The sequence below is a fragment of the Anomaloglossus baeobatrachus genome, chromosome 12 (genome assembly GCF_048569485.1).
Source record: "Anomaloglossus baeobatrachus isolate aAnoBae1 chromosome 12, aAnoBae1.hap1, whole genome shotgun sequence".
Lineage (NCBI taxonomy): Eukaryota > Metazoa > Chordata > Amphibia > Anura > Aromobatidae > Anomaloglossus > Anomaloglossus baeobatrachus.
The window spans coordinates 9,196,487-9,326,486 of NC_134364.1; the positions used below are offsets into that span (position 1 = coordinate 9,196,487).

At 51.8% G+C, this 130,000-nt stretch overlaps 4 protein-coding genes across 6 annotated transcripts in view; 1 reads left to right on the plus strand and 3 right to left on the minus strand.

The window, feature by feature from the left end:
• The first annotated feature begins 2,846 nt into the window (after positions 1–2,846).
• On the plus strand, positions 2,847–69,940 carry TTC8 (tetratricopeptide repeat domain 8). The gene is made up of 14 exons (XM_075330535.1): positions 2,847–3,157; positions 21,297–21,417; positions 23,226–23,289; positions 23,358–23,517; positions 26,688–26,777; positions 31,973–32,017; positions 32,526–32,611; positions 33,146–33,233; positions 33,581–33,691; positions 33,852–33,991; positions 47,979–48,153; positions 66,034–66,156; positions 66,230–66,313; positions 66,490–69,940. Exons 1-14 carry the CDS (start codon positions 3,044–3,046, stop codon positions 66,604–66,606), a joined length of 1,518 nt encoding a protein of 505 aa, XP_075186650.1. The 5' UTR covers positions 2,847–3,043; the 3' UTR covers positions 66,607–69,940.
• On the minus strand, positions 43,804–45,409 carry LOC142258103 (complement C1s subcomponent-like). Its single transcript, XM_075330569.1, has 2 exons — positions 44,265–45,409; positions 43,804–44,091 (listed from the first exon to the last, which is right to left on the minus strand). Exons 1-2 carry the CDS (start codon positions 45,339–45,341, stop codon positions 43,804–43,806), a joined length of 1,365 nt encoding a protein of 454 aa, XP_075186684.1. The 5' UTR covers positions 45,342–45,409.
• Positions 69,941–106,166: 36,226 nt separating the features above from the next.
• LOC142258522 (uncharacterized) lies at positions 106,167–109,965 on the minus strand. The gene is made up of 2 exons (XM_075331146.1): positions 108,950–109,965; positions 106,167–108,515 (listed from the first exon to the last, which is right to left on the minus strand). The coding sequence occupies exons 1-2, from the start codon at positions 109,963–109,965 to the stop codon at positions 108,482–108,484; spliced, it is 1,050 nt and encodes a 349-aa protein (XP_075187261.1). The 3' UTR covers positions 106,167–108,481.
• Positions 106,167–130,000, minus strand: part of FOXN3 (forkhead box N3) — a 188,418-nt gene continuing 164,584 nt past the window's right edge. For 2 of the 3 annotated variants that reach the window (XM_075331144.1, XM_075331143.1), the window contains exons 5-7: positions 118,805–118,870; positions 115,727–115,835; positions 106,167–113,036 (exon numbers count right to left, since the gene is read on the minus strand). In XM_075331144.1, the coding sequence (XP_075187259.1) occupies positions 112,490–113,036; positions 115,727–115,835; positions 118,805–118,870 (722 nt within the window). In that variant the 3' untranslated portion in view covers positions 106,167–112,489. The remainder of the gene's footprint in view (positions 113,037–115,726; positions 115,836–118,804; positions 118,871–130,000) is intronic. The other variant, XM_075331145.1, reaches the window with a different exon arrangement.

The window sequence follows — 130,000 nt, forward strand, 5'->3', positions numbered from 1 at the left end:
AGAAGCGAGTGGAGGGAGAACCGCACCAAGGAGAACTGAGTGGAGGGGGAACCACACCAAAGAGAAGCGAGTGGAGGGAGAACCGCACCAAGGAGAACTGAGTGGAGGGGGAACCACACCAAGGAGAAGCGAGTGGAGGGAGAACCGCACCAAGGAGAACTGAGTGGAGGGGGAACCACACCAAGGAGAAGCGAGTGGAGGGAGAACCACACCAAGGAGAAGCGAGTGGAGGGAGAACCACACCAAGGAGAAGCGAGTGGAGGGAGAACCGCACCAAGGAGAAGCGAGTGGAGGGAGAACCACACCAAGGAGAAGCGAGTGGAGGGAAAACCACACCAAGGAGAAGTGAGTGGAGGGAGAACCACACCAAGGAGAAGCGAGTGGAGGGAGAACCGCACCAAGGAGAATCGAGTGGAGGGAGAACCGCACTGGGGGGAGAGGCGCAGGCGTGTAGAAGGCTGGAGGACAATTATGCGCAGAGGTAGAATATTCTCTTGGCCTCTATCAGTGGACGTCACTCAGCATTTGGAAAACCATAAAGAAAAATCAGTGGACGGCGCTCAGATCTCTGCCCCTCATTCTTGGTGCCCCTCCTACAAGACTGCATTGTGTGGCATTACGAGGGCGCTGTGGTGGGCTCACTCAGTGGCAGCTGTGGTGGGGGCACTATGACTTGAGATAGTACATTATGGGGGCTGTGGTTGGTAATATTGGGGGGGGCTGTGGTTGGTAATATTGGGGGGGCTGTAGTTGGTAATATTGGGGGGGCTGTAGTTGGTAATATTGGGGGGGCTGTAGTTGGTAATATTGGAGGGGGCTATGGTGGGTAATATTGGGGGGCTGTGGTTGGTAATATTGGGGGGGGCTATGGTGGGTAATATTGGGGGGCTGTGGTTGGTAACATTGGAGGGGGCTGTGGTTGGTAATATTGGGGGGGGCTGTGGTTGGTAATATTGGGGGGGGGCTGTGGTTGGTAATATTGGGGGGGGGGCTGTGGTTGGTAACATTGGAGGGGGCTGTGGTTGGTAATATTGGGGGAGGGCTGTGGTTGGTAATATTGGGGGGGAGGGGCTGTGGTTGGTAACATTGGAGGGGGCTGTGGTTGGTAATATTGGGGGGGGGGCTGTGGTTGGTAATATTGGGGGGAGGGCTGTGGTTGGTAATATTGGGGGGTCTGTGGTTGGTAATATTGGGGGGGCTGTGGTTGGTAATATTGGGGGGGGCTGTGGTTGGTAATATTGGGAGGAGCTGTGGTTGGTAATATTGGGGGGGGGCTGTGGTTGGTAACATTGGAGGGGGCTGTGGTTGGTAATATTGGGGGGGGCTGTGGTTGGTAATATTGGGGGGGGGGCTGTGGTTGGTAATATTGGGGGGGGGCTGTGGTTGGTAACATTGGAGGGGGCTGTGGTTGGTAATATTGGGGGGAGGGGCTGTGGTTGGTAACATTGGAGGGGGCTGTGGTTGGTAATATTGGGGGGGGGGGCTGTGGTTGGTAATATTGGGAGGAGCTGTGGTTGGTAATATTGGGAGGAGCTGTGGTTGGTAATATTGGGAGGAGCTGTGGTTGGTAATATTGGGGGGGCTGTGGTTGGTAATATTGGGAGGAGCTGTGGTTGGTAATATTGGGGGGGCTGTGGTTGGTAATATTGGGGGGGGGGGCTGTGGTTGGTAACATTGGAGGGGGCGGTGGTTGGTAATATTGGGGGGGGGGGCTGTGGTTGGTAATATTGGGGGGGCTGTGGTTGGTAATATTGGGGGGGGGGCTGTGGTTGGTAACATTGGAGGGGGCTGTGGTTGGTAATATTGGGGGGGGGGCTGTGGTTGGTAATATTGGGGGGGGGGCTGTGGTTGGTAATATTGGGGGGGGGCTGTGGTTGGTAATATTGTGGGGAGGGCTGTGGTTGGTAATATTGGGGGGGGGCTGTGGTTGGTAACATTGGAGGGGGCTGTGGTTGGTAATATTGGGGGGGGGGCTGTGGTTGGTAATATTGGGGGGGGCTGTGGTTGGTAATATTGGAGGGGGCTGTGGTTGGTAATATTGGGGGAGGGCTGTGGTTGGTAATATTGGGGGGAGGGGCTGTGGTTGGTAACATTGGAGGGGGCTGTGGTTGGTAATATTGGGGGGGGGGGGCTGTGGTTGGTAATATTGGGGGGGCTGTGGTTGGTAATATTGGGGGGTCTGTGGTTGGTAATATTGGGGGGGCTGTGGTTGGTAATATTGGGGGGGGCTGTGGTTGGTAATATTGGGAGGAGCTGTGGTTGGTAATATTGGGGGGGCTGTGGTTGGTAATATTGGGGGGTCTGTGGTTGGTAATATTGGGGGGGGCTGTGGTTGGTAATATTGGGGGGGGGCTGTGGTTGGTAATATTGGGAGGAGCTGTGGTTGGTAATATTGGGGGGGCTGTGGTTGGTAATATTGGGGGGGGGGGCTGTGGTTGGTAACATTGGAGGGGGCGGTGGTTGGTAATATTGGGAGGAGCTGTGGTTGGTAATATTGGGGGGGCTGTGGTTGGTAATATTGGGGGGGGGGCTGTGGTTGGTAACATTGGAGGGGGCTGTGGTTGGTAATATTGGGGGGGGCTGTGGTTGGTAATATTGGGGGGGGGCTGTGGTTGGTAATATTGGGGGGGTTGGTTCACAGTGTAAATTGCCATAGCAACCAGCTCTTAGAGGAGGGTAGAACAGAAGTCACGTGACCGGTTGCTAGGGGTAACACACTGACACCCCTCCCGCCCCCCGTACACGTATGAGGCCCTCATGTCGCGCATCTTCACGTCTTACGTCACTGACTGAAGCAAAAATAAAAAAAAACCATGATGATCACTACACACCAGAGAGAGGAAAGGAACCGCGCTCACCCTGGAGTCAGGCGCACACTGAACAGCCTTGCAAGGACCCCACAGCGGGACAGGCAGTTCCGAGGGCAGGCCCCGGATTATCAGGACCCAGTGGTTGCTACGCGCGGACGCCGCGCCAAGGCCGTTGTCAGGGTGACGGGCCTGCTCCCCCGCCTGTCCCCGGCCTCTGGTGTCGGAGCAGGAGGATGGGGCCGCAGATGGATCCGCTTCTCCAGGCTTGGAGCTATTTTCGCCGCAGGAAATTCGAGCAATGCTCCCAGGTGTGCGGCCGTGTCCTGGAGAAGGAGCCGTGCGACCAGGTGAGCATGGGAGGCGAGTGTGACTGCCAGGAGGAACGGCGGAGGGACATGGACACCGGATGGAGGGGTATTATAGGAGAGCCGTGTATCTAATCCTCTCCTGTGTGATACTGTCTGCTGAGCTGTGTATCTAATCCTCTCCTGTGTGATACTGTCTGCTGAGCTGTGTATCTAATCCTCTCCTGTGTGATACTGTCTGCTGAGCCGTGTATCTAATCCTCTCCTGTGTGATACTGTCTGCTGAGCTGTGTATCTAATCCTCTCCTGTGTGATACTGTCTGCTGAGCTGTGTATCTAATCCTCTCCTGTGTGATACTGTCTGCTGAGCTGTGTATCTAATCCTCTCCTGTGTGATACTGTCTGCTGAGCTGTGTATCTAATCCTCTCCTGTGTGATACTGTCTGCTGAGCTGTGTATCTAATCCTATCCTGTGTGATACTGTCTGCTGAGCCGTGTATCTAATCCTATCCTGTGATGCTGTCTGCTGAGCCGTGTATCTAATCCTATACTGTGTGATACTGTCTGCTGAGCTGTGTATCTAATCCTCTCGTGTGTGATACTGTCTGCTAAGCTGTGTATCTAATCCTCTCCTGTGTGATACTGTCTGCTGAGCTGTGTATCTAATCCTCTCCTGTGTGATACTGTCTGCTGAGCCGTGTATCTAATCCTATCCTGTGTGATACTGTCTGCTGAACTGTGTATCTAATCCTATCCTGTTTGTTCTCCTGGTGATCTGTGTATCTAATCCTCTCCTTTGTGATACTGTCTGCTGATCTGTGTATCTAATCCTCTCCTGTGTGATACTGTCTGCTGAGCCGTGTATCTAATCCTCTCCTGTGTGATACTGTCTGCTGAGCTGTGTATCTAATCCTCTCCTGTGTGATACTGTCTGCTGAGCCGTGTATCTAATCCTCTCCTTTGTGATACTGTCTGCTGATCTGTGTATCTAATCCTCTCCTGTGTGATACTGTCTGCTGAGCCGTGTATCTAATCCTCTCCTGTGTGGTACTGTCTGCTGAACTGTGTATCTAATCCTATCCTGTGTGATACTGTCTGCTGAACCGTGTATCTAATCCTCTCCTGTGTGGTACTCTCTTAGGATAGGATTAGATACATGGCTCCTATGTGATACTGTCTGCTGAGCTGTGTATCTAATCCTCTCCTGTGTGATACTGTCTGCTGAGCCGTGTATCTAATCCTCTCCTGTGTGGTACTGTCTGCTGAACTGTGTATCTAATCCTATCCTGTGTGATACTGTCTGCTGAACTGTGTATCTAATCCTCTCCTGTGTGATACTGTCTGCTGAACCGTGTATCTAATCCTCTCCTGTGTGATTACTGTCTGCTGAACTGTGTATCTAATCCTCTCCTGTGTGATACTGTCTGCTGAACTGTGTATCTAATCCTATCCTGTGTGATACTGTCTGCTGAGCTGTATCTAATCCTCTCCTGTGTGATACTGTCTGCTGAGCTGTATCTAATCCTCTCCTGTGTGATACTGTCTGCTGAGCTGTGTATCTAATCCTCTCCTGTGTGATACTGTCTGCTGAGCTGTGTATCTAATCCTCTCCTGTGTGATACTGTCTGCTGAGCTGTGTATCTAATCCTATCCTGTGTGATACTGTCTGCTGAGCATGTATCTAATCCTGTCCTGTGTGATACTGTCTGCTGAGCTGTGTATCTAATCCTGTCCTGTGTGATACTGTCTGCTGAGCTGTGTATCTAATCCTCTCCTCTGTGATACTGTCTGCTGAGCTGTGTATCTAATCCTCTCCTGTGTGATACTGTCTGCTGAGCTGTGTATCTAATCCTATCCTGTGCGATACTGTCTGCTGAGCTGTGTATCTAATCCTATCCTGTGTGATACTGTCTGCTGAGCTGTATCTAATCCTCTCCTGTGTGGTGCTGTCTGCTGACCTGTGTATCTAATCCTCTCCTGTGTGATACTGTCTGCTGAACCGTGTATCTAATCCTCTCCTGTGTGATACTGTCTGCTGAGCTGTGTATCTAATCCTTTCCTGTGTGATACTGTCTGCTGAGCTGTGTATCTAATCCTCTCCTGTGTGATACTGTGAGCCGTGTATCTAATCCTCTCCTGTGTGGTACTCTCTTAGGATAGGATTAGATACATGGCTCCTATGTGATACTGTCTGCTGAGCTGTGTATCTAATCCTATCCTGTTTGTTCTCCTGGTGAACGACAGTTCAGGCTCTTGATGATTGATAGTTCTTTCTCCTGACAATTGACAGTTCTCCCTCTCGGGGATTGACGGTTCTCCTGGTGATTGACGGTTCTCCTGGTGATTGACGGTTCTCCTGGTGATTGACAGTTCTCCTGGTGATTGACAGCTCTCCTGGTGATTGACGGTTCTCCCTCTCGGGGACTGACGGTTCTCCCTCTCGGGGACTGACGGTTCTCCCTCTCGGGGACTGACGGTTCTCCCTCTCGGGGACTGACGGTTCTCCCTCTCGGGGACTGACGGTTCTCCCTCTCGGGGACTGACGGTTCTCCCTCTCGGGGACTGACGGTTCTCCCTCTCGGGGACTGACGGTTCTCCCTCTCGGGGACTGACGGTTCTCCCTCTCGGGGACTGACGGGTCTCCCTCTCGGGGACTGACGGGTCTCCCTCTCGGGGACTGACGGGTCTCCCTCTCGGGGACTGACGGGTCTCCCTCTCGGGGACTGACGGGTCTCCCTCTCGGGGACTGACGGGTCTCCCTCTCGGGGACTGACGGGTCTCCCTCTCGGGGACTGACGGGTCTCCCTCTCGGGGACTGATGGGTCTCCCTCTCTGGGACTGACGGGTCTCCCTCTCTGGGACTGACGGGTCTCTCTGCCGTCCTGAGCTGTGCGCTCTCCGATGCTGCTGGCAGAGACATCTTTGAGCTTTGCAGCACTGCATTAGCGCACGGAGCAGACCCCGTGATGCGGCCGTCTCCAGAGCAGCGCTCCCCAGCTGTATAGCCGGCATCATGAAGCGCACGCTCCTTGGCATTAGTATTAATCTTTGCAATCTTGAGAACACAGGGAATCTTTAATAACAGGTGAAATGATGTGTTTTAGAAGCTTTTTGCAGTTTTCCTCATTTGTGCGCTCCATTAAGGTGCACTCCGGCTGTGTATTGTGTCCGATCTCCCGGAGTGCAGACAGCGGAGGTGAAGGACGCTCATCACCGAGACTTTACCCTTCAGGAGCGTCTCCTGGTGAACACAGCAGAAAAATCCAGAGCGACTTGTGCAGATTCCTGCAATTTCACTCTGCATCGCACTGTACAGAGATGATGATGATGATGAGTCAGGGCCACAGTGTGAACAGACACGAAGAAAAGGGTCTAGAGGCAGGAAGAGACCCGTAATCAGATTATGCACTGATGGGATGAGACGTATGTCTGCGCTGTGCGTGCCTGGAGCCTATATACAGTATATAGTTAGTGCACGTATAGTCAGTCCTTTACAGTGACCATTGCTTTATTCTAAGGGAAATCGCCACTAAATAAAGGAAACCCCCCTAGGATCCTGTGAGCAGACCCATCCGCAAGTGTATTACAAATGAATGGCACGCAGGCAGTCCACACATACAGTGCTGTGAAAAAGTCTTCACCCCCTCCTGACTTCTTATTCTTTTGCATGTTTGTCACATTGAAATGTTTCAAATCAACAAACAAATGTAAATATAAAAAAAATAAACACAAAATGCAGATTATAAATGAAGGTGTTTTTTGTTGTTTTTTTTTTTAATTAAAAGGGAACAAAGCAGCAGGATATCATATATAAAATAAAGCCCGTGCTGTGCTGGTGCTGGGTGTGAGCAGGGCTGGTGTGCGGAGATTGGAGCTTTTATTTCAGAAATATGTGCAAGTAAAGTTCCAGCAATGCACTGCTACTTGATTGACAGGTGCAACAGGGGGAATATGTGGATTGGGTCTGGCTATCAGTTCCCGCCCCTGTCTGCCTGGAAGACTTGCTGTGGTAAATGGAGACATGAATCCTGCTGTCTACCAAAAAATCCTGGACCTCAAACTGCAGCGCACTTGGGTTATACAGCAGGACAATGCTCCAAAGCACCAGCAAGTCACCTCTGAATGACAGTCACAGTCCTGACCATTCATACCATTGAGATGCTGTGGCCGGACCTTAAGAAGGGGGTTCATACTCAGAAACCCTCCAATGTGGCTGAATTCCAACAGTTCTGCAGAGATGAGCGGCCAAAACTCTTCAAGAGCGTTGTAAGACTTGTTGCCAGTTATCGCAAACGCTTGATTGCAGTTGTTGTTGAAGCGATCACTTTTTCACACAGGGCCCTGTAGGTTTGGATTTCCTTTTCCCTTAATAATAAAGACATTAATTTATAAACTAGATTCTGTGTTACTTGTGTTGTCTTTGTATAATATTTACATTTGTTTGGTGATGAAACAATTAAGTGTGAGAAACATGCAAAAGTATAAGAAATCAGGAAGGGGGCAAACACTTTATCACACCAGTGTGTTAGCATGGGGGGGAGCAGAATTGATCAACAATCACTCAGAGAGAATCGCCCAACCTTGTGCACCAGATGGGGATATATATTAACTGTCACCATGAGGAATCAGGGTGAAACAAGCGTCATGCACACCCCCTGAGGAGGCAGGGTGAAACACACATCATATACACGCCCCCTGAGGAGGCAGGGTGAAACACACATCATATCCACGCCCCCTGAGGAAGCAGGGTGAAACACCCATCATATACACGCCCCCTGAGGAGGCAGGGTGAAACACACATCATATCCACGCCCCCTGAGGAAGCAGGGTGAAACACACCACATATCCACACCCCCTGAGGAGGCAGGGTGAAACACACATCATATACACGCCCCCTGAGGAGGCAGGGTGAAACACACATCATATACACGCCCCCTGAGGAGGCAGGGTGAAACACACATCATATCCACGCCCCCTGAGGAGGCAGGGTGAAACACACCTCATATACACGCCCCCTGAGGAGGCAGGGTGAAACACACATCATATCCACGCCCCCTGAGGAAGCAGGGTGAAACACACCACATATCCACACCCCCTGAGGAGGCAGGGTGAAACACACATCATATACACGCCCCCTGAGGAGGCAGGGTGAAACACACATCATATCCACGCCCCCTGAGGAGGCAGGGTGAAACACACATCATATACACGCCCCCTGAGGAGGCAGGGTGAAACACACATCATATCCACGCCCCCTGAGGAAGCAGGGTGAAATGTGTATCATATACATGCCTCCTTAGGAAACTGACTGAAACACACGTCATATACACGGCCTCTGAGGAAACTGGGTAATGCATGCATCATATATACACTTCCTGAGGAAGCAGGGTGAAAAGTGCGTTGTATATACCCCCCCAAGGATAGGGTGAAAACTGGGTCATATAAACACCTATAAACCCGAAAAAACTCTCTAAGGCTATGTTCACACACTGCATTTTTTACCTGCGTTTTGGGTCCGTTTTTGCTGCAGAAATTTCTTGAGAAAGTCTTGCAACCTTTATACAGACATTCCCCAGCAAAACCTATGGCAAAAAAAATTAGCTGTGCACACACTGCGTTTTTTTCTTAAGAAAATTCTTTCAGTAGATTTTCTTAAGAAAAAGAATGAGCAGTCACTTCTTTTCTGCAGCGAACTGCGTTATTTGCCATAGATAATTGGCACAATAACACAGGGAGCAATTAGCGGTAAAAACGCACCGAAAACGCGGCAAAAACGCAGGTGCGTTTTTGGTGCGTTTTTTAACGCAGGTGCACTAATCCTTCACTCTTAAGAAATTTCTTAAGAAAAATCATTTTTCTAGTGTGAACATAGCCTTAAACGTCACATTTATTAATTCCATTAAAATGCTAAACTGATTCTAAAATACTGGAATAATATCCAAATATATAAGTAATAAGTCGTGATGTGTGATACTTAAGGCCCTGTGCGCACACTGCGTTTTACCCGCAGTTTTGCTGCGGAAATTTCTTGAGAAATGTTTGCAATCTTTCTACAGACATTTCCCAGCAAAACCTATGGGAAAAAAATATCTGTGCGCACGCTGTTTTTTTTCTCAAGAAAATTCTTTGTGAAGATTTTCTTGAGAAAATTTCTTGAGAGAATGAGTATGTTACTTCTTTTCCGCAGGTAGCTGCGGTATTGCACTCCATTCACTGTAATGTAATCGTGAAATTCCGGGGGTATACCGCAGGTAGCACATGATGTGCGGTATACCCCCGGTATAGCCGCGATTTACCTGCGGTAATGCTCATCGCTGCCTGCGGTTTTGCAGGGAGTGATGTCATTATGACAGAAGAGGAAGCGGAGCAGAGTAAACACACGTCACACTCCCTGGACGCCGCACAGAGGCGCTTCCGTGCGAACTCTGAGTGCCCGTGCAGTCTGTGTCCTGCTCCGGCCCCGCCGCTGCCTGCACTGCAGTGTGTCAGTGTCTGCCCGCAGTATCAGCAGCTTGTCACGCTGCAGCGCGGGCAGACACTGACACACAGCAGTGCGTGCAGCAGCGGGGATGACGGGCGCTGCTGTCAGGAGGTGAGATGAGATCATTACCTGCGGTGACGATCTCCTGCCTCCTGACGTCACCGCGGTCACTGCCGTCTATGCCCGCGGCCCGAGACTCACGAGCGGTGACATCACGGACTCTCGCGATACTGCTGAGAACGCCGCGGGCATAGAAGTCAGTGACAACGCTGACGTCAGCAGAGCAGGAGATCATCACAGCAGGTAATGATCTCACCTATCCTCCTGACAGCAGCGCTCATCATCCCCTGCAGTGACCTGGGCTGACCTATTGATGTTAGCTCAGGTCACTGAATTACTCTCCCAGCCAATGGGGAACATTCTGTTCTTCATTGACTGGGACAGTAACAATGGTATGGATCGACGTGGGACTCCCCCACTTATTGGATTACGTCAGACCCGGATTTGATTGTTCTTGTCAATAAATTGGTGAAAGAGGGAATGTGGGGAGTGTTTTTTCAAATAAAACTTTTTTTGTTGTCTATTTTTTATTTCTTACTGACTGGGTTGGGGATGTCGGGTATCTGATAGACGCGTGACATCACTAACCCCAGGGCTTGATGCCAGGTGACATTACTCATACCCCATATATTACCCCGTTTGCCACCACACCAGGGCAACGGGATGAGTTGGGGGCGAAGCGCCAGGATTGGCACGTCTAATGGATGCGCCACTTCTGGGGCGGCTGCAGCCTGCTATTTTTAGGCTTGGGAGTGTCCAATAACAGTGGACCTCCCTAGTCTGAGAATAGCAGACCCCAGCTGTCCGCTTTACCTTGGCTGGTGATCCAATTTGGGGGGGACCCCATGTTTTTTGTTATAAATTATTTAATGTAAAATAACAGCGTGGGGTGCCCTCTGTTTTGGATTACCAGCCAAGGTGAAGCTGCCAGCTGTGGTCTGCAGGCTGCAGCCGTCTGCTTTACTTAGATTAGCTGGCTACAAAAGATGGGGGGACCTCACGTCATTATTTTTTTTTTTTTAATTATTTTTTGGCTAAATACAAGGCTAAGCACCCTTTAGTGCCACATGAAAGTCACTAAAGGGTGCCAGCTTAGAATATGCAGGGGGGTGGAACATTATATAGGTCTTTCTCATCTATTATCTATCTATCTATCTATCTATCTATTCATCTATCCATCTTTCCCTCTATCCATTACATACAGTCATATGAAAAAGTTTGGGCACCCCTATTAATGTTACCCTTTTTTCTTTATAACAATTTGGGTTTTTGCTATTTCAGTCTCATATATCTAATAACTGATGGACTGAGTAATATTTCTGGATTGAAATGAGGTTTATTGTACTAACAGAAAATGTGCAATCCGCATTTAAACTAAATTTGACCACTGCAAAAGTATGGGCACCTCAACATAAAAGTGACATTAATATTTTGTAGATCCTCCTTTTGCAGAAATCACAGCCTCTAGTGACTTCCTGTAGCTTTTAATGAGTCCCTGGATCCTGGATGAAGGTAGATTTGACCATTCCTGTTTACAAAACAATTCCAGTTCAGTTCAGTTTGATGGTCGCCGAGCATGGACAGCCGCTTCACATCATCCCACAGATGTTCAATGATATTCAGGTCTGGGGACTGGGATGGCCATTCCAGAACATTGTAATTGTTCCTCTGCATGAATGCCTGAGTAGATTTGGAGCGGTGTTTTGGATCATTGTCTTGCTGAAATATCCATCCCCTGCGTAACTTCAACTTCGTCACTGATTCTTGCACATTATTGTCAAGAATCTGCTGATACTGAGTTGAATCCATGCGACCCTCAACTTTAACAAGATTCCCGGTGCCGGCATTGGCCACACAGCCCCAAAGCATGATGGAACCTCCACCAAATTTTACTGTGGGTAGGAAGTGCTTTTCTTGGAATGCCGTGTTTTTTGCCTCCATGCATAACGCCTTTTTGTATGACCAAACAACTCAATCTTTGTTTCATCAGTCCACAGGACCTTCTTCCAAAATGTAACTGGCTTGTCCAAATGTGCTTTTGCATACCTCAGGCGACTCTGTGGCGTGCTTGCAGAAACGGCTTCTTTCGCATCACTCTTCCATACAGCTTCTCCTTGTGCAACGTGCGCTGTATTGTTGACCGATGCACATTGACACCATCTGCAGCAAGATGATGCTGCAGGTCTTCGGAGGTGGTCTGTGGATTGTCCTTGACTGTTCTCACCATTCTTCTTCTCTGCCTTTGATATTTTTTTTGGCCTGCCACTTCTGGGCTTAACAAGAACTGTACCTGTGTTCTTCCATTTCCTTACTATGTTCCTCACAGTGGAAACTGACAGGTTAAATCTCTGAGACAACTTTTTGTACCTTCCCCTGAACAACTATGCTGAATAATCTTTGTTTTCAGATCATTTGAGAGTTGTTTTGAGGAGCCCATGATGCCACTCTTCATAGGAGATTCAAATAGGAGAACAACTTGCAAGTGGCCACCTTAATTACCTTTTCTCATGATTGGATGCACCGGCCTATGAAGTGCAAAGCTCAATGAGGTTACAAAACCAATTTAGTGCTTTAGTAAGTCAGTAAAAAGTAGTTAGGAGTGTTCAAATCAAGAAATTGATAAGGGTGCCCATACTTTTGCACCAGTCAAATTTTGTTAAAATGCGGATTGCACATTTTCTGTTAGTGCAATAAACCTCATTCAATCCAGAAATATTACTCAGTCCATCAGTTATTAGATATATGAAGCTGACATAGCAAAAACCCAAATTGTTATAAAGAAAAAAGGTTCACATTAATAGGGGTGCCCAAACTTTTTCATATGACTGTATCTATCTATCGATTTATCTATTATCTATATTATTTATTGCAGTTCAGCATAAAAAAACTGCAGGGACCAATATGATACGATATGGATTTGATGCTACAGTGAAACGTTGCCGTTGCACTCGCTGTTTCCAGAGCCTCCACAGCACTGCTGATCTGGGAGCAGGTCTCATCTCACGTCCAGCACCTGATAGGGCGATTCAGGATACGAACTGGACCCGCAAAAGGAAAACACAAGGTTATCTAATTCATGGACAAAAAGAAAAATGAGGAGATTGATGGCCCAAATTGACTAGAGACTTTTTGATTGATATATACATACATACACATCCCCTGATGAACCCCAAGACGTTGGGGGGAAACGCATCGGGGTCAAGTTTAGTCCTGGCAGGATAAGTACTAGGACCTCAGGGCCATCATATCTTTTGCTCAGACCCTTATTTTCATGTAATTTCCCAGTTTCATAGCCATATAGGTAATTGTTTAAACTGAGAAATGAGAATCCTAATATTTACATGAAACTTGGGTACAATTGTATTATAATTCATGGCTCATGACACATGACTACGTAAGCACTCAGCACACTGCACCTGGTGGTGGGTTTAGGTCAGAAATAGTGACAGGGGCAAATATGGCTAGCCACCGAGGAACGGGGGGCACCCAAAAAATTAAGGTGTATTTGACCTCCGTTGCTAGGTAGGGATTAACATCAGGGAATATTAGATCCCCTTATCCCATCATTGTGATACCTATATAATAACTTATTTATAACAGGTGGTGCACGCCCTCGCCCACTGCCCTCATTCAGGACCTCACTTAAGTATCACACATCACGACTTATCTAATATATAAAGCTGCACGTGTGTGTGTATGTCCAGGATTGGCATCCGCACCGTCGCAGCTACAGCCACAAAATTTTGCACACTCACACTTCTGGACCCCGAGAGCGTCATAAGCTATGTTTCGAGGGGAAATTTTAACCCCGCTCTTTACAGTTATTCGCCAAAAAACCTGCCTCCATTAAAGCGAATGGAGCTCGGAGCCACAGTGCAGCCAGAACTTCAGAAGAATGTGCAGCCACGCCCTTATATGGAATGTTGGCGTGTCACAATGCAGCCAGGGAAAGAGACAGACAGGGAAAGAGGCAGACACAGACAGGGAAAGAGGCAGACACAGACAGGGAAAGAGACAGACACAGACAGAGAAAGAGACAGACACAGACAGGGAAAGAGACAGACACAGACAGGGTAAGAAACAGACATAGACAAGGTAAGAGACAGACACAAAGAGATAGACACAGACTGACAGAGAAAGAGACTGACAGGGAAAGACAGGGAAAGTGATAGACAGGGAAAGAGATAAATAGACAGACTGGGAAAGAGATTGAGACAGATTGAGAAAGAGACAGAGAGATATACTGTATACAGAGGTGGAGACAGACAGAGAATGGGAGAGAAACAGAGAGACAGTTACTATCCCGGGCAGCGCCGGGTGCTATGTTGTGAGGCGAAATTTTAACCCCGCGCGTTCCGATTTACCAATCAATTTTGCCCCTATCTACATGATGGGGAAAAAGTGAAACGAAAAGTGTTGTGGGCAAATTGACAGCTCCAGATGTGAACAAGGGGGACTTAAAGAATGAGAGCGATGGCGCCAAAGAGTATATACCGTACAGTTGCTAAGGTGGGGCCCCGACATGGGATACTCACCACACTCGGGGATATGAACACACACACAAAATGCTGCACACACTACCACATGCTTGACCACATATACCACCCTCAGCACACATCTCACCACACATACACCAACCTCACCACATAATCACCCTAAACACACACAAGTCTGGTACATATACCACCCTCAGCACACATCTCACCACACATACACCAACCTCACCACATAATCACCCTAAACACACACAAGTCTGGTACATATACCACCCTCAGCACACATCTCACCACACATACACCAACCTCACCACATAATCACCCTAAACACACACAAGTCTGGTACATATACCACCCTCAGCACACATCTCACCACACACACACCAACCTCACCACATAATCACCCTAAACACACACAAGTCTGGTACATATACCACCCTCAGCACACATCTCACCACACATACACCAACCTCACCACATAATCACCCTAAACACACACAAGTCTGGTATATATACCACCCTCAGCACACATCTCACCACACATACACCAACCTCACCACATAATCACCCTAAACACACACAAGTCTGGTACATATACCACCCTCAGCACACATCTCACCACACACACACCAACCTCACCACATAATCACCCTAAACACACACAAGTCTGGTACATATACCACCCTCAGCACACATCTCACCACACATACACCAACCTCACCACATAATCACCCTAAACACACACAAGTCTGGTACATATACCACCCTCAGCACACATCTCACCACACTTACACCAACCTCACCACATAATCACCCTAAACACACACAAGTCTGGTACATATACCACCCTCAGCACACATCTCACCACACATACACCAACCTCACCACATAATCACCCTAAACACACACAAGTCTGGTACATATACCACCCTCAGCACACATCTCACCACACATACACCAACCTCACCACATAATCACCCTAAACACACACAAGTCTGGTACATACACCACCCTCAGCACACATCTCACCACACACACACACACCAACCTCACCACATAATCACCCTAAACACACACATGTCTGGTACATATACCACCCTCAGCACACATCTCACCACACACACACACCAACCTCACCACATAATCACCCTAAACACACACAAGTCTGGTACATATACCACCCTCAGCACACATCTCACCACACATACACCAACCTCACCACATAATCACCCTAAACACACACAAGTCTGGTATATATACCACCCTCAGCACACATCTCACCACACATACACCAACCTCACCACATAATCACCCTAAACACACACAAGTCTGGTACATATACCATCCTCAGCACACATCTCACCACACATACACCAACCTCACCACATAATCACCCTAAACACACACATGTCTGGTACATATACCACCCTCAGCACACATCTCACCACACATACACCAACCTCACCACATAATCACCCTAAACACACACAAGTCTGGTATATATACCACTCTCAGCACACATCTCACCACACACACACACCAACCTCTCCACATAATCTCCCTAAACACACACAAGTCTGGTACATATACCACCCTCAGCACACATCTCACCACACACACACCAACCTCGCCACATAATCACCCTAAACACACACAAGTCTGGTACATATACCACCCTCAGCACACATCTCACCACACACACACACCAACCTCACCACATAATCACCCTAAACACACACAAGTCTGGTATATATACCACCCTCAGCACACATCTCACCACACATACACCAACCTCACCACATAATCACCCTAAATACACACAAGTCTGGTATATATACCACCCTCAGCACACATCTCACCACACATACACCAACCTCACCACATAATCACCCTAAACACACACAAGTCTGGTACATATACCACCCTCAGCACACATCTCACCACACTTACACCAACCTCACCACATAATCGCCCTAAACACACACAAGTCTGGTACATATACCACCCTCAGCACACATCTCACCACACACATACACCAACCTCACCACATAATCACCCTAAACACACACAAGTCTGGTACATATACCACCCTCAGCACACATCTCACCACACACACACCAACCTCACCACATAATCGCCCTAAACACACACAAGTCTGGTACATATATCACCCTCAGCACACATCTCACCACACATACACCAACCTCACCACATAATCACCCTAAACACACACAAGTCTGGTACATATACCACCCTCAGCACACATCTCACCACACATACACCAACCTCCCACATAATCACCCTAAACACACACAAGTCTGGTACATATACCACCCTCAGCACACATCTCACCACACATACACCAACCTCCCACATAATCACCCTAAACACACACAAGTCTGGTACATATACCACCCTCAGCACACATCTCACCACACATACACCAACCTCCCACATAATCACCCTAAACACACACAAGTCTGGTACATATACCACCCTCAGCACACATCTCACCACACATACACCAACCTCCCACATAATCACCCTAAACACACACAAGTCTGGTACATATACCACCCTCAGCACACATCTCACCACACATACACCAACCTCACCACATAATCACCCTAAACACACACAAGTCTGGTACATATACCACCCTCAGCACACATCTCACCACACACACACCAACCTCACCACATAATCACCCTAAACACACACAAGTCTGGTACATAAACCACCCTCAGCACACATCTCACCACACATACACCAACCTCACCACATAATCACCCTAAACACACACAAGTCTGGTATATATACCACCCTCAGCACACATCTCACCACACACACACCAACCTCACCACATAATCACCCTAAACACACACAAGTCTGGTACATATACCACCCTCAGCACACATCTCACCACACATACACCAACCTCCCACATAATCACCCTAAACACACACAAGTCTGGTACATATACCACCCTCAGCACACATTTCACCACACATACACACACCTCACCACATAATCACCCTAAACACACACAAGTCTGGTACATATACCACCCTCAGCACACATCTCACCACACATACACCAACCTCACCACATAATCACCCTAAACACACACAAGTCTGGTACATATACCACCCTCAGCACACATCTCACCACACATACACCAACCTCCCACATAATCACCCTAAACACACACAAGTCTGGTACATATACCACCCTCAGCACACATTTCACCACACATACACCAACCTCGCCACATAATCACCCTAAACACACACAAGTCTGGTACATATACCACCCTCAGCACACATCTCACCACACATACACCAACCTCACCACATAATCACCCTAAACACACACAAGTCTGGTACATATACCACCCTCAGCACACATCTCACCACACATACACCAACCTCACCACATAATCGCCCTAAACACACACAAGTGTGGTACATATACCACCCTCAGCACACATCTCACCACACTTACACCAACCTCGCCACATAATCACCCTAAACACACACAAGTCTGGTACATATACCACCCTCAGCACACATCTCACCACACATACACCAACCTCACCACATAATCACCCTAAACACACACAAGTCTGGTACATATACCACCCTCAGCACACATCTCACCACACATACACCAACCTCACCACATAATCACCCTAAACACACACAAGTCTGGTACATACACCACCCTCAGCACACATCTCACCACACACACACACACCAACCTCACCACATAATCACCCTAAACACACACATGTCTGGTACATATACCACCCTCAGCACACATCTCACCACACACACACCAACCTCACCACATAATCACCCTAAACACACACAAGTCTGGTACATATACCACCCTCAGCACACATCTCACCACACATACACCAACCTCACCACATAATCGCCCTAAACACACACAAGTCTGGTACATATACCACCCTCAGCACACATCTCACCACACACACACCAACCTCACCACATAATCGCCCTAAACACACACAAGTCTGGTACATATACCACCCTCAGCACACATCTCACCACACACACACCAACCTCACCACATAATCGCCCTAAACACACACAAGTCTGGTACATATACCTCCCTCAGCACACATCTCACCACACATACACCAACCTCACCACATAATCACCCTAAACACACACAAGTCTGGTACATATACCACCCTCAGCACACATCTCACCACACATACACCAACCTCACCACATAATCACCCTAAACACACACAAGTGTGGTACATATACCACCCTCAGCACACATCTCACCACACTTACACCAACCTCACCACATAATCGCCCTAAACACACACAAGTGTGGTATTATCCTTCACAAATAAAAATCTGATTAATAAGCAGCCAAACTACAAGAACAACAAAGGTACCATATAGGAAATACGGCAGCCGTCAGTCACATGACCTGTCTATATGTGTATGTGTGAGCTAATATCTACTGTCAGGGGGAGGGCTTTCTGTTGCCTGGAGATTTATCAGGCTGCCAATAGCAACCAATCACAGCTTAGCTTCTATTTTGCTACAGTTAATTAATCTGAGCTCTGATTGGTTACTATAGGCAACAATTTAATAATTACATTTCTATCTATTTGTTTTGTGGTTTTTGGGTGCAGAATACATTTTTGTTAATACATTCTATTTTGTTAACAGCAGTTATTAACCCGGGCGAAGCCGGATAGTACAGCTAATTACTTATATATTTGGATATTATTCCAGTATTTTAGAATCAGTTTAGCATTTTAATGGAATTAATAAATGTGACGTTTTAGAGAGTTTTTCTGGTTTATAAGTGATCCTCTTTACTACAAATTGAAATTGGTTTGATGATCATATAAACGCCACCTGATGACAGCGTGAAATGTGCGTCATATACACGCCGCCTGAGGGCTCAGGGTGAAACATGAAATCATACATACCCCTGAGGAAACTGGGTGCAGCGATTGTCATATACACGCCCCATGAGGCAGTACTGGGAAACACGCATAATATATTTGCCCGCTGAGGAAACAGGGTCAAATATGCATCATATACACTCCTCCTGAGGAAATAGGGTGAAACACATTATACTCACCCCCTGAAGAAACTGGGTGAAACATGCGTCATATACATGCCCCCATATACATGCTGGATGCACTATTCTGCTGGTGCGTCACTGTGTGCATACATTACATTACTGATCCTGAGTTACCTCCTGTATTATACTCCAGAGCTGCACTCACTATTCTGCTGCTGCAGTCACTGTGTGCATACATTACATTACTGATCCTGAGTTACCTCCTGTATTATACTCCAGAGCTGCACTCACTATTCTGCTGGTGCAGTCACTGTGTACATACATTACATTACTGATCCAGAGTTACCTCCTGTATTATACTCCAGAGCTGCACTCACTATTCTGCTGGTGCAGTCACTGTGTACATACATTACATTACTGATCCTGAGTTACCTTCTGTATTATACTCCAGAGCTGCACTCACTATTCTGCTGGTGCAGTCACTGTGTACATACATTACTGATCCTGAGTTACCTCCTGTATTATACTCCAGAGCTGCACTCGCTATTCTGCTGGTGCAGTCACTGTGTACATACATTACATTACTGATCCTGAGTTACCTCCTGTATTATACTCCAGAGCTGCACTCACTATTCTGCTGGTGCAGTCCCTGTGTACATACATTACATTACTGATCCTGAGTTACCTCCTGTATTATACTCCAGAGCTGCACTCGCTATTCTGCTGGTGCAGTCACTATGTACATACATTACATTACTGATCCTGAGTTACCTCCTGTATTATACTCCAGAGCTGCACTCACTATTCTGCTGGTGCAGTCACTGTGTACATACATTACTGATCCTGAGTTCCCTCCTATATTATACTCCAGAGCTGCACTCACTATTCTGCTGGTGCAGTCACTGTGTACATACATTACATTACTGATCCTGAGTTACCTCCTGTTTTATACTCCAGAGCTGCACTCACTATTCTGCTGGTGCAGTCACTGTGTACATACATTACTGATCCTGAGTTACCCCCTGTATTATACTCCAGAGCTGCACTCGCTATTCTGCTGGTGCAGTCACTATGTACATACATTACTGATCCTGAGTTACCTCCTGTATTATACTCCAGAGCTGCACTCACTATTCTGCTGGTGCAGTGACTGTGTACATACATTACTGATCCTGAGTTACCTCCTGTATTATACTCCAGAGCTGCACTCACTATTCTGCTGGTGCAGTCCCTGTGTACATACATTACTGCGGCCCTGTGTGCGGTATATGCTGTATACACTCGTGTAGCAGTAGTTTGCTGTCAGCTCCTGTATATTAGGGGTGATACATTGTGTAATTCTGCTGTTTCCTCGCTCTCCATTTCTGCGTTTCATGAGATGCGAGTGTTAAACATGAATGTATTTCTTCGCTGATGTCCCAGAGGTGAATCCTCAGGAAATTCATTATTTTCTTAGCATATTTTAATTAGCGTCCTGCATCGTTACCAGACTGCATCCGGGGCCTCCGCCGGGCGCCTCTGACATTTCCACCTCCGGCCGGATGAGAGGCTTCTGACGGCGGGGTAAATTGGTTGTAGTGGCGCATACAGTAGCAATGGCGCACTCTGCAGCAATGGCGCACACATAACATCGTGCCATGCGGGAATTGCTAGGGGTCCGCTCCCTCTGACATCTGCTCGGACACTGATCTCTTCGGTGCTGCAGGTCGGAGACGTCGGTCGCTCTCATTAGGTAGTTTCTGTAAAATGCTTTTTGTTTCTTGGGCTCCATGTTTTTCAGGACCTCGATGCTTTGCAGTAAAGTATTGATTTCTCTCCCTGTAGGCAGCGTCCCGCGGTGCAGGCAGCGTGTGCTCTTGTTTTCCTGCAGACAGCGCCCCGCGGTGCAGACAGTGTGTGCTCTTGTTTTCCTGCAGGCAGCGCCCCGCGGTGCAGACAGCGTCCCACGGTGCAGACAGCGTCCCTCGGTGCAGACAGTGTGTGCTCTTGTTTTCCTGCAGGCAGCGCCCCACGGTGCAGACAGCGTCCCGCGGTGCAGACAGTGTGTGCTTTTGTTTTCCTGCAGGCAGCGTGGAGCCTGAAGACCCGGGCCCTGACTGAGATGGTTTACGTGGATGAGATTGACGTGGATCAGGAGGGGATCGCGGAGATGACCTTGGATGAAAACTCCATTGCCCAGGTGGCACGTAAGTCCCAGGTGGAAGTGGAAATGTGCACTGCCTTGTCATCAGTGATTGGCTGCAGCCATCACATGTCCATATAACCCTACGGTAACTGGAACTGTGTCGCTCTGGCCAGTGATTGGTGGCAGTGGTGACATGTGACTGCTATGACCAATTATTGGCCACCAAAGTCACACACCGTTAGAGCAAGGAGACCGGCAGGGAGCCCGGGCCTCGCTGGGACAGGGCCTAGTGAAATATTAGGGGGGTGCACGGGGGATTTATTATTTTTACTCCATGCTTGTGCATTTATCAGTTGTCGTAGACACGCCATAAATTCTCATTGGTGAAGTTCAAGAAGAAAGGCGGGCGTCTCCCCAGCAGCGCTCCACCAGTCATACATCCTTGATATAGTATAGGAAATGTTCCGCAATATACATTTACAGGGCTTTGTTCTAGTGGTCACATCAGTAGTCGGTGGCTGCTGGACCAGAGCCCTGCGGACATCAATCTACCTGAGGCTCCCGGCTCCTCTGATTATGAAGCTTACACCCTGCGGACGTCCATCTACGAGAAGCCCCCGACTCCTCTGATTATGAAGCTTACACACTGCAGATGTCCATCTCCCCGAGGCACTGGACTTCTCTGATTAGGAAGCTCACGCCCTGCGGACGTCCATCTACGAGAGGCCCCTGACTCCTCTGATTAGGAAGCTCATGCCCTGCGGACATCCATCTACCCAAGGCCCCCCGGCTCCTTTGGTTGGGAAGCTCACGCCCTGTGGACGTCCATCTACCCTAGGCCCCCAGGTTCCTCTGGTTAGGAAACTCAGCCATGTGGACGTCCATCTACCCAAGGACCCCAGGTCCTCTTCTGGTTAGGAAGCTCACGCCCTGCAGATGTCTATCTCCCTGAGGCCCCAGACTCCTCTGATTAGGAAGCTCATGCCCTGGGGACATTCACCTACCCGAGGCCCCCCGGCTGATTAGGAAGCTACCACCCTGCGGACGTCCATCTACGAGAGTCCCTCGGCCCCTCTGGTTAGGAAGCTCACGCCCTATGGACGTCCATCTACTCGAGGCCCCCGGCTCCTCCTCTGGTTAGGAAGCTCTCGCTCTGTAGACGTCCATTTACCCGAGGCCCCCGGTTCCTCTGGTTAGGAAGGTCACACACCATCATGGCACCAGGGATGCAGGTGGTCGGAGGAGTTTGCTGCCTCCGGTCCGGTGGTCACAGGCTATTACCAAGGCTACTGGTCAAGGACTTGAAAACTTTTTACTTATCTATACACTTTAGGCCTAACCCACCGGTGTATTTTTAATTCTTGTGTAGAACGTCCTATTTTTTTTTTTTTTTTTTCATTATTACATTTTTTTTGTTTTGGTGGCATTCTATATTTACTTTTATATTATAAAACGATTTTTTTCTGCAATGTTTCAAGTCCTATTGAAAATCTTATTGTTTAACCAAATGAAAAAAAACATGAAAAAAACCCATCCTTCCTTCTGACTGCAAAAGCCCATGTTGTAGGGACACGGGGGTTTACACACAGACATGGGGGAATCCTGCGGCTTTCTACGAGGCAGATCTGGACACATCCGGTAGTTGTCGTACTTAGCATTAACGGAAATTCTACCTGAGATACTAATCCCTACGGCTTTACAGATTAGAGCCGGCCAACTAGTGATCTGCGGCCAGATGTTCCCCTCCACTCGCCTGATTGAATATGTGCCCCCCGCACGTGTGATATCTATAATTCACCGCCCCTATAGGCCAGCGTTTTCTCAATCATTTCCCTTCATTGACTCTTAAGACGTGTGAATTATTTACAGGCCCTGGGACTTCTATCAGACAAGCAACCGCAAAGAGAGCGGAGGGCCCGAGTCCGGCGGTGCGGTGAGTGGAGGGTCCTGCGGGGGGCGTTACTGTCCAGATGTACAAGCCTGACCGGACTCTCTCTGCAGACCCGTCACTCAGTCCGGTCGGCCTCTCACTGGCTTCGTCAGACCCGGAACACAGTCCGGACGGCCAGGAACCATGGAGCAGGCAATCTGCACTCCAAGGACCGCGCACACGGCCCGGCCGATCACCAGCGCCTCCGGGCGGTACATACGACTAGGAACGGTGAGCGACTTGTGCCATTGACTGAAGAAATCCCTGTGTGCTCCAAAACTATTTAACCCCTTAAAGCTCTGTGATGTGTGTGTGATTATATACAGTGCTATGCAGAAGTTTGTGCACCACTGGTCAAAATTACTGTTATTGTGAACAGTTAATCAAGTAGAAAATGAAATGATCTCTAAAAGGCATAAAGTTAAACATGACACATTTCCTTTATATTTTAGGTAAGAACAAAAAAAATATTTTCATCTTTAACATTTTAAAAACTACAAAAATGAAAATGGGCCAATGCAAAAGTTTGAACACCCTTGGAGATGTGTGTGCTCAGATAACTTTGACTATCATTTCAGACCTTAATTAGCCTGTTAGGGGTGCTTCACACACAGCGAGCTCGCTGCCGAGATCGCTGCTGAGTCACGGTTTTTGTGACGCAGCAGTGACCTCATTAGCGATCTCGCTGTGTGTGACACTGAGCAGCGATCTGGCCCCTGCTGCGAGATCGCTGCTCGTTACACACAGCCCTGGTTCGTTTTCTTCAAAGCCGCTCTCCTGCTGTGACACACAGATCGCTGTGTGTGACAGCAAGAGAGCGACAAATGAAGCGAGCAGGGAGCAGGAGCCGGCGTCTGACAGCTGAGGTAAGCTGTATCCAAGATAAACATCGGGTAACCAAGGTGGTTACCCGATATTTACCTTAGTTACCAGCCTCCGCAGCTCTCACGCTGCCTGTGCTGCCGGCTCCGGCTCTCTGCACATGTAGCTGCTGTACACATCGGGTTAATTAACCCGATGTGTACAGCAGCTAGGAGAGCAAGGAGCCAGCGCTAAGCAGTGTGCGCGGCTCCCTGCTCTCTGCACATGTAGCTGCATTACACATCGGGTTAATTAACCCGATGTGTACTGTAGCTATGGTAGGAGAGCAAGGAGCCAGCGCTCAGTGTGCGCGGCTCCCTGCTCCCTGCACACACAGCTGTGCGCTGGTAACTAATGTAAACATCGGGTAACCATACCCGATGTTTACCTTAGTTACCAGTCTCCGCAGCTTCCAGACGGCAGCTCCGTGCAAGCGCAGCGTCGCTTGCACGTCGCTGCTGGCTGGGGGCTGTTCACTGGTCGCTGGTGAGATCTGCCTGTTTGACAGCTCACCAGCGACCATGTAGCGATGCAGCAGCGATCCTGACCAGGTCAGATCGCTGGTCGGATCGCTGCTGCATCGCTAAGTGTGAAGGTACCCTTAGGTTTGTGGCTTGTTCATTATCATAGTTAGGAAAGGGCGGGTGATGCAAATTTCACAGCTTTATAAAAACCCAGCTTCCTCTAACCTTGTGCAAATAAAACAACAGCCATGGGTTTTTCAAAGCAGCTGCCTAGCACTCTGAAAATCAAAATGGTGAAGGTCCACAAAGCAGAAGAAAGCTAGAAGAAAATAGCAAAGCGTTTTCAAGTTGCCCTTTCCTCAGTTCGAAAAGTAATTCAGAAATGGCACTTACAGAAACAGTGGAGGTCAGGATAAGGTCTGGAAAACCAAGCAAAATGTCTGAGGGCTGCTCGTAGGATCGCTAGAGGCAAATCAGAACCTTCACTTCACTGCGAAAGACCTTCAGGAAGATTTAGCTGACTCTGGAGTTGTGGACATTGTTCTACTGTTCAGAGACACCTACAGAAAAATGGCCTTCATGGAAGAGTCATCAGAAGAAACCTCTCCTGCGTCCTCACCATAAAATTTACCATCAGAAGTCTGCAAAATCACATCTAAACAAGACTGATGCATTTTGGAAACAAGTCGTGTTAACTGATGAGGTTAAAATAGAACTCCTTGGCCACAATGATCAAACCAAATGTTTGGGAAAAAAAGGAGACAGAATCTCATGACAAGAACATCTTGCCAACCATTAAGCATGGGGGTGGATTAATCATGCTTTGGGTTGTGTTCTATCCAATGGCACTGGGAACATTTCACGGGTAGAGGGAAGAATGGATTCAATTAAAGTTTAACAAATTCTTCAAGCAAACATAACACTATCTGTAAAAAAGCTGAAGTTGAAAAGAGAAAAGAGGATGACTTCTACAAATGGATAAGGAGCCTAAACACAATTCAAAATCCACATTAGCCTATGTCAAAAGGCGCAAGCTGAAGGTTTTACAATGGCCCTCACAGTCCCCTGATCTGAACATCATGAAAATCTGTGGCTAGACCTCAAAAGAGCAGTGCATGCAAGATAACCCGGGGATCTCACAGAACAAGAAGACGTCTCCAAGGAAGAGCAGAGCATGCAAGATAACCCGGGGATCTTACAGAACTGGAAGACGTCTCCAAGGAAGAGCAGAGCATGCAAGATCACCCGGGGATCTTACAGAACTGGAAGACATCTCCAAGGAAGAGCAGAGCATGCAAGATAACCCGGGGATCTTACAGAACAAGAAGACGTCTCCAAGGAAGAAAGCATGGAAATCCCTCAAACAGGAATTGAAAGACTCTTGGCTGGCTACAAAAAACATTTACAAGCTTTGATACTTGCCAAAGGGGGTGCTGCAGGGTCCTAACCATGCAGGGTGCACAATATTTTGCATTGGCCAACTTTATTTTTTGTTGTGAATTTAAAAATGTAAAATTATTCTGCATCTGTCTAAAATGCAGAGGATATGTGTTATCCCTAACTTTATGGCTTTTACAGATAATTTCATCTTCAACTTGCTTAATTGTTCAGAATATCAGTAAACTTGACCAGGGGTGCTCAAACTTTTGCATGCCACTGTTATATATATATATATATATATATATATCAGCCATATACCCATGCCTATGAGACACTTCCATCAGTCAGTCTGGACCACACGTGCACAATGACTGAATGGCACAGACGTCTGCTATCTCATCAATGGCGATTTTTGGGAGATCGCTGTGCCGGGCCAGTCATAGGCGTCCTATGCACATAACCGCCTCTATGTAGAGACAACTCTAACTATGACCCCCCCCCCCATGTCTGTGCTCATATGGTAAGTGCTACATCCATGCAGATTCATGATAACTGCATATAAAGTGCAATTATCATGAGTCAAGGAGTCTCAGATAACCAGCAGCAAAAAGTGCATGAATGGGTAATGTCCGGGTTCTCCAAAACTGCTCAATCTGATGGCTATCAGTACTAAAAAGCCTTTCTTTTCTCCCCTAGGCCTCCATGTTGACCCATCCCGATGGACCTTTCATTAACTTGTCCAGGTTAAATCTGTCCAAATACGCCCAGAGTCCCAACCTGGCGAAGGTCAGTGTGTGATTAACGAGGAAAAATCCATATCAGCCGAGAGATAGAAATATCGTGTGTGTAGTGCGATCAGAGGGGGCGCCATATCAGCCGAGAGATAGAAATATCGTGTGATCAGAGGGGGCGCTATATCAGCCGAGAGATAGAAATATCGTGTGTGTAGTGTGATCAGAGGGGTCGCCATATCAGCCGAGAGATAGAAATATCGTGTGATCAGAGGGGGCGCCATATCAGCCGAGAGATAGAAATATCGTGTGTGTAGTGTGATCAGAGGGGGCGCCATATCAGCCGAGAGATAGAAATATCGTGTGTGTAGTGCGATCAGAGGGGGCGCCAAATCAGCCGAGAGATAGAAATATCGTGTGATCAGAGGGGGCGCCATATCAGCCGAGAGATAGAAATATCGTGTGATCAGAGGGGGCGCCATATCAGCCGAGAGATAGAAATATCGTGTGTATAGTGTAATCAGAGGGGGTGCCATATCAGCCGAGAGATAGAAATATCGTGTGATCAGAGGGGGCGCCATATCAGCCGAGAGATAGAAATATCGTGTGTATAGTGTAATCAGAGGGGGTGCCATATCAGCCGAGAGATAGAAATATCGTGTGTGTAGTGCGATCAGAGGGGGCGCCATATCAGCCGAGAGATAGAAATATCGTGTGATCAGAGGGGGCGCCAAATCAGCCGAGAGATAGAAATATCGTGTGTATAGTGTGATCAGAGGGGGCGCTATATCAGCGAGATATAGAAATATCGTGTGTGTAGTGTGATCAGAGGGGGCGCCATATCAGCCGAGAGGTAGAAATATCGTGTGTGTAGTGTGATCAGAGGGGGCGCCATATTAGCCGAGAGGTAGAAATATCGTGTGTGTAGTGTGATCAGAGGGGGCGCCATATCAGCCGAGAGATAGAAATATCATGTGTGTAGTGTGATCAGAGGGGGCGCCATATTAGCCGAGAGGTAGAAATATCGTGTGTGTAGTGTGATCAGAGGGGGCGCCATATTAGCCGAGAGATAGAAATATCGTGTGTGTAGTGTGATCAGAGGGGGCGCCATATTAGCCGAGAGATAAAAATATCGTGTGTGTAGTGTGATCAGAGGGGGCGCCATATTAGCCGAGAGATAAAAATATCGTGTGTGTAGTGTGATCAGACGGGGCGCCATATCAGCCGAGAGATAGAAATATCGTGTGTGTAGTGTGATCAGAGGGGGTGCCATATCAGCCGAGAGATAGAAATATCGTGTGTGTAGTGTGATCAGAGGGGGGCCATATCAGCCGAGAGGTAGAAATATCGTGTGTGTAGTGTGATCAGAGGGGGCGCCATATCAGCCGAGAGATAGAAATATCGTGTGTGTAGTGCGATCAGAGGGGGCGCCAAATCAGCCGAGAGATAGAAATATCGTGTGATCAGAGGGGGCGCCATATCAGCCGAGAGATAGAAATATCGTGTGATCAGAGGGGGCGCCATATCAGCCGAGAGATAGAAATATCGTGTGTATAGTGTAATCAGAGGGGGTGCCATATCAGCCGAGAGATAGAAATATCGTGTGATCAGAGGGGGCGCCATATCAGCCGAGAGATAGAAATATCGTGTGTGTAGTGCGATCAGAGGGGGCGCCATATCAGCCGAGAGATAGAAATATCGTGTGATCAGAGGGGGCGCCAAATCAGCCGAGAGATAGAAATATCGTGTGTATAGTGTGATCAGAGGGGGCGCTATATCAGCGAGATATAGAAATATCGTGTGTGTAGTGTGATCAGAGGGGGGCCATATCAGCCGAGAGGTAGAAATATCGTGTGTGTAGTGTGATCAGAGGGGGCGCCATATTAGCCGAGAGGTAGAAATATCGTGTGTGTAGTGTGATCAGAGGGGGCGCCATATCAGCCGAGAGATAGAAATATCATGTGTGTAGTGTGATCAGAGGGGGCGCCATATTAGCCGAGAGGTAGAAATATCGTGTGTGTAGTGTTATCAGAGGGGGCGCCATATTAGCCGAGAGATAGAAATATCGTGTGTGTAGTGTGATCAGAGGGGGCGCCATATTAGCCGAGAGATAAAAATATCGTGTGTGTAGTGTGATCAGAGGGGGCGCCATATCAGCCGAGAGGTAGAAATATCGTGTGTGTATAGTGTGATCAGAGGGGGCGCCATATCAGCCGAGAGATAGAAATATTGTGTGTGTAGTGTGATCAGACGGGGCGCCATATCAGCCGAGAGGTAGAAATATCGTGTGTGTAGTGTGATCAGAGGGGGCGCCATATCAGCCGAGAGATAGAAATATCGTGTGTGTAGTGTGATCAGAGGGGGGCCATATTAGCCGAGAGATAGAAATATCGTGTGTGTAGTGTGATCAGAGGGGGGCCATATCAGCCGAGAGGTAGAAATATCGTGTGCATAGTGTGATCAGAGGGGGCGCCATATCAGCCGAGAGATAGAAATATCGTGTGTGTAGTGTGATCAGAGGGGGCGCCATATCAGCCGAGAGGTAGAAATATTGTGTGTGTAGTGTGATCAGAGGGGGCGCCATATCAGCCGAGAGGTAGAAATATTGTGTGTATAGTGTGATCAGAGGGGGCGCCATATCAGCCGAGAGGTAGAAATATCGTGTGTGTAGTGTGATCAGAGGGGCGCCATATCAGCCGAGAGGTAGAAATATTGTGTGTGTAGTGTGATCAGAGGGGCGCCATATCAGCCGAGAGATAGAAATATCGTGTGTGTAGTGTGATCAGAGGGGGCGCTATATCAGCGAGATATAGAAATATCGTGTGTGTAGTGTGATCAGAGGGGGCGCTATATCAGCGAGATATAGAAATATCGTGTGTATAGTGTGATCAGAGGGGGCGCTATATCAGCGAGATATAGAAATATCGTGTGTGTAGTGTGATCAGAGGGGGCGCCATATCAGCCGAGAGGTAGAAATATCGTGTGTGTAGTGTGATCAGAGGGGGCGCCATATCAGCCGAGAGATAGAAATATCGTGTGTATAGTGTGATCAGAGGGGGCGCCATATCAGCCGAGAGGTAGAAATATCGTGTGTATAGTGTGATCAGAGGGGCGCCATATTAGCCGAGAGATAGAAATATCGTGTGTGTAGTGTGATCAGAGGGGGCGCCATATCAGCCGAGAGGTAGAAATATCGTGTGTATAGTGTGATCAGAGGGGCGCCATATTAGCCGAGAGATAGAAATATCGTGTGTGTAGTGTGATCAGAGGGGGCGCCATATCAGCCGAGAGGTAGAAATATTGTGTGTATAGTGTGATCAGAGGGGCGCCATATCAGCCGAGAGATAGAAATATCGTGTGTGTAGTGTGATCAGAGGGGGCGCCATATCAGCCGAGAGATAGAAATATCGTGTGTGTAGTGTGATCAGAGGGGGCGCCATATCAGCCGAGAAATAGAAATATTGTGTGTATAGTGTGATCAGAGGGGGCGCCATATCAGCCGAGAGATAGAAATATCGTGTGTATAGTGTGATCAGAGGGGGCGCCATATCAGCCGAGAGGTAGAAATATCGTGTGTATAGTGTGATCAGAGGGGCGCCATATCAGCCGAGAGGTAGAAATATTGTGTGTATAGTGTGATCAGAGGGGCGCCATATCAGCCGAGAGGTAGAAATATTGTGTGTATAGTGTGATCAGAGGGGGCGCCATATCAGCCGAGAGGTAGAAATATCGTGTGTATAGTGTGATCAGAGGGGGCGCCATATCAGCCGAGAGGTAGAAATATCGTGTGTGTAGTGTGATCAGAGGGGGCGCCATATCAGCCGAGAGATAGAAATATCGTGTGTGTAGTGTGATCAGAGGGGGCGTCATATCAGCCGAGAGGTAGAAATATCGTGTGTGTAGTGTGATCAGAGGGGGCGCCATATCAGCCGAGAGGTAGAAATATCGTGTGTGTAGTGTGATCAGAGGGGGCGCCATATCAGCCGAGAGGTAGAAATATCGTGTGTATAGTGTGATCAGAGGGGGCGCCATATCAGCCGAGAGATAGAAATATCGTGTGTGTAGTGTGATCAGAGGGGGCGCCATATCAGCCGAGAGGTAGAAATATCGTGTGTGTAGTGTGATCAGAGGGGGCGCCATATCAGCCGAGAGGTAGAAATATCGTGTGTGTAGTGTGATCAGAGGGGGCGCCATATCAGCCGAGAGATAGAAATATCGTGTGTGTAGTGTGATCAGAGGGGGCGCCATATCAGCCGAGAGATAGAAATATCGTGTGTGTAGTGTGATCAGAGGGGGCGCCATATCAGCCGAGAGATAAAAATATCGTGTGTGTAGTGTGATCAGAGGGGGCGCCATATCAGCCGAGAGATAGAAATATCGTGTGTGTAGTGTGATCAGAGGGGGCGCCATATCAGCCGAGAGGTAGAAATATCGTGTGTATAGTGTGATCAGAGGGGGCGCCATATCAGCCGAGAGGTAGAAATATTGTGTGTGTAGTGTGATCAGAGGGGGGCCATATCAGCCGAGAGGTAGAAATATCGTGTGTATAGTGTGATCAGAGGGGGGCCATATCAGCCGAGAGATAGAAATATCGTGTGTGTAGTGTGATCAGAGGGGGGCCATATCAGCCGAGAGGTAGAAATATCGTGTGTGTAGTGTGATCAGAGGGGGCGCCATATCAGCCGAGAGGTAGAAATATCGTGTGTGTAGTGTGATCAGAGGGGGCGCCATATCAGCCGAGAGGTAGAAATATCGTGTGTATAGTGTGATCAGAGGGGGCGCCATATCAGCCGAGAGGTAGAAATATTGTGTGTGTAGTGTGATCAGAGGGGGGCCATATCAGCCGAGAGGTAGAAATATCGTGTGTATAGTGTGATCAGAGGGGGGCCATATCAGCCGAGAGGTAGAAATATCGTGTGTATAGTGTGATCAGAGGGGGGCCATATCAGCCGAGAGGTAGAAATATCGTGTGTGTAGTGTGATCAGAGGGGGCGCCATATCAGCCGAGAGGTAGAAATATCGTGTGTGTAGTGTGATCAGAGGGGGCGCCTTTAGGCCGATCCGTCAGCCTACCGGTCAGCGGCTCCCGGTGACAGCCAGGTGCGGTGCTGGCCATCAGTATGAACGTGTGGGGAAGTGGAGAGCGGCTGAGCGGGGGTCCGCAGGGGTATAATATGCTGGGGATATCCCCTGTAGGCTCCTTCTCTGGATCTGTCTATCTCCAGGTTTTACGTTTCCTTTTTTTTTCAGACGTTGTTTGAATACATCTTCCATCATGAAAACGACGTGAAGAATGTAAATACCTCCTATAAATATTCACTCCTTAAAGATGGGTGATTTACCGTCCCCTCTCCTCCGGCAGCCGGCGCCGTCCCCTCTCCTCCGGCAGCCGGCGCCGTCCCCTCTCCTCCGGCAGCCGGCGCCGTCCCCTCTCCTCCGGCAGCCGGCGCCGTCCCCTCTCCTCCGGCAGCCGGCGCCGTCCCCTCTCCTCCGGCAGCCGGCGCCGTCCCCTCTCCTCCGGCAGCCGGCGCCGTCCCCTCTCCTCCGGCAGCCGGCGCCGTCCCCTCTCCTCCGGCAGCCGACGCCGTCCCCTCTCCTCCGGCAGCCGGCGCCGTCCCCTCTCCTCCGGCAGCCGGCGCCGTCCCCTCTCCTCCGGCAGCCGGCGCCGTCCCCTCTCCTCCGGCAGCCGGCGCCGTCTGCCATCGCTATTCCCTCTCTAGGATAACCTGAATCAGTGATGAGGGAGGATGCAGGACCCCAGATATTGGACAGTTACTTATTTGTGTCCTCCCTCGTCCTCCAGGCTTTGGAGCTGGCAGCTTTAGCCACTGAAAATGCTCAGTACAAGGACTGGTGGTGGAAGGTTCAGCTGGGGAAATGCTACTACAGGTAAATAACACGTGGCACGTCCATTATGTGTAACCTCTCCAGGCCACGGAACCCTTGTGTGGCCAGATCTCACCATACATAAATATGTATCCTGATAACTGCCCGTATTCATCACTCCTCCATGCACACGGGGGCTCGGCTTTGCTGTCCCCCTCCTGTATTTATGATGGGCTCCTTCTTGTGGAGAGCAGTTGTATAATAATATCCGGTCTGCGAGGAGGGGAGACGTGATCTCTGGGGCTCGGCGGCCCGATATCTGCACCCCTCACACATTGTGCGTCCCGATAGCTCCGCTCCTCACGCATTGCACACGCCTCCCCTCCTCGCGCATCGTGCGCACCCTCCCCCATAGCTGCGCTCCCCACGCATCGCGCGGGCCCCCCCGATAGCTCCGCTCCTCACGCATTGCGCATCCCGATAGCTGCGCTCCCCACGCATTGCGCATCCCCGATAGCTGCGCTCCCCACGCATTGCGCATCCCCAATATCGCCGCTCCTCACGCATCGCGCGTCCTATTCTTGTTGTTTGCTATAGATTGGGCCTCTTCCGAGAAGCAGAGAACCAGTGTAAGTCGGCTCTGCTGCAGCAGGAGATGGTGGACACCTTCCTGTATTTGGGAAAAGTAAGTTCCCCGAGTTTATATAATTCCGTTAGAAATCACATTATTTAATTTGTATTTTTTCGGGTCAATTCAGTGTATTGTATATTAAACAATCTCCTGTAACGTTCTAATTGCCGAGTTGTGGGGTCTTCACCGGGACCCCTGCCTGCCAGGACGTACCCATGAGCACCCTGTGATCAGGTCACTGGGTAGCAAAGCACTTAGGTGTCCATTATTCATCATATATAATCCTCAATAAAGACCCGAAATAAAGAATCAAACATATCGCAGCGTCCAAACGAAAAGAAAACCCAGGAGTGCAGGGGTTAATCCACTGCCCTTTATCGGTCTTTTCCTGTGTTTTGCAGGTGTACGCTCGCATGGACCAGCCGCTGACCGCACTCTCTATGTATAAACAAGGCCTGGACCGCTTTCCTAAAGAAGTGACCCTGCTGTGCGGCGTGGCACGAATCCACGAGGTGGGAGCCAGCGCTCGTATGTCAGCCTCCGTAATGGCCATGCAGCATCTGCCGGACGTTGCTGCCGGTCACCTGTGCAGGACACAGCGGAGACCTTTGGGCGCACGGTTTTTCTGTTGCATTTGTTTGTTACTTTGTATCACTCTGCTTCATCATATAGGAAATGAATAATCTGACGTCGGCCACAGAATATTACAAAGACCTCCTGAAGCAGGACAACACTCACGTGGAGGCCATCGCCTGCATAGGCAGTAACCACTTTTACACGGACCAGCCGGAGATCGCGCTGCGGTTTTATAGGTGAGTTACCCTGAGAGTCGGGAAGCTCCGACCCCCATCCTGCTGGACAGGGATACACGAGGTATACATGGATATACAGTGGGTACGGAAAGTATTCACACCCCTATACATTTGTCACTCTTCGTTTCATTGTAGCCATTTGATACATTTTTTCTCATTAATGTACACTTTGCGCCCCCCATCTTGTCAGAAAAAAAAAAAACAAACGTAGAAATTTTTGCAAATTTTATAAAAAAGAACCTGAAATCTCACATGGTCATAAGTATTCAGCCCCTTTGCTCAGTATTGAGTAGAGGCACCCTCCCTTTTGGGCTAGTACAGCCATGAGTCTTCTCGGGATCCTGGGTTTGGGGATCCTTGGCCATTCTTCCTTGCAGATCCTCTCCAGTTCCGTCAGGTTGGATGATGAACGTTGGTGGACGCCATTCTCAGGTCTCTCAGGTTTAGGTCAGGGCTCTGGCTGGGCCGGTCAAGAATAGTCAGAGTTGTCCTGAAGCCGCTCCTTTGTTATTTTAGCTGTGTGCTTTGGGTCATTGTCTTGTTGGAAGGTGAAGCTTCTTCCCAGGCTGAGGTCCAGAGCATCTGGAGGAGGTTTTCTTCCAGGATATCTCTGTACTTGGCCGCATTCATCTTTCCTTCAATTTTAACCAGTCGTCCTCTCCCTGCCCTTATAGCATGATGCTGCTACCACCATGTCACACTGTGGGGATTATATTGGGCAAGTTATAAGCAGTGCCTGGTTTTCTCCACACATAGATTTATCACCAGAAAGTTCTAAGTTGTATCTTGGTCTCATCAGTCCAGAGAATCTTATTTCTCATAGTCTGGAGTCCTTCATGTGTTTCTTGCAAACTCTATGTGGCTTTCATATGTCTTGCACTGAGGAGAGGCTTCCGTCGGGTCACTCTGCCATAAAGGCCCGACTGGTGGAGGCTGCAGTGATAGGTGACTTTGTGGATCTTTCTCCCATCTCTCTACTGCATCTCTGGAGCTCAGCCGCAGTGATCTTGGGGTTCTTCTTTACCTCTCACCAAGGCTCTTCTCCCACAATTGCTCAGTTTGGCTGGACGGCCGGGTCTAGGAAGAGTTCTGCTGGTCCCAAACTTTTTCCATGTAAGGAATATGGAGACCACTGTGCTCTTAGGAACCTTGAGTACTGCAGAAATTCTTTTGTAACCTTGGCCAGATCTGTGCCTTGCCACAATTCTGTCTCTGAGCTCCTTGGGCAGTTCCTTTGACCTCATGATCCTCATTTGGTGTGACATGCAGTGTGAGCTGTGAGGTCTTATATAGACAGGTGTGCACCTTTCCAAATCACGTCCTATCAGTGTAATTACACACAGCTGGACTCCAATGAAGGAGCAGAAGCATCTCAAGGAGGATCACAAGGAAATGGACAGCATGGGACTTACATATGAGTGTCCGAGCAAAGGGGCTGAATACTTATGACCATGTGATATACTGAGCAAAGGGGCTGAATACTTATGACCATGTGATATACTGAGCAAAGGGGCTGAATACTTATGACCGTGTGATATACTGAGCAAAGGGGCTGAATACTTATGACCATGTGATATACTGAGCAAAGGGGCTGAATACTTATGACCATGTGATATACTGAGCAAAGGGGCTGAATACTTATGACCATGTGATATACTGAGCAAAGGGGCTGAATACTTATGACCATGTGATATACTGAGCAAAGGGGCTGAATACTTATGACCATGGGATATTTCAGTTTTTCTTGTTTAAAAACAATTCTACATTTCTGTTTTTTTATGTTAAGATGGGGCAGAGTGTGCATTAATGAGAATTTACCAAATGGCTGCAATGAAAGAGTAAAAAATGTAAAGGGGTGTGAATACTTTCCGTACCCACTGCATTTGCCTAATAGAACTTGTTTTGCAGTTTTCTGCCTTCCCGTCTACACTGTGCGGCCATAGCGGCAGAGACGAGACACATTATTTAGCCTCTCTCATTGGCTGCAGTAAAAAGCGTATAAGAGGGGAAAGGGTTAGGGACTCTCAGATACAGCTCGGCTCCTATAGAAGTGATTGTGATCTGCAGTACCGTGAGCGGCCACTACATGGTGTTATTCTGAACATCCTACCACTGCAGAGGCTATAAACAGCTGATTTGGGGGGGTGCCGGACCCCACTAATCTGATATTGGTGGCCTCTCCTAAAGTTGGGTCATCAATATTCAGTTATTGGAAAACTTCTTTTCTTCGGCGCTCCATTGGGAGACCCAGACGATTGGGGTGTATAGTACTGCCTCCGGAGGCCACACAAAGCATTACACTAAAAAGTGTAAGGCCCCTCCCCTTCTGGCTATACACCCCCAGTGGGATCACTGGCTCACCAGTTTTCTGCTTTGTGCGAAGGAGGTCAGACATCCACGCATAGCTCCACTGTTTAGTCAGCAGTAGCTGCTGACTATGTCGGATGGAAGAAAAGAGGGCCCATACTAGGGCCCCCAGCATGCTCCCTTCTCACCCCACTTTATGTCGGCGGTGTTTGTTAAGGTTGAGGTACCCACTGTGGGTACGGAGGCTGGAGCCCACATGCTGTTTTCCTTCCCCATCCCCCTGAGGGGCTCTGAGGAAGTGGGATCTTACCGGCCCCCAAGCCCTGAGGCCGGGCTCCTTCCACAGACCCATAGAACCTGCTGGATACGGAGCTGGGTACCGTTCAGGGACAAGGCCCTGCGACATTCAGGTACTCTGTGTCCCAAACAGGCCGCGCACATTCCAGACTTGCTGGGTGTGCTAGTGCGCCGGGGACAGTAGCGCTGCGCGCTGGGGTTACAGTCACTACAGTTTCTCTGAGGGACTTTATGTGTTGGGGACTGCCGCGCCGACCGCCCCTGGAGCGGCGGCGCGGCTGCGACTTGTAGTGCGCCGGGGACTTAGCGCCGACCGTGCTTTTACGACGGCGTCGCTTATAAATTTAGTCCCCGGCTTCTGCGGCCTAGCTCCGCTTCGTTCCCGCCCCCACCCTGTCAATCAGGGCAAGGGAGAGACGCTGTACGATTAATCAGCGCCGAGGGCTGGAGTCTTATTTACATGCTCCAGCCCTCTCACTGAGCACAGTGGGACGCAGGTTTCCCGCTCTTTGTCTGCACACGCCCAGGGCCCGCCCCTCTCCATAGGACGCCGGCAGCCATTCCTTACATGCAGTCTGGCTGGAGAACGGACACAGGCTCTGGGAGACCCAGACAAGGGATTTCTGGCGACCACACACCCGCGTTAAGCGGGCGGTAAGCAGCACTTTTAGTGCTGGCCCCACTAGTGCCACAGTGTTATATTGGTGTACCTTTTTTTCTCTATACCATATATATATGTATATATATATTGCACTGTAAGGTCGCTTCTTGGCTGTATACCCTATATTGCTCTGAGGAGACGACAACATGTCATCCGCAAAACGCAAGGGTGCCAAGACACAGGCTGCAGCTGCACAGCAATACGCTACTTGTGCCGCTTGTGGGGCTGATCTACCGGCAGGTTACAATGACCCCCATTGTGTGCAATGTTCAATCCCTGTGCCACTTCGTCAGCCGGAGTCTATGGTGGTAGTGGCCCAGGCAGAGTCGCCGGTGAACCCTGTCCCGGTGACGGGGACAGAGTTTGCAGTTTTTGCTGACAAGATGTCTGTCACTATGACAAAGATACTAGAGACCTTGCAGGCCAGGCCAGTTACTCAGACCATGGACACTGCTGCGGCAATGTTCCCCGGTCCCCCTCAGTTGGAGTTAATCCGTGCATCAAGGGGGTCCCAGGCATCTCAGCCTGACGGCTCTGATTCAGATGACAGTCCCAGGCAGCCTAAGCGTGCTCGCTGGGAGAGACCCTCCACGTCATCACGCGGGTCAGGGTCTCAGCGAGAAGAGTCTCTACATGATGAGACAGAGGAGGGTGATCAGGAGTCTAATCCTGAAACCGCTCTCAATCTGGATACTCCTGATGGTGACGCCATGGTAAATGACCTTATAGCGGCCATCAATAGTCTATTGGAAATTTCTCCCCCTGCCCCTTCTGCAGAGGAGGCAGCGGCACAGCAGGAGAAGTTCCATTTCCGGTATCCCAAGCGTAAACTGAGTACTTTTCTGGACCACGCTGACTTCAGAGAATCAGTCCAGAAACACCATGCTTACCCAGACAAGCGTTTCTCCAAACGTCTTAAGGATACACGTTATCCCTTTCCCCCTGACGTGGTCAAACGCTGGACCCAGTGTCCAAAGGTGGATCCCCCAATCTCCAGGCTTGCGGCTAGATCCATAGTTGCAGTGGAGGATGGGGCTTCACTTAAAGATGCCAATAACAGACAGATGGACCTTTGGTTAAAATCTGTCTATGAAGCTATCGGCGCGTCGTTTGCTCCAGCATTCGCGGCCGTGTGGGCACTCCAAGCTATTTCAGCTGGTCTGGCACAGGTGGACTCTATCATATGTCCAGCAGTGCCGCGAGTAGCGTCCCTAACCTCGCAAATGTCTGCGTTTGCGACTTACGCTATCAACGCTGTCCTGGACTCTACAAGCCGTACCTCAATGGCGTCTGCCAACTCTGTGGTTTTGCGCAGAGCCTTGTGGTTAAAGGAATGGAAAGCGGATTCTGCTTCCAAAAAATGTTTAACCAGCTTGCCGCTATCTGTAGATAGACTGTTTGGTGAACAATTGGCTGAAATCATTAAACAATCCAAGGGTAAAGACTCCTCCTTACCCCAGCCCAGATCAAGCAAACCTCAACAGAGGAAGTGGCAGTCGAGGTTTCGGTCCTTTCGAGGCTCCGGCAAGACCCAATTCTCCTCGTCCAAAGGGACTCAGAAGGAGCAAAGGAGCTCAGATTCCTGGCGGGCTCACTCACGCCCCAAGAAAGCAACCGGAGGAACCGCTTCCAAGGCGGCTGCCTCATGACTTTCGGCCTCAGCCCTCCGCATCCTCGGTCGGTGGCAGGCTCTCCCGCTTTTGCGACATTTGGCTGCCACAGGTCAAAGACCGGTGGGTAACAGACATTTTGTCTCACGGGTACAGGATAGAGTTCAGTTCTCGTCCTCCGCCTCGGTTCTTCAGAACCTCCCCACATCCCGACCGAGCAGATGCCCTTCTGCAGGCGGTGTGCTCACTAAAAGCAGAAGGAGTGGTGATCCCTGTTCCTCAGCAGGAACAAGGGCAAGGTTTTTACTCCAATCTCTTTGTGGTTCCAAAAAAGGACGGCTCGTTTCGTCCTGTTCTGGACCTAAAGCTGCTCAACAAGCATGTGAACGCCAGGCGGTTCCGGATGGAATCCCTCCGCTCCGTCATTGCCTCAATGTCTCAAGGAGATTTCCTTGCATCAATAGACATCAAAGATGCTTATCTCCACGTGCCGATTGCTACAGAGCACCAACGTTTTCTACGTTTCGTGATCGGAGACGACCATCTCCAGTTCGTAGCTCTGCCATTTGGTCTGGCGACAGCCCCACGGGTTTTCACCAAGGTCATGGCGGCAGTGGTAGCAGTCTTGCATTCTCAGGGACATTCCGTGATCCCTTATTTAGACGATCTACTTGTCAAAGCACCCTCTCAAGAGGCATGCCAACACAGCCTGAATGTTGCGCTGGAGACTCTCCAGACTTTCGGGTGGATCATCAACTTTTCAAAGTCAAACCTGGCACCGACTCGATCACTAACGTATCTTGGCATGGAGTTTCATACTCTCTCAGCGATAGTGAAGCTTCCGCTGAACAAGCAGAGGTCACTACAGACAGGGGTGCAGTCTCTCCTTCAGGGTCAGTCGCACCCCTTAAGGCGCCTCATGCACTTCCTAGGGAAGATGGTGGCAGCAATGGAGGCAGTCCCGTTTGCGCAGTTTCATCTGCGCCCACTTCAATGGGACATTCTCCGCCAATGGGACGGGAAGTCAACTTCCCTGGACAGGAAAGTCTCCCTTTCCCAGACGGCCAAGGACTCTCTGCAATGGTGGCTTCTTCCCACCTCATTATCACAGGGAAGATCATTCCTGCCCCCATCCTGGGCAGTGGTCACGACAGACGCGAGTCTGTCAGGGTGGGGAGCAGTTTTTCTCCACCACAGGGCTCAAGGGACGTGGACTCAGCAGGAGTCCACCCTTCAGATCAATGTTCTGGAAATCAGGGCAGTGTATCTTGCCCTATGAGCCTTCCAGCAGTGGCTGGAAGGAAAGCAGATCCGAATTCAGTCGGACAACTCCACAGCGGTGGCATACATCAACCACCAAGGAGGGACACGCAGTCGGCAAGCCTTCCAGGAAGTCAGGCGGATTCTGATATGGGTGGAGGAAAGAGCATCCACCATATCAGCAGTTCACATCCTGGGCGTAGAAAACTGGGAAGCAGACTTCCTCAGTCGCCAGGGCATGGACGCAGGGGAATGGTCCCTTCACCCGGACGTGTTTCAGGAAATCTGCCGCCGCTGGGGGGTGCCGGACGTCGACCTAATGGCGTCTCGGCACAACAACAAGGTCCCGACCTTCATAGCGCGGTCTCGCGATCAAAGAGCTCTAGCGGCAGACGCCTTAGTGCAGGATTGGTCGCAGTTCCGGCTCCCTTATGTGTTTCCACCTCTGGCACTCTTGCCCAGAGTGTTACGCAAGATCAGATCCGATTGCGGCCGCGTCATACTCGTCGCCCCAGACTGGCCGAGGAGGTCGTGGTATCCGGATCTGTGGCATCTCACGGTCGGCCAACCGTGGTGATAAGGCCGTAATTTAGGTTGATGCAATCTAATCATGCATCCCTCTTAAACTGTCTGCAGTCCAAATTATGAGTCACTCGTGGTAGCATGCATTACCCTCTCTTTCACTCACACCAGAGAGACGTACTCAGATATGAATAGAAAGTAAGACTGATTTATTTCCGGAAGTGTTACAAATATATATAACCTTATTGGCTAGGTGCCAAGAATACGTAACACGTCTCCTATTGGATAAACTAGATACAGCTTATTCTGTGATATACAATTTACTGTAATGTGCTTGGTTCCTCATTTATATTAAGCAATGTCAGCATGATTCACTTGTCACAAGAATAGCCCAGACTGTCTGTCTGAGTCTTATGCCAAGAGATATGTGGGGTACAGTTCAAACAACATCTTAAATCTTGTTCTTTATGGATATCTCCATGTAACTCCTATATACTCATAATAATGATAATCACATCCCTAACAGTCCCCCCTTTGGAGATAGCCAAAAAGTCTTTCCTTACGTTTCCAGGTCTATTGATCTGTCCTAATGCTGATGGTTACCTCACTCACATACGAGATACCCCATCCCTTGTGGATGAATCTCCCCACCCAACAGACTATGCATAGGAAGCCAGATCCTGACCGTGTTCTCTAGACTGTCCTCATGGCTATGTTCCCCTGGCCCACGTTATTCAGGAAGGGGGAACGTGGCACTAGTCCTTTAATGGGCTAATATTTATCAGGGTTGGTTTCTCTCAGAGTCTCATGCTCCTCAGTCCTTAGGCGGTGATGTTGGGACATCATCAAAGGTGGGATGCACAGTCGTCTTTTGGTCCACATGCTTAGATATCATCGTCCTGGCACAAAGTATCGGATAGAAGAGGGAAGACAGCCATCTCCTGGTCTCAGGCAGGTCCGACATCTTTGTAGTGGAAAACATGGATCTTCGTCCGAAGAAAAAGAGTGAGAGAAGAGAGAGAGAGAAAAAGAGAGAGAAAGATTGAGAAGAGAGGAAGAGAGAGAAAAAGATTGAGAAAAGAGAGAGGAAAAGAGAGAGGAAAAGAAGAGAGAGAAAAAGAGGAATGAGAGAAAGAGAAAAGAGAAGAAATCTAGATCTGGCTGGATCTGGAGGAGAAAACTCAAAAACGTGTATTAGGCACATGTTTAAACAAACAACAAGCTTAGTTGAAGTATCTGGCGCTACTTCTAAACAGGATTTCATAGGGTCTCAACCTAGTGGTCCCTGCTGGGGTGTGTCTGACACTGAACAATGCAAGCGAAGACTCTCATGCCCTTGCTTTCTACACTGCCCCAACCTCCCAACCTTCCCTCTATTCTGTGGCTGGTATGGGGTGTGTAGAGTCAGTTCTGTGTCTAAGGCCTGCCATATCTCATTGGCTGGCAGTGAAAGCAGGTCACTAGCCACTTTCCATGGTCTCCGGGAGCCCACAGCTGCACCCTATCTCAGTCCTCTTCTTCTTCTGGGACTTGCTCTTGTAGGGTCAGGACAACGTTTTCTCAAGACTTTCCATCCTTCCTTTCTTCTTCACATCTGGGTCATTCGAAAAGCACATATTGACTGACTGTTTCTCTCGTAAGTGGTCTTGGGGCTTCTTTGGATGTTCTGTCAGTGAGGGCACTTCTTACTGCTTCCCTTGACTCCTCCAATGTAGGCCTCAACCCTGCTCACCGCGACTCTGTCTGGCAATAGCAAAGCTTCCATCCGTTCTTCTATGGCCTCATGGCGATGTACAGTTCCATTGGCAGTGATCAAGTCTCTTGTCTTCCATACAGAGTAGATGCTGGCTGCCATCTTGCAGGCTTCAGCGAGAGTACATACATCTGCTTCTTCACAGACAGGCATGCGGGTAGCGACTGCTCTATCAGCACAGCGTCTTCTGCTACCAGCACCATACCCATGTGGAACCGTCTTCTTGATGCACATCTTGATCCATCCGCAAAGGTGTTAAGTCAGGGTCCAAAGGTGTATCCGTCACTGTATCGAATCCAGAGTTTCTTCAGCTATGCCAGAGTCGACTACCTCTTCCACCAAGGTGTCAGAGGTGGGACACTCCCCCCTTGGAAGAGGGAGAAGTTCAGCAGGATTAAGGACCGCACACCGGGAGTTGGTGACTTTGTCAGGGAGCAGTGATGTCATACGGGCACTGATCTTCAACTGGTGCTTTAGGTAGGTGTTCAATCTGGCTGAGTAGTGTTCAAAGGACTGCTATCTTCTTCCATGGCAAACATGTAGAATGACTTCTGGGCTGGAGATGACGTGATGATACTCTTCAGGTGACTGTGACTGTAACTCAGGTGACTGTGACTGTAGCTCATCTGTATGTGGGGTGATCTTGTAAGCTGCTAGATTCATCTCCATACGTCTTGCCACTTAAAGGAGGGTGTCTTGGTCTTTACCAGCTGTAGTTGTTTGCATATGGGCTCTCGGAGACCTGATACAAAGGACTATACCCAGGTTTGTAAGAAAGAGCAATGGATGTAACTTTGGGGTCAGGAGAACACTGAAATTCTAAAAACTAAGATCCCCTAAAACCCCAGGGAAAGAGAAAAGAGCACAAGAGGGTTTGGAAACTACCAAGCAGCACCCCCTGACTACATCTAAACAACTAGGAAAAAGCAGTGGAGCGCATCTACTCTACCTCTCCTGTGCTGAACCTTAGCAGAGGTTATTGCTGATAGTCCTGTGGAAACCTTGTCCCTTCACTTTTGCATGTTTGTTTTTGCTGTATGTTATACAATTTAGTAGACCATATAGACTGCTCACTATTAGTCCTGGTGGACAGTGAATATTTTTCTGCCTATGGCAGTTGCTGCTTAGCCTTGTTTTGAGATATTTTCACTTGTATGTTATCCTGCCGGTAGCTTGCACAAGAGTTCCCTGATAGAGAGGGTGGAGGTTCATGTGGTCCCAAGGGGACATTGATCATCAGGAGTTGGCATATATTAGGGTTTTCGTTGGCAGCACCCAGTAATCCTTTGTGTCTTAGTTTGCAGGGTCTGACAGGAGAGAGGGATACGCTGGAGGCTCGACCCTGACCACCATCAGGTCTACCGTCGGGATGAGGGAGAGTGCAGGGCCCCGAGTTACAGGGTCAGCACAGGAGAGGTAGAGTAGATACGCTCCACTGCTTTTCTATCGTCGTTTCGATCCAGTCCAGGTAGTTCTGAACCTTGGTGTACATTCCGAATTCGCCACATTTGACGCCCCAGGAGACGATGCCAGCAATATATAGTGTTTTGTACTCTTCATTTCTAACTTTAAGATCTTCGAACATGAGGGGACCCCCGCTGTCATGAGTACAACTGTCATGTCCCGCTTCCCCGGCGCACAACATGTTGGAGTTGACAGTATGATTTTTTGGCACAATCTTCTTGCACCCCTCCAGATCACGGAGTGGAACCATTGTAAATTGTAAGTACTTGGTTTTTTGTAGTCGCTCGGTTGTTCCCCAGCCAGCGACATATCCAGCCTCTCTAATGGCGGGGTGGATCATTGTTAAATCATTGTCATCTTCCTGACACCCCTCCTTGGTGTGGGATCTCTTCAATTCACAGGTTGACATCTCAAGTTGGCGTTTGACCAGGTCCCATCTGCTTGGCATTTCGCTCTGAATGACGGCAGACGCTTCTGCCCGTAAAGTATCTCATATCCCTCCTCGCACTTCACGGTGATCATGTCTTTGAAAATATACTTGTCCTTTCTCGGATTTACGATGGCATGTTGGAACGTACCTGTCGGGCAGGGGATGGCGTCCTCTGAATAATAGATTTTCCAGCCTCTGTTATCCCCCCCACTGTCTGTGATAAAGTCGATATCCACTTCATAACTGCCCGTTTCGATGCGGGGAGGGGGCGTCCTCCCACAATAAGGTCCGAACTTACGTCCTTTTGCTTTTATTATGAGACTGTCATAAATGCAGCTCCCATCTTCAGGGGCCTCAATGTCAAAATCTTGTGCCTTGAATGTTAAGACAACCTGGTACCCCAATTCTAGAAGGATTTTGTATTCACAGCGAGAGTTCTCGGGGTACGGAGAAGGATATCCCGGGCTGCTGATCTGCCCCCTCAGGTCTGTGTACAGACCCCCACTACAATTCCCTCCACATGTGCTTTGGTCTTCCTGCAATTCATATTCTGGAGGACAGGAGCAGAAAAACCCTCCAATGTAGTTGTTGCAAAAATGTGAACAGGGGTTGCTCAGTTTGCACTCATCCACATCTACAGTCACGTAATAAGCAGCAAATCCAGTGTACCTCTCCTGGTTGGAGAAGTCAGAATTGAAATGTAGTTTCATGCGGGTTGTAGGATAAAACGTTTCCTTCGGGAATCCAGTAGATTCTAAAGAATGGCGGCCACAGAAAACCCGCTGAACCTCGTTACCAATGATAACCTGTAAAGAGTCATACTCGCAATTATCAGAGGGCTCAATGTCCAGATGTATGAAGTACAGGCGGATCCCGTACCCATCCGGGACTTGAATATTCCAGGTTTCATTTGCATTATTGGGATAAATCTGAGGATAATTGGGGGATGTGATCTCCCCATACATAGAGGGGGACACTGCGCTGGCACAGCCCAGAAGCGCGAGGAACAGCCACCTCAGTGTCATATCCATTACAGAAGATGACATATGACTTTTTCACTGGTCATTTCAGATCTTAATGGTTTTGCGCTGGGAAAGAGGGAGAAATTCCGGTCTTGTTTATGTCAACGTGGGGCGCCAAATGATAAGGCCGTAATTTAGGTTGATGCAATCTAATCATGCATCCCTCTTAAACTGTCTGCAGTCCAAATTATGAGTCACTCGTGGTAGCATGCATTACCCTCTCTTTCACTCACACCAGAGAGACGTACTCAGATATGAATAGAAAGTAAGACTGATTTATTTCCGGAAGTGTTACAAATATATATAACCTTATTGGCTAGGTGCCAAGAATACGTAACACGTCTCCTATTGGATAAACTAGATACAGCTTATTCTGTGATATACAATTTACTGTAATGTGCTTGGTTCCTCATTTATATTAAGCAATGTCAGCATTATTCACTTGTCACAAGAATAGCCCAGACTGTCTGTCTGAGTCTTATGCCAAGAGATATGTGGGGTACAGTTCAAACAACATCTTAAATCTTGTTCTTTATGGATATCTCCATGTAACTCCTATATACTCATAATAATGATAATCACATCCCTAACAGTGGGCACTGCCAGACCGTCCAGACTTACTGTCCCAAGGGCCGTTTTTCCATCGGAATTCTGCGGCCCTGAACCTGACTGTGTGGCCATTGAGTCCTGGATCCTAGCGTCTTCAGGATTACCCCAAGGGGTCGTGGCCACCATGAGACAGGCTAGGAAGTCCACTTCTGCTAAGATCTACCACAGAACGTGGAAGATTTTCTTATCCTGGTGCTCTGCACAAGGAGTATCCCCCTGGCCATTTGCGTTACCTGTCGTTCTTTCCTTCCTGCAATCTGGGTTGGAAAAGGTTTGTCGCTCGGCTCCCTTAAGGGGCAAGTCTCGGCACTATCCGTGTTTTTTCAGAAGCGTCTAGCACGACTTTCTCAGGTGCGCACGTTCCTGCAGGGGGTCTGTCATATCGTACCTCCGTACAGGCGGCCGTTAGATCCGTGGGATCTAAACAAGGTCCTTGTTGCCCTCCAGAAGCCGCCCTTTGAGCCTCTGAGGGATGTGTCACTTTCTCGACTCTCACAGAAAGTGGCTTTTCTGGTAGCGGTCACGTCTCTTCGGAGAGTGTCTGAACTAGCAGCGCTGTCATCCAAAGCTCCTTTCCTAGTGTTCCACCAGGACAAGGTAGTGCTGCGCCCCATTCAGGAGTTTCTCCCCAAGGTGGTATCCTCTTTTCATCTTAATCAGGATATCTCCTTGCCGTCCTTTTATCCGCATGCAGTTCATCGGTATGAAAAGGATTTACATTTGTTAGATCTGGTGAGAGCACTCAGAATCTACATTTCCCGCACAGCGCCCCTGCGCCGCTCGGATGCACTCTTTGTCCTTGTCGCTGGTAAGCGCAAAGGGTCGCAGGCTTCCAAAGCCACCCTGGCTCGATGGATCAAAGAACCAATTCTTGAAGCCTACCGTTCTGCTGGGCTTCCGGTTCCATCAGGGCTGAAGGCCCATTCTACCAGAGCCGTGGGTGCGTCCTGGGCATTACGACACCAGGCTACGGCTCAACAGGTGTGCCAGGCAGCTACCTGGTCGAGTCTGCACACTTTCACCAAACATTGTCAGGTGCATACCTATGCTTCGGCGGACGCCAGCCTAGGTAGAAGAGTCCTGCAGGCGGCAGTTGCCTCCCCGTAGGGGAGGGCTGTCTTTGCAGCTCTAACATGAGGTATTTCTTTACCCACCCAGGGACAGCTTTTGGACGTCCCAATCGTCTGGGTCTCCCAATGGAGCGCCGAAGAAGAAGGGAATTTTGTTACTTACCGTAAATTCCTTTTCTTCTAGCTCCTATTGGGAGACCCAGCACCCGCCCTGTTGTCCTTCGGGATTTTTGGTTGTTTTTCGGGTACACATGTTGTTCATGTTGAATGGTTTTCAGTTCTCCGATGTTACTTCGGAGTGAATTTGTTTAAACCAGTTATTGGCTTTCCTCCTTCTTGCTTTTGCACTAAAACTGGTGAGCCAGTGATCCCACTGGGGGTGTATAGCCAGAAGGGGAGGGGCCTTACACTTTTTAGTGTAATGCTTTGTGTGGCCTCCGGAGGCAGTGCTATACACCCAATCGTCTGGGTCTCCCATTAGGAGCTAGAAGAAAAGGAATTTACGGTAAGTAACAAAATTCCCTTCTTGCATATAGTATATTCATTCATATCCATAAAGTGACCGTCCCCTTTAAGGCCACTCTTCACATTGTAAGTGAATGATGAGGATGGAGGGATCGGCCCCGATTTATTAAAGCCATTTCACCAGAATCGGGCAGAGATCGCTGTGACAAGGCGCTCAATTATGGCAGAGCTCGGAGTTACACACAGGTTGGGCAGCTTTTGGCATTTTCATGCCAGATTCTCCCAGATATGCCGAAATGTGCGTGATGGGGGCCGGATGCCACGGCTCATCTAAGTCATGACGAGTGTGGCCGTGCAGAAGAAATCTTACTCCAGTCAGGGACTGGGGGAATTTCTGGCATTGGACACGCCGCTTGTCAGACGCACAATCCGGAGCGTCTGACTCCACCGCGGACCTCAAGACCAGTGAGAAAATCACAGAGCCACCTCTCTAATGGCAGCCGTTTTCTCTTCACAGGCGCCTCCTACAGATGGGAGTGTATAACTGCGAGCTGTTCAACAACCTGGGGCTGTGCTGCTTCTACGCCCAGCAGTACGACATGATCCTCACCTCTTTCGAGAGAGCGCTGTCCCTGGCGGAGAACGACCAGGAGGTCGCAGAGGTCTGGTACAACCTGGGACACGTCGCTGTGGTACGCCCCACATCGCAGAAAGATAATGTTATAGTATTAAAGGGAACCCGTAAGGTCCAATATACACCCAGAACCACAAGCAGTTCTGTGCACATATCTATGATCCCTGCCTAACTGTCCCTGCATGTGATAGCACAGGAGCAGAGCTTTACAAAAAGTGTTTCTAATGACCGTTTATGAGATGGTAATGAGGGCGGTGACTGTCGCAGGGGTGTTATTTCCTTGACTAGTCGGCCCACTTAGCTTGCGGTCACACCCCTGTGGGCATGATAACATGCTTTACAACAGCCAGCGTCATCGGCAGCGCTATACAAAGCTGCTCATGCGCATTGCACCCCTCCGCATTGAGCTTCTCCGACGCCGGGTGCATGCGTCCCGATTCAGAGACGCTCGCTGCGCGGGATCGGCCGTCGTCCACGCTTCAGCTCATGCGCTCCACAACTCTGTCTCCAGCTGCACCGCTCATGATCAAGTGATGAGGCTCCTGCAAAGTGGTCAAGACTTGAAGCTTTTTTGTACCAAAACATTCATCTTGTTATGCAGTTTCCTCCTAAATATACTACTAATGAGTAGAGATGAGACCTGTGGAAGGACGGGTTCTGCGGGATCAGCCGGACTTTAGATAAAGTTCTGTTCTGGACCCGAACACCAATGGAAGTCACTGATTGGGCAGTTCGTGTCTCCGCCCACATGCAGTCAGCCGTACACAGATCACTTCTGGGGGAGGAAGGGCAGGATGTAATATATATATATATATATATATATATATATATATATATATATATATATATATATATATATATTATATAACACACACACACACACACACACCGTATATTCCAGATTATGAGATGTGCATTTTTTCCCCCCAAAACTGGGTGTAAAATGGGGGTGCGTCTTACAATCCGGATATGACTTACCGGAGCGGCGGTGGTGGAGCGGGGTCATAGGAGGTAGGGTTGGCGATGCTGAGGGTTCGGAGGAGCTGTGGAGCAGCTCAGGAGGGTCACAGGACGGGGTGTCTGGGCGGCGGGTGCATTGATCTCCATTGAATCGCTCGCAGTTGACGCAATGGACTTAAAGAAAATGGCCATGGTGTCCTGTGCGCGCACGACCATTTTCTTGAAGTCCATCTCATCAACCCCAGACGATTTAACAGGGTCTGCAGTCAGATTAATGGCACCCGCCGCCAAGACACCACATCCTGTGACCTTGCTGCGTCGCTCCTCTGCAGTGACACCCCCGCAGTCCGCCAGCAGATCAGTGGCACCTGCCACAACCCCCCGAGCCTCTTGTTTCGCCAACCCTCCCGAGCCTCAAAACCCCCTCCTCTGAACCCGCAGCATTGCTGACCCTGCATCCTGTGACCTTCCTGAGCTGCACCACCGCCACCGCTGCTCCCTACTGGGGAGCATTAGTATTAAGACACTCTAGGATTATAAGACGGACCCTCATTTTTGCAGTAAAATTTTTTTTTTTTTTCCTAATTTCCTTTTCTAAATGTGGGGTTTGTTTTATAAAACAAAAAATATGGTATAGTGTGACATTACACACAGTTCACATTGTAGAAAGGGGAGTTTTACTCACTTTTGCGTCCATGTGAGGCAGATCCAGGAACGCCATCACTTTACAAGTCCAGGTTTATTCCAGGCTTCATAAACCAGCACAGAGCGAACAAAACAGGAGCCCCCGGCATAAAGGCAACATCGCACACAGTCCATCACTGCAGGAGGCCTGTCAGTGGCCAGCTCCTCTCTCTGAGGCTCCCTCCGGCAGACTGACCACATGCCAAACAGGTGATCCAAATCTATGGGCGGAGGTAGGTGGATGGCCAGACCCACCCATCAGTCCAGCCGGGCCCTGATAAGCCCTAGTTAGAGTTGTGACACTGCAAGTACCAGAATGGACATCCAAGTTTAGGCTATGTGCACACATAGCAGATTTTTTTTCTGCACAAAAAAATCATGTTTTATCAGGAAAAAAGTGCGTTTTTATGCTATTTTTCATGCTTTTTTTTAAATCTATTGAGATAGGGAAAACGCAGGAAAAAAAGTATTGACACCCTGCTTCTTTTTCTGCATTAAAATATGAAAAAATTCAAAACAAGAAAGCCGCGGAGACACCATCACATGTTTCTCAACGCTGGCAGGAAACTAGCCAGGTCTTTCACCGGGAAGGAACAACCACAGGAAGGGCAGTCTCCAGTCAAGGAGACCACCTATGCCAAACATGGTTTCCATCCACAGACAGCTGTTTCGGGGTATTTGCCCCTCATCAATGTGGAGTAGGAAACTGGCTAGTGGGAACAATGCCTATTTCTTTGTCGCTCTATTGGGAGACCCAGACAATTGGGTGTATAGGCTATGCCTCCGGAGGCCACACAAAGTATTACACTCAAAAGTGTTAAGCCCCTCCCCTTCTGCCTATACACCCCCCGTGCTCCCACGGGCTCCTCAGTTTTTTGCTTTGTGCGAAGGAGGTCAGACACGCACAGCACAGCTCCACAGATTAGTCAGCAGCAGCTGCTGACTATGTCAGTTGGAAGAAAAGTGGGCCCATATAGGGCCCCCAGCATGCTCCCTTCTCACCCCACTCTTGTCGGCGGTGTTGTTAAGGTGAGGTATCCATTGCGGGTACGGAGGCTGGAGCCCACATGCTGCTTTCCTTCCCCATCCCCCTCAGGGCTCTGGGTGAAGTGGGATCCTATCGGTCTCCAGGCACTGAGACCGTGCTTCATCCACAACTCCTGTGGAGCCTGCTGGATAGGAGCCGGGTACAGTTCAGGGACATGGCCCTGCTACGTGAAGGTACTCTGTATCCCTGTGGGGACCGCGCACGGCAACACCTCAGCTTTGCTGGGTGTGCTAGTGCACCGGGGACCGCGGCGCTGACCGGGTTAAACTGTGCCATTATACACTCAGCGTCGCTGAGTGTGTTTATATGTAGGGGCTACCGCGCTAACCGCCGCTGCCATGGGAAACTGCGGCGCGGCTGGGACTTGTAGTTCGCCGGGGACTTCGCCGTCGGCCGCGCTTTTACGGCGGCCACGCGTATACTCGAGTCCCCGGCTTGCTTGCGGCCTAGTTTCCCTTTCTCCCGCCCTCAGCCCTGACAGGCAGGGGAAGGGCGGGACGCTGCACGGAACGAGCAGCACTGAGGGCTGGAGTATGATTTCCATACTCCACCCCCCTCACTGTGCACTGTGTGAGCACCTCGGCCACGCCCACGGCTCCCTCCTCTCGTCAGGACGCCGCAGCCATTCCTGTCAGCTCCTCCGACGCTGCAGAGAGGGACAAACCCTGGGAGACCCAGACACTGTCTCTGGTGGCCTCATAACCGCTTTAGGCGGATGGTAAGCAGCACCTGTGGTGCTAGCCCCATGGTGCTGTAGTGTATTGATACATTATTTGTTTATAGTATATATTTTACACTGTATGAGCACAGTTCATTCTGGCTATATACCCTAGTGTGTTACTCAGGGAAAACAATAGCATGGCGCCCACAAAAGGCAGGGGTGCCAAAACACAGGCTTATTATGCTGCCTGCGTCGCTTGTACGACCCAGCTGCCGGCAGGTTCCATTGACCCTCATTGTGTGCAATGTTCGGCCCCTGTGACACTTCTTCAGCCAGGGCCTCTGCTAAGAGGGGCCCAGGGGGAGCCACCTGTTGACACTGTCCTAGTGACGGGGACGGAGTTTGCAAAACTCTCTGAGACTATGACTAAGATACTAGAAGCCTTGCAGTCCAGACCGGTATCTCAGCAAAGGGACTCTGTTGAATCATTGTTCCCTGGCCCCCCTCAGTTGGACCAACAATGTCCTCCCGGGGTATCTTAGACCCCAGCCCCAGACCGACTAAGCGGGCTCGCTTAGAATTTCCCTCGACATCATATTGTTCAGGGTCTCAGCGGGGGGAATCTCTGGTTGATGATGCGGAGACAGCTGATCAGGATTCTGATCCTGAGGGCGTTCTCAATCTTGATACTCCGCACGGGGACGCCATAGTGAACGTTCTTATTGCGTCCATCGATCAAATGCTGGATATTTCTCCCTCAGCTCCTCCGGCGGAGGAGTCAGCTTCTCTTACACCGAGTATGTTTCTGGACCACTCTGATTTCAGAGAGGCAGTCCAGAATCACCATGCTTGTCCAGATAAGCGGTTTTCTAAGCGCCTTAAGGATACACGTTATCCTTTTCCCCCTGACGTGGTTAAAGGTTGGACTCAGTGTCCCAAAGTGGATCCTCCAATCTCCAGACTGGCGGCTAGATCCATACTTGCAGTGGAAGAGGGGGCCTCGCTCAAGGATGCCACTGACAGGCAGATGGAGCTCTGGTTGAAATCCATCTATGAAGCTATCGGAGCTTCTTTTGCCCCAGCATTCGCAGCCGTATGGGCGCTACAAGCTATCTCAGCAGGTCAAGCGCAAATTGAAGCAGCCACATGCACGGCCGCGCCACAAGTGGCATCCATTACCACCCAGACCTCGGCAATTGCGTCTTACGCTATTATTGCTGTCCTGGACTCTGCGAGCCGTACGGCGGTCGCGGCCGCCAATTCGGTGGTACTCCGCAGGGCCTTGTGCCTACGGGAATGGAAGGCAGATTCTGCTTCCAAAAAGCGCTTAACCAGTTTGCCAATTTCTGGCGACAGGCTGTTTGGCGAGCGTCTGGATGAAATCATCACACAATCCAAGGGAAAGGATACATCCTTACCCCAGTCCAAACAGGACATACCCCAACAGAGGAGAGGGCAGTCGAGGTTTCGGTCCTTTCAGGGCGGGGCAGGTCCCAATTCTCCTCGTCCAAAAGGTCTCAGAAAGAACAAGGGAACTCTGATGCATGGCGGTCTAAGTCACGTCCTTAAAAGGCCACCGGAGGCGCCGCTAACAAAGCGGCTTCCTCATGACTTTCGACCTCCTCTAGTAGCATCCTCGGTCGGTGGCAGGCTCTCCCGCTTTTGCGACACCTGGCTGCCACAAATAAAAGACCGCTGGGTGAGAGACATTCTGTCTTACGGTTACAAGATTGAGTTCACCTCTCGTCCCCCGACTCGATTCTTCAGGTCATTCCCGCCTCCCTAACGAGCCGAGGCTCTTCTGCAGGCGCTGTGCACTCTGAAGGCAGAAGGAGTGGTGATCCCGGTTCCTCTTCAGCAACTGAGCCACGGTTTTTACTCCATCTTGTTTGTGGTCCCAAAGGAGGACGGGTCTTTCCGCCCGGTCCTGGACCTGAAACTGCTCAACAAACATGTAAAACCAGACGGTTCAGAATGGAATCCCTCCGCTCCGTCATCGCCTCAATGTCCCAAGGAGATTTCCTTGCATCGATCGATATCAAAGATGCTTTTCTTCAGCGCTCTATTGGGAGACCCAGACGATTGGGGTATAGCTACTGCCTCCGGAGGCCACACAAAGCACTACACTAAAAAGTGCTAGGCCCCTCCCCTTCTGGCTATACCCCCCCGTGGTATCACGGGTTCTCCAGTTTTCAAGCTTTGTGCGAAGGAGGTCAGACATCCATGCATAGCTCCACAGATTTTAGTCAGCAGTAGCTGCTGACTATTTCGGATGGAAGAAAAGAGGGCCCATATAGGGCCCCCAGCATGCTCCCTTCTCACCCGTTGATGGTGTTGTAAGGTTGAGGTACCTATTGCTGGTACGGCGGCTGGAGCCCACATGCTGCTTTCCTTCCACATCCCCCTGAGGGGCTCTGAGGAAGTGGGATCCTGCCGGCCTCAAAGCTCTGACGCCGGGCTCCATCCACAGACCCATTTGAACCTGCTGGATACGGAGCTGGAGTACAGTCAGGGACATGGCCCTGCACCATTACAGGTACTCTGTGTCCCCGGACACACAGACACAGCACACTCCAGACTTGCTGGGTGTGCTAGTGCGCCGGGGACAGTAAAGGGTTACAGTCACTGCAGCTTTGCTGAGTGACTTTGTGTATTGGGAACTACCGCGCCGGACGCTCCGGGAGCGGCGGCGCGGCTGGGACTTGTAGTTCGCCGGGGACTGGGCGCCGACCGCGCTTTTACGGCGGCGGCGCTTATAAATCCAGTCCCCGGCTTCTGCGGCCTAGTGCCGCTTCGTTCCCGCCCCCTCCCTGTCACTCAGGGAAGGGGACAGGCGCTGAGCAATCAGCAGCGCCGAGGGCTGGAGCCTTATTTACATGCTCCAGCCCTCTCACTGCACACTGTCGGACGCCGGATTCCCGCTCTGACTTGGGGCACGCCCACGGCCCGCCCCTCCTCCCACGAGCTGGGGAAGACGCCGGCAGCCATTACTGCAGTACGAGCTCGGACTTTCGGCAAGGCAGGACTATGGCGACCATACACCCGCTTATAGGCGGGCGGTAAGCGGCACACATAGTGCTGACCCCAATATATACTGCAGTGTGTACATGTGTATTTTAACTGCATAGGTCGCTATGCCCGCTTGGAGAGCGACACATCAGCAGCAGGAAAGCAGGTGTGCTAAGGCACAGGCTTTCTATGCTGCTTGTATTGCACGTACTGAAGTGTTCATTTGTGTTTATGCTTGTATGCTATACATTGCACTGTACAGTCGCTAGTCTTAGCTATATTCTCCTGGAATGGCTAGACTACAGCAGCAGAAAACCAAGGGTGCTGGGGCACAGGTTTTTTTCTATGCTGCTTGTATTGCATGGGCTGCAGTGTGCATTTGTACTTGTGCTTGTATGCTATGCATCGCACTGTATGGTCACTCTTCTGGGCTATATTCCCCTAGATGACTAGTCTACAGCAGCAGAAGAGCAGGGGTGCCAGGGCATAGGCTTCTATGCTGCTTGTATTGCTTGTGCTGCAGTGTTCATTTGTACTTTATGCTTGTATGCTATACATTGCACTGTACGGTCACCATTCTTGGCTATATACTTCTAGATGGCTAGTCGGCAGCGGCAAAAAAGCAACACAGATTTTCAGTGCTGTTTTTACTACATGGGATGCTATTCATGACACCGTCCCATTGTGTGCATGCTCCCCTGTAGCACTTCGTCTGCCGGGGTCTCTAGCACTTCGTCTGCCGGGGTCTCTACTAGTCGTGGCCAAAGAAACCACCTGTCAACCCTGTCCAAGGACAGGGACGGAGTTGCAGTTTCGACAGATATATTGTCATAAGATAGAGACTTGCAGTCCAGACAGGCCATGGGCAATCTTCCTGACAACCTCATTTGGAACGGGGGGGGGGGGTCCCAGGAGGACTCTCTGTATGATAAGGCAGCTCTCCAGGACTTTGATCCTGACATCGCTCTCAATCCGGATACACCGGATGGTAACGCCATACGGAATGATCCTATAGCGTCCATCAATGGAAGGTTGGATCTTTCTCCCTCAGCTCCCCCAGTGGAGGAGTCAGCTTCACAGCAGGAGAAGTCCCTTTTCAGTATCTCAAACGGATATGGAGTATTTTTCTGGCCACGCTGACTTCAGAGAAGCAGTCCAGAAACACCACGCTTACCAGATAAGCGTTTTCTCCAAACGTTTTTTAAAGATACACGTTATCCCTTTTCCCCTGACGTGGTCAAGCGCTGGACCCAGGGTCCAAAGGTGGATTCTCCAATCTCCAGGCTTGCGTCTAGAGACATAGTTGCACTGGAGATGGGGCTTCACTTAAAGTTGCCATTCACAGACAGATGGACTCTGGTTGAAATCTGTCTAGGAGGCTATCGGCGTGTCGGTTGCCACGGCATTCACAGCCGTATAGGCAACCTAACCTGTTCAGCTGTTCTTGCGCAGCTGGCCTTGAGCACATGTACATCTGTACCGCAGAGGCGTCCGTAACCCCGCAATGTCTGCACTGCGACTTACCCTATTAAAACTGTCCTAAAAGTACAGTCGAGGTTTCGGTCCTTCCCAAGCTCGGGCAGGTCCCAATTGTCCTCGTGCAAAAGGGCTACAAAACCTCAGACGGGCTCAGATTCCGGCCGGGCTCAATCACGCCCAAGGAAGGCAGCCGGAGGAACCGCTACCAAGGCGGTCTCCTCATGACTCTCAGCTCTCTCTCTCTCTCTCCGCATCCGCGGTTGATGGCAGACTCCCCCGCCTTTGGCGACATTTAGCTGCCACAGGTCACAGACCGGTGGGTGACGGACATTGTGCTCACGTGCACAGGACAGTGTTCTGTTCTCGTCCTCCGACTCCATTATTCAGAACGGCCCCACCTCCCCACCGAGCAGATGCCCTGCTGCAGGCGGTGGACGCTCTAAGAGCAGAAGGAGTGGTGATCCCTGTCCCCCCTCAGGAACGAGGGCGAGGGTTTGTACTCCAATCTCTTTGTGGCTCCAAAACAGGACGGCTCCTTCCGTCCTGTTCTGGACCTAAAACTGCTCAACAATCATGTGCACGCCAGGCGGTTCCGGATGGAATCCCTCCGATCCGTCATTACCTCAATGTCTCGAGGAGACTTCCTTGCCTCAACAGACATCAAAAATGCCTATCTCCACGTGCCAATTGCTACGGAGCACCAACGTTTTCTACGTTTTGTGATAGGAGACGACCATCTTCAGTTCGTAGCTCTGCCATTCGGTCTGGCGACAGCCCCACGGGTGTTCACCAAGATCATGGCAGCAGTGGTAGCAGTCTTGCACTCTCAGGGACACTCGGTGATCCCTTACTTGGACGATCTACTCGTCAAAGCACCATCCCTCGAGGCATGCCAACGCAGCCTGAATGTTCCGCTGGAGACTCTCCAGACTTTCGGGTGGATCATCAATTTGGCAAGGTCAAACCTGTCACCGACTCAATCACTAACGTATCTCGGCATGGAGTTTCACACTCTATCAGCGATAGTGAAGCTTCCGCTGAACAAGCAGCGTTCACTGCAGACAGAGGTGCAGTCTCTCCTTCAAGGCCAGTCGCACCCCTTAAGGCGCCTCATGCACTTCCTAGGGAAGATGGTGGCAGCCATGGAGGCAGTTCCCTTTGCGCAGTTTCATCTGCGCCAACTTCAATGGGACATTCTCCGCCAATGGGACGGGCAGTCGACCTCCCTGGACAGGAAAGTCTCCTTTTCCCAGACGGCCAAGGACTCTCTGCAATGGTGGCGTATTTCCACCTCATTGTCACAGTGAAGATCCTTCCTACCCCCATCCTGGGCAGTAGTCACGACAGATACGAGTCTGTCAGGGTGGGGAGCAGTTTGTCTCCGCCACAGGGCTCAGGGGACGTGGACTCAGCAGGAGTCCACCCTTCAGATCAATGTTCTGGAAATCAGGGCAGAGTATCTTGCCCTACTAGCTTTCCAGCAGTGGCTAGAAAGAGCGCAGATCCGACTCCAGTCGGACAACTCCACAGTGGTGGCATACATCAACCACCAAGGAGAGACGCGCAGTCGGCAAGCCTTCCAGGAAGTCCGGCGAATCCTCATGTGGGTGGAGGACACAGCATCCACCATATCCGCAGTTCACATCCCGGGCGTAGAAAACTGGGAAGCAGACTTCCTCAGTCGCCAGGGTATGGACGCAGGGGAATGGTCCCTTCACCCGGACGTGTTTCAGGAAATCTGTCGCCGCTGGGGGGTGCCGGACGTCGACCTAATGGCGTCTCGGCACAACAACAAGGTCCCGGCATTTATGGCACGATCGCGCGATCACAGAGCTCTGGCGGCAGACGCCTTAGTGCAAGATTGGTCGCAGTTCCGGCTCCCATATGTGTTTCCACCTCTGGCAATCTTGCCCAGAGTACTGCGCAAAAATCAGATCCGATTGCAGCCGCGTCATACTCGTCGCCCCAGACTGGCCGAGGAGATCGTGGTACCCGGATCTGTGGCATCTCACGGTCGGCCGACCGTGGTCACTACCAGGCCGGCCAGACTTACTGTCCCAAGGGCCGTTTTTCCATCGGAATTCTGCGGCCCTGAACCTGACTGTGTGGCCATTGAGTCCTGGATCCTAGCGTCTTCAGGATTATCCCAAGGGGTCGTTGCCACCATGAAACAGGCTAGGAAGTCCACTTCTGCTAAGATCTACCACAGAACGTGGAAGATTTTCTTAACCTGGTGCTCGGCTCAGGGAGGGTCTCCCTGGCCATTTGCATTGCCTACTTTTCTTTTTTTCCTGCAATCGGGGTTAGAAAAGGGCTTGTCGCTCGGCTCCCTTAAGGGGCAAGTCTCGGCACTATCCGTGTTTTTTTTTCGGAAGCGTCTAGCACGTCTTTCTAAGGTGCGCACGTTCCTACAGGGGGTCTGTCATATCGTACCCCCGTACAAGCGGCCGTTAGATCCATGGGATCTCAACAGGGTACTAGTTGCTCTCCAGAAGCCGCCTTTCGAGCCTCTGAAGGAAGTTTCATTTTCTCGCCTGTCACAGAAGGTGGCGTTTCTCGTTGCGATCACATCGCTTCGGCGAGTGTCTGAGCTGGCAGCTCTGTCATCCAAGGCTCCCTTCCTGGTGTTCCACCAGGACAAGGTAGTGCTGCGCACCATTCCGGAGTTTCTCCCTAAGGTCGTATCTTCATTTCATCTTAATCAGGATATATCCTTGCCTTCCTTTTGTCCTCATCCGGTTCACCGGTATGGAAAGGACTTACGTTTGTTAGATCTGGTGAGAGCACTCAGAATCTACTTTTCCCGCACGGCGCCCATGCGCCGTTCCGATGCATTTTTTGTCCTTGTCGCTGGTCCGCGCAAGGGGTTGCAGGCTTCTAAAGCCACCCTGGCTCGATGGATCAAAGAACCAATTTTAGAGGCCTACCGTTCTGCGGGGCTTCCGGTTCCTTCAGGGCTAAAAGCCCACTCACCCAGAGCCGTGGGTGCGTCCTGGGCATTACGACACCAGGCTTCGGCTCAACAAGTGTGCCAGGCAGCTACCTGGTCCAGTCTGCACACTTTCACCAAGCATTATCAGGTGCATACCTATGCTTCGGCGGACGCCAGCTTAGGTAGAAGAGTCCTGCAGGCGGCAGTGACACCCCCGTAGGGGAGGGCTGTTTTGCAGCTCTAACATGCGGTATTTCTTTACCCACCCAGGGACAGCTTTTGGACGTCCCAATCGTCTGGGTCTCCCAATAGAGCGCTGAAGAAGAAGGGAATTTTGTTACTTACCGTAAATTCCTTTTCTTCTAGCTCTTATTGGGAGACCCAGCACCCGCCCTGTTGTCCTTCGGGATTTTTTTGTTGTTTGCGGGTACACATGTTGTTCATGTTGAACGGTTTTTCAGTTCTCCGATGTTACTCGGAGTTAATTTGTTTAAACCAGTTATTGGCTTTCCTCCTTCTTGCTTTGGCACTAAAACTGGAGAACCCGTGATACCACGGGGGGGTATAGCCAGAAGGGGAGGGGCCTAGCACTTTTTAGTGTAGTGCTTTGTGTGGCCTCCGGAGGCAGTAGCTATACCCCAATCGTCTGGGTCTCCCAATAAGAGCTAGAAGAAAAGGAATTTACGGTAAGTAACAAAATTCCCTTCATCTCCATGTACCGATTGCTCCAGAGCCCAGCGCTTCTTGCGCTTCGCCATAGGAAACGAACACCTGCAATTCGTGGCACTGCCGTTCGGCCTGGCAACAGCCCCACGGGTTTTTACCAAGGTTATGGCTACTGTAGTAGCGCTCCTACACTCGCAGGGTCACTCGGTGATCCCGTACTTGGATGCTGATCAAGGCACCCTCTCAAGAGGCATGCCAACGCAGCCTCGACGCTTCCCTGGAGACTCTCCAGGGTGTCGGGTGGATCATCAATTTTCCAAAGTCAAATCTGACACCGGTCCAATCGCTGACATATCTTGGCATGGAGTTTCATACCCTCTCAGCGATAGTGAAGCTTCCGCTGTTCAAGCAGTAGTCACTACAGAAAGGGGTACAATCTCTCCTTCAAGGCCAGTCACACCCCTTGAGGCGCCTCATGCACTTCCTGGGGAAGATGGTGGCAGCAATGGAGGCAGTTCCTTTCGCGCAGTTTCACCTGCGTCCTCTTCAATGGGACATCCTACGCAAATGGGACAGGAAGCCGACGTCCCTCGACAGGAACGTCTCCCTCTCTCAGGCGACCAAAGCTTCCCTTCGGTGGTGGCTTCTTCCCACTTCGTTATCGAAGGGGAAATCCTTCCTACCCCCATCCTGGGAAGTAGTCACGACGGACGCGAGTCTGTCAGGGTGGGGAGCGGTTTTTTCCCCACCACAGGGCTCAGGGTACGTGGACCCAGCAAGAGTCCTCGCTTCAGATCAACGTTCTGGAAATACGGGCAGTGTATCTTGCCCAGAAAGCGTTCCAGCAGTGGCTGGAGGGCAAGCAGATCCGAATTCAGTCGGACAATTCCACAGCGGTGGCATACATCAACCACCAAGGCGGCACACGCAGCCGGCAAGCCTTCCAGGAAGTCCGGCGGATTTTGATGTGGGTGGAAGCCACGGCATCCACCATATCCGCAGTTCACATCCCAGGCGTGGAAAACTGGGAAGCAGATTATCTCAGTCGCCAGGGCATGGACGCAGGGGAATGGTCCCTTCACACGGACGTGTTTCAGGAGATCCGTTGCTGCTGGGGGGTGCCGGACGTCGACCTCATGGCGTCCCGGCACAACAACAAGGTACCAATGTTCATGGCACGGTCTCAAGATCCCAGAGCTCTGGCGGCAGACGCCTTAGTTCAGGATGGTCGCAGTTTCAGCTCCCTTATGTGTTTCCTCCGCTGGCACTGTTGCCCAGAGTGTTACGCAAGATCAGGGCCGACTGCCGCCGCGCCATCCTCGTCGCTCCAGACTGGCCGAGGAGGTCGTGGTACCCGGATCTGTGGCATCTCACGGTCGACCAACCGTGGACACTACCAGACCGAACAGACTTGCTATCTCGAGGGCCGTTTTTTCCATCTGAATTCTGCGGCCCTCAACCTGACTGTGTGGCCATTGAGTCCTGGACCCTAGCGTCTTCAGGGTTATCTCAAGACGTCATTGCCACTATGAGACAGGCTAGGAAACCAACGTCCGCCAAGATCTACCACAGGACGTGGAAAATTTTCCTGTCGTGGTGCTCTGCTCAGGGTTTTTCTCCCTGGCCTTTTGATTTGACCACTTTTCTGTCCTTCCTTCAATCTGGACTGGAAAAGGGTTTGTCGCTTGGCTCCCTTAAGGGACAAGTCTCAGCGCTCTCTGTGTTTTTCCAGAAGCGCCTAGCCAGGCTTCCACAGGTACGCACGTTCCTGCAGGGGGTTTGTCACATCGTCCCTCCTTACAAGCGGCCGTTAGAACCCTGGGATCTAAACAGGGTTCTGATGGTTCTTCAGAAACCACCATTCGAGCCAATGAGAGATATTTCCCTCTCACGACTTTCGCAGAAAGTGGTTTTTCTAGTAGCAGTCACTTCACTTCGGAGAGTGTCTGAGCTAGCAGCATTGTCGTGCAAAGCCCCTTTTCTGGTGTTTCACCAGGACAAGGTGGTTCTACGTCCGGTTCCGGATTTTCTCCCTAAGGTGGTGTGCTCCTTTCATCTCAATCAGGATATCTCCTTACCTTCTTTTTATCCTCATCCAGTTCACCAATGTGAAAAGGATTGGCACTTGTAAGATTTGGTGAGAGCATCTACATTTCTCGTACGGCGCCCCTGCGCCGCTCGGATGCACTCTTTGTCCTTGTCGCTGGCCAGCGTAAAGGGTCACAGGCTTCCAAATCAACCCTGGCTCGGTGGATCAAGGAGCCAATTCTCGAAGCCTACCGTTCGGCTGGGCTTCCGGTTCCCTCAGGGCTGAAGGCCCATTCTACCAGAGCCGTGGGCGCGTCCTGGGCTTTGAGGCACCAGGCTACGGCTCAGCAGGTGTGTCAGGCGGCTACCTGGTCGAGCCTGCACACTTTCACGAAGCACTATCAGGTGCATACCTATGCTTCGGCGGATGCCAGCCTAGGTAGACGAGTCCTTCAGGCGGCGGTTGCCCACCTGTAGGAAAGGGCCGTTTTACGGCTCTCTTACGAGGTATTATTTTACCCACCCAGGGACTGCTTTTGGACGTCCCAATTGTCTGGGTCTCCCAATAGAGCGACAAAGAAGAAGGGAATTTTGTTTACTTACCGTAAATTCCTTTTCTTCTAGCTCTAATTGGGAGACCCAGCGCCCGCCCCTGTTTTTTTGTGTACACATGTTGTTCATGTTGAATGGTTTCAGTTCTCCGATATTCCTTCGGATTGAAGTTACTTTAAACCAGTTTATAATTCTTTTTCCTCCTTCTTGCTTTTGCACCAAAACTGAGGAGCCCGTGGGAGCACGGGGGGTGTATAGGCAGAAGGGGAGGGGCTTAACACTTTTGAGTGTAATACTTTGTGCGGCCTCCGGAGGCATAGCCTATACACCCAATTGTCTGGGTCTCCCAATTAGAGCTAGAAGAAAAGGAATTTACGGTAAGTAAACAAAATTCCCTTCATTTTTCAAAATATGAAAGGAGAAAAGAAGCGAAGTGTCCGCAGCTCTTCAGGATTCTCATAGACTTTGCTTTTATTCCTTCCTGTATTGATTAGAATCTGCAAGGAAAAAAGCAACATGTGCACAGAGCCGTACACCACTTCTGTGATACATTGTGCACACTACACCCGATAATGCTGATGAGAGCCATTCATACACTGCAGGCGGCTCACACTGGGCTGAGCACTGAGCGCACCCGAGCAGCGAGGGTACCTGAGCACCCCCAAGCAGCGAGTGTACCCGAGCGCACCCGAGCAGCGAGTGTACCCAAGCACTGAGCACAGCCGAGCACCGAGCACACCCGAGCAGCGAGTGTACCCGAGCGCACCCGAGCAGCGAGTGTACCCGAGCACTGAGCGCACCCGAGCACCGAGCACACCCGAGCAGTGAGTGTACCCGAGCAGTGAGCGCATCTGAGCAGCGAGTGTACCCGAGCACCCCCAAGCAGCGAGTGTACCCGAGCACACCCGAGCAGCGAGTGTACCTGAGCACTGAGCGCACCCGAGCACACCCGAGCAGCGAGTGTACCCGAGCAGTGAGCGCACCCGAGCAGCGAGTGTACCTGAGCACTGAGCGCACCCGAGCACACCCGAGCAGCGAGTGTATCTGAGCAGTGAGCGCACTCGAGCAGCGAGTGTACCCGAGCAGTGAGCGCACCCGAGCAGCGAGTGTACCCGAGCACTGAGCACACCCGAGCAGCGAGTGTACCCGAGCACACCCGAGCAGCGAGTGTACCTGAGCGCACCTGAGCAGCGAGTGTACCTGAGCGCACCCGAGCAGTGAGTGTACCCGAGCGCACCTGAGCAGCGAGCGTACCTGAGCGCACCCGAGCAGTGAGTGTACCCGAGCACCCCAATGCTCGCTCCTGAACTCTACGCTGTGGTTTTTTTTTTTGTGATCGGTATGAACTTGTATATAAAATACAGTGTATTGTTTGCCTGTGGTCACAATGGTTTCCACAGATTAGGGGTGCCGGATGGCGGTGTGGAGCGATCTCTGCTGATTTTGGTAATTTTGGCGCACAGGGCTCGGGAATCTCGCATTTGTTCTCTTCTGGTACATAAAGCTTCTCGCACTCTCTGCAGAATGTTGCTGGTCGTTGTAGTCCGTGCAGCGGCCCGTGACCTGCTTTATGATTCCCATTATTCCTGCGCGGAGGAGCGGACGTGTGAGCGATGATCTGCTGACGCCAGACTAAATAGTCTCTTCAATTATTCAGATTCGGCTCCTTAAAGCCGCAGCCGCGTTTGTGTACGATTCGTTGCGGTGGCTCCGTCACTTCTGCTGTAACTTGCAGACTGCACCGGCGGCAGCCGTCTGTGGAATTAATGGTTCCCGGGGACTTTCTCCACCAGGAGCCGGCCCCAGCTCCCTGTATAACGCTCTGCGCCTGGGAACCCCGGGTGCAATTCTTCCTATTTTATAAGAGTCCGAAACCTGGAGTGCAAGCATTGAGCATCTCCCGCCCCGTATAGATTCCATTAAATCACACTGCAGTCCAGGTCACTGGGCCGTAAGGGCAAAATATGCCACCAATGTCCGATTCCATGCACGGTGGCAGCGCCGTACGGACAGGACCAGGTCGCTTCATTTCGGCTTCTCCCCGCCAGCCGCATGGACCAAACTTGTGATTGTCATCGATTGGTGATATATTATCACAGTACACCGTGTACAGAATTATTAGGCAAGTTGTATTTTACAGGATTTTTTTTATTAGTGATCAACAACTCTGTTCTCAATCAACCCCAAAGCCTCATAAATATCAGCGCTTAATATTTTTGGCAGTTGGAGGGGTTTTTTAGATTTAGCTTCTTAGGAGGATCTGTTTGTGCAGGTGACTATTACTGTGCAGAATTATTAGGCAACTTAATAAAAACCAAATCTATTCCCATCTCACCTGTTTATTGTCACCAGGTAAACCAATATAACTGCACAACATTTAGAAATAAACATTTCTGACATGCAAAAGCAAAACCCCAAAAAATGAGTGCCCAATATAGCCCCTTTCTATATGATGACACTCAGCAGCCGAGCATCCATAGATTCTGTCATTGCTTGATCTGTTTACGATCCACATTGCGTACAGCAGCCACCACAGCCTCCAGACACCGCAGCCTCCAGACACCGCAGCCTCCAGACACCGCAGCCTCCAGCCACCGCAGCCTCCAGCCACCGCAGCCTCCAGACACCACAGCCTCCAGACACCACAGCCTCCAGCCACCGCAGCCTCCAGACACCGCAGCCTCCAGACACCACAGCCTCCAGACTCTGCTCCCAGAGGTGGACTGTTTTCCCACCCTGTAGAGTTCACATTTTATGAGGGACCACAGGTTCTCTATGGGGTTCAGATCAGGGGAACAAGGGGGCCATGTCATTATTTTGTCATCTTTTAGACCTTTACTGGCCAGCCACGCTGTGGAGTAGTTGGATGCATGTGATGGAGCATTGTCCTGCATGAAAATCATGTTTTTCTTGAGCGATAGCGACTTCTTCCTGTACCACTGCTTGAAGAAGTTGTCTTCCAGAAACTGGCAGTAGATCTGGGAGTTGAGCTTCCTCCATCCTCAACCCGAAAAGGTCCAACAAGTTGATCTTTGATGATCCCAGCCCATACCAGTCCCACCTCCACCTTGCTGGCGTCTGAGTCGGAGTGGAGCTCTCTGCCCTTTACTGATCCAGCCTCTGGCCCATCCATCTGCCTATCAAGAGTCACCTCTCATTTCATCAGTCCATAAATCCTTTGATAAATCGGTCTTCAGATATTTCTTGGCCCAGTCTTGAGGTTTTATCTTATGTTTCTTGGTCAGAGGCGCTGGTTTTCAGCCTTCCTTACCTTGGCCTGTCCCTGAGTATGGCACACCTTGTGCTTTCTGATACTCCAGTAACGTTGCAGGTCTGAAATATGGCCAAACTGGTGGCAAATGGCATCTTGGCAGCTTCACGCGTGATTTTCCTCAATTCATGGGCAGTTATTTTGCGCCTTTTTTGCCCAGCACGCTTCTTGCGACCCTGTTGGCTATTTGCCATGAAACGCTTGATTGTTCGGTGATCACGCTTCAAAGGTTTGGCATTTTCAAGACTGCTGCATCCCTCTAAAAGACATCGCACAATATGGACTTTTCAGAGCCCGTCACATCTCTCTTCTGACCCATTTTGCCAAAGGAAAGGAAGTTGCCTAATAATTGCACACCCCTTATATAGGGTGTTGATGTCATTACACCGCACCCCTCCTCATTACAGAGGTGCACATCACCGGAGTTACTTCATTGGTAGTTGGCTCTCAGCCTATACAGCGCGGAGTAGGACGACGTGTATAACAAGCATCATGGGATCAAAACACTAATTTGCCTAATAATTCTGCACACGGTGTATATCGTACCATTACCTGCGCCCCTCCATCCCGCGAGCCTGCAGCAGGGATTGATTTTGGCATTATTTCTGGTGTTTGCAGTCCCCACCTTCTTTGATCTCTTTTCTGTAGGGCATTGGAGACCTGACTCTGGCTTATCAGTGCTTCAAGCTGACCTTGGCCAATAACAACGACCACGCCGAGGCGTACAACAATCTGGCCGTATTGGAAATGCGTAAGAATCACACTGAGCAGGTGAGTGCTACCGGTGACGTTCATCTCTCTGACACTCTCATTGTGGGTATAACCACCCCTTCTGGTCCTGCAGGCCCGCGCCCTCCTCCAGACGTCCGCTGCCCTCGCACCACACATGTACGAGCCACATTACAACTTCGCCTGCCTCTCGGACAAGGTGAGCCGCGTCTTATTACCGCCGAGGAGAGCCTCGAGAAATCCTCATCATCGGCACTCTGCAGCGGAAACTACAACTCCCAGCATCTCCTGAGTGTCGGGCGGCTGTAAGAAGGTGGAGGTTGTAGTTTTGCAGCAGTCACACTTTGCTGATACCGGACCACCTTTGTCTTGCAGATCGGGGACCTGCAGAGCAGCTACGTGGCCGCGCAGAAGTCTGGAGCCGCGTTCCCCGACCACGTGGAAACTCGGCAGCTCCTGGACAAGCTGAGGCAGCACTTTGCAATGATTTAAGCTCAACGCTCTAGATTCAAGGTTATGTAGAGGCATTAATCGCTAGTGATCGCTCCGGCGAGAGGTTCTGCTGACAGCACTAGTGCGCACCGGAGACCATTAACCCTTTCACGCTGGATAGAATGAACATGGTGGTGCTGCATCATCCAACAGAGTAACAGTCATTGGTTACACACATGTTATCCGTGCAGCGCGATCACGCACACGTCTGGTCACACGGCGCAGGGGTAATGTCCTGCGAGGGTGTAATGTGATCGGGCCGGACCTCTGTGGACAGATCCCCGCACATGTCCGCGTCTTGGGGCTGATTTCCCTCCTTTCATTTGTACAAATCTTTACAACTCTAATGAGCAACAATTACATGAAAAAAAATCTTATGCGCGCCCAGCTCGTCTACGCATGTGCTGTGAATATGAAGAATGACCCGCCAATCACTCTGTCCTCCTCCTGCCATACACGCACCACTCTGTCCTCCTCCTGCCCTAATCGCTGACCTCTCCGTCCTCTCCTGCTCACATCCAGACAACTCTGTCCTTCTTCCCTAATCGCTGGCAACTCTGTCCTCGTCTTTCACTACACACCAATAACTCTTGTCCTCCTCCTGCCATACACGCAGACCCCTCTGTCCCCCTCCTGACATACACGCAGACCCCTCTGTCCCCCTCCTGACATACACGCAGACCCCTCTGTCCCCCTTCTGCCGTACACGCAGACCACTCTGTCCCCCTCCTGACATACACGCAGACCCCTCTGTCCCCCTCCTGACATACACGCAGACCCCTCTGTCCCCCTTCTGCCGTACACGCAGACCACTCTGTCCCCCTCCTGCCATACACACAGACCACTCTGTCCCCCTCCTGCCATACACGCAGACCACTCTGTCCCCCTCCTGCCATACATGCAGACCCCTCTGTCCCCCTCCTGCCATACACGCAGACCCCTCTGTTCCATACAGCGGACTTCCCTGCCTTATTTCATTTTTCAGGGCAATACAGGGATTGGGCCTGGATAGTACAATATGCCCGAACCCTCTCCACTCTGCTGACATGGGTCAATATGGGGGGCTCCTGACTCTCCCCCACTAGTTACCCTGAGATCAGGAGGTAGCGACGACTTTAATCCTGATGTTTGGTGCAGAGATATCTGCCTGAATCTCCTCTGAATGGAGCGGTTCCTGCAGGAGCCCAGATTTCTATGTGCCCTGTACAATCAATATGAGAACCGGCCGGGTTTAGGGGTTTCTATACCATGTCCAGCACATTAGGTGCCGTGGTCGGGGCTGACGGCGTCGTTCCAGTGGTAACCAGAGCGATGGACTTGGATTTTCGTGACTCGATTTAAGCAAAAAGTGTAAAAGGTTTCAGAAAAAGATTTCAAGCATAAAATCACCTTCATTACAAAGTCCTAAATAATTAAAGACCCCACAAACTGCACATCACGGCATCGCCGCGTCCTCAGTGACGCCCCCAATAAACTGCACATCACATCACGGCATCGCCGCGTTTTCAGTGACGCCCCCAATAAACTGCACATCACATCACGGCATCGCCGCGTCCTCAGTGACGCCCCCAATAAACTGCACATCACATCACGGCATCACCGCGTCCTCAGTGACGCCCCCAATAAACTGCACATCACATCACGGCATCGCCGCGTCCTCAGTGACGCCCCCAATAAACTGCACATCACATCACGGCATCGCCGCGTCCTCAGTGACGCCCCCAATAAACTGCACATCACATCACGGCATCACCGCGTCCTCAGTGACGCCCCCAATAAACTGCACATCACATCACGGCATCGCCGCGTCCTCAGTGACCCCCCCCCCCCAATAAACTGCACATCACATCACAGCATCGCCGCGTCCTCAGTGACGCCCCCAATAAACTGCACATCACGGCATCGCCGCGTCCTCAGTGACGCCCCCAATAAACTGCACATCACATCACGGCATCACCGCGTCCTCAGTGACGCCCCCAATAAACTGCACATCACATCACGGCATCGCCGCGTCCTCAGTGACGCCCCCAATAAACTGCACATCACATCACGGCATCGCCGCGTCCTCAGTGACGCCCCCAATAAACTGCACATCACGGCATCGCCGCGTCCTCAGTGACGCCCCCAATAAACTGCACATCACATCACGGCATCACCGCGTCCTCAGTGACGCCCCCAATAAACTGCACATCACATCACGGCATCGCCGCGTCCTCAGTGACGCCCCCAATAAACTGCACATCACATCACGGCATCGCCGCGTCCTCAGTGACGCCCCCAATAAACTGCACATCACATCACGGCATCACCGCGTCCTCAGTGACGCCCCCAATAAACTGCACATCACATCACGGCATCGCCGCGTCCTCAGTGACCCCCCCCCCCCCAATAAACTGCACATCACATCACAGCATCGCCGCGTCCTCAGTGACGCCCCCAATAAACTGCACATCACGGCATCGCCGCGTCCTCAGTGACGCCCCCAATAAACTGCACATCACATCACAGCATCGCCGCGTCCTCAGTGACCCCCCCCAATAAACTGCACATCACATCACGGCATCGCCGCGTCCTCAGTGACCCCCCCCAATAAACTGCACATCACATCACGGCATCGCCGCGTCCTCAGTGACGCCCCCAATAAACTGCACATCACATCACGGCATCGCCGCGTCCTCAGTGACCCCCCCCAATAAACTGCACATCACATCACGGCATCGCCGCGTCCTCAGTGACGCCCCCAATAAACTGCACATCACATCACGGCATCGCCGCGTCCTCAGTGACGCCCCCAATAAACTGCACATCACGGCATCGCCGCGTCCTCAGTGACGCCCCCAATAAACGGCACCAGTTATTTATTCTGCCTGTTCAACAGTGAAAATAAAAAGCAAGAAAATCATTTTTGGTTCATTCCAGCGAATTTAAATGCATTAAAAAAAATCATCCAAAAGTCGCAGGTGCCTGAAAAAGGTAAAAAAAGAGCCCACGTGTGGATGAAAAAGTGGAAAAAATGATGACTTTTTTTAATGCAGACACAAAAAAATATATATATATTGGAAAAGTAGAAAAAAACTATTAAAAACAAGAAGAAGTTGGATGAAACACAAAGTAACAAATACTGGAGAATATTACGAGAAGGATAAGGCAGAAATATCTATATCTCTCCGCACATTTCAGTGCCCGTTATATCACCCCCCGTGCGGCCCGGAGCCGGGGCATCTCCATGTTCCGGCATCGCCCGGCGTCCCGTGAGGCCGGTACATTCACTGCTGCCACCAATGGAGTGTAAGACGCTAATTGTAATTAGGAAATAAATTATTTTAGCATTTGACCATGTCGGTGACTGCCGCGTCCCCCCCCCCCCGGGGGGCAAATAACAGCAATAACAACCAGGGTTCAGGTTTAACCATTTCCTTACAGAGAAAACATAGAAGGATTTTACATGTACTGTGAGACGCGGTTTCGGTTTGTGGCTTTTTCATTTTTCGTATCACGGCGAGTTCTGTAACAGAATAGATTTAATATTTCAAGTAGGTTCCTGCACGGACCCAGATCCAAAACCTCTGAAAAAGAAAAAAAAATACATTCTGAAGCAAACAAAAGTATAAAGAACAACAGCCGAAAGATGGAGGGAAAATAAAAAGTATCTAAGGCCCATGTGTGGCGACACGGGGGTCAGCGGCTGCTCTCCTGTGGAGACACGGGGGTCAGCGGGTGCTCTCCTGTGGAGACACGGGGCTCAGTGGGTGCTCTCCTGTGGAGACACGGGGGTCAGTGGGTGCCCTCCTGTGGAGACACGGGGGTCAGTGGGTGCTCTCCTGTGGAGACACGGGGCTCAGTGGGTGCTCTCCTGTGGAGACACGGGGGTCAGCGGGTGCTCTCCTGTGGAGACACGGGGGCCAGCGGGTGCTCTCCTGTGGAGACACGGGGGCCAGCGGGTGCTCTCCTGTGGAGACACGGGGGTCAGTGGGTACCCTCCTGTGGAGACACGGGGGCCAGTGGGTGCTCTCCTGTGGAGACACGGGGCTCAGTGGGTGCTCTCCTGTGGAGACACGGGGGTCAGCGGGTGCTCTCCTGTGGAGACACAGGGGTCAGTGGGTGCTCTCCTGTGGAGACACGGGGGCCAGTGGGTGCTCTCCTGTGGAGACACGGGGCTCAGTGGGTGCTCTTCTGTGGAGACACAGGGCTCAGTGGGTGCTCTCCTGTGAAGACACGGGGGTCAGCGGGTGCTCTCCTGTGGAGACACGGGGGTCAGTGGGTGCTCTTGTCTGGCCCGGCTGCCTTTAGAAAGACAGCGTGGCTCAGGGCTCATCCCAACTGAACGCCGGCCTCCTTACCCGTGGGCGTAACACTACTCGGACAACACAGGGTGAGGGAACCACAATATTAAGACTTTATTGGATCCCCAAACAATTAACGGCACATAACACATAACCAGCAAAACACACAAATGTAACAGGCAACAGAGTCTCCCCCTTCCGCTGCTCACCAGGGATTAGAATGTCCGTGCCTCAGAGGTTCCAGGGCTAATTACTCCAATCCAGCAGCACCCCGCTTTTGGCGGGCCCTCACCGAGAATGGAACAACGCCAGATTTAGGAAGCTGTGTGAGGTCTGCAAAGCCTGTAGTCCAGTGACTGTATTGTCCGAAGCTGGATTCTTCCTTAAGTAGTCTCTGGTATGATGATATGATATAATCCTGGCAGCCGGTGTTGAAATCCCTAGACTGAGGTACGGTCTCCAATTGGAATCGGAGTCCCTAGATTTAAGTCATGTAGCCAAGTGATCTTCTAGTCGGAGCCAAAGTCCCTAGACCGAGTCCACAAGGCATCCTGGTTCTGATCCCCTAGCCAGCTCCTAAGAGCTTAGACTGGATTATGCAACATCCATCAACAACTGGTGACTCCAGGAAGTCCCCTTTTATAGCCATAGCCTTCCCTTAGGCTACTTTCACACATCAGTTTTCTGCATTCAGGCACAATCCTTTTTTTTCCTGATGCAAAGGATCCGGCAAAAACGGATGCAAACCGTATCCACCGGATCCGGTTTTTAACGGATCCGTTATGCCGGATGCGTACAAAACCGGATCCGGTGGATACGGTTTGCATCCGTTTTTGCATCCGGTTTGTCCTTTTTTTTGAAGGATCAGCTTTTTTAATTAATTTGGTGCATGCGCAGTTTACAAAAACGGATCCGGTAGCCGCATCCATTTTTTACCGCATTGCGCCGGATCCGGCGTCCATAGGCTTTCATTGTAAAACACGCCGTATCGCGGCGGATCCGGCGCGATGCGGTTTTTTTGCCGGACAAAAAAACGTTGCAAGATACGTTGCCTCCGGCCGCCGCTTTGATAAATTTTGCCGCATCCGGAAAAAACCGGATGCAACTCAAAGCCATCAGGTACAATCCGGTTACAATGCAAGTCTATGGGGATAAAAAGGATGCGGTACCGGATCCGATTTACCCGTTTTTTTCCGGATTGTACCTGATGGCAAAAACCTGATGTGTGAAAGTAGCCTTAAGGCCCCGTCACACTAAGCAACATCGCTAGCAACATCGCTGGTAACGAACAACTTTTGTGACGTTGCTAGCGATGTTGCTGTGTGTGACATCCAGCAACAACCTGGCCCCTGCTGTGAGGTCGTTGGTTGTTGCTGAATGTCCTGGGCCATTTTTTAGTTGTTGCTGTCCCGCTGTGAAGCACAGATCGCTGTGTGTGACAGCGAGACAGCAACAACTAATGTGCAGTGAGCAGGGAGCCAGCTTCTGCGGAGGCTGGTAACTAATGTAAACATCGGGTAACCAAGAAGCCCTGTCCTTGGTTACCCGATATTTACCTTTGATACCAGCCTCCGCTGCTCTCACTGCCTGTGCTGCCGGCTCCTGCTCTGTGCACATGTAGCTGCAGCACACATCAGGTAATTAACCCGATGTGTGCTGTAACTAGGAGAGCAAGGAGCCAGCGCTAAGCATTGTGCGCTGCTCCCTGCTCTGTGCACATTTAGCTGCAGCACACATCGGGTTAATTAACCTGATGTGTGCTGTAACTAGGAGACTGGGGGCTGGTCACTGGTTGCTGGTGAGCTCACCAGCAACTCGTGTAGCCACGCTCCAGCGATCCCTGCCAGGTCAGGTTGCTGGTGGGATCGCTGGAGCGTCGCAGTGTGACATCTCACCAGCAACCTCCTAGCAACTTACCAGCGATCCCTATCGTTGTTGGGATCGCTGGTAAGTTGCTTAGTGTGACTGGACCTTAAGGATATACTGTGCCCTTATCGGATTGGTTGTACAAGGTTGCTTCTCTTATTGGATGAATTTCATGCTATATTCAAATATCCAGAGACAAGGGTGAGACAGGTAAGTTACATCACATATAGCAATTCACTTACAATGGGAAGTTCGCATAATTGAGTTATCTGGGTGTCTGGCCTTCAGTGGCCAAAACAATTATAATGAGTCAACAAAAACTTCAATACTAAACTCCCAAGAGTCTTGTAGAAACAAGATGCACTTAATGACTTAATGCACTTTATGACAAAGGAAAAGTCACTAATATTGGCGCTCGTCATTCTGCAGAGATGTGCAACTTTTTGAGCCGGTTTCAGGATGACTATGGGATAGCGGGGAACCAGGACTCCTAAGCTTTCCCTCAAGCTGGAGGCCCCTAAGCTATCCCTAATCTCAAGGATACTCCTGATGGTGGGGATGCCGGAGTCTCCTTCCTGGTCCTGCTACTGACCAGTCCTGATTTAATCCCCCCTCCCCCCAGCGAGGGACAGGATAGGAGTGTAATATTAACCACAGATTAAGACAGACCGGGGAAACCAAAACTCTGTCACACAGCACACACACACACACACACACACACACGTAAAGACAATAAGAGGTTTAAGAGGAAAACAAGAGCAGGAAGGAAGCTAGAAAACAACAGGTGAACTCCACAACTGCATCAAGGAATAAGCACAACATTCACCAGAAAGCCTGGAACGCCACACCTCACAGACCAACAATGACAAACTATAGCTGGCATGGGTGGAAGAACTCAACCAGCATAAATAGGAGGGGAGCAGATGTGATTGGTCACATGTTGTGGGGAGACCTAAGGAGAAAGTAGAGATTAACTCTTGCTATGCTGCCTATGAATCAGCACACAGCAGGTTGACGCCTGAGTCTCTGTGTTGATCCCAGACACCAGAGAAACTATCGGGTGGCGTAACAGAATCTGCAATCTGAACAGTGCCCAATGCCACCATGAGAGTAGGCAAAGTTTGTGCAAAATTCTGTGTGACAGTCGCTGTTGCCGTGAGTGGGGAATGAGCGCGAATAGCCGGATAAGAAAGCCATGAGCCAGATTTGACTTGAAACTTTTTAAAACCTTTTTCCCCCGGAAGAGGAAGAGGCAGCGTAAAGAGCGGAGAAGTGATAGGTGTAAGGAGGTTACCAAATTTCATGCAACACTTTTAGCGCAAAGAACAATGAGGCAAATAGAAGTAAAAGCGCCCTTCATGAATAACCGTCCCCTGTGAGAGCAGGGGGACGCCTCCCTAAATCATTTCTATGACCTCCCAGTCCTGCACATTAAGGGGACAGTGCGGACAACGAGCCGTTCCCTCGGAGTTATTGTGTATGAGAGCGTTAGAGAGTGGATGGGAGCGGGAGGAGGCGGCAGCGGACAAGAGCGGAAGGAGGCGGCAGCGGGAGGAGGCGGCAGCGGACGGGTGCGGGAGGAGGCGGCAGCGGACAAGAGCGGAAGGAGGCGGCAGTGGACGGTGCGGTAGGAGGCGGCAGCGGACAAGAGCGGAAGGAGGCGGCAGTGGACGGGCACGGAAGGAGGCGGCAGCGGGAGAAGGCGGCAGCGGACAAGAGCGGAAGGAGACGGGTGCGGGAGGAGGCGGCAGCGGACAAGAGCGGAAGGAGGCGGCAGTGGACGGTGCGGTAGGAGGCGGCAGCGGACAAGAGCGGAAGGAGGCGGCAGTGGACGGGCACGGAAGGAGGCGGCAGCGGACAAGAGCGGAAGGAGACGGGTGCGGGAGGAGGCGGCAGCGGACAAGAGCGGAAGGAGGCGGAAGGAGGCGGCAGTGGACGGGTGCGGGAGGAGGCGGCAACGGACGGGAGCGGGAGGAGGCGGCAGCGGACGGGAGCGGGAGGAGGCGGCAACGGTCGGGCACGGGAGGAGCCGGCAACGGACGAGAGCGGGAGGAGCCGGCAACAGATGGGAGCGGGAGGAGGCGGCAGCGGACGGGAGCGGGAGGAGGCGGCAGCGGACGGGTGCGGGAGGAGGCGACAGCAGACGGGACGAGCTGGCAGCCGCCAGGGTTTAATTATTTTCTATACTGTATGAAGGCAAATTGTAAATGTTTTCCTTTATCAGAACGAACACAACACAGACACGGCACCTGCAGCCCACACGTCGTAGCCCCCCACTCAGGAAGAGGCTCGTGGCTGTGTAATGGAAGCTACCGGTGTGGAAAGACAGGATATGAGAATACGTCGTGTGCACCCCGACAATACACAGGGTACAATATACACGAGTGCAAATGTCCCAGGCAGGTGGGAAGAAATGCTGCAAAGTAACAAGATCCCAAAATAGTCTATTATCAAAGATCAAAATACAAAGTGACTAAAAGAGAAGAGAGATATAAATCCCTTCAGTGTCCGGTGACCGCCCGTCTCCTCCGTCCTCAGTATTCAGTGACCGCCCGTCCCCTCTATCCTCAGTATTCAGTGACCGCCCGTCTTCTCCGCCCTCAGTATTCAGTGATCGCCCGTCTCCTCTATCCTCAGTATTCAGTGATCGCCCGCCTCCTCTGTCCTCAGTATTCAGTGACCGCCTGTCCCCTCTATCCTCAGTATTCAGTGACCGCCCGTCTCCTCTGTCCTCAGTATTCAGTGATCGCCCGTCTCCTCTGTCCTCAGTATTCGGTGATCGCCCGTCTCCTCTGTCCTCAGTATTCGGTGATCGCCCGTCTCCTCCGTCCTCAGTATTCGGTGATCGCCCGTCTCCTCCGTCCTCAGTATTCGGTGATCGCCCGTCTCCTCCGTCCTCCGTATTCGGTGATCGCCCATCTCCTCCGTCCTCAGTATTCGGTGATCGCCCGTCTCCTCCGTCCTCAGTATTCGGTGATCGCCCGTCTCCTCCGTCCTCAGTATTCGGTGATCGCCCGTCTCCTCCGTCCTCAGTATTCGGTGATCGCCCGTCTCCTCCGTCCTCAGTATTCGGTGATCGCCCGTCTCCTCCATCCTCAGTATTCGGTGATCGCCCGTCTCCTCCATCCTCAGTATTCGGTGACCGCCCGTCTCCTCCATCCTCAGTATTCGGTGACCGCCCGTCTCCTCCATCCTCAGTATTCGGTGACCGCCCGTCTCCTCCATCCTCAGTATTCGGTGATCGCCCGTCTTCTCCATCACTTCTCATGATTTGTACACAGGTTATGGAGGAGCTCGGGAGGACCTGAGGTGGCTGTGCCGGGTGCGGTATGTGGCGGCACTACCATAGCCAGTTAGTGAGCACCATATCATTACCCGCAGGAGGCGCCGGCAGCAGCAGACAGAGCCCGGCACTGAATGTGGTTGTGGTTCTGCGCCTGTGACATAAGCTGTTGGCGGAGTCCAGAAGATTTTGCAATCATTGCTTCGGGGTTTCCAGATGTTTCTGTCTCATCAATTACAACCTTTTAAAAACTCAATCCATTTTTGTGGAAATTGTTCTGTCTTTTTTGCAGTTTTGCAGCATTTTAACGTCAAGCGACAAAAAGTCACAATAAATCTTGAAGACAAAAATAAAGAGGATTTTAATTTTTAAAAATTTGATGGCAAAGAACATACGTAACATCAGCACAAGGCAAAACAGCGATCCCACAGCGCCCCCTGCTGGGAAGACGAAATCCTGGGTCTTTCTAGGTGAGCCGCCCCTTAGAGGACGCTGTGAGCGGAGGGTCCGGCCATACACAGCGCCCCCTGCTGGGAACACGAAATCCTGGGTCTTTCTAGGTGAGCCGCCCCTTAGAGGACGCTGTGAGCGGAGGGTCCGGCCATACACAGCGCCCCCTGCTGGGAAGACGAAATCCTGGGTCTTTCTAGGTGAGCCGCCCCTTAGAGGACGCTGTGAGCGGAGGATCCGGCCATACACAGCGCCCCCTGCTGGGAAGACGAAATCCTGGGTCTTTCTAGGTGAGCCGCCCCTTAGAGGACGCTGTGAGCGGAGGGTCCGGCCATACACAGCGCCCCCTGCTGGGAAGATGAAATCCTGGGTCTTTCTAGGTGAGCCGCCCCTTAGAGGGTGCTGTGAGCGGAGGGTTCGGCCATACACAGTGCCCCCTGCTGGGAAGATGAAATCCTGGGTCTTTCTAGGTGAGGCGCCCCTTAGAGGACGCTGTGAGCGGAGGATCCGGCCATACACAGCGCCTCCTGCTGGGAAGACGAAATCCTGGGTCTTTCTAGGTGAGCCGCCCCTTAGAGGACGCTGTGAGTGGAGAGTCCGGCCATACACGGCGCCCCCTGCTGGGAAGACGAAATCCTGGGTCTTTCGCGGTGAGACGCCCCTTAGAGGACGCTGTGAGCGGAGGATCCGGCCATACACAGTGCCCCCTGCTGGGAAGACGAAATCCTCGGTCTTTCTAGGTGAGCCGCCCCTTAGAGGACGCTGTGAGCGGAGAGTCCGGCCATACACAGCGCCCCCTGCTGGGAACACGAAATCCTGGGTCTTTCTAGGTGAGCCGCCCCTTAGAGGACGCTGTGAGCGGAGAGTCCGGCCATACACAGCGCCCCCTGCTGGGAAGATGAAATCCTGGGTCTTTCTAGGTGAGCCGCCCCTTAGAGGGCGCTGTGAGCGGAGAGTCCGGCCATACACAGTGCCCCCTGCTGGGAAGATGAAATCCTGGGTCTTTCTAGGTGAGCTGCCCCTTAGAGGGCGCTGTGAGCGAAGGGTCCGGCCATACACAGCGCCCCCTGCTGGGAAGATGAAATCCTGGGTCTTTCTAGGTGAGCCGCCCCTTAGAAAACGCTGTGAGCGGAGGATCCGGCCATACACAGCGCCCCCTGCTGGGAAGACGAAATCCTGGGTCTTTCTAGGTGAGCCGCCCCTTAGAAAACGCTGTGAGCGGAGGATCCGGCCATACACAGCGCCCCCTGCTGGGAAGACGAAATCCTGGGTCTTTCTAGGTGAGCCGCCCCTTAGAGGACGCTGTGAGCGGAGGATCCGGCCATACACAGCGCCCCCTGCTGGGAAGACGAAATCCTGGGTCTTTCTAGGTGAGCCGCCCCTTAGAGGACGCTGTGAGCGGAGGATCCGGCCATACACAGCGCCCCCTGCTGGGAAGACGAAATCCTGGGTCTTTCTAGGTGAGCCGCCCCTTAGAGGGCGCTGTGAGCGGAGGATCCGGCCATACACAGCGCCCCCTGCTGGGAAGACGAAATCCTGGGTCTTTCTAGGTGAGCCGCCCCTTAGAGGACGCTGTGAGCGGAGGATCCGGCCATACACAGCGCCCCCTGCTGGGAAGACGAAATCCTGGGTCTTTCTAGGTGAGCCGGCCCTTAGAGGACGCTGTGAGTGGAGAGTCCGGCCATACACGGCGCCCCCTGCTGGGAAGACGAAATCCTGGGTCTTTCGCGGTGAGACGCCCCTTAGAGGACGCTGTGAGCGGAGAGTCCGGCCATACACAGCGCCCCCTGCTGGGAAGATGAAATCCTGGGTCTTTCTAGGTGAGACGCCCCTTAGAGGGCGCTGTGAGCGGAGGATCCGGCCATACACAGCGCCCCCTGCTGGGAAGACGAAATCCTGGGTCTTTCTAGGTGAGCCGCCCCTTAGAGGGCGCTGTGAGCGGAGGGTCCGGCCATACACAGCGCCCCCTGCTGGGAAGACGAAATCCTGGGTCTTTCTAGGTGAGACGCCCCTTAGAGGACGCTGTGAGCGGAGGATCCGGCCATACACAGCGCCCCCTGCTGGGAAGACGAAATCCTGGGTCTTTCTAGGTGAGCCGCCCCTTAGAGGGCGCTGTGAGCGGAGGATCCGGCCATACACAGCGCCCCCTGCTGGGAAGATGAAATCCTGGGTCTTTCTAGGTGAGCCGCCCCTTAGAGGACGCTGTGAGCGGAGAGTCCGGCCATACACAGCGCCCCCTGCTGGGAAGATGAAATCCTGGGTCTTTTTAGGTGAGCCGCCCCTTAGAGGACGCTGTGAGCGGAGGATCCGGCCATACACAGCGCCCCCTGCTGGGAAGATGAAATCCTGGGTCTTTCTAGGTGAGCCGCCCCTTAGAGGACGCTGTGAGCGGAGGGTCCGGCCATACACAGCGCCCCCTGCTGGGAAGATGAAATCCTGGGTCTTTCTAGGTGAGCTGCCCCTTAGAGGACGCTGTGAGCGGAGAGTCCGGCCATACACAGCGCCCCCTGCTGGGAAGATGAAATCCTGGGTCTTTCTAGGTGAGCCGCCCCTTAGAGGACGCTGTGAGCGGAGAGTACGGCCATACACAGCGCCCCCTGCTGGGAAGACGAAATCCTCGGTCTTTCTAGGTGAGCCGCCCCTTAGAGGACGCTGTGAGCGGAGGGTCCGGCCATACACAGCGCCCCCTGCTGGGAACACGAAATCCTGGGTCTTTCTAGGTGAGCCGCCCATTAAAGGATGCTGTGAGCGGAGAGTCCGGCCATACACAGCGCCCCCTGCTGGGAACACGAAATCCTGGGTCTTTCTAGGTGAGCCGCCCCTTAGAGGACGCTGTGAGCGGAGAGTCCGGCCATACACAGCGCCCCCTGCTGGGAAGATGAAATCCTGGGTCTTTCTAGGTGAGCCGCCCCTTAGAGGGCGCTGTGAGCGGAGAGTCCGGCCATACACAGCGCCCCCTGCTGGGAAGACGAAATCCTGGGTCTTTCTAGGTGAGCCGCCCCTTAGAGGACGCTGTGAGCGGAGAGTCCGGCCATACACAGCGCCCCCAGCTGGGAAGATGAAATCCTGGGTCTTTCTAGGTGAGCCGCCCCTTAGAGGGCGCTGTGAGTGGAGAGTCCGGCCATACACAGTGCCCCCTGCTGGGAAGACGAAATCCTGGGTCTTTCTAGGTGAGCCGCCCCTTAGAGGGCGCTGTGAGCGGAGAGTCCGGCCATACACAGTGCCCCCTGCTGGGAAGATGAAATCCTGGGTCTTTCTAGGTGAGCTTCCCCTTAGAGGACGCTGTGAGCGGAGGGTCCGGCCATACACAGCGCCCCCTGCTGGGAAGATGAAGTCCTGGGTCTTTCTAGGTGAGCCGCCCCTTAGAGGACGCTGTGAGCGGAGAGTCCGGCCATACACAGCGCTCTCTGCTGGGAAGATGAAATCCTGGGTCTTTCTAGGTGAGCTGCCCCTTAGAGGGCGCTGTGAGCGGAGGATCCGGCCATACACAGCGCCCCCTGCTGGGAAGACGAAATCCTGGGTCTTTCTAGGTGAGCCGCCCCTTAGAAAACGCTGTGAGCGGAGGATCCGGCCATACACAGCGCCCCCTGCTGGGAAGACGAAATCCTGGGTCTTTCTAGGTGAGCCGCCCCTTAGAGGACGCTGTGAGCGGAGGATCCGGCCATACACAGCGCCCCCTGCTGGGAAGACGAAATCCTGGGTCTTTCTAGGTGAGCCGCCCCTTAGAGGACGCTGTGAGCGGAGGGTCCGGCCATACACAGCGCCCCCTGCTGGGAACACGAAATCCTGGGTCTTTCTAGGTGAGCCGCCCCTTAGAGGACGCTGTGAGCGGAGGATCCGGCCATACACAGCGCCCCCTGCTGGGAAGATGAAATCCTGGGTCTTTCTAGGTGAGCCGCCCCTTAGAGGACGCTGTGAGCGGAGAGTCCGGCCATACACAGCGCCCCCTGCTGGGAAGACGAAATCCTGGGTCTTTCTAGGTGAGCCGCCCCTTAGAGGACGCTGTGAGCGGAGAGTACGGCCATACACAGCGCCCCCTGCTGGGAAGACGAAATCCTGGGTCTTTCTAGGTGAGCCGCCCCTTAGAGGACGCTGTGAGCGGAGAGTCCGGCCATACACAGCGCCCCCTGCTGGGAAGACGAAATCCTGGGTCTTTCTAGGTGAGCCGCCCCTTAGAGGGCGCTGTGAGCGGAGGATCCGGCTATACACAGTGCCCCCTGCTGGGAAGATGAAATCCTGGGTCTTTCTAGGTGAGCCGCCCCTTAGAGGGCGCTGTGAGCGGAGGATCCGGCATACACAGCGCCCCCTGCTGGGAACACGAAATCCTGGGTCTTTCTAGGTGAGCCGCCCCTTAGAGGACGCTGTGAGCGGAGAGTCCGGCCATACACAGCGCCCCCTGCTGGGAAGATGAAATCCTGGGTCTTTCTAGGTGAGCCGCCCCCTAGAGGACGCTGTGAGCGGAGGATCCGGCCATACACAGCGCCCCCTGCTGGGAAGACGAAATCCTGGGTCTTTCTAGGTGAGCCGCCCCTTAGAGGACGCTGTGAGCGGAGGATCCGGCCATACACAGCGCCCCCTGCTGGGAAGACGAAATCCTGGGTCTTTCGCGGTGAGCCGCCCCTTAGAGGGCGCTGTGAGCGGAGAGTCCGGCATACACAGTGCCCCCTGCTGGGAAGACGAAATCCTGGGTCTTTCTAGGTGAGCCGCCCCTTAGAGGACTTTGTGAGCGGAGAGTCCGGCCATACACAGCGCCCCCTGCTGGGAAGACGAAATCCTGGGTCTTTCTAGGTGAGCCGCCCCTTAGAGGACGCTGTGAGCGGAGAGTACGGCCATACACAGTGCCCCCTGCTGGGAAGATGAAATCCTGGGTCTTTCTAGGTGAGGCGCCCCTTAGAGGACGCTGTGAGCGGAGAGTACGGCCATACACAGCGCCCCCTGCTGGGAACACGAAATCCTGGGTCTTTCTAGGTGAGCCGCCCCTTAGAGGACGCTGTGAGCGGAGGGTCCGGCCATACACAGCGCTCTCTGCTGGGAAGACGAAATCCTGGGTCTTTCTAGGTGAGCCGCCCCTTAGAGGACGCTGTGAGCGGAGGATCCGGCCATACACAGCGCCCCCTGGTGGGAAGATGAAATCCTGGGTCTTTCTAGGTGAGCCGCCCCTTAGAGGACGCTGTGAGCGGAGAGTACGGCCATACACAGCGCCCCCTGCTGGGAAGACGAAATCCTGGGTCTTTCTAGGTGAGCCGCCTCTTAGAGGACGCTGTGAGCGGAGGATCCGGCCATACACAGCGCCCCCTGGTGGGAAGACGAAATCCTGGGTCTTTCTAGGTGAGCCGCCCCTTAGAGGACGCTGTGAGCGGAGAGTCCGGCCATACACAGCGCCCCCTGCTGGGAAGATGAAATCCTGGGTCTTTCTAGGTGAGCCGCCCCTTAGAGGACGCTGTGAGCGGAGGATCCGGCCATACACAGCGCCCCCTGGTGGGAAGACGAAATCCTGGGTCTTTCTAGGTGAGCCGCCCCTTAGAGGACGCTGTGAGCGGAGGATCCGGCCATACACAGCGCCCCCTGGTGGGAAGATGAAATCCTGGGTCTTTCTAGGTGAGCCGCCCCTTAGAGGACGCTGTGAGCGGAGAGTACGGCCATACACAGCGCCCCCTGCTGGGAAGACGAAATCCTGGGTCTTTCTAGGTGAGCCGCCTCTTAGAGGACGCTGTGAGCGGAGAGTCCGGCCATACACAGCGCCCCCTGCTGGGAAGACGAAATCCTGGGTCTTTCTAGGTGAGCCGCCCCTTAGAGGATGCTGTGAGCGGAGAGTCCGGCCATACACAGTGCCCCCTGCTGGGAAGACGAAATCCTGGGTCTTTCTAGGTGAGCCGCCCCTTAGAGGACGCTGTGAGCGGAGAGTCCGGCCATACACAGCGCCCCCTGCTGGGAAGATGAAATCCTGGGTCTTTCTAGGTGAGCCGCCTCTTAGAGGACGCTGTGAGCGGAGAGTCCGGCCATACACAGCGCCCCCTGGTGACTGTTGAAGTTAGGCTTGGTCCTGTCTTGTCCTATCAGAAGCTGCAGAAATGTTTCATTACAAAACTCAGAAATCGCCTGTGGCAGCGGCTGTCGCCATCTAGTGGCCGCCTCGGTGCATGGGCTCAGCTCCTGCATTTCATGCTATGCTCGGCTGTACTAGCAATGGTGCTGTGCGGATCATTGTGGGGGCTCATCCCCTGCAGGGGGCGACATGGGCAATATTTACTTCAATACACAATATTCTGAGCTGAATAATTTGTGTTAGGAAATCTGATTTCTGTTACAGAACTGTAATTACTGCAGATAATAAACCTCTGCGTTATTGTGCCCAGTGTGAGGGCAGCCATGGGGGCTCAGTGCCCAGTGTGAGGGCAGCCATGGGGGACTCAGTGCCCAGTGTGAGGGCAGCCATGGGGGGCTCAGTGCCCAGTGTGAGGGCAGCCATGGGGGGATCAGTGCCAAGTGTGAGGGCAGCCATGGGGGACTCAGTGCCCAGTGTGAGGGCAGCCATGGGGGGCTCAGTGCCCAGTGTGAGGGCAGCCATGGGGGGCTCAGTGCCCAGTGTTAGGGCTCCCATGGGGGGCTCAGTGCCCAGTGTGAGGGCTCCCATGGGGGGCTCAGTGCCCAGTGTGAGGGCAGCCATGGGGGGCTCAGTGCCCAGTGTGAGGGCTCCTATGGGGGGCTCAGTGCCCAGTGTGTGTGCTCCCATGGGGCGCTCAGTGCCCAGTGTGAGGGCAGCCATGGGGGGCTCAGTGCCCATTGTGAGGGCAGCCATGGGGGGGCTCAGTGCCCAGTGTGAGGGCTCCCATGGAGGGCTCAGTGCCCAGTGTGAGGGCTCCCAGGGGGGGCTCAGTGCCCATGGTGAGGGCTCCTATGGGGGGGCTCAGTGCGCAGTGTGAGGGCTCCCATGGGGGGCTCAGTGCCCAGTGTGAGGGCTCCCATTGGGGGGCTCAGTGCCCAGTGTGAGGGCTGCTATGGGGGGGCTCAGTGCCCAGTATGAGGGCTCCCATTGGGGGGCTCAGTGCCCAGTGTGAGGGCTCCCATTGGGGGACTCAGTGCCCAGTGTGAGGGCTGCCATGGGGGGCTCAGTGCCCAGTGTGAGGGCTCCTATGGGGGGGCTCAGTGCCCAGTGTGAGGGCTCCCATGGGGGGGCTCAGCTTTCATTAAGTGTGAATGAGCAGACCCCGAACTCCTCACCTTTCCTTCACCCCATTTCCCTGATCTATTACGGTAATCACGATAGCAGACTTGTGATAAGGGGGAAGTGTAATGTCGCACATATTTCGGGGTAACCCTGGACTCTGCCCTGTCCCTCAAACTGCAGCCTAAACCCTCACCACCTCCCCCCTCAGATATATTTCCACAATTCATCTTTTCCTTAACCCTGGATATAATAAACTGGTAGTAAGTGGTGGTGCCCTCATCATCTCCTGCCAGCACTACTGCAACATCCTCCCTCCTTACCCGCTCCCTCCTCTCCAGTCCGTCCCTACCTCTGCGGTCAGTCTCCACCTCTGCGGTCCGTCCTCACCTCTGCGGTCCGTCCTCACCTCTGCGGTCCGTCTCCACCTCTCCGGTCCGTCCCTACCTCTCCGGTCCGTCCCTACCTCTCCGGTCCGTCCTCACCTCTGTAGTCAGTCTCCACCTCTGCGGTCCGTCCTCACCTCTGCGGTCCGTCTCCACCTCTGCGGTCCGTCCTCACCTCTGCGGTCCGTCTCCACCTCTCCAGTCCGTCCTCACCTCTGCGGTCCGTCTCCACCTCTGCGGTCCGTCTCCACCTCTGCGGTCCGTCCTCACCTCTGCGGTCCGTCTCCACCTCTCCGGTCCGTCCTCACCTCTGCGGTCCGTCTCCACCTCTGCGGTCCGTCTCCACCTCTGCGGTCCGTCTCCACCTCTGCGGTCCGTCTCCACCTCTTCGGTCCATCCTCACCTCTGTTGCCCCCTTATTCTGCTTCTCCGCTCTACACACCACCTCATTGCCTGCCAAGAAGAGGTGAACTAACACAGGAGGGTATGACCCACCCTCCGCTGACAGGACGGGTGGGTTACAGGGATAATGCCGGGTCATATAGGCCATTATTTGCTGCAGAGCCTATTGCTAGTTTATTAACCCTTCTGTCTTAGTTCACCTGTTCTGTGTAGCTGATCGTACCATTTTATGGGGTCACTATGTGGGTGTCCTGAATTACAGTCCTGGTAAACCACAATTGAGAATCACCGGTGATAAATTGTTGCTGCCCATGTGACATGAATTAGCCAATGAATGATGACTTCAGAGTTTATAAAGCCACATGGTCGGCCCTGGTCCTTGGTCACTCACAATGGTGAAGACCAAGGAGCTGTCTGAGGACATCAGATCTGCTGTTTTTAGCAAACACAAGACCTCCAAGGGGTATACGGCCGTCTCCAAAGACCTTGTATCCCACTTTAAACAGTGCATAATGTTATTAAGAAGTTTGCCAAGAATGGAACCGTCAAGAACCTCCCTGGACGTGGCGGAAAGAGGAAAATTTACAAGAGGTGTCTTTGAAGGTTGGTGAGAATGGTGGAAACACCACGTCAAACATCTAAAGTCTTGAAGGACAACCTGGAACAGTCTAAGGTCATGGTTTCAACAATACAATACGCCGCACACTAAACGAAGCAGAGCTTTATGGGCGAAAGCCAAGGAAGAAACCATTGCTGAAGAAAAGACATAAAAGGAACAACTGATCTTTGCCAAAGACAAATCACAATCCTTCTGGGAAAATGTTCTGATGACAGATGAAACAAAAATACACCTTTCTGTCAAAGCAACAACTTGTTTACAGACAGCGCAATGAACCTTGTAAGGAAAAGAACACCCTACCCACAGATAAGCATGGTGGAGGATCCATAATGCTGTGGGGTTGTTTTACTGTTTCTGGTAGAGGAGGACTTGACCGTATCACAGGAATCATGATATCAGAGAATTATCAAGAGATTTTAGAGCGAAATGTCCTTTCCAGTGTAAGAAAACTTGGTTTGAGTCAAAGATCATGGATCTTCCAGCAAGACAGTGACCAAAAGCAAACATCCAAAAGTGCATCGGAATGGTGGAAAAGAAACAATGGCCGGCAATGAGTCCTGACCTCAACCACACTGAGAATCTTTGGGCTGAGCGGAAATCTGCCATTGGGAAAAAGAACCCGGTGAACATTCAAGAGCGGGAACAAAGTGCGAAGGAAAACAGCAGCGAGAAGAGCGAGAAGCGGATAGATGGCTGCAAGAAACGAGGCCGTCATCAATGCCACAGGGTGAAAGCGAGTATTAATTAGGGGCTTTATTGCTGCACCGGCCGGTGATTCTCTGGTTATTATGTTTCTTCTTTGAAATTGCAGCATGTAAGTTACAAACAATGCTTTATTGTTGTTTTACACTAATTAAAAAATCCTGAGGCTATAACTTTGTTATATTTCCATTTATTTCTGAAGATATTGTACAGTGAATGAAAAAAATGAAGGGTGAGTGCCCATAATGGTGAGCAGCACGGCATATGGGATTGCATTATATCTGTTACAATTTGCTATTTTATTGAGATTTTTGTATGTTAAACAGTGCATTGATTTACAGCTCATTCTATTTTCTTAAACTAAGTTAAAGGGAATCTGTCACCAGGTTTTTGCCACCTAATCTGAGAGCAGCATAATGTAGGGGCAGAGATCCGGACTCCAGTGGTGTGTCACTTACTGGGCTACTTAGGGTAGTTTTGATAAAGTCGCTGGTAAATCAGCAGGAGATCATCATTACAGGACTACTTGGTGTGCTGCAGGTAGTCCAGCAGATGCATGAGCTCTGTATAAATGCTACATCTGCAGCAGAGGAGACAGCTCAGTAAGTGACACATCGCTGGAATCAGGGTCACTGCCTCTACATTATGCTGCTCTCAGATGGAGAAAAAACCTGCTGACAGATTCCATTTAATGTATATGCAGCAATAGGATTACCCTCATGCATTACTCTACATTTATCAACGTCAACATTGTTTTTTTTTTATATTAAACCGCCCCCGATGTGTTTTAAATGATGCAATGTACATCACTAATGTGTTGTTTTTTTTCTTAAATTCCATGTATTGATCTTAAAAACCTTTTGCTTGCTTAGATGAGTGCAGTAAATACCGTAGTGTTCAGTCATAGGGGTGGAGCTTTTCCTGGCATCAGTCACTTTCACTCAAGTTCAGGCACGATTCTTTTTTTTTTTTTTTTTAAACTTAGTCAAACCCTCCGCATTGTAATTGATTACAACACAGGTCCTTTACCGTCACCTCTCTGCTGAGCTCCGCCCATTATGGTCACATGATTATGACATCAGCACAGGTCCTGCACAACTACTTCTCCACTGCTGAGCTCCATAGCGGAGCATTGAAGAAATGGTGATAAAGGACCTGTGCTAATGTCACAATCATGTGACCGTAATGGGCGGAGCTTGGCAGAGAAATGATACTGAAGGACCTGTGGTAATCAGTATAAGAGAAGTGGTTCTGTAGGACCTGTGATGTCACAATCATGTGATTGTAATGGGCGGAGCTTAGCAGAGAAATGATACTGAAGGACCTGTGGTAATCAGTATAAGAGAAGTGGTTCTGTAGGACCTGTGATGTCTCAATCATGTGATTGTAATGGGCGGAGCTTAGCAGAGAAGTGCTGGTGAAGGACCTGTGGTGTAATCAATAACAATGCTGGGGGCAGATAGTTAAAAAAACAGCATCCTGCCTGAATTGAGTGACATATAGGGGGAGATATTCCCGGCTCACAACATCTCCCTCTATTTTCTTATGTTTTTCTAATCACCAACTACTTTATAAGTTGAGCATTGATACATTGAACTTGAGTGACAGTGACTGATGCCAGCAGAGCTCCGCCCCTATGACTGAAACAAAAGGTATTTACTGCATTCACCTAAACATATAAAGTCTTTACGATATAAATGGAATTTTCTGGGTTTTTTTTACACTATTAATGATGCACATAGCATAATTTAAAACACATTGTGGGCGGCTTAATATCAAAAACAGACATGACAGGTTCCCTTTAAATCTCATTTGAAAAATGTTTGTCCATTCAGACGTCTTATCCAGATTGTTCTGTAATATTGTGCTATCAAGGTCAGTTTTTAACATCCTACTTAGTTTGGTGTCATCAGCAAAGAATGAGACTGTACTATCAATCCCATCCACAAGGTCATTAATAAAGAGAGTAAAAATAATCAGACCTAGCACAGACCCCTGCGGTCCCCGCTGCTCCCAGTACAGATCCCTGCGGCCCCCACTCCTCCCAGTACAGATCCCTGCGGTCCACACTCCTCCCAGTACAGATCCCTGCGGTCCCCGCTGCTCCCAGTACAGATCCCTGCGGTCTCCACTCCTCCCAGTACAGATCCCTGCGGTCCACACTCCTCCCAGTACAGATCCCTGCGGTCTCCACTCCTCCCACTACAGATCCCTGCGGTCCCCACTGCTCCCAGTACAGATCCCTGCGGTCCACACTCCTCCCAGTACAGATCCCTGCGGTCTCCACTCCTCCCAGTACAGATCCCTGCGGTCTCCACTCCTCCCACTACAGATCCCTGCGGTCCCCACTGCTCCCAGTACAGATCCCTGCGGTCCACACTCCTCCCAGTACAGATCCCTGCGCTCCCCACTGCTCCCAGTACAGATCCCTGCGGTCTCCACTCCTCCCAGCACAGATCCCTGCGGTCCCCACTGCTCCCAGTACAGATCCCTGCGGCCCCCCACTGCCCCCAGTACAGATCCCTGCGGTCCACACTCCTCCCAGTACAGATCCCTGCGCTCCCCACTGCTCCCAGTACAGATCCCTGCGGTCTCCACTCCTCCCAGCACAGATCCCTGCGGTCCCCACTGCTCCCAGTACAGATCCCTGCGGTCTCCACTCCTCCCAGTACAGATCCCTGCGGTCTCCACTCCTCCCAGTACAGATCCCTGCGGCCCTCACTACTCCCAGTACAGATCCCTGCGGTCTCCACTCCTCCCAGTACAGATCCCTGCGGCCCCCACTACTCCCAGTACAGATCCCTGCGGCCCTCACTACTCCCAGTACAGATCCCTGCGGTCTCCACTCCTCCCAGCACAGATCCCTGCGGTCCCCACTGCTCCCAGTACAGATCCCTGCGGTCTCCACTCCTCCCAGTACAGATCCCTGCGGTCTCCACTCCTCCCAGTACAGATCCCTGCGGCCCTCACTACTCCCAGTACAGATCCCTGCGGTCTCCACTCCTCCCAGTACAGATCCCTGCAGCCCCCACTGCTCCCAGTACAGATCCCTGCGGCCCCAACTACTCCCAGTACAGATCCCTGCGGTCTCCACTCCTCCCAGTACAGATCCCTGCGGTCTCCACTCCTCCCAGTACAGATCCCTGCGGCCCCCACTGCTCCCAGTACAGATCCCTGCGGCCCCCACTCCTCCCAGTACAGATCCCTGCGCTCCCCACTGCTCCCAGTACAGATCCCTGCGGTCTCCACTCCTCCCAGCACAGATCCCTGCGGTCTCCACTCCTCCCAGCACAGATCCCTGCGGTCTCCACTCCTCCCAGCACAGATCCCTGGGGAGTCCACTCCTCCCAGCACAGATCCCTGCGGTCTCCACTACTCCCAGTACAGATCCCTGCGGTCCCCACTGCTCCCAGTACAGATCCCTGCGGCCCCCACTACTCCCAGTACAGATTCCTGCAGTCCCCACTCCTCCCAGTACAGATCCCTGCGGTCTCCACTCCTCCCAGTACAGATCCCTGCGGTCTCCACTCCTCCCAGTACAGATTCCTGCGGTCCCCACTGCTCCCAGTACAGATCTCTGCGGCCCCCACTCCTCCCAGTACAGATCCCTGCGGCCCCCACTGCTCCCAGCACAGATCGCTGCGGTCTCCACTCCTCCCAGCACAGATCCCTGCGGTCTCCACTCCTCCCAGCACAGATCCCTGCGGTCTCCACTCCTCCCAGTACAGATCCCTGCGGTCTCCACTCCTCCCAGTACAGATTCCTGCGGTCCCCACTGCTCCCAGTACAGATCCCTGCGGCCCCCACTACTCCCAGTACAGATCCCTGCGGCACCCACTGCTCCCAGTACAGATCCCTGCGGCACCCACTGCTCCCAGTACAGATCCCTGCGGCCCCCACTACTCCCAGTACAGATTCCTGCGGTCCCCACTGCTCCCAGTACAGATCCCTGCGGTCCCCACTGCTCCCAGTACAGATCCCTGCGGCCCCCACTACTCCCAGTACAGATTCCTGCGGTCCCCACTGCTCCCAGTACAGATCCCTGCGGTCCCCACTGCTCCCAGTACAGATCCCTGCGGTCCCCACTGCTCCCAGTACAGATCCCTGCGGTCCCCACTGCTCCCAGTACAGATCCCTGCGGCCCCCACTACTCCCAGTACAGATTCCTGCGGTCCCCACTGCTCCCAGTACAGATCCCTGCGGTCCCCACTGCTCCCAGTACAGATCCCTGCGGTCCCCACTGCTCCCAGTACAGATCCCTGCGGTCCCCACTGCTCCCAGTACAGATCCCTGCGGTCCCCACTGCTCCCAGTACAGATCCCTGCGGTCCCCACTGCTGACTATGGCCCATTTAGAGAATGTTCTATTTATGACTACTCTTTGTTTCCTCTTTTAGCCATTTCCTTACCCAGTTGCACATAGTTTCCCCTGGTCGCGGCTTCTGGAGCTTTAGTATAAGCCTATTGTGTGGGACAGGAGCAAATGCCTTTACAAAGTCCAGATAAACCCCATCAGCTGCATTACCAATATCCAGGTTTGCACTGACCCCCTCATAGACCCCAACAGGTTGGTTAGACATGACTTATCTTTCATGAATCCATGCTGTTTGTCAGTTATTATATTATTTTCTGCAATATATTTTTGCATGTCATCCCTTAAAATGCCCTCAAAAACTTTGCACACTACTGATGTCACACTTACCGGATGATAGTTGCCTGGATCTACCCTCTTACCTTTATTAAATATCGGTACCACATCAGCCATTCTCCAATCCTGAGGTACCAACCTTGTATAGAAAATGAGATACAGCAGTCTGTCAATTACGGAGCACAGTTCCCTCAATATTCGTGGATGAATGCCATCTTGCCCGAGGGATTTGTCAATGTTTAATTTACTTCTTTTTGTGTTAAATTAATTAGATCAGGAGGGGGACTTTTGATTTTTGCCTTGTTGAAGGATCATTGGAACATTCAGTTCCTTGGTGAACATGGATGAAAAGTGCCTGTTTAATATCTCAGCCTTTTCTTTGTCCTCTATAATTATCCTATTATCTTTTATAAGGCCGATACCATCCTTTATTTTCCTTTTGGCATTGATGTATTTATAAAAAAAAATTGGAGTTTATTTTAATGTTTTGGCGATTTGTGTTTCAGCAGCTAATTTTGCAACTTGATTTTCTTTTTTACATTTTTTATTAATTAACAGAGAGTAGTAGATTAAGGGTTTTCAAGCCGCGCCAATGACCAGCCGATATTAGGGTAGTAGATTAATGTTGCTTTTTATTCCATATACAGGTCAACGCGTTTCGGAAGGCACCCCTTCCTTCTTCAGGACCAACTGGTAAGAAAACATCAAATCAAGAGATTTGATGTTTTCTTACCAGTTGGTCCTGAAGAAGGAAGGGGTGCCTTCCGACACGCGTTGACCTGTATATGGAATAAAAAGCAACATTAATCTACTACCCTAATATCGGCTGGTCATTGGCGCGGCTTGAAAACCCTTAATCTACTACTCTCTGTTATCTGTCAACCGAGGGACCGCTGCCGTGGCTTGGAGTTATCTACATACATGCTGTTATAGGAGTTGTGACTGTCACAACCCCTATAGGTGAGTAGTACCATTTATCTTTCTCTCCCCCGTTGCTACCGGGGTAAGACCCTATTGCGCTTCTCTTTTCCACAGTTTATCCTCTGTTACATTTTTTATTGAGATCTTTCTACTCCTGAAATGCTATTTCTGTATTCTCAGCCTTCAGGATTTCTCGGCTCTTTGTTTATTTTTTATTATACTTTGTGCTGTCTTATTTATCCATAGTGGTTTCTTTTTATTCCTGGATATTTTATTACTAGAGGGTATAATTTTTTTTACTAGACTCTAGGAGTATATCCTTACACTTGCCCAGTCACCATGGTATTTTCCCATTCTACACAGTTAAGCTCTTCCCTTTATTTGTTGAGATCCGCTTTCCTAAAATTCCAGCTTTTAGCACAACCCACAGATTGTATCTCCCCTGAATGTCTGGAGAGCTGAAATCCGCCATAATAAGGACCCGATTATTATTATTTGCTGCCTTTTCCATTTGTTGCAGTATTTCACCCTCTACCTGTTCAGGTATGTTAGGAGGCTTATAGCAAACTACAATATACAGCTTTCCATTATCGCCCTCCCCGTGTACATTTACCCATATTAACTCTACATTGTACAGCGCCCCCCTATGTTGTCATTGAGCACAGGTCTTAAGTTACATTTGATAAATATACACACCCCTCCACCATTTTTGCCTTTTCTAAATGTGGTGTAACCCTCCACGTTTGTCCTGGACTTCACTTCTCTCCTAGTTCCTTGTAATAATTTTTAAGGACCTTTCAACTCCCTCTAACTCAGTCATTATTACCAATGTGCATTACATTTCCTGCACTGATCCTGAATTACCTACTTCATTATACTCCAGAGCTGCACTCACTATTCTGCTGGTGCAGTCACTGTGCACATACATTACATTACTGATCCTGAGTTACCTCCTGTATTATACTCCAGAGCTGCACTCACTATTCTGCTGGTGCAGTCACTGTGTACATTACATTACTGATCCTGAGTTACCTCCTGTATTATACTCCAGAGCTGCACTCACTATTCTGCTGGTGCAGTAACTGTGTACATACATTACATTACTGATCCTGAGTTACCTCCTGTATTATACTCCAGAGCTGCACTCACTATTCTGCTGGTGCAGTCACTGTGTACATACATTACTGATCCTGAGTTACCTCCTGTATTATACTCCAGAGCTGCACTCACTATTCTGCTGGTGCAGTCACTGTGTGTTCTATTGTGATTTTTGCAGTGGAGGATGACGCCGCTGATCCTCTTTCCCTGTTCGTTCGTGTGGTGCCGGTTCCATGGTCTCTTTAGTGGGAGGTCCCTGGACATTTTACTCTCCTGGTTAGAACAAACTGGAATGTTTTGAGACATGTAATGACACATTCTGTGACGGGAAATTCTACAACTTTATAAAAGCAGTTTGGATTCTTTACAACTTCCAGGATCATAAGTGTCTGCCCTGATACAAAGTAACAGACCCTGCGCTGTGTGAGCCGGACTCACTGAGTGCTCATTGCTTGTTTCTCCGCCCTGCTCACTATTGTCCTGTGTATTGTATTCTGCATATGATGGAGCCTAGAACAGAGGAGAGAAGTGATCCGCGACACATCAGCGCAAACGCCCAGAAAAAAGCCGAAAAAGAATGAACACGTAAAGTGTAATAACTGATAAAGGACAATACTGGTGGGAGGTAAGAAAGGGTGAAAACCGCCTAAACCGTCCCCAGCTGCTGCGCTGCTCCCCACCACCAGGTGTCGCTGCTGTATCAGAGTATCCTGTGAGAATCTCCTAATGATGCGTCTATGACAGTGAGGACCCTCATCATCCTCAGCATCGCCGGGTCCTACCAAAGGGGAAACCTCGTGCCCTACCCATTGTGCCCGTCTGGTTAGTTACAGGGCTGGAACCCGCACCCCAAAGTATCAGTGCAGACAATCATGTGGGTGACTGTAGCAGCAACAATACCCCCCTATTCTGGGCATTGTCTGATACCGCCCCTGAAACATTGTATCAAAGCAGCGACAACAGGAAATTTACATGTGAAAACTTCTGAATTCATTTTTTTTTAGTGAATGGCAACAGCGACCTCGTCATTTACCACGAAAATATGGAGTAGAGTCTAATAGACAAGTGCACGATCCAGCTACGTACCCACCACTCAGGGGAACCCATAGATACATTATACGGTATCTGTATACAGGGAGCTCCCCCTAGTGGTGGCTGCAGACAGGATCTTATCATGTATCTCTGTATACAGGGAGCTCCCCCTAGTGGTGGCTGCAGACAGGATCTTATCATGTATCTCTGTATACAGGGAGCTCCCCCTAGTGGTGGCTGCAGACAGGATCTTATCATGTATCTGTATACAGGAGCTCCCCCTAGTGGTGGCTGCAGACAGGATCTTATCATGTATCTCTGTATACAGGGAGCTCCTCCTAGTGGTGGCTGCAGACAGAATCTTATCATGTATCTCTGTATACAGGGAGCTCCCCCTAGTGGTGGCTGCAGACAGGATCTTATCATGTATCTCTGTATACAGGGAGCTCCCCCTAGTGGTGGCTGCAGACAGGATCTTATCATGTATCTCTGTATACAGGGAGCTTCCCCTAGTGGTGGCTGCAGACAGGATCTTATCATGTATCTCTGTATACAGGGAGCCCCCCCCCTAGTGGTGACTGCAGACAGGCTCTTATCATGTATCTCTGTATACAGGGAGCTCCCCCTAGTGGTGGCTGCAGACAGGATATTATCATGTATCTCTGTATACAGGGAGCTCCCCCTAGTGGTGGCTGCAGACAGGATCTTATCATGTATCTCTGTATACAGGGAGCTCCCCCTAGTGGTGGCTGCAGACAGGATCTTATCATGTATCTCTGTATACAGGAGCTCCCCCTAGTGGTGGCTGCAGACAGGATCTTATCATGTATCTCTGTATACAGGGAGCTCCCCCTAGTGGTGGCTGCAGACAGGATCTTATCATGTATCTCTGTATACAGGGAGCTCCCCCTAGTGGTGGCTGCAGACAGGATCTTATCATGTATCTCTGTATACAGGGAGCTCCCCCTAGTGGTGGCTGCAGGCAGGATCTTATCATGTATCTCTGTATACAGGGAGCCCCCCCCCTAGTGGTGACTGCAGACAGGCTCTTATCATGTATCTCTGTATACAGGAGCTCCCCCTAGTGGTGGCTGCAGACAGGATCTTATCATGTATCTCTGTATACAGGGAGCTCCCCCTAGTGGTGGCTGCAGACAGGATCTTATCATGTATCTCTGTATACAGGGAGCTCCCCCTAGTGGTGGCTGCAGACAGGATCTTATCATGTATCTCTGTATACAGGGAGCTCCCCCTAGTGGTGGCTGCAGACAGGATCTTATCATGTATCTCTGTATACAGGGAGCTCCCCCTAGTGGAGACTGCAGGCAGGATCTTATCATGTATCTCTGTATACAGGGAGCTCCCTCTAGTGGTGACTACAGACAGGATCTTATCATGTATCTCTGTATACAGGGAGCTCCCCCTAGTGGTGGCTGCAGACAGGATCTTATCATGTATCTCTGTATACAGGGAGCTCCCTCTAGTGGTGGCTGCAGACAGAATCTTATCATGTATCTCTGTATACAGGGAGCTCCCCCTAGTGGTGGCTGCAGACAGAATCTTATCATGTATCTCTGTATACAGGGAGCTCCCCCTAGTGGTGGCTGCAGACAGGATCTTATCATGTATCTCTGTATACAGGGAGCTCCCCCTAGTGGTGGCTGCAGACAGGATCTTATCATGTATCTCTGTATACAGGGAGCTCCCCCTAGTGGTGGCTGCAGACAGGATCTTATCATGTATCTCTGTATACAGGGAGCTCCCCCTAGTGGTGGCTGCAGACAGGATCTTATCATGTATCTCTGTATACAGGGAGCTCCCCCCTAGTGGTGGCTGCAGACAGGATCTTATCATGTATCTCTGTATACAGGGAGCTCCCCCTAGTGGTGGCTGCAGGCAGGATCTTATCATGTATCTCTGTATACAGGGAGCTCCCCCCCTAGTGGTGACTGCAGACAGGCTCTTATCATGTATCTCTGTATACAGGGAGCTCCCTCTAGTGGTGGCTGCAGACAGGATCTTATCATGTATCTCTGTATACAGGGAGCCCCCCCCCCTAGTGGTGACTGCAGACAGGCTCTTATCATGTATCTCTGTATACAGGGAGCTCCCTCTAGTGGTGGCTGCAGACAGAATCTTATCATGTATCTCTGTATACAGGGAGCTCCTCCTAGTGGTGGCTGCAGACAGGATCTTATCATGTATCTCTGTATACAGGAGCTCCCCCTAGTGGTGACTGCAGACAGAGTCTTATCATGTATCTCTGTATACAGGGAGCTCCCCCTAGTGGTGGCTGCAGACAGGATCTTATCATGTATCTCTGTATACAGGGAGCTCCCCCTAGTGGTGGCTGCAGACAAGATCTTATCATGTATCTCTGTATACAGGGAGCTCCCTCTAGTGGTGGCTGCAGACAGGATCTTATCATGTATCTCTGTATACAGGGAGCTCCCCCTAGTGGTGGCTGCAGACAGGATCTTATCATGTATCTCTGTATACAGGGAGCTCCCCCTAGTGGTGGCTGCAGACAGGATCTTATCATGTATCTCTGTATACAGGGAGCTCCCCCTAGTGGAGGCTGCAGACAGGATCTTATCATGTATCTTTGTATACAGGGAGCTCCCCCTAGTGGTGACTGCAGACAGGGTCTTATCATGTATCTCTGTATACAGGGAGCTCCCCCTAGTGGTGGCTGCAGACAGGATCTTATCATGTATCTCTGTATACAGGGAGCTCCCCCTAGTGGTGGCTGCAGACAGGATCTTATCATGTATCTCTGTATACAGGGAGCTCCCCCTAGTGGTGGCTGCAGACAGGATCTTATCATGTATCTCTGTATACAGGGAGCTCCCCCTAGTGGTGGCTGCAGACAGGATCTTATCATGTATCTCTGTATACAGGGAGCTCCCCCTAGTGGTGACTGCAGACAGGATCTTATCATGTATCTCTGTATACAGGGAGCTCCCCCTAGTGGTGGCAGCAGACAGGATCTTATCATGTATCTCTGTATACAGGGATCTCCCCCTAGTGGTGGCTGCAGACAGGATCTTATGTATCTCTGTATACAGGGAGCTCCCCCTAGTGGTGACTGCAGACTGTTTTTTATCTAATGGTGTAAAATGCATCCGGTATGTGCCCATAAGTCTGATATGAGAATTATCACACAGCGGCATGAACCTTATAATGGGTGAGAGTAGGTCTGCTCTGGTAGATGCTTAGAGTTGTAGTTTTGGCACCGGCTGCTGGTCCTTCTAGTTTTCCGTTTGTGACATTGTGAACCTCGTAGTGGAAATAATCTTTAATATCGGTCACGATTTCTTCCTTCCCCTAAATCTCCGGGGTAGGTGACTGCAGCGCCGGGGTCAGTGACTGCAGCGCCGGCGCCGCTGATTGATACCACAAACACTCGGCTGCCGTGCGTGGGAAGCCCTGTATGCTGTGACAGCTGACAACTAATCCACAAACACATCAGTCAGTCGCATCTCTCCGAACATCACCCCTCCTCCAGACAATGGGGGGCACAATGGCGGGGGATGGGCGAGTATACGGCAGTAGGTAACGAATCGTATGTAGGAGCGATGTTCTGCAGATCTTGTATCGTTGCGGGTTGCGATCGCATAGATTATTATATCTGATCAGTTTGCTCCATTATTAGTGAGACGGTTGTGGGGGCGTCTGTGGACCCCTCGCTGATCCTGGGAACGGCCGGGGGTGGCATGGGATTTCGTGGCTGGTCACGCAGCGGTTCATCCCCCGCCCATTATCAGGATTTATTGGCGGCCTTTCTATAGAGCGGGGAGACGTGGGCACTTCCTCTCCGGAGAGCGGCTCCAGGTCCAGCGCTGTCTCCGCTCGCTGAATGAGCTCTTTACTGCAGCGCAAATTTATGGTTTTATTTTGTACCTACGAGTGAAGCATCTCAATCTGCAGGATCCCCCCATGAATATTCATAACGTCGCCAGAGCGGCAAACACAGCGCTGGAGCCAGCCTACGCCATCAGGTGGTACAAAATCCTGTTACTGGGTTAGATCTGATCCCGGGAAAGCTGGGTGACCCCTAATCGAGCCGTTATCTTAGCCACAAAGGAAGTCAAGCCGTCTCCTGCTGAACCCTGGAGAGCGGGGCATGCAGGAGGCTTAAGATACAGTCACACTAAGCAACTTACCAGGGATCCCAACAACGATAGGAATCGCTGGTAAGTTGCTAGGAGGTTGCTGGTGAGATGTCACACTGCGACGCTCCAGCGATCCCACCAGCAACCTGACCTGGCAGGAATCGCTGGAGCGTCGCTACACGAGTTGCTGGTGAGCTCACCAGCAACCAGTGACCAGCCCCCAGCGCCGCGTGGAAGATGCTGCGCTTGGTAACTAAGGTAAATATCGGGTAACCGACGCGATATTTACCTTGGTTACCAGCGCACGGAGCTACACGTGCAGAGAGCAGCGCACACTGCTTAGCGCTGGCTCCCTGCTCTCCTAGTTACAGCACACATCGGGTTAATTACCCGATGTGTGCTGCAGCTACATGTGCACAGAGCAGGAGCCGGCACTGACGAGAGCGGCGGAGGCTGGTAACAAAGGTAAATATCGGGTAACCAAGGACAGGGCTTCTTGGTTACCCGATGATTACATTGGTTACCAGCCTCCGCAGAAGCCGGCTCCTGCTGCCTGCACATTCAGTTGTTGCTGTCTCGCTGTCACACACAGCGATCTGTGCTTCACAGCAGGACAGCAACAACTAAAAAATGGCCCAGGACATTCAGCAACAACCAACGACCTCACAGCAGGGGCCAGGTTGTTGCTGGATGTCACACACAGCAACATCGCTAGCAACGTCACAAAAGTTGTTCCTTAGCAGCGATGTTGCTTAGTGTGACGGGGCCTTTAGAAAGCTGAGTGATCATACAGCAGCTATACCGCCATATCCGAAAATCAGTCCTGCACCAAATCCATCAGACCGTAAACCGGCAGCCGAAGCTTCACCAGTCCCTGCAGGCGCCCCCCATCCTCACACCCCGCACTCCAGCAGATAATCGAGGAGAAGCCGCCAGCTCGAACCCCCCCCCCCTTCCCCCGGACAACACTTTCCTCCCAAACCAGAGAACCCAGAAAAGAAGGGACAATAGAAAATCAAAACAATGTAACAATCATCTCACAAGAAGAGTACACAAACCTGGAGGCGTCTCAACAGGAGTTTCTCTCTCCACCATACTTTACCCTGCAGCTCAACTTTACATTAGATTGGCAGCAGTACATGAATATATCACAGAACGTCAGATCCTGCAGCGAGGACGACTCATTATCTGGACCCTCCACAGATCTGACGTCGCCCTCATCCAGGTCTGAAATATTCAGATGAAGACACGAGCGATAATTGCCAGTCCTATATCCAGGTCAGAAAATCGTCCACGAGATAATAATGAAAAACAGCGAATATGAGGAAACAACTCAAAATATAAAATCAGCGGTGACATCACTGAGAACGCCACCTATCCATTACCAGAGATCAGCGGTGACATCACTGAGAACACCTCCTATCCATTACCAGAGATCAGCGGTGACATCACTGAGAACACCTCCTATCCATCACCAGATATCAGCGGTGACATCACTGAGAACACCGCCTATACATCACCAGAGATCAGCGGTGACATCACTGAGAACACCTCCTATCCATCACTAGAGATCAGCGGTGACATCACTGAGAACACCGCCTATCCATCACCAGAGATCAGCGGTGACATCACTGAGAACATCGCCTATCACCAGAGATCAGCGGTGACATCACTGAGAACACCTCCTATCCATCACCAGAGATCAGCGGTGACATCACTGAGAACACCTCCTATCCATTACCAGAGATCAGCGGTGACATCACTGAGAACACCTCCTATCCATCACCAGATATCAGCGGTGACATCACTGAGAACACCGCCTATACATCACCAGAGATCAGCGGTGACATCACTGAGAACACCTCCTATCCATCACCAGAGATCAGCAGTGACATCACTGAGAACACCGCCTATCCATCACCAGAGATCAGCGGTGACATCACTGAGAACACCTCCTATCCATCACCAGAGATCAGCGGTGACATCACTGAGAACACCTCCTATCCATCACCAGAGATCAGCGGTGACATCACTGAGAACGCCTCCTATCCATCACCAGAGATCAGCGGTGACATCGCTGAGAACACCTCCTATCCATCACCAGAGATCAGCAGTGACATCACTGAGAACACCTCCTATCCATCACCAGAGATCAGCGGTGACATCACTGAACACCGCCTATCCATCACCAGAGATCAGCGGTGACATCACTGAGAACACCTCCTATCCATCACCAGAGATCAGTGGTGACATCACTGAGAACACCTCCTATCCATCACCAGAGATCAGCGGTGACATCACTGAGAACACCTCCTATCCATCACCAGAGATAAGCGGTGACATCACTGAGAACACCACCTATCCATCACCAGATATCAGCGGTGACATCACTGAGAACTCCTCCTATCCATCACCAGAGATCAGCGGTGACATCACTGAGAACACCGCCTACCCATCACCAGAGATCAGCGGTGACATCACTGAGAACACCACCGCCGTCCATCACCAGAGATCAGCAGTGACATCACTGAGAACACCGCCGCCGTCCATCACCAGAGATCAGCGGTGACATCACTGAGAACACCTCCTATCCATCACCAGAGATCAGCGGTGACATCACTGAGAACACCTCCTATCCATCACCAGAGATCAGCGGTGACATCACTGAGAACACCTCCTATCCATCACCAGAGATCAGCAGTGACATCACTGAGAACACCGCCTATCCATCACCAGAGATCAGCAGTGACATCACTGAGAACACCGCCTATCTATCACCAGAGATCAGCGGTGACATCACTGAGAACACCTCCTATCCATCACCAGAGATCAGCAGTGACATCATTGAGAACACCTCCTATCCATCACCAGAGATCAGCAGTGACATCACTGAGAACACCGCCTATCCATCACCAGAGATCAGCAGTGACATCACTGAGAACACCTCCTATCCATCACCATAGATCAGCGGTGACATCACTGAGCACACCTCCTATCCATCACCAGAGATCAGCGGTGACATCACTGAGAACACCGCCTATCCATCACCAGAGATCAGCAGTGACATCACTGAGAACACCTCCTATCCATCATCAGAGATCAGCGGTGACATCACTGAGAACACCTCCTATCCATCACCAGAGATCAGCGGTGACATCACTGAGAACACCGCCTATCCATCACCAGAGATCAGCAGTGACATCACTGAGAACACCTCGTATCCATCACCAGAGATCAGCGGTGATATCACTGAGAACACCTCCTATCCATCACCAGAGATCAGCGGTGACATCACTGAGAACACCTCCTATCCATCACCAGAGATCAGCGGTGACATCACTGAGAACACCTCCTATCCATCACCAGAGATCAGCAGTGACATCACTGAGAACACTGCCTATCCATCACCAGAGATCAGCGGTGACATCACTGAGAACACCTCCTATCCATCACCAGAGATCAGCGGTGACATCACTGAGAACACCGCCTATCCATCACCAGAGATCAGCGGTGACATCACTGAGAACACCTCCTATCCATCACCAGAGATCAGCGGTGACATCACTGAGAACACCTCCTATCCATCACCAGAGATCAGCAGTGACATCACTGAGAACACCTCGTATCCATCACCAGAGATCAGCGGTGATATCACTGAGAACACCTCCTATCCATCACCAGAGATCAGCGGTGACATCACTGAGAACACCTCCTATCCATCACCAGAGATCAGCAGTGACATCACTGAGAACACCGCCTATCCATCACCAGAGATCAGTGGTGACATCACTGAGAACACTTCCTATCCATCACCAGAGATCAGCGGTGACATCACTGAGAACACCGCCTATCCATCACCAGAGATCAGCGGTGACATCACTGAGAACACCTCCTATCCATCACCAGAGATCAGCGGTGACATCACTGAGAACACCGCCTATCCATCACCAGAGATCAGCAGTGACATCACTGAGAACACCTCCTATCCATCACCAGAGATCAGCAGTGACATCACTGAGAACACCTCCTATCCATCACCAGAGATCAGCAGTGACATCACTGAGAACACCTCCTATCCATCACCAGAGATCAGCAGTGACATCACTGAGAACACCGCCTATCCATCACCAGAGATCAGCGGTGACATCACTGAGAACACCTCCTATCCATCACCAGAGATCAGCGGTGACATCACTGAGAACACCTCCTATCCATCACCAGAGATCAGCGGTGACATCACTGAGAACACCTCCTATCCATCACCAGAGATCAGCGGTGACATCACTGAGAACACCTCCTATCCATCACCAGAGATCAGCGGTGACATCACTGAGAACGCCTCCTATCCATCACCAGAGATCAGCGGTGACATCACTGAGAACACCGCCTATCCATCACCAGAGATCAGCGGTGACATCACTGAGAACACCTCCTATCCATCACCAGAGATCAGCGGTGACATCACTGACAACACCGCCTATCCATCACCAGAGATCAGCGGTGACATCACTGACAACACCGCCTATCCATCACCAGAGATCAGCGGTGACATCACTGAGAACACCGCCTATCCATCACCAGAGATCAGCAGTGACATCACTGAGAACGCCTCCTATCCATCACCAGAGATCAGCGGTGACAATCATCACTGAGAACACCTCCTATCCATCACCAGAGATCAGCGGTGACATCACTGAGAACACCGCCTATCCATCACCAGAGATCAGCGGTGACATCACTGAGAACACCTCCTATCCATCACCAGAGATCAGCAGTGACATCACTGAGAACACCTCCTATCCATCACCAGAGATCAGCGGTGACATCACTGAGAACACCTCCTATCCATCACCAGAGATCAGCGGTGACATCACTGAGAACACCGCCTATCCATCACCAGAGATCAGCGGTGACATCACTGAGAACACCTCCTATCCATCACCAGAGATCAGCAGTGACATCACTGAGAACACCTCCTATCCATCACCAGAGATCAGCGGTGACATCACTGAGAACACCGCCTATCCATCACCAGAGATCAGCGGTGACATCACTGAGAACACCGCCTATCCATCACCAGAGATCAGCGGTGACATCACTGAGAACACCTCCTATCCATCACCAGAGATCAGCGGTGACATCACTGAGAACACCTCCTATCCATCACCAGAGATCAGCGGTGACATCACTGAGAACACCTCCTATCCATCACCAGAGATCAGCAGTGACATCACTGAGAACACCTCCTATCCATCACCAGAGATCAGCGGTGACATCACTGAGAACACCTCCTATCCATCACCAGAGATCAGCGGTGACATCACTGAGAACACCTCCTATCCATCACCAGAGATCAGCGGTGACATCACTGAGAACACCGCCTATCCATCACCAGAGATCAGCAGTGACATCACTGAGAACACCGCCTATCCATCACCAGAGATCAGCAGTGACATCACTGAGAACATGGCCTATCCATCACCAGAGATCAGCAGTGACATCACTGAGAACACCGCCTATCCATCACCAGAGATCAGCAGTGACATCACTGAGAACATGGCCTATCCATCACCAGAGATCAGCAGTGACATCACTGAGAACACCTCCTATCCATCACCAGAGATCAGCAGTGACATCACTGAGAACACCTCCTATCCATCACCAGAGATCAGCGGTGACATCACTGAGAACACCTCCTATCCATCACCAGAGATCAGCAGTGACATCACTGAGAACACCTCCTATCCATCACCAGAGATCAGCGGTGACATCACTGAGAACACCTCCTATCCATCACCAAAGATCAGCGGTGACATCACTGAGAACACCGCCTATCCATCACCAGAGACCAGCGGTGACATCACTGAGAACACCTCCTATCCATCACCAGAGATCAGCAGTGACATCACTGAGAACACCTCCTATCCATCACCAGAGATCAGCGGTGACATCACTGAGAACACCGCCTATCCATCACCAGAGATCAGCAGTGACATCACTGAGAACACCTCCTATCCATCACCAGAGATCAGCGGTGACATCACTGAGACCACCGCCTATCCATCACCAGAGATCAGCAGTGACATCACTGAGAACACCTCCTATCCATCACCAGAGATCAGCAGTGACATCACTGAGAACACCTCCTATCCATCACCAGAGATCAGCAGTGACATCACTGAGAACACCTCCTATCCATCACCAGAGATCAGCAGTGACATCACTGAGAACACCTCCTATCCATCACCAGAGATCAGCGGTGACATCACTGAGAACACCTCCTATCCATCACCAAAGATCAGCGGTGACATCACTGAGAACACCGCCTATCCATCACCAGAGACCAGCGGTGACATCACTGAGAACACCTCCTATCCATCACCAGAGATCAGCAGTGACATCACTGAGAACACCGCCTATCCATCACCAGAGATCAGCAGTGACATCACTGAGAACACCGCCTATCCATCACCAGAGATCAGCGGTGACATCACTGAGACCACCTCCTATCCATCACCAGAGATCAGCGGTGACATCACTGAGACCACCGCCTATCCATCACCAGAGATCAGCGGTGACATCACTGAGAACACCTCCTATCCATCACCAGAGATCAGCGGTGACATCACTGAGAACACCGCCTATCCATCACCAGAGATCAGCGGTGACATCACTGAGAACACCGCCTATCCATCACCAGAGATCAGCGGTGACATCACTGAGAACATGGCCTATCCATCACCAGAGATCAGCAGTGACATCACTGAGAATGTAAGTGGTCTGACAATTGCAGGACCAGTAAACAGTCCAATCGTGATGGGAGTTGTAGTCCATGGGTCCATGCCAGGTTGCAGCCCATCCACACTTGGTTGTGAGCGTCATTTTCAGCATATGCGGTTTCTAGGACGGATAATTAATAGTTTTTTTTTCTCTAATTAATTTGGTGCCGGGTTCTGTGCTGCGAGCGGTGTCGGGCGGATCAGGCGCAGATGGAGATGTTACTGCACAGACTTGCAATAAATAAACATTTTCCATTTGTTCAGGAATACATTGAATTTCCCAGTGTTCATTATCAGAAGAGGAGCCTGTGATAGGTAACGAGCGGCAAAAGCAGTGATGGGACAAGAAAGGTCAGCTCTGCTACATCCTGATGTTACATAGGACTGTGCAGACACCTACAGTACAGTCCTATGTAACACCACAGATAACACAGTGATATCTGAGTACAGATAATGTAGTAGATGTCACCTGCAGTCCTATGTAACACCACAGATAACACAGTGATATCTGAGTACAGATCATGTAGTAGATGTCACCTGCAGTCCTATGTAACACCACAGATAACACAGTGATATCTCTGAGTACAGATAATGTAGTAGATGTCACCTGCAGTCCTATGCAACACCACAGATAACACAGTGATATCTCTGAGTACAGATAATGTAGTGGATGTCACCTGCAGTCCTATGTAACACCACAGATAACACAGTGATATCTCTGAGTACAGATCATGTAGTAGATGTCACCTGCAGTCCTATGTAACACCACAGATAACACAGTGATATCTCTGAGTACAGATAATGTAGTGGATGTCACCTGCAGTCCTATGTAACACCACAGATAACACAGTGATATCTCTGAGTACAGATAATGTAGTAGATGTTACCTGCAGTCCTATGTAACACCACAGATAACACAGTGATATCTCTCGGAGTACAGATAATGTAGTAGATGACACCTGCAGTCCTATGTAACACCACAGATAATGTAGTAGATGTCACCTGCAGTCCTATGTAACACCATAGATAACACAGTGATATCTCTCTGAGTACAGATAATGTAGTAGATGTCACCTGCAGTCCTATGTAACACCACAGATAACACAGTGATATCTCTCGGAGTACAGATAATGTAGTAGATGACACCTGCAGTCCTATGTAACACCACAGATAATGTAGTAGATGTCACCTGCAGTCCTATGTAACACCATAGATAACACAGTGATATCTCTCTGAGTACAGATAATGTAGTAGATGTCACCTGCAGTCCTATGTAACACCACAGATAACACAGTGATATCTCTCTGAGTACAGATAATGTAGTAGATGTCACCTGCAGTCCTATGTAACACCATAGATAACACAGTGATATCTCTCTGAGTACAGATAATGTAGTAGATGACACCTGCAGTCCTATGTAACACCACAGATAATGTAGTAGATCGATGTCACCGGCAGTCCCATGTCACAGATGACTACTCAAATTGATGCAACTCAGTAAATTTTTATTGCAACTGGAAGACGATACATCACAGAAACGTTATGGTAGATTTTGGGGACGTGTTATTTACAGGAATCGATGACGTTGTTTCTTTGGCAATATGATTACACATCAAGAAAAAGTGAAATGCAGGAAAGAAAATATGTGCTGAAATCCACATAGTTCTGGGTGGGCGTCCGCTGCGCTCCACAGCTCGGCGCTGCGCTCCACTCCACAGCTCGGCGCTGCGCTCCACAGCTCGGCGGCGCCCTCCGCTCCATCACAGTTCTCGAGTTTAGGACGTTGGCAGCTACACACAAGTACAGAAAAAAATATTGCATTTTATTTTATTTTTCCCCTGCACTTTTCTTGGCGTCTCGGCCAATCAGGGTGCAGGAACATCCCCGCGTTATACCGCAACCCTTTCACTGCTGGAGGCGTCCTGGAACAATCCGCAGTGCAATATGTCGCATGCGCAGCCGCAGAAAGGCAAAAAGAAAAAAAAGAAGGTATTTCTCTGCAGGAGTGACTCGGCATGCAGCGCAGGCTTCTCTGGCAGTGAAGGGGTTAACAGAATCCAAACTTTTTTTGTTTTTTTTCTCGTTTTTTTGATTGCTTTATCACTTAGCAAAATAAAATATTTTTTTTCTTAGAAATGTTACAGAAGTCATAAAATTAAAAAAAAAAAAAAAACCTCTACAAGTTTACAATGCTTTCCGTACAGACGTACACACGATATATCTCACAAACATTGGGGGGCAGCGGGCGGGGCCGGGGCGCCCCAACCTCCTCCGTCCTATTGTACATGAAATTGACGGCTTTACTGTCAGAGAGATCTGAACCCGCGGCCCCGAAAAATGAGGGAAGAAGCGGAAACCTCGGCGGCGGCAGCAGCAGATGAGGGGGAGGGGCGCGCGGCCGGGATCTGGTGCCGGTGGGCGCGGCGTTGGCACGCAGCACACGTGTCGCTGGCAGTCACTCTCGTGTTGTCACAGACGCGGAAACAGAAACAAAACAGAGTCCAAGAAAACCACAAGAGCCGCCGCACGTCCCGACTGCTGGGTGATAGGGCGCCATACACACTAGACGGCTGCTGACCGGCTGCACCGCACCCCGCAGCGCTGACCGCCCGGGGGCAGCACAGACCCCACAATCCAGTCAGACACGCAGGAGCCATATATTCCCCGACAAATTGTGCAGCGCCCCCATACACATTACACCATCGACCGATCACCGACATTAGTGTAATGGGTATGGGGGGCTTCTATTCAGGAACGAGTAGCGGATTAGATTAGGATTTGCTCCATCCCCCAAGAGATAGCGAGGATGATGCTAGATCGTGCCCACGTCAGCCGAGACCGCAAATGTGACTGCGGGGCCACATCAGCCGACACCGCAAAGGTGACTGCGGGGCCACATCAGCCGACACCGCAAAGGTGACTGCGGGGCCACATCAGCCGACACCGCAAAGGTGACTGCGGGGCCACATCAGCCGACACCGCAAAGGTGACTGCGGGGCCACGTCAGCCGACACCGCAAAGGTGACTGCGGGGCCACATCAGCCGACACCGCAAAGGTGACTGCGGGGCCACGTCAGCCGACACCGCAAAGGTGACTGCGGGGCCACGTCAGCCGACACAGCAAAGGTGACTGCGGGGCCACGTCAGCCGACACAGCAAAGGTGACTGCGGGGCCACGTCAGCCGACACAGCAAAGGTGACTGCGGGGCCACATCAGCCGACACCGCAAAGGTGACTGCGGGGCCACATCAGCCGACACCGCAAAGGTGACTGCGGGGCCACATCAGCCGACACCGCAAAGGTGACTGCGGGGCCACATCAGCCGACACCGCAAAGGTGACTGCGGGGCCACATCAGCCGACACCGCAAAGGTGACTGCGGGGCAACATCAGCCGACACCGCAAAGGTGACTGCGGGGCCACATCAGCCGACACCGCAAATGTGACTGCGGGGCCACATCAGCCGACACAGCAAAGGTGACTGCGGGGCCACATCAGCCGACATCGCAAATGTGACTGCGGGGCCACATCAGCCGACACCGCAAAGGTGACTGCGGGGCCACATCAGCCGACACCGCAAAGGTGACTGCGGGGCCACATCAGCCGACACCGCAAAGGTGACTGCGGGGCCACATCAGCCGACACAGCAAAGGTGACTGCGGGGCCACATCAGCCGACACCGCAAAGGTGACTGCGGGGCCACATCAGCCGACACCGCAAAGGTGACTGCGGGGCCACGTCAGCCGACACCGCAAAGGTGACTGCGGGGCCACGTCAGCCGACACAGCAAAGGTGACTGCGGGGCCACGTCAGCCGACACAGCAAAGGTGACTGCGGGGCCACGTCAGCCGACACAGCAAAGGTGACTGCGGGGCCACATCAGCCGACACCGCAAAGGTGACTGCGGGGCCACATCAGCCGACACCGCAAAGGTGACTGCGGGGCCACATCAGCCGACACAGCAAAGGTGACTGCGGGGCCACATCAGCCGACACAGCAAAGGTGACTGCGGGGCCAGACTGCTCTGCTCCAGCATTGTACCGGCAATAGCGCCATCTGGTGGAAAATTCCCATGAAGTCTTGGATTCTATAGAATTACATGGTTTATGCTTCATCATTCACATATCTTTATCCCAAAATGCAGTGGGGTATACAGGGGTGACAGTGGAGTATATGGGGGCGGCAGTGGGGTATATGGAAGGCATGGCAATGGGGCATAGGGGAGGTGGCACTTGGGTATTTGGAAAGTATGGCAGTGGGGTATATGGAAGGGATGGCAGTGGGGTACAGGGGAGACGGCAGAGCGGTATATGGAAGGGATGGCAGAGGAGTATATGGGGGCGGCAGAGCGGTATATGGAAGGGATGGCAGTGGGGTATAGGAGAGGTGGCAATGGGGTATATGGAAGGGATGGCAGTGGAGTATAGGGGAGGTGGCAGAGAGGTATATGGAAGGGATGGCAGTGGGGTATAGGAGAGATGGCAGTGGGGTATATGGAAGGGATGGCAGAGGAGTATATGGGGGCGGCAGAGTGGTATATGGAAGGGATGGCAGAGGAGTATATGGGGGCGGCAGAGCGGTATATGGAAGGGATGGCAGTGGGGTATAGGGGAGGTGGCAGAGCGGTATATGGAAGGGATGGCAGAGGAGTATATGGGGGCGGCAGAGCGGTATATGGAAGGGATGGCAGAGGAGTATATGGGGGCGGCAGAGCGGTATATGGAAGGGATGGCAGTGGGGTATAGGGGAGGTGGCAGAGCGGTATATGGAAGGGATGGCAGAGGAGTATATGGGGGTGGCAGAGCGGTATATGGAAGGGATGGCAGTGGGGTATAGGAGAGGTGGCAGAGCGGTATAGGGAAGGGATGGCAGTGGGGTATAGGGGAGGTGGCAGAGCGGTATAGGGAAGGGATGGCAGTGGGGTATAGGGGAGGTGGCAGAGCGGTATAGGGAAGGGATGGCAGTGGGGTATAGGGGAGGTGGCAGAGCGGTATAGGGAAGGGATGGCAGTGGGGTATAGGGGAGGTGGCAGAGCGGTATATGGAAGGGATGGCAGTGGGGTATAGGGGAGGTGGCAGAGCGGTATATGGAAGGGATGGCAGAGGAGTATATGGGGGCGGCAGAGCGGTATATGGAAGGGATGGCAGTGGAGTATAGGGGAGGTGGCAGAGAGGTATATGGAAGGGATGGCAGTGGGGTATAGGAGAGGTGGCAGAGCGGTATAGGGAAGGGATGGCAGAGGAGTATATGGGGGCGGCAGAGCGGTATATGGAAGGGATGGCAGTGGGGCATAGGGGAGGTGGCAATGGGGTATATGGAAGGGATGGCAGTGAGGTATAGGGGAGGTGGCAATGGGGTATATGGAAGGGATGGCAGTGGGGTATAGGGGAGGTGGCAGAGCGGTATATGGAAGGGATGGCAGAGGAGTATATGGGGGCGGCAGAGCGGTATATGGAAGGGATGGCAGTGGAGTATAGGGGAGGTGGCAGAGAGGTATATGGAAGGGATGGCAGTGGGGTATAGGAGAGGTGGCAGAGCGGTATAGGGAAGGGATGGCAGAGGAGTATATGGGGGCGGCAGAGCGGTATATGGAAGGGATGGCAGTGGGGCATAGGGGAGGTGGCAATGGGGTATATGGAAGGGATGGCAGTGAGGTATAGGGGAGGTGGCAGAGCGGTATATGGAAGGGATGGCAGTGGGGCATAAGGGGGCAGCAGTGGGGTATATGGAAAAGATGGCAGTGAGGTATATGGAAGGGATGGCAGTGGGGTATAGGGGGGCGGCAGTGGGGTATATGGAAGGGATGGCAGTGGGGTATAGGGGGGTGGCAGTGGGGTATATGGAAGGGATGGCAGTGGGGTATAGGGGGGTGGCAGTGGGGTATATGGAAGGGATGGCAGTGGGGTATAGGGAAGGTGGCAGAGCGGTATATGGAAGGGATGGCAGTGGGGTACAGGGGAGGTGGCAGAGTGGTATATGGAAGGGATGTCAGTGGGGTACAGGGGAGGTGGCAGAGTGGTATATGGAAGGGATGGCAATGGGGCATAGGGGGGAAGCAGTGGGGTATATGGAAGGGATGGCAGTGCAGTATATGGGGGCGGCAGTGCAGTATATGGGGGCGGCAGTGGGGTATATGGAAGGGACGGCAGAGAGGTATATATGTGTAGGTGTATGAGATATATGGGTGGTACGTATATAGATAAGTGCGTATATAATTTAGCAGAGCCGCCGCCCCATGTTTATGCGTTCATTCCACCAAGGACGTGATTCGTAGAACGCAGCTAGAATCCAGCCAATGAGGACGGATGACTCCCAGCGGGAAGCTCTCATTGTTCAGCGATTATCGGAGGCTTTGGGGGTCCTCATCGATCACCCCCCTAGTGTCGGTGTGAGGCATTGCACGGGTTGGCAGTGGGATATAAAACGGCAGTAAATTAAGAACATGGTGTCCTCGTTTCATGAAAGATGGAAATAAGAAAGCGGAGAACATTAACATTGATCGGAATTTCCCCTGTACGTCGTCCCTTTGTGCAGCCGAACAATCGCCCCAATATTTATTCCCGTCCTGAAAACTCTGGGGAGGAAAAAAAAAACAAAACAGAAAAACTCGTGACCACAAGCAACGAGGACGACCTTGGAGCAGACGACGCACGTGGACCCCCGGAGCAGACAACGCACGTGCATCCCTGGAGCAGACGACACACGTGGACCCCCGGAGCAGACGACACACGTGGACCCCCGGGGCAGACGACGCACGTGGACCCCCGGGGCAGACGACGCACGTGGACCCCCGGGGCAGACGACGCACGTGGACCCCCGGGGCAGACGACGCACGTGGACCCCCGGGGCAGACGACGCACGTGGACCCCCGGGGCAGACGACGCACGTGGACCCCCGGGGCAGACGACGCACGTGGACCCCCGGGGCAGACGACACACGTGGACCCCCGGGGCAGACGACACACGTGGACCCCCGGGGCAGACGACACACGTGGACCCCCGGGGCAGGTGACGCACGTGGACCCCCGGAGCAGACCTCTCTGAACCAGTAAAGCCGGCAGCCCCCCGGCAGCCGCTGCCCACTTCACCCACAGATTATTGCCTCATGTTATCGGAATAGACAGGAAGGACAGACGCTTGTTTCTATAGCACAGAAGCACAGGCGGGTGTATGTGGGGCTGAATGTAAAGACAAGGCAGATCCGAGCCCGACGAGAGGATGAGTAACTCTTATTATATTGCAGAGAAGACGTTCCCCAACAGTCAGATGTGTCCCTGAAGAAGGTCAGACCTTAGAAACCTGCTCCAAAAATCAGATAAAAAATAGGGGGTGAAGTCCAGGCCCTGGGCCTAACGTTAGAGGCGTTGCCTTTTTTCTCTATTTATATGAAAATAATCCATGCGTCATGCTAAATACAGATTTACCTTACAAGAACGGCGCTCGTCTCTGGGGGGAGAAAAAAAGAAATGGAAAATAAAGCCCCGAACTTGTGTGTGGTCATGAGATCCATGCACCTGTGTGATCCGCTCGTGGATCCCAGCGGCGGCTGAATACTTGGCGGCAGGTTCCGTAGCGCTGTCAGTCTCATTTTCGCGGTGATCCGCTTCGTCCTGGCAGTCGTTGATTGGCGGAGTTCGGCCCGGGAGTGAAGGGGTTGATCACTGTAAGAATCGCATACAATACCCATTGGCAACACTGTATAACTCCATCATCCGGGGGGGGCGGGAAGCGGGGGGCGAGATTTATGGCACAACAGGCTTGGCGTCCGCGAGAGGCGGAGATGTCACCGAATCGGCCGTGTGCGCCGCCAGAGGAAGATGAAGGAAGGCTGCGGGATCCGGAACAGCACCCTGCGTCCTGAGCCCCCGCGGGTCGGAGCACCGATCGTCACCGCCTGCTCGGTGGGTGACTGTGACCGTAACATTTTGGCTTTTGAATGTCTTTTTTTCGGTAAATTCTAAGCATTTGTTGGCTGAGTTCTATGGCTTCAATATCCTTTAAAAAATAAAACACTATAAAGGCCCCCCACCCCCAAAATAAAATAAAAAAGGGGGAAAAAGAAAAAATGGTTGATATTGCCACAAAATTGATAAAATTCACCTGACGTGCGGAGGAAAGTCCAAAGAAAGGGGTTTCTCTAGTTTTTCGCCGTCTCTTTGTCTTTCTGCTCTTTCTGCCCTTTGGCCGTCCGATTGGTGATGTTATTCAAACAAGAGCGGATTCCCGCCAAGTGCAAGAGCGACCCCGCCGCCTCCTTCATCTCCTCGTCATCGCTCTCTGGCGGTTTTTCCGTTCGTCTCTTTTTCAGCGGCAGCGCGTCGCTGGGGATCCGCCGCACTTTCAGCAGGTGCTGCTTTTTCTTGTGTTGCGAGGAATAGCCGCTGTCCGCGCACAAATCCTTCAACTCCTTCTTGATGTGTTTCTTGTCGTCTTCCTCGGTTTCGCTGAAGCTCTCGTGGCTCTGGAAGCTGATGTCGCAGCCGTCCCGGCAGACTTTGGCGGCAAACTCATAATGGTCGTCCGCAGAGGAGGACGACACGGAGTCACTGGCGGGGGAGGAACTTCGTTTCACGGCAGATTTGGCGCTGCTGTAATTGTGGTCCTCTTTGGGGTCGCTGCTGACGACTGGAGAATCGCACGACGGTTCACTCTCCGTCCTCATGCGGCAGTTCCCAATCCCGTTCCTGCAGAAATTAAAGGACAAAGGTGAGAAGAACAAGGACACTGCAGAGCGTCGAGGCCGCCGCCAGGCACCGAGGCCGCCGCAGGGGACAAAGGCTACCGCTGCCGAGGCCGCCACAGGGGACAGAGGACACTGCAGGGAACAGAGGCCGCCGCCGCCGAGCACAGAGGACGCTGCAGGGGACAGAGGCCGCCGCTGAGCACCGAGGATGCTGCAGGGGACAGAGGCCGCCGCCGGGCACCGAGGACGCTGCAGGGGACAGAGGCCGCCACCGGGAACCGAGGACGCTGCAGGGGAAAGAGGCCGCCACCGGGCACCGAGGTGTCCGCAGGGGACAGAGGCCGCCGCTGAGCAGTGAGGAGACCGCAGGGGACAGAGGCCGCCGCAAGGGACACCGCAGGGGACTGAGGCAGGCACCGAGGCCGCCACAGGGGACAAAGGCTACCGCCGCCGAGCACTCAGTACGCTGAAGGGGACAGAGGCCACTGCCGCCGGGCACCGAGGCCGCCGCCGAGTACTGAGGACGTCGCCGAGCAGTGAGGACGCTGCAGGGGACAGAGGCCGCTGCCGCTGAGCACTGAGGACGCCGCAGGGGACAGAGGCCGCCGCCGAGCACTCAGTACGCCGGAGGGGACAGAGGCCGCTGCCGCCGAGCACTGAGGACGCCGCAGGGGACAGAGGCTGCCGCAGGGCACCGAGGTCACCGCAGGGGACAGAAGACGCTGCCGAGCACAGAGGCCACCACACGGGACAGAGGCCACTGCCACCAAGCACCGAGGCCCCCGCAGGGGACAAAAGCCGCCGCCGAGCAGTGAGGACGCCGCAGGGGACAGAGGATGCCGTAGAGGACAGAGGACGACATCGAGCAGTGAAGATGCCACTGGACACAAAGATAAAAAACCCTATTAAATCCCATTAACCCCTTCACGGCCACATGACTTCCCAGTGGCTCAGGCTGGACAGTGATAAAGCCTCCGTCAATCTTATCCTGATCACACAGCTGAGGGGCTGTTACAGTGTTTTGATTTAGATATCAACAGTCAACCGGGAATCCAGGACATAGTTTTGTAATATGCAACACTGTAGCAAACCCTCAGCTGTGTGAAGAGTTAGATGAAGCTTTTTTTCCTAGCCTCTTATGGTCAAACAAAAAGGTTTAATTTCACCGACCACAAACTGGCAAAGTTACAGAAGGTTTCCTCGTTCACATCGGACCGGACACCGGCCCTTTAAATTTGTCCTCGGTTCTCAGCTTTATGGCAGAACTTTCCTGGAAACAATTTTGGGGGCAGAAATCACTTAGAAGATTTCCACACGATCAACGGAATCTGTTCCTCCATCTCTGTGGAAACCGACCCTAAAATGTTTCCGAGTGACGGAGACAACAATAATTATAAAGTGCCCAGACGAGGAGACGCGGCCGCGGAATATGGGGGCTTTAGGGGCGATGCTTGCTCTGCCCATAGAGGGCACTGTCCTGGGAGGGTCCAGTGTTACCAGACCTGGCGCCGCCATCACAGGCGAGAATGCAGCGGCCGCGGGAATATGGGGACTTTAGGGGCGATGCTTGCTCTGCCCCTAGAGGGCGCTGTCTGCTGGTGCCACCATCACAGGTGAGAACGCAGCGGCTGCGGAATATGGGGGCTTTAGGGGCGATGCTTGCTCTGCCCATAGAGGGCACTGTCCTGGGAGGGTCCAGTGTTACCAGACCTGGCGCCGCCATCACAGGCGAGAATGCAGCGGCCGCGGGAATATGGGGACTTTAGGGGCGATGCTTGCTCTGCCCCTAGAGGGCGCTGTCTGCTGGTGCCGCCATCACAGGTGAGAACGCAGCGGCTGCGGAATATGGGGACTTTAGGGGCGATGCTTGCTCTGCCCCTAGAGGGCGCTGTCTGCTGGTGCCACCATCACAGGTGAGAACGCAGCGGCTGCGGAATATGGGGACTTTAGGGGCGATGCTTGCTCTGCCCCTAGAGGGCGCTGTCTGCTGGTGCCACCATCACAGGTGAGAACGCAGCGGCCGCGGGAATATGGGGACTTTAGGGGCGATGCTTGCTCTGCCCCTAGAGGGCGCTGTCTGCTGGTGCCACCATCACAGGTGAGAACGCAGCGGCCGCGGGAATATGGGGACTTTAGGGGCGATGCTTGCTCTGCCCCTAGAGGGCACTGTCTGCTGGTGCCACCATCACAGGTGAGAACGCAGCGGCCGCGGGAATATGGGGACTTTAGGGGCGATGCTTGCTCTGCCCCTAGAGGGCGCTGTCTGCTGGCGCCACCATCACAGGTGAGAACGCAGCGGCCGCGGGAATATGGGGACTTTAGGGGCGATGCTTGCTCTGCCCCTAGAGGGCGCTGTCTGCTGGTGCCGGCATCACAGGTGAGAACGCAGCGGCTGCGGAATATGGGGACTTTAGGGGCGATGCTTGCTGTGCCCCTAGAGGGCACTGTCTGCTGGTGCCACCATCACAGGTGAGAACGCAGCGGCCGCGGGAATATGGGGACTTTAGGGGCGATGCTTGCTCTGCCCCTAGAGGGCGCTGTCTGCTGGTGCCGCCATCACAGGTGAGAACGCAGCGGCTGCGGAATATGGGGACTTTAGGGGCGATGCTTGCTCTGCCCCTAGAGGGCGCTGTCTGCTGGTGCCACCATCACAGGTGAGAACGGAGGGGCCGCCCAGCGCCCGGCACTTACCTGACAGCAGCCGTCATGCTCCCAATAGGGTTGATTGGTAAAGGTCTGACACCCGGGAAGATGCCCCTGCTGAGGACGCGGGCTCCGTTCTGGATGACTCCGGGGGAAACTGTGGAGACAGAAGGAGAAGGATCATCAGCATCAAACATGGCACAGACCCAAACAACACAGGTCAGAAAACCGGAGGCTCTGCAGTCTGAACAGCGCAGCAGTGAGGACTGTTCATCCAGACCTTCCTGGTGCATCAGGAGAAAGGCGGAGGAGTGAGGCGCTCACACAGCTTTCCACAAGCCCTGCACGTCCTATGCATCCACAATCATCCCTGCCCATTGTAGCTGTGGTATTCTGTGGATGAACCAGGTGGCTCTGGATGAAAACTGCTGTGGTCACTTCCTCCCAGGCTGGAGAATACACAATATAAATGGTGACATCACTGCCCAGCATGGCTTTCCACATTACCCTTCAAGTGTCCTCATTAACTCTTCCTGTCAAGAATAAAATCAGCCGTTTACACCTCATCTAGATATTACAATGGGATAAAGGGATTATTAACTGGAGCTTTTGAACCTTAAACCTGCTCCCCATTATCTGTCTCTGTTATCAGCCACTGCAAAGTTCTTCTTACCACTACCTCATCACTGACCACACTGGGTGTTACTAGCCCTTTAAGCTTTAAAGGAACAGCAGGTTCTGCATTATCCCCAGAATGACAGTAGTTGTACAGACGCTGATGAGGGACATTTCCGTGTGCCCCGGTCTCCAGCGTTTGTGCCCTCCATAGTATAATCTGTGCCCTGCGATCACCCCGGGCTCCTGGCACCAGCTCAGCACAGTCAGGGCTCCGTCTGTGCCGTGCGGATGAGCACGTGCCGCCGCTGATCACAATATTGAAGTCATTCCTGACGATTTACAGCGGAGACATCTGTTGGTGAATAATTTACCGGCAGCAGATTCCGATTCCTCGAGACGTTGGGTGGATTAATATTATAAATGATTCGGGATCTAGGACGGCGGGGGATCAACCAGGAGCGGACCATTACAGCTCCACATGGGGGTCTCAAGTCACAGGAGTAAGTGGAAGAGGGGACGACACCGAGCACGAGGAGGGCACAGGGCCGCAGGCAGGAGGTCGGGGGACACAACGACTCCCCAAAAACCACGGAGTCCACAATCCTCACACCAGGAAAGCAGAATCGGGAAATGGAAACATAAATCGCTCCATACGTCCAATTCATATTCCACCATATTCAAGAGCTCTGCTTGTTGTCAGTGAGTGGTGGTGATCTCTACAGCCAGACCACCAGCAGTGTCTATCCGGTCTGTAGGAAAAACAAATAGTGAGCGGCCTCCAAAAATGGGGTCTGAGCGTCCAACCTCCGCCCCACCGGGTACCGTCACCAAACAGGATAAGAGACGAGATACAAGATCGGGGTCCGAAAACGCAGGAATAACACGGACATGGTCAAATCCCCCCAGGATAGTAATACCGCAGCCTGTTAGGAGACCTCAACCCTGAGAAAACTCAGAAGAAACCCAGAGATCAGCGGTGACATCACTGAGAACACCGCCTATCCATCACCAGAGATCAGCAGTGACATCACTGAGAACACCTCCTATCCATCACCAGAGATCAGCGGTGACATCACTGAGAACACCTCCTATCCATCACCAGAGATCAGCAGTGACATCACTGAGAACACCTCCTATCCATCACCAGAGATCAGCGGTGACATCACTGAGAACACCTCCTATCCATCACCAGAGATCAGCGGTGACATCACTGAGAACAACTCCTATCCATCACCAGAGATCAGCGGTGACATCACTGAGAACACCGCCTATCCATCACGAGAGATCAGCGGTGACATCACTGAGAACACCTCCTATCCATCACCAGAGATCAGCGGTGACATCACTGAGAACACCTCCTATCCATCACCAGAGATCAGCAGTGACATCACTGAGAACACCTCCTATCCATCACCAGAGACCAGCGGTGACATCACTGAGAACACCGCCTATCCATCACCAGAGATCAGCAGTGACATCACTGAGAACACCTCCTATCCATCACCAGAGATCAGCAGTGACATCACTGAGAACACCGCCTACCCATCACCAGAGATCAGCAGTGACATCACTGAGAACACCTCCTATCCATCACCAGAGATCAGCAGTGACATCACTGAGAACAACTCCTATCCATCACCAGAGATCAGCGGTGACATCACTGAGAACACCTCCTATCCATCACCAGAGATCAGCGGTGACATCACTGAGAACACCTCCTATCCATCACCAGAGATCAGCGGTGACATCACTGAGAACACCTCCTATCCATCACCAGAGATCAGCGGTGACATCACTGAGAACACCGCCTATCCATCACCAGAGATCAGCGGTGACATCACTGAGAGCACCTCCTATCCATCACCAGAGATCAGCAGTGACATCACTGAGAACACCGCCTATCCATCACCAGAGATCAGCGGTGACATCACTGAGAACACCTCCTATCCATCACCAGAGATCAGCGGTGACATCACTGAGCACACCGCCTATCCATCACCAGAGATCAGCAGTGACATCACTGAGAACACCGCCTATCCATCACCAGAGATCAGCGGTGACATCACTGAGAACACCTCCTATCCATCACCAGAGATCAGCAGTGACATCACTGAGAACACCTCCTATCCATCACCAGAGATCAGCGGTGACATCACTGAGAACACCGCCTATCCATCACCAGAGATCAGCAGTGACATCACTGAGAGCACCTCCTATCCATCACCAGAGATCAGCAGTGACATCACTGAGAACACCGCCTATCCATCACCAGAGATCAGCGGTGACATCACTGAGAACACCTCCTATCCATCACCAGAGATCAGCGGCGCCTCCTCAGGATTCTGTGATATTTAGGTCCCATTCAGCGAGTTAATAAACCGCACTGGGCCGGGTCCATGATGTGACAACGTGTGTGTTGCGATACACAGGGCTGTGCTGGGATTTGTGGTCCCTGCTGCGGATCAGTCGGTGTAGTGTCAGTCGGATGTAGCGTCGCCGTCTACTCACAACCTGCGTGTAAATGGTGTGGATGATTCAATAGCATCATGGCGCTGGCCGCGGCGACGTCGGGATCTGTGAAAATCAACCAATAGAATTGTTACTAAGTATCGGGGTGAAATACGGAACTTATCAACTATGACGAGGACACAGGTCGCCCACCACCAGGGGCGCGGACCACCAGCCGGACAGTCACATGATCTGAGAGCGGAGGAAGGAGAGAGCAGAGACGGCAGAGGACGGACAGCACGCCTGCAGTGTAAAGCATGGAGGTGGCTCAGCTACGTCTTCTATGTGAGGGAAGTCTCCTTCAGTTTATGCCACAGACAGACACCAGATAATAATACAAAGTAGCAAAGGGACATCACCATGGCAACCAGAATGTAACCACCCTCCATTCTTTACACTGCAGGCTGCAGAACACTTCATGTGATTTCTCTTCTTGCTTCATATTGATTTATATTATGCGAGGCTCCGTAATAACCACAAACATCACCGGGGACGCCCCAATCCCGTGTAAGAGGAGGCGCCCCGAAAACTACTCGATTTCCCAGCTGTCCCACAGAACAATGGTGGCGATGAGTGACAGCGACAGGACCCGTCCCTCCAGCAGCGCGCGGTGCGAACGGCTCAGCCGCGACCATCCGCCATCACCAATCCCCGCTCTGTTACTAGACAGATGGCAGCTGGCAGGGACTCGAAGAAAATATTATGGGTTTCCCGACTCGGCTCCCCCCGATCCTGTGCTGACGCCCCCGGAAAAACGCAGAGGAAAGCAGCCAAGGCTTCCATGGCAACCGATGTCACCATAGCGACAGTAAACATCCAGAAGCGGCTGCTGAAAAGAACATCTGCCCCAGCAAAGCGGCTCATCTGCCCGGAGGCGAAAGAACAACGAGGCCGCGAGACGAACGGAAACCGCGGCACGGAGAGAGGACAACGGAATCCGCGGCACAGGGAAGAGAACGGAAACCGCGGCACGGAGAGACAACAACGGGAACCACGGCACAGAGAGACAACAACGGGAACCGCGACACAGAGAGACGACAACGGGAACCACGGCACGGAGAGACGACAACGGGAACCGCGGCACAGAGAGACGACAACGGGAACCGCGGCACAGAGAAGAGAACAGAATCCGCGGCACAGAGAGACAACAACGGGAACCGCGGCACAGAGAGACGACAACGGGAACCACGGCACAGAGAGACAACAACGGGAACCGCGACACAGAGAGACAACGGGAACCGCGGCACAGAGAGACGACAACAGGAACCGCGGCACAGAGAAGAGAACGGAATCCGCGGCACAGAGAGACGACAAAAGGAACCGCGGCACGGAGAGACAACAACGGGAACCGTGGCACAGAGAGACAACGGGAACCGCGGCACAGAGAGACAACAACGGGAACCGCGGCACAGAGAGACGACAACGGGAACCGCGGCACAGAGAGACGACAACGGGAACCGCGGCACAGAGAGACGACAACGGGAACCGCGGCACAGAGAGACGACAACGGGAACCGCGGCACAGAGAGACAACGGGAACCGCGGCACAGAGAGAGGACAACGGGAACCGCGGCACAGAGAGACGACAACGGGAACCGCGGCACAGAGAGACGACAACGGGAACCGCGGCACAGAGAGACGACAACGGGAACCGCGGCACAGAGAGACGACAAAAGGAACCGCGGCACAGAGAGACAACAACGGGAACCGCGGCACAGAGAGACGAGAACGGAATCCGCGGCACAGAGACGACAACGGGAACCGCGGCACAGAGAGACGACAACGGGAACCGCGGCACGGAGAGACGACAACGGGAACCGCGGCACAGAGAGACGAGAACGGGAACCGCGGCACAGAGAAGAGAACGTAATCCGCGGCACAGAGAGACGACAACGGGAACCGCGGCACGGAGAGACGACAACGGGAACCGCGGCACAGAGAAGAGAACAGAATCCGCGGCACAGAGAGACAACAACGGGAACCGCGGCACAGAGAGACGACAACGGGAACCACGGCACAGAGAGACAACAACGGGAACCGCGACACAGAGAGACAACGGGAACCGCGGCACAGAGAGACGACAACAGGAACCGCGGCACAGAGAAGAGAACAGAATCCGCGGCACAGAGAGACAACAACGGGAACCGCGGCACAGAGAGACGACAACGGGAACCACGGCACAGAGAGACAACAACGGGAACCGCGACACAGAGAGACAACAACGGGAACCGCGGCACAGAGAGACAACAACGGGAACCGCGACACAGAGAGACGACAACGGGAACCACGGCACGGAGAGACGACAACGGGAACCGCGGCACAGAGAGACGACAACGGGAACCGCGGCACAGAGAAGAGAACAGAATCCGCGGCACAGAGAGACAACAACGGGAACCGCGGCACAGAGAGACGACAACGGGAACCACGGCAGAGAGACAACAACGGGAACCGCGACACAGAGAGACAACGGGAACCGCGGCACAGAGAGACGACAACAGGAACCGCGGCACAGAGACACAACAACGGGAACCGCGGCACAGAGAAGAGAACGGAATCCGCGGCACAGAGAGACGACAAAAGGAACCGCGGCACGGAGAGACAACAACGGGAACCGCGGCACAGAGAGACAACAACGGGAACCGCGGCACAGAGAGACGACAACGGGAACCGCGGCACAGAGAGACGACAACGGGAACCGCGGCACAGAGAGACGACAACGGGAACCGCGGCACAGAGAGACAACGGGAACCGCGGCACAGAGAGAGGACAACGGGAACCGCGGCACAGAGAGACGACAACGGGAACCGCGGCACAGAGAGACGACAACGGGAACCGCGGCACAGAGAGACGACAACGGGAACCGCGGCACAGAGAGACGACAAAAGGAACCGCGGCACAGAGAGACAACAACGGGAACCGCGGCACAGAGAGACGAGAACGGAATCCGCGGCACAGAGACGACAACGGGAACCGCGGCACAGAGAGACGACAACGGGAACCGCGGCACGGAGAGACGACAACGGGAACCGCGGCACAGAGAGACGAGAACGGGAACCGCGGCACAGAGAAGAGAACGTAATCCGCGGCACAGAGAGACGACAACGGGAACCGCGGCACGGAGAGACGAGAACGGAATCCGCGGCACAGAGAGACGAGAACGAGAACCGCGGCACAGAGAGACAACAACGGGAACCGCGGCACAGAGAGGGGACAACGGGAACCGCGGCACAGAGAGAAGAGAATCCGCGGCACAGAGAGACGACAAAAGGAACTGCGGCACAGAGAGACAACAACGGGAACTGCGGCACAGAGAAGAGAACGGAATCCGCGGCACAGAGAGACGACAACGTGAACCACGGCACAGAGAAGAGAACGTAATCCGCGGCACAGAGAGACGACAACGTGAACCGCGGCACGGAGAGACGACAACGGGAACCGCGGCACAGAGAGACGAGAACGGAATCCGCGGCACAGAGAGACGAGAACGGGAACCGCGGCACAGAGAGGGGACAACGGGAACCGCGGCACAGAGAGACGAGAACGGAATCCGCGGCACAGAGAGAAGAGAATCCGCGGCACAGAGAGACGACAAAAGGAACCGCGGCACAGAGAGACAACAACGGGAACTGCGGCACAGAGAAGAGAACGTAATCCGCGGCACAGAGAGACGACAACGGGAACCGCGGCACAGAGAAGAGAACGTAATCCGCGGCACAGAGAGACGACAACGGGAACCGCGGCACAGAGAAGAGAACGTAATCCGCGGCACAGAGAGACGACAAAAGGAACCGCGGCACAGAGAAGAGAACGGAATCCGCGGCACAGAGACAACAACGGGAACCGTGGCACAGAGAACAGCGAGATGAGCCCCAACCAGAGGATTCTCCCTCACCCAGCATAAAAACCACAAGGGAAGAGCACGAAAAGTGTCATCATGTCACTTACTAATGGCTGATAACAGGGAGTAATAGATTGTAGGACAGGTGAGTACTATCTATTACTCCCTGTTATCAGCCATTACTGGGGGAGGAGACTGTAGGACAGGTGAGTACAATCTATTACTCCCTGTTATCAGCCATTACTGGGGAGAAGACTGTAGGACAGGTGAGTACAATCTATTACTCCCTGTTATCAGCCATTACTTGGGAGGAGACTGTAGGAAAGGGGAGTACAGTCTATTACTCCCTGTTATCAGCCATTACTGGGGGAGGAGACTGTAGGACAGGAGAGTACAGTCTCCACCTCCAGTAATGGCTGATAACAGAGAGTAATACCTTATATTTGTTTATATTTACAATCTATAGCTTCAGCAAAGACTGATCAGACAAGGCACAGGCACTTGGTGCATCACGGAGCGGACATGATGCCCCTCTGTGGTGCTATGAAGCCAGAGCTGTCAATCAAAGGAGGGGAAGGGCGGGGTCAGAGTGAAAACGACCAGGTGGAGAGGTGGAATTAAAATATTTCGCCACACCATGATGCACCGCGAGCCTGTGCTTTGTCTGACCAGTCATTCTGTGCTGACAGAGGCCCTTTAAAAATAAGAATTAGAAATGGCTGATAACAGAAGACAATAGCCCAAAGATCAGTGCCTGGAAATAAAGCCATCAGCAACCCCTTGTTCTACAAACACTGTCCCGTGCTGCAGGCGGCGGCTCAGATTCCGGGGTCACGTGGTCGCTGTTCTGTTATTTTAGGTCATTCTGCTGAGATCAGCGACTCCTCCATGTGAATAGCGAAGCAGACAATCAGAGGGAGGGGCCAGATCAGCGAGGGAGGGGGCAGATCGGCGAGGGAGGGGGCCAGATTGGCGAGGGAGGGGGCCAGATTGGCGAGGGAGGGGGCCAGATCGGCGAGGGAGGGGGGCAGATCGGCGAGGGAGGGGGGCAGATCGGCGAGGGAGGGGGCCAGATTGGCGAGGGAGGGGGCCAGATCGGCGAGGGAGGGGGCCAGATCGGCGAGGGAGGGGGCCAGATCGGCGAGGGAGGGGGGCAGATCAGCGAGGGAGGGGGGGCAGATCAGCGAGGGAGGGGGGGCAGATCACAGAGGGAGGGGGGGCAGATCACAGAGAGAGGGGGGGGAAGATCACAGAGAGAGGGGGGGGGCAGATCACAGAGAGAGGGGGGGAGATCACAGAGAGAGGGGGGGGAAAAGATCACACCAAAATGCGATGACAGATGGAAGTGAACAGACGTAAGATGCAGAAATCACAAAGCATTGTATAACAAGTATATAGAGGGAGGTGGCACTGAGCAAGGTATATACAGTTTATCACAAAAGTGAGTACACCCCTCACATTTGTGTAAATATATTTACACAAGGCGGGCTTCACATCAGCGGTATTCTGCCGTAATGCCGGATCTGGCACAAATGCGTTTCAAGAATTGACCTGCTGCATTTTCAAAGACGCAGCCAAGATGAAGCCAATAAAAAAGTGCGCAGTGTGGACAGCGACATAGAAATCTCATAGGCTTTGCTGGGGGAAGGAAATGCATGCATATAGGGGCAGCTATGTGACCTCAAAAACGCAATAAAAGATGCCCTGTGTGAACATAGCCTAACAGTGTAACTAACTGAACACACATCCATTAATGTCTAATCTGCTGGCAACAAAAGTGAGAAAGTGAGTACACCCCTAAGTGAAAATGGCCAAATTGTGCACAATTAGCCATTTTCCCTCTCCGGTGTCATGTGACTCATTCATGTTACAAGGTCTCAGGTGTGAGTGAAGGAGCCGGTGTGTTACATTCGGTGTCATCGCTCACACACTCTCATACTGATCTCTGGAAGGCTCCTCGTGGCAAAGAATTCTCTGAAGATCTGAAAAAAAGAATTGTTCCTCTACATAAAGATGGCCGAGGCTATAAGAAGATTGTCACCACCCTGAAGCTGAGCTGCAGCACAGCGGCCAAGACCATACAGCGGTATAACCAGACAGGATCCACTCAGAACAGGCCTCACCATGGCCGACCACAGAAGCTGAGTGCACGAGCTCAGAATCATATCCAGAGGTCATCTGTTCAGAATAAACATAAGAGTGCAGCCAGCATTGCTGCAGAGGTTACAGGGGTGGGGGGTCCGCCTGTCAGTGCTCAGACCATACACCTCACAATACAGAGATTACAAGGGTGGGGGTCCGCCTGTCAGTGCTCACATTATATGCCGCACACTGCAGAGGTTACAGGGATAGGGATAAGGGGTCCGCCTGTCAGTGCTCACATTATATGCCGCACACTGCAGAGGTTACAGGGATAGGGATAAGGGGTCCGCCTGTCAGTGCTCAGACCATACGCCGCACACTGCAGAGGTTACAGGGGTGAGGGGGTCAGCCTGTCTCCACGTGAGAAGGACAATGACAAGTGTATCCTGCTTACAGTCAAGCATGGTGGTGGCGGGTCATGGTTTGGGCTGCATGAGTGCTGCCAGCTGTGGAGGGCTACAGATCATTGAATGAACCATGAATGCCCACATGTGCTGGGACACACTGAAGCAAATCAAGATCCCCTCCCTTCATATTCCAACATAACGACCCTAAACACCTCCGAGACACCACTGCCTCGCTAGAGAAACTGAAGGAAAAGGTGCCGGACCAGCCGAACGTCTCCAGACCAAAACCCTATGGAGCATCTGTAGAGCAGTACCGTGCAGTGTATATATATAGGGCTGGAGGAGTGATACTGTGCTGTGTATAATGAAGGGAATTTTGTTACTTACCGTAAATTCCTTTTCTTCTAGCTCCTATTGGGAGACCCAGACGATTGGGTGTATAGCACTGCCTCCGGAGGCCACACAAAGCAATTACACTAAAAAGTGTAAGGCCCCTCCCCTTCTGGCTATACACCCCCAGTGGGATCACTGGCTCACCAGTTTTAGTGCAAAAGCAAGAAGGAGGAAAGCCAATAACTGGTTTAAACAAATTCACTCCGAAGTAACCTCGGAGAACTGAAAACCATTCAACATGAACAACATGTGTACCCGAAAAACAACCAAAAATCCCGAAGGACAACAGGGCGGGTGCTGGGTCTCCCAATAGGAGCTAGAAGAAAAGGAATTTACGGTAAGTAACAAAATTCCCTTCTTCTTCGGCGCTCCATTGGGAGACCCAGACGATTGGGACGTCCAAAAGCTGTCCCTGGGTGGGTAAAGAAATACCTCATGTTAGAGCTGCAAAGACAGCCCTCCCCTACGGGGGTGTCACTGCCGCCTGCAGGACTCTTCTACCTAGGCTGGCGTCCGCCGAAGCATAGGTATGCACCTGATAATGTTTGGTGAAAGTGTGCAGACTCGACCAGGTAGCTGCCTGGCACACCTGTTGAGCCGTAGCCTGGTGACGCAATGCCCAGGACGCACCCACGGCTCCGGTAGAATGGGCCTTCAGCCCTGATGGAACCGGAAGCCCAGCAGAACGGTAGGCCTCAAGAATTGGGTCTTTGATCCATCGAGCCAGGGTGGCCTTAGAAGCCTGCGACCCCTTGCGCTTACCAGCGACAAGGACAAAGAGTGCATCAGAGCGGCGCAGGGGCGCCGTGCGGGAAATGTAGATTCTGAGTGCTCTCACCAGATCTAACAAATGTAAATCCTTTTCATACCGGTGAACCGGATGAGGACAAAAGGAAGGTAAGGAGATATCCGGAGAAACTCCTGAATGGGGCGCAGCACTACCTTGTCCTGGTGGACCACCAGGAAGGGAGCCTTGCATGACAGCGCTGCTAGCTCAGACACTCTCCGAAGAGACGTGATCGCTACCAGAAAGGCCACTTTCTGTGATAGTCTAGAAAGTGAAACATCCGTCAGAGACTCGAAAGGCGGCTTCTGGAGAGCAACTAGTACCCTGTTCAGATCCCATGGATCTAACGGCCGTTCGTACGGGGGGACGATATGACAAACCCCCTGCAGGAACGTGCGTACCTGCGGACGTCGTGCTAGACGCTTCTGAAAAAACACCAATAGCGCCGAGACTTGCCCTTTAAGGGAGCCGAGCGACAAGCCCTTTTCCAACCCAGATTGCAGGAAGGAAAGAAAAGTAGGCAATGCCAATGGCCAGGGGGACACTCCTTGTACAGAGCACCAGTAAAAGAAAATCTTCCACTTCCGTGGTAGATCTTAGCAGACGTGGGCTTCATAGCCTGTCTCATGGTGGCAACGACCCCTTGGGATAATCCTGAGGACACTAGGATCTAGGACGCAATGGCCACACAGTAGGTTCAGGGCCGTAGAATTCAGATGGAAAAACGGCCCTTGGGACAGTAAGTCTGGCCGGTCTGGTAGTGCCCACGGTTGACCGACCGTGAGATGCCTGTCGCCAGAGCTCTTTGATCGTCATGAAAACCGGGACCTTGCTGTTGTGCCGATTCGTGAAACCCGTCCGGGTGCAGAGACCATTCTCCTGCGTCCACGCCCTGGTGACTGAGGAAGTCTGCTTCCCAGTTTTCTACGCCCGGGATGTGAACTGCGGATATGGTGTATGCTCTGTCTTCCACCCCTAGCAGAATCCGGCGGACTTCCTGGGAGGCTCGCCGACTGCGTAGTCCGCCTTGGTGGTTGATGTATGCCACCGCTGTGGATTGTCCGACTGAATTCGGATCTGTTTGCCTTCCAGCCACTGCAGGAAGTCTTGCAGGGCAATATACACTGCCCAGAGCTCCAGACAATTGATCTGAAGAGTGGACTCCTCTGAATAGAGTCCTTGATCGTCTGAGAAAGGGGGGTGGACGCAGATGAAACTGCGTGAAAGGGACTGCCTCTGGATGAGGTGTCTCCTTGAAGGAGAGACTGCACCCCCGTCTGTAGTGACCGCTGTTTGTCCAGTGGAAGCTTCACCATCGCTGAGAGAGTGTGAAACCCCAAGCTAAGATATGCCAGCGATTGGGTTTAACTTTGAAAAGTTGAGGACCCACCCGAAACTCTGGGAAGTCTCCAGCGCCATGTTCAGGCTGTGTTGGCATGCCTCTTAAAAGAGTGCCTTGACAAGTAGATGGTCTAAGTAAGGGATCACAGGGTGACCCTGAGAGTGCGGGAGTGGTCCCACTGCTGCCATGAACTTGGTGAAAACCCGTGGGGCTGTCGCCAGACCGAAGGGTAGGGCTACGAACCGAAGATGCTCGTCTTCAATAACGAATCGTAGCAAACGCCGGTGCTCTGGAGCAATCGGCACGTGGAGATAAGCATCCTGATGTCTATTGATGCTAGGAAATCTCCTTGAGACATTGAGGCAATGACGGAGCGGAGGGATTCCATCCGGAACCGCCTGGTTTTCACGTGCTTGTTGAGCAGTTTAAGGTCCAGAACGGAACGGAAGGAGTCGTCCTATTTTGTCACCCCGACCAGATCGGAGTAAAAAGTGTCTCTTGTTCCTGAGGAGGAACCGGGATTACGACTCCTACTGCCTGCGGAAGAGCCTCGGCTCGGCCGGTGAGGAAGTTTTTGCGACAAACTGTCTCTCACCCACCGGCCATTGACCTGTGGCAGTTAAATGTCGCTAAAGCGGGGGAGTCTGCCACCGACCGCGGACGCGGAGAGAGAGGGGTGAAAGTCATGAGGAAACCGCCTTGGTAGCGGTTCCTCCGGCTGCCTTCTCCGGGCGTGATTGAGCCCGCCAGGAACCTGCGCCCCTCTGAGCCTTTTGAGTCCTGTTGGACGAGGGCAATTGGGACGTGCCCGAGCCTGGGAAGGACCGAAACCTCGACTGTCCCTTCTCCTGATGGGTCTTGTTTGATAGCTGGGGTAAGGAAGAATCCGTACCCTTGGACAGTTGAATGATTTAATCCAACCGCTCACGAAACAGTCTGTCACCAGATAAAGGCAATCTGGTTAAGCACTTTTGTGGAAGCAGCATCTGCTCCAATCCCTTAACACTAGGAGCGTAACAACACGGAGTTGGCGGACGCCACTGACGTACGGCTCGTAGAGTCCAGGACAGCATAAACAGCTTGAGTCGCAATGCCGACATTGCGAGGTGAAGGACGCTACTGCGGCCAAGATGTACATGTGACCGCGTCCCTCTGCGCAATACTAGCTGAAATAGCTTGGAGTGCCTCTATGGCTGCGAATGCCGGGGCAACCGACCCGCCGATAGCTTCATAGACAGATTGCAACCAGAGGGCTGTCTGTCAATGGCATCTTTAAGTGAAGTCCCATCTTCCACTGCAACTATAGATCTAGCCGCAAGCCTGGAGATTGGGGGATCCACCCTTGGAGCGCTTGAGCACGTCAGGGGGGAAGAGACAACGCGTATCCTCAATACGGTTGGAGAAAACGCTTATCGGGATAAGCGTGGTGTTCCTGGACTGCTTCTCTGGAGTCAGAGTGACCAGAAAAGTACTCAATATACGCTTGAGATACCGAAATAGGGATTTCTTCTGCTGTGAAGCTGACCCCTCCACTGGAGGAGTTGAGGGAGAAATACCCAACCTTCCATTGATGGACGCTATAAGATTATTCACCATAGCGTCACCATCCGGTGTATCCGGATTGAGAGCGGTCTCAGGATCAGAGTCCTGAACAGCTACGTCTGCCTCGTCATACAGAGAGTACTGTGATGAAGTCGAGGGCCGTTCTTAGGGAGCTCGCTTAGGCCGTCTGGGACTGTCATCCGTGTCAGAGCCTGCACCCTGGGATGCATGGGACCCTCCTGGAGCCATGATTTGTTTCGAAATCAGGGTGGCCAGGGGCATTGAATCAACATTGCCCAAGGTCTGTCTGGACTGCAAAGTCTGTAAGATGTTAGTCATAGTCACAGACAATATATCAGCGGAAACTGCAACTCCGTCCCTGTCCCTGGACAGGGATCACAGGTGGTTCTTTTGGCCACCTGTAGCAGAGACCCCGTTGAGTAATTGCACACACTGGGGGTCCTGGAACAGTATCGCATGCAGTACAAGCAGCATAGAAAGCCTGTGCCTTGGCACCCATGCTTTTTTTTTTTTTTTTTTTTTTTTTTGCTGTTGCTGTCTAGCCATCTAGGAGCATTAGCCAAGAATAGCGACCGTACAGTGCAATGTATAGCATACAAGCATGAAGTACAATAAACACTTCAGCACATGCAGTACAAGGAGCATAGAAAGCCTGTGCCTTGGCACCTTTGCTTTTCTGCTGCCGTTGTCTAGTTATTCAGGAGCATTAGCCAGGAAAAGCGACATACAGTGAATGTATAGCATACAAGCATGAAAATAACCACTGCAGCACATGCAATCCAAGC

Coding starts and splice junctions, on each gene's coding strand:
- TTC8 (XM_075330535.1), top strand. CDS start 3,044: ATGGGGCCGCAGATGGATCCGCTTCTCCAGGCTTGGAGCTATTTTCGC. Junction 32,612..33,145: donor CTGGGGAAATGCTACTACAG/GTAAATAACACG, acceptor TGTTTGCTATAG/ATTGGGCCTCTTCCGAGAAG. Junction 33,234..33,580: donor CCTTCCTGTATTTGGGAAAA/GTAAGTTCCCCG, acceptor TGTGTTTTGCAG/GTGTACGCTCGCATGGACCA.
- LOC142258103 (XM_075330569.1), bottom strand. CDS start 45,341: ATGTCATCTTCTGTAATGGATATGACACTGAGGTGGCTGTTCCTCGCG. Junction 44,092..44,264: donor CCAACTTGAGATGTCAACCT/GTGAATTGAAGA, acceptor CGTGATCTGGAG/GGGTGCAAGAAGATTGTGCC.
- LOC142258522 (XM_075331146.1), bottom strand. CDS start 109,965: ATGCCCCACTGCCATCCCTTCCATATACCGCTCTGCCGCCCCCATATA. Junction 108,516..108,949: donor ACCTCCCCTATACCCCACTG/CCATCCCTTCCA, acceptor TATACTCCACTG/TCACCCCTGTATACCCCACT.